This window comes from Mytilus edulis, chromosome 4 (genome assembly GCF_963676685.1).
Source record: "Mytilus edulis chromosome 4, xbMytEdul2.2, whole genome shotgun sequence".
NCBI lineage: Eukaryota > Metazoa > Mollusca > Bivalvia > Mytilida > Mytilidae > Mytilus > Mytilus edulis.
This window is the reverse complement of record NC_092347.1, coordinates 73,849,337-73,966,108: the sequence shown is the minus strand read 5'-3', so window position 1 is coordinate 73,966,108 and position 116,772 is coordinate 73,849,337. Positions and strand designations below refer to the sequence as shown.

Genomic DNA, 116,772 nt, shown 5'->3' with positions numbered 1-116,772 from the left:
GAGATATCCTCAGGGAGGAACACTCAACCAGTAGTGGCATTGACCCAGTGGTTGTAAATAAACTCGTCATGGATACCAGGAATAAAATTTTGTACACCATGACCAGGCTGTTATCTACAAAAGTGTCATCAGTGGCGCTTGAATGAAAAAAGTCTTATGAAAATACGGATTGCTTGTGTTATTTAAATTTGCCGTTACGAAATATTAGAAATTATTTTAAATTAAGGAATGTATCTCCCTCATGCAAAGCTCTGATTCCTTTCACTGATTTGGCTTTACTTTTTGGACCTTTTGGATTATAGCTCTTCATCTTTTATATAAGCTTTGGATTTCAAATATTTTGGCCACGAGCATCACTGAAGAGACATGTATTGTCGAAATGCGCATCTGGTGCAAGAAAATTGGTACAGTTAATTTTATTACTACCACTGGGTCGATGCCTCTGCTGGTGGACTATTAGTCCCCGAGGGTATCACCAGCCCAGTAGCCAGTACTTCGGTACTGGCATGAAAATACGGATTGCTTGTGTTATTTAAATTTGCCGTTACGAAATATAAGAAATTATTTTAAATTAAGGAATGTATCTCCCTCATGCAAAGCTCTGATTCCTTTCACTGATTTGGCTTTACTTTTTGGACCTTTTGGATTATAGCTCTTCATCTTTTATATAAGCTTTGGATTTCAAATATTTTGGCCACGAGCATCACTGAAGAGACATGTATTGTCGAAATGCGCATCTGGTGCAAGAAAATTGGTACCGTTAATTTTATTACAACCACTGGGTCGATGCCTCTGCTGGTGGACTATTAGTCCCCGAGGGTATCACCAGCCCAGTAGCCAGTACTTCGGTACTGGCATGAAAATACGGATTGCTTGTGTTATTTAAATTTGCCGTTACGAAATATTAGAAATTATTTTAAATTAAGGAATGTATCTCCCTCATGCAAAGCTCTGATTCCTTTCACTGATTTGGCTTTACTTTTTGGACCTTTTGGATTATAGCTCTTCATCTTTTATATAAGCTTTGGATTTCAAATATTTTGGCCACGAGCATCACTGAAGAGACATGTATTGTCGAAATGCGCATCTGGTGCAAGAAAATTGGTACCGTTAATTTTATTAAGAAAGTCTTTAAAATCAACTTTAGAGATAAAAAAATATTTTGATTCACAACTCTGAGTTAATGACAAGAAACAAAGATTATGGTTAAGGTCAGTGAGAAATCAAGCAAAAACAATCATATAGAGTTTTTACATATTTTAGGCAAGATAAAGAAAAGCTAATCAAACCTTTTAGCAGGGTCTAAGGAGCTGTTGAAGAAACTTGAATGCATGGGAGAAATATCTATGAAATACTTGCATATGACCTCATCTTATTTCCCTTGGTTTGTTTACTAGCATAATGGTGACACTGTTAAAAATCACACTGTTTATTTAGGACTTACCAGTTTTCAAATGAGGTTTTCTGATAGATTTGCTTGTTTTGAACATCTGTTGATCATAGTTTAACATTATTCCAAAGGAACAGAACTTTTATTGCTGTTCTTCATCTTTATATTTTTCTGAAAGGTATCCAGCAACAAACATGAGAGGGGGGCCAGGGTGCTGAAAACTGGCTGGTTACAATAATTATAACAGTCTAGTAAATTATAATGAAAAAAATCTACCGTAAATTCAGAAATTATTGCGTTTATCATTGCTATTTTGTCATTTTAGACTTGAATGTGATTTTAATTTTTACAATTTTGAGAAAAGTCCTGTTTATTTCATATAAAATATTTGAAAATACGAGATCCAATTATTGCGATTACAATTCTGTCGCATTTTTCCCAATAATAAAAACCTCGCAATAATTTCTGAATTTACAGTATTGTGTTATCATAAGTTTAATTTACTATGCATATGTTTTGTTTTATATCCTGGGAATTGAACACCTGAAGTCTGATGACCTGAATAGAAGTTTTCATATCCATATCAAAGCTTTTATATTTGTGTTTCTGTTACCATTGAAGATGATATTTCCAAATTAAATATAAAACATAATTAACCTTTGGAGTTGGATAACTGATGATTGTCATATTTCTTTGAAAATAATAAACTTGCTGATTAATTATAATCTTATTCTCTAAGAGTAATATGGTCTCAAAACCTACAAACACATTCTTGATTTTTGTTTTGTTTGATCACTCTTTGAATAATTTTCAATAACTGAATTCTAAATTTAGCTATTTTAATAATTACATTTGTCTAGATGATAAAATGTGTCTACTGTCTCCTTATAGGAGTTAGTTATTGCCCTTTAATGATGATTTTTACTTTTTTTTTTACATAATATTGGCCAAGATTAAAGAAGAATAAGAAAAACCAAACAACAACACTTAGCAGCAAGGCACAATCTGCTAATATATCAGTATGACTAACTATATCAGTTGTCCTCTTATAGGAATAATATTGCTGTTTGGTGATGATTTTCACTCAATTTTTCGTCATTATACAAAATCTTCAATAGGGAGAAACTCACCGACTGTGTGAGGGCTGTATAGCCAGTCAAGGATTATTAAAAACTTCTATCATCAACTTAAAACAGAAAATTTATTAATAGCAATACAAGATAAAAAAAAAAAAGAAGAAGAAATAATGCATGAATTATACACATGTGTGTATATGTCTCTAAAGAAACATTAATTGGCTTCATTTTTTATATAAATAAGGCCGTTAGTTTTCTTGTTTGAATTTTTTTACATTGTCATATTGGGGCCTTTTACAGCGGAATATGCTGTATGGTCTTTGCTCATTGTTGAAGGCCATACAGTGACCTATAGTTGTTAATGTCTGTGTCATTTTGGTCTGTTGTGGACAGTTGTCTCATTGGCAATCATACCACATCTTCTTTTTTATATATTCACTGAGACTACTATTATAGTAGTCTCAGATATTCATTATAAAAAAATTTAAATAAATAATTCATTGGAAAATTATTGTAAAGACATCTTTTTTGTCCTATTTAGTTCCTTTACATGGTACCTGAAACTACAACAGTGAAGAAGTCTCAGATGATACTACAGTCTACCAGAGACTGAAGACTCAAAGACATATTGTATTATATGTCTCTGAGTCTACAGTCTTCATATTTCATGTACGTCTTTAGATTTTTGTTTCATTTGTGTTCAAGCTGGGAACAGTTTAGCTATTTATATTTTCCTGGTTCAAGTTTTTTCATTTTGAAATTTGATAAGGGACTTGATAGTATTTCTGATTTAAGTTCACTATTTTGGATCATTTTGTTATTTTACTTTTTTCATATTTCCCGCGTAATTAAATGACAGAGTAGCCTCCCATAATTTTCGGAAGCTCTCGTGAGTTAACAATAAACAATGGCTTCTGCTACTGGGAGGGTTGATGAACTAGTTAAAGATTATTTAATTTATCGTGGTTTGACGACCACATATAGAACATTTGAGGCAGAATTAAAAAACGAGAAAGAAAAGGGTCTCCGGGTAATTGATTTTGATTGCGTGATAACTTTAACACTGAAATCATCATAAATGCAAGTGGTCTAATTTACTGTCAGTTTCGATTATAATGTTAGCTTCCTCACTGACCACCGTGACCTAAGTGTCATTTCCCTGTTCGAATGTTCAGTGCACTAGTGAATTTAAGTCTGGTAATTGACATATATCAAAGTAATAACTATGGACACATTCTTGCTTTTTTTCTCAATAAAAAACATCAAAATAAAATATTTAACTCTTGAATTTTTTTTTATTCCAACAGCAATAGAATAAACTTTTAATTAAACTCTTTTTTTTTTGACAATTTCACTACAAAATTACACAAATGCATTAACATATATTATCCTAATCAGTATAACATGCATACCTATATATTCATCCAGTACAGTAACTGTAGTCCAAATAATTATGACATCTTGGAAGGCTATTTTAAACGGTACCTCGAATGACCGAATAACACTGTTATTATCCGAATAACACATGTAATGACCGAATAACTCTTCAAATATCAATATTAACACATTTGAGTGACTTTTAAACATATATTATTGAATAAAATTATATTAGAAGTGTATTTTATAACCTAAAAATGATTTACAAGTTGCAGGTAAGTTAATATTGATCATTATAAATTTATGGATATCGGTGTGTACTTCCAAGATGGCGACCAAGGAAATCGTATGGAATGAATAAAAGAAAGATTGCATATGCCTTCAAAGGAAAACGTTATGAAAATGTAGTATTAAATATTTGACTGTATATACAGAGAATTGTCTAATGATTGTTTTTCAGAAAGTATTTGAAAATTTAACCAGTACATCAAAGCAATGCAATTACTCCAATCACTAATTACTTTTCATAACAATTTACTCAACATTAAATAAAATGTAATTAAGAATTTTCACATATTCAATTCAAATTTAATTTAAAAATTATTATACTTGATCGTTTATTATAAGGTATATAAATGTGAAATTGAGTTTTTATATTATCAGAGACATATAATACAATTGTATTATATGTCTCTGATATTATTAATAGAGAACAAAACATGGAACAAGAAGATTAAAATAAAAATTTTAATTTTTAATTTCAAAGAAGACAATCTTTCACTAAGTTTATTATATTTCATTTATTTCTTATTTCATTTAAATGTATTAAATTTACTAAATTTAAGTTACTAAAAAATCAGAAATAATATTCTTCTAAAATTAGTATTTACGTTTTTTATTGCTACTTTCCTTTATTTTCATACATTGAATAAGTTTTAATAGTGAAATGTTCAGTACCAAATATATAATTTAGTAGTGATAATGAGTTAATATGTTCCAATAAACAAAATAATCATTACCTCACACTTCTGTTATATTGTTAATTCGGTTGTTGTTTACTGACACGTGCCCATTACATAATTAATCATTAAGAGATAATGAAATTATATTACTGTATGGACACTTTGCATTAAACAGACTTGTGACTGTCTTGGTTTACCAAGGCTGCATTACCAACACCAATAATTATAAAAACGAAAAAAAGAACACAAATAAATATTTACAACTATATACAATATGTACATCCTATGTTAGCTTTCTGTGAAAGGGTAATAACGTTCAATGTTTCACCAATAATTTTTGATTATTTAAAATAAAATTATTTAAAATTATTAAAAAAAAAGTATTTAAAGTTGATTTGAGTTTTCCTGTTAAAAAGCTTTCTTCTGGCAAATTATAATTTAAAATTAAAAATATGTAAGAACTTTTGGATTATTTTAGTCATTCGATGTTAAAAAAAAAATCATCTTCTTAAACAAAATACATTTCACGTGGAGTCATTGAGAAAATATTTCAGTTCATTTGCTAACTTTGTTAATAAACCAACTGACCGACTTCCTCAAAGCTACTAAGAAGGCACGGTAACCCTCTTCAGTGAAATGTACCCCGTCACGAGCTTCGTATTCCACCCGATAAACATTAGTTGGCTTGAAATAATGTACAAAATGATTTTCAAGAGCATTCTGTTCACTATATCTCTCGGCGAACTGTATGATCATCGGGAGTGCAATACCAAGGCCCAGACCGCTTCATAACTGACATGAATACCACTGATACTCCTCTCGAAAGACAAGCATAAATGAAAATATTCATGTCTGTTCTGAAGGCAGTCTCATCAAAAGAATATCTGTCACAATCATTGCTACCTATTTGACAAATAACCACATGTGGACTATAATGCACAAACAAGCCAGCCTCAATTGCTTCAGTTAATCTCTTGAAAGTGGCACCAGGATAACCATGCATTTGAACAGAGACCTTCCTATGAGCATTAGACGGGTTTTCCCAAGTATGGGGTTTACGCCTATTCTCACACAAACGTCTCAAATTCTCAACATAGCTATGCCCAAGTACCAAAATGTTCATCATATTTACGGTAAAATATGAAGAACACAGTTAACAAATATTTTCTTGCAAGTATGAAATTCTAAATAAAGTATTTTCGCGGACTATGACAGATAAGCCCGTGCCTTGTGCAGGATATCTTAGTAGTTATAAATTTTTTACAATAAATTCTAAATAAAGTATTTCCGCGGACTATGACAGATAAGCCTGTGCCTTGTGCAGGATATCTTGATAATTATAATTTTTTTACAATAAATTCTAAATAAAGTATTTTCGCGGACTATGACAGATAAGCCCGTGCCTTGTGCAGGATACAAAATGTATCTTAGTAGTTATAAATTTTTTACAATAAATTCTAAATAAAGTATTTTCGCGGACTATGAAAGATAAGCCCGTGCCTTGTGCAGGATATCTTAGTAGTTGTAATTTTAGAGTTTAAAAGGGGCTTGGTTAACAAAATGGTTAACATCCATTTCTAAATTAAAAATATAATAATATGATAAAGATAATAATTTTTTTAATAACTAACTAAAATTAAAACAAAAACTAATTTAAACAGTTTACTATTCAATATTTTATTTTAAAAAGGCACACCCTCACATTGTTCATTGCCTTGACGTGGCGTTAGGGCTCCACTTTGGTGGTCTAAGATGAACACGTTGAGGGATTCTTCTTCTTTGGTATGTATTATCCACCACTATATTGGTGCACCCCATAAAGGTGTTTTTCTATTATACGAAGGTTGTATGCAATCTTTCTTTTATTCATTCTATATGATTTCCTTGGTCGCCATCTTGGAAGTACACACCGATATCCATAAATTTATAATGATCAATATTAACTTACCTGCAACTTGTAAATCATTTTTAGGTTATAAAATACACTTCTATTATAATTTTATTCAATAATATATGTTTAAAAGTCACTCAAATGTGTTAATATTGATATTTGAAGAGTTATTCGGTCATTACATGTGTTATTCGGATAATAACAGTGTTATTCGGTCATTCGTGTTACCCTATTTTAAATGTTTGCCTTGACATGTAAGACGTCAAAAAAAAAAAAATATAATAGCCTTTCAAAATGACGTAATTATTTGGACTACCAATACAGTAAAACATATGTCCTACACAGCCATGTGAGCTTTTGCCATTGCTTGTCTGTCTTTACCATCTGTCACTATTGTCCAATGCCAGACAACTATACATTTTTTTTAACTTAAAAATCTTCTCCTCTGAAAGAACTGGGTGGGTCTTTTCACCACCGAACACCACCGCACACCACTGAACACCGCCGAACACCTGAAAAACCACCAACCACTAAGAAAAACTTTGATATTATACAATAAAACGATAAAATAAATTAAATTACATAGGTACATGATATAATTTAATTAATTTTTCGATTTTTATGGGCATCATTTTTATGTTAAAATCGAAAATCAATATATATATATAAGAAAAAACGTCTCCGGATTCATCACTTTCCGGATTACATTGTGTGTGTTATAAAATTCAATTATATATTCATAATTAGTAATCAGTTCAAGTATCCTGGATCTCTGTTCATTGGTTAGATTTTGATATTTTTCTCTTTTTATTATTATTGGTACAACTATTTTATAGAAGAGTTAGAAGAAGAAAAAATGGAAAAAAAGTATATTTGAGGTGTCCATGAGGGTCAGCGGAGTTCAAAAAGTGGGGGTGTTACAAGACTTTTCTTCTGTTTTCTGTAGATATTTGGACTTCAAATCTTCTGATTTGTTGAATTAATAACTTGAATATTATATTTAATTCACATTGATATCGATAAAAGACAAAATAATAAACTTTTGGGGTGTTCAATGGTGTTCGGCGGTGTGCGGTGGTGTTAGGTGGTGAAAAGACCTACCGGAAAGAACTGGGCCAAAGCCACTAAAATTAATCTAAATGTTCTTAGGGTATTGAAGTTTGAAAATTGTATCCAGGGATCTGATCCATCAACAAAATTTGAAATCATTGACCCCTGCCCTTTGAAAGACTTTTCTAATTTAACACTTTTTACTGATACTTTATATTGAAAGGAGGAAATTGTAATTGCAAGAATGTTCATCAAAATAAGATCTTCAAATAAGACAATTTCTATCCCCCCAAATGCATTGTGTAGCATTAACAACACTGTTTATTGGCTTTTTCACTAAGATTATTAAGTCAGAGAGAAAGATTAGAAGCACACATTTTTGTCCTGTTTTATAGTTCCTTTATAGAAATTTATAGATTCAAACTGAATAACTGTAAATTCAGAAATTAATGTGAGGTTTTTATTATTGAAAAAAAACATGACAGAATTGTAAACATAATTATTTAAACTCACATTTTAAAACATTTTATATGAATTAAACAGGATTTTTCTCAAAATTGTAAAAATTAAAATTGCATTTAAGTCTAAAATGACAAAAATCGCAAAAATATATGCATGCTATAGTTTCTGAATTTACAGTCATGACAGTAATCAACTTCTAAACATATTTGTCTGAATTCTTATTTTATAAGCATGTGTGAGCCAAAATTTGTTCCTGTGAGAAAAGTTCCAGTGGAACTTATTTAAATTTCACATGAAATTTGTTCTGGGAGAATTTTTTTTCACAGACAATTTCCATATAATTTGTTACATCTCTATGAAATAAGTTCCACAATCTACCAGTACCTGGTGGAATAAGTTCCATGTTTGTGAGATTTGTTCCTTACCTGGTGACATGAGTTCTGGATTTGTGAAACTTATTCCTCACCTGGAGAAATAAGTTCCTGGTCTATGAAATGTGTTCCACTGGTTATAACAAGTTATCTTATATACTGAGCACTTGTCATCAGTGAGTTTAAAGTCATTATAAAAACATGTATTATATTGATAATGTAATAAATAATAAGTGTAAACATTCAATTTGGATCCTGTTGAGTAAAATGAAAAGTCTAATAACATTCTCAATTAATAAGACTAACTAGTATCTCAATTGTTTGTAAAACAATTGAAAGGTCTTTCCAGTAAAAGTGATGTTTTTGCAATGTACTTTGTACGACCTTTCGTTTGATATACGACAAGCATACCTTCTGAAACTTTTCTCTTTTAACACTTAATGACCTTACCCGCCTTCATCTTTGAGATCGGAAGAATAATATATATAACATAGAATAATATATATAACATAGAGTAGATGAGCTTTCATTTGATATGCGACAACGCTATGTTGTAGAAAGTTTGATTTTTGCACTTAATAACCCTATCCAAATAATTTTTAGAGGTCGGGAATTTGATATTTCAAATACACATCATGACCTTTCATTTGATATATAACACTCCTATCTTAAAAGAAAATTTATTGTTTGCACTCAATGACCCCATCCAACTCATTTTTGGGAGACGTCAATTTGAAATTTGAAATGTACGCTTTATGTTCTTTCATTTGATATGCGACAACTAAACCATCTGAGAAAGGAGAAGGGGCTTTAAGGGGCAAAATTGGCCTCAAATTCGAGAATTTATCAAATTCTACTTATTCGTATGCGTATGGCTTTCTTTTTCCATTGGATATATTCATTTTATTAAAAAAATGTTTTTTTGTAGTTATGACGTCATAATGCCGTGTTTTGACAACACTTTACGAGCATATTTGTTGGTTTTTCACAATTTTTTACTCATTTTCACTAACTTTTTTTACGAAAAAGGTACCAGCGCATTCTTGCCCCAACGAAATATTTTGTCAGAGCAATAATACCAACAAAAAGCATATGTTGAAATATTTCAGTGGGGCAAAGCTGCGCTCATACTGAATTTTAATTAAAAACTTGCTCAAAACCGGCATCAAAGTTCCAAAATTTTCGTCTGTTTTTCATATATACCGTTATCGGACTAAGGTTGACCGGGAACAGTTGTATTTTTTAAAAAAATTTTTTTGTCAATGGTTGATAATAATAAAAGTTTCATTATAGAAAGTAAATTATAAAGTGTTTTTCTTCATATTAAAGTATAACATATTCTCTCAAGTACAGCCTAGCCTTGGTCGTCTATATTTATTGTAAGTGATTACGGAACTGACACACGGATTTTTACTGGTTTCTGTTGTTAAGAAACTTTTTATAGCGGAATAGAAATCAGTGTATCATTCGTTAAATACTTGATATTAACAGACAGAATTAAAAGAACTTTTAATATATAACTTAACACGTAAAAAAATCCACAGTACAGCAGGGGCGTGTTTTTTTGTTCTTTGATAGTGAGCAATAAAAGGTCCATTTCTGTTGGTTTTTTTGCTTCGGGAAGATCTTTTGGCTCACTTCTACCGCTTCCTTTTAAATAGGTGGTTTAGACAGCAGAGGCACAAAACAAACTCTTCTTTCAACACTCATGATTTGGCTAGTGGTCAGTTTAAATCACTAGATGAGGAATGAAGAAGGAAAGAGGGCATTATTGATCATTTTAATATGTCGCTAAACATGCCTATTTTTCAACTCTTAACAGGCAACCATATTCATATACGAAATACTCCTGTCCCCACCCCAACAGAAGTTATTAAATATCAGTCGGTTTCCCTTATTTAATACAACTTTAAATTGATGCTAATTTTTAACGCACAGTGACACATATTTCATGCATATTCAGGAAACACGAAATTAAACGTCAGATATATATAATATAAAATTAATTTATAACGAAGAGATGTGTGATTATTGATAATGTGGCAACTATCCACTGGAGTTCAAATATGAAGTGGATGTAAGCAAGGCCTTCAATAATGACAAAATCCGATACTGTTAAGCCGTTTATAAAAGTCCATGAAAAGTGTGAAACAATTTAAACGAATAAACTAACGGTTTAATTATACATAACAAATCAATTTTAAAAATATCAAAAATTAGACATGAACCAACGACAACCACTAAACTGCAGGCTCCTGACTTGGGACAGGTTCATAAAGAATAATGCAGGGGTTAATATTAAGATGTGGTATGATTGCCAATGAGACAAGAGACTAAATGACGCAGAAATTAATAGCCATAGATCATCATATGCTCTTCAACAATAAGCATAATAAAATTGAGAAAGGAAATGGCGAATGTGTCAAAGAGACAACATTTCACATACTCAGCTATAAAAGGCCCCGAAATCACTAGAAGAAAACTAACAGCCTAATTAATGTACAAAATAATGCACGAAAAACAAGTAAGTAACACAGCAACAAACAACAACCACTGACTTACAGACTCCTGACTTGGGACAAGCATATAGTGTTTTATATACATAATTTGGTAGGGATAAGCATGTAAGCCGCGGATCCAAACCATCCCAACCATCCCCTAACCTAGTACAGTGATTTAACAGCACAACATCATGTTTGTGAGCGCTCAACCCTCCCCGAAGCTGAAAACGTAGCGTATCAGTACAATATAAAAACAACCTGCACAAATCAGTTGCAATTAGATTAACTCAAAATATCGGTACGAGACAACCAAAAAAAAAACCAGCAAACTAGAATTAAGACAATAGAGTATTGAACTAAGAGTATTTGCAATTACTGGAAGTGTGTTCAAAACTAGTTGCAACTAGTACTGAGATAAACCTTGTTCTCCTAGAATGAAGTAGAATGAAGTATCAAACAGTACACAACCAACTGATTTATTTATTAAGAAACATCTGGTATACCTTGTATACTTACATATAGATCCATATACAATGAAGGTTGTAGAAAAATGGTAGTCCAAAGGTTTTGACCATCAAAATTGTGCATTAAAAATAATAGTTAGGACCAGAAGATGTTCTTCAAGGAGCACCATAGAAAAAATGATTTTTAGAACTTCCAGATATCTTAGCTTTATACAAAAAAAATCCAGTTCTGTTACTTTTAAAAAAAATGTATAGACTGAGATGTACTTTTTGATCAGTCATATTCCAGACAAACATTGACGATTTTTCGTGCAGTTTAAGATTATTCTTAAAAATAAAATAGCAGGAGATTAAGCCTGGTTTGTTTAGAAAAATTGAGATATAGGAAAGCACAAAAAAAATTGTAACGAACAGAGCACACTTTTACAGTCATGCATGTCTACGGAACGTATCTTAATTTTCAAAAAGAAAAAGTCATCGAAAACTTAATTTATGTCATCCAACATAACAAAAATCTGCTATATTCGACGTCAAAATGAATTTTTATTTTACTCTTCACCAGAAGAGACCAATAAAACACACCGCAGACGAAAACTTCAGTTTCCATTTTGCACAATTAACGTCTGTTTGGTAAAACAAAACTAATTTAGACCATGGCATAATCAACAATGATGAAATGGCCATATCATTGATATAAACAATTTAGTTGAATAAGAAGAAACGAAATGAAAGAAAAAAATTGTTCCTACTGTTTATGAATCAAAATGATCAATATGAGTTATTAAGTTCAAATAGTTGCTGTGTCAATGTGGTTAAAATAGCCTACACGCTGCGCAATCTGCATGATGGTGTACGTTCGAGTCTCATCAAATCCAATTGTTTTTTCATCGTTTCGTAATTTTTTACATTTAACGTTTAAAATCAAATTATCATGATAGTTTTATTAAGGTTGAGCCGGTAATTGTTGAAATGTATAGTTTATGAAATTGCGATCTTTATTCATATATTATATGTATACTAGTACGTAATATGTCCCACCTTCTTGTGTTTTTTTCAGCCAAGTACATAAAAGTACACACAACCTCATTTTTGGTTATTCAAGTTAAAAGAAAAATAAATAAGGCCGTTAGTTTTCTCGTTTGAATTGTTTTACATTGTCATATCGGGGCCTTTTATAGCTGACTATGCAATATGGGTTTTGCTCATTGTTGAAGGCCGTTTGGTGACCTATAGTTGTTAATGTCTGTGTTATTTTGGTCTCTTGTGGACAGTTGTCTCAATGGCAATCTTACCACATCTTCTTTTTTAGACAAACAATAACTGTAGATTTTCTCTGGTGAAAAATTTCTATAATTTGGTAATACATTGAACGAATGTTAAATTGTTAAGTTACCATAGCAACAATTTTACTGATATTAAATAGTTAAACTTTATATCAATTTTGTTCTTCATTGTATTAATACAATGGTTCACTAGTAATAATGTATTCACGTTGATTATTTAAGGTGTAATCTATTGTAAAATATACACAATACATAAAAAAAGGATAAAATACGTAAAAATCTGATATTTAGGCTTAGTTGGCCTACTATTTTTACGACGTCATAACAAGAAAATTGCAAGAGATAACTATAAAATTTTTGGTGTTTTATAAGCTCCATATCATAGAGATCAATTGAAAGAAACATCAATAGATTCTGAAGTGGGGCCAATTTTGCCCCTTATAGCCCCTTCTCCTTTAAATGTTTCCCTTTAATGACCCCACCCGTCTCCCTGGGATGAAAAGGGGGTTTAAAATTTTCATTTTTTAAGTAGAGTTTATTAAGACCTTCAATTTGATATATCAGATGACCCCATTTGACAAAGTGCCAAAAATGATGCAATATCAACGATATAAATAGAAGTTATGAAACTTACAAAGTCAATACAAAACATGAAAATTTCAAAATGATTTTTTGGCGTTTTTTTCCATGGAATGTTTTTGGTATTTGTGTTAACCTCTTCAATTTCTTAAACATTTTAATTGGTAAGCTGTTGTTGATTCAGAAATACATGCCGCCGCTCGCAAAATTTCAAACTGCATCATATCTAAAACGACAATAGATATTTCAAATCTGTTAAATGGTAAATGGACAACATTATAGAAAAAGAATTGGGACAATTTCAAAGTTCACCAAGGTCACAATTAATCATCAAATATATGATGCAATACCAAACTTGAGAACCGGAAGTCGTTGAGACATGGGAATATCACCATTCAACTCAGGACCACTGGACCTTTTAAATATCACAAGGTCAAGGTCATAGTTTAATGTGAAGGTCAAGTTGAAATTTCATCATGACCTGACATTGACCTCAAATTGAAGGTATTGAATTATTGATCATCTTTGCCGTTTATAGTAGGTTGATATCTGTTACCTTTAAAAATATATACACAAAATACTATACATTTAAGAATCATCCCGTTGTAACTTTTGAACAGACGGTCGGACATTTTTGGGCTTATCATATAAAATGTAGAGCTCGTCGAGAGGAACATTTTATACACTGTATGTATGCAGCAAAGTCTTATCGTTTTCCTGATATGTAATCTTGAAATTCCAGCGTAATTTTATTTTGCACTCTGTGACCTTTGACCTTGGGGGCATATTAAAGGTCACATGAATTAAAGATTATTGGTGAAGGTCCCAAGTCTCTACGACTTCCGGTTCTGGAAATGCAATTTTTCTAAAATTGTTCACAATTTTTCAAGGGGAATAACTCCTAATAAGGGTTAATAACAAAATGATTGTATATGTTCATTCACATTGTCATCTGTTCCTGTACATGTTACCGTTTTCAAATCGATTCTATCTCTTATACTTTTTGAGAAAAATGCAAAGGAAAGAAATTGTTTCAAGGGGATATAACTCTCATAGGGGACGATGTAATCCTATTCAACCTCATATGGTAATACATCATAATGAGATCTACCTGTTGTCCAAATAATGTCATGATATCTTTAAAAACAACGAGGGGGTGCCGTGTTGAAAAAAAACAATAAAAGGGAGATAACTTCTAAAGAGGATGATGAAATCCTTAACAGGATCATTTGGTAATACTTCATGATGAGGTCTATCAATGGTCCACATTTGGTCTTCGTAACTTTAACAGAAAGAAGAGGCGGGCATGTCAAAAAAATGTTGGAAGAAAAAAAAGAAAAAAAAGAAAAAAAAACATTAGAAAAACAATAAGGTCTTTCCTCGCGGAGAGGAAAGACCTTAAAAATGACACTTATGAACCAGGAAAGAGTAGAAGTAGAAATAATAATAAAGTAACTGATCAATTATTTTAAAGGCATAAAGAAACAAAAGACACACTCTTTTAAAACTGTGCAATGACCATAGCTAGGTACATGTATGATTAGAACACTTATGACAGATCAACAGGAAACAAGGAGGTTGAATACTACATAAATGATAAAACATACATTGTAGATACAAATAATGATACATTATCATCGCTTTTATTTCTTATCTTCATCCTACAGTTATGCCTTAATTGCAAATTTACCTCATGCAAGCATAGTACAGCATCCAGCTAGCATTTATATGATTTTTTTTATGAAAATATGTCGCTGTACAATAGGTTAAAGGTACTTTTTTTCTGTGAAATAGGTCCGAGCAGAACATTTTCATTGATTCCTGAAAAATAATTTCGTGAAAAACTAATATCACAGGAACTTATTTTACTTTTTTTTATAAAGGAGTAGGGACAATAAGGCCCTTATTTGGCCCAAAAATTACTGCAAATTTCAAAATTAAATATCATATGTATTCTTAAATAACTGAAAACCGTACTACAGTACAAGGTACTCAGAGAAACAAACCACAAATCTGACATTGAACAAGTTTCCATGGCAACAAATCATGAGTTATTTTTCATATTTTGTAAAATTTTGTGATTTTCCTTGTTTTCATCAAATTTTATGTATATTTTAGATTGAAAAAGTATGTGCACATTCATTGAAACAACTTTATATTTGGTGCGATCATGTCAATAGTAATAATAAAGCTTCTGTTAAATTATTTTGTTGTTTAATTCTTGCCTGCGCACGATGTTTCCATAACAGAAATAAAGATGGAAAACGGTATAAAATCTGTATTTTTGTCGGTTTTTTGAAAATAGTTCATAATATGACGTAATTGTGAAGTCATCAGGTAAAAATCTTTATATTTTCTTTATATTTTTTTAACCTATGCATTTCTAAACATTATGTGCCAATTTGAAATAGATATCAAACATTTAATTTTTTTGGGCCAAATCCAGGCCTTAATGCCCCTACTCCTTTTAATAATATTGGAACAAAACTCATGGAGCTGTGATTTTTGTTCCGGAACTTATTTTACATTAAGTTAAAAAATTAGTTCCGGAACAAATTTGATAGTGCTAAAACAAATTTTCTGTCATATAAGTTCCGATGGATTATAAAACTTTTTACTTCACTGATGAATTTCAACTGAAATTATACATTTTCTTTCAATAAATTGATGTGTTTTTTTTCATTTCTACAGAATTTTAATAAACATTTGATTTTTATTATAGGCTGATCGTATTCTAGAACAATTACAGACATATGTTGTAAACTATGATCTTTCTAATTTACGAGAATATTGGAATTACTTGAATCAAAGACTGTTTAGTCGCCTTGAAACAAGGTACTTAAGCAGTGTACGGAAACTAGAAGTAGGATTGTTAAAATTTTATCTGGTCAATGCTCAACAACTTAACAGACATGACAGAGTGACCGATTTCTTTGAAAAGATGACACCAGATTTACAGAACCAAGCAGAATTTAAAGACTGGTTTGGTATATTTCTTTTACAGTTTGATTTAATGCTATGATGAGTAACAATGTAAATTTAATTTTCATATGTTTAGTACTTATAGCATGTGTGTAAATACTTATTCATGGAGCAGGGAAATCAAAATTTGTTGCAAATTTTTTGTGCTCCGACAACATTTATGATTGCAAAGATGAGTAAATTGAGAGACATTGCATTAATACTGTTATTTACACCTTCTTCATTCTATATAGAAGGACCTGTTTGGATAATCAAGAAAAAAATCAGGATAAGTTTACAAAATGTTTGTAATACAGTAATATATAACCTATCTGATTTTAAATATCGAAAAGATATATTCTAGACTTGTATGTTTGGCCTATGTGAGTCCTGCTTCACAACAGAGAGGCGATATATACCAAATAGACATTCAAATTCATAATTCGAAATATCAACTGACAATTGCCATAGTAAAAAAACTAACAAACAATATACACAACATAGAATATTATAGACTGAGCAACACAAATACAACATTCAAAATAATGGATCACAGTCATTTTCAAATATTCTGTTTTAAATCAGAATGTGTGCCTCATAGGTATGTATATGTAAAGTATAGATAAATCATATGAAAAAATATTTGATGATTGTTTTATTTTTTATTTTTCAGCATTTGCCTTCATGAAGAATCCTGAAGAACACAGTAATTTCTCTATGTATTTCACCAAACAGTGGCAAGATACATTCTTCCTATCACTTTATAACTTCCTAAGTGTTATCATACAGACCATGCATATCCTTTGTGTTGTACAACATATCACATTTACAGTTTTCTGGTTCAACCACAGGCACACTAGCCCAAGCTTGCATAACTTCAGTTGGGCCTGTAAAAATCATTTGACAGGCCCATATAATTTAACTTAGATTTGCAAAAAATTTCAGCTTTGAGCCTTTAGATTAAAATGTCTATTATGAAGACTAGATTAACAACTTGCTGATTTATTTGTATGTTATAGGCTATTAAGGATTAGACTGACAAAAGATTTGTTTATGATAATTAAGCAAAATTTAGCCAAGTTTATATTGTGAATTCTTAAATCAGGATTGTAGATTTTCTAGTTATAGATTAAAAAACACTTACAAGAACTGTGAATTCAATTCAGGTATATAAAATGAGGCAACAAAAAAGAAATGAGAGCCTCAATTTATACAGTATCTGAATTACCAAACATAACTAAAATTTTGACATAATTGTGGGACGAATTATTTTTTTATTGAAATCACTGAAATTTGTTTCCCTTGAAATAATAATGTCATTGAATAAATCGATTTGACTTGATACAATGAAGGAACTGTTTTAAAAGGGAGCTGTGGTGTAGTGGTTGGTGCATCGGACTACTAACACAAGGGTTCCTGGTTTCAATTCCCACTCTGGGATGATATTTCAGGGACTGAATTTTCGGCTCTCCCTTGACACCATTTGCGAGTATGGTCTTGAGGAAACGATGATAGTGCATTGGAAGGGGATGATAAATGGCTGACCCGTGTTAGAGAGAGCCATATCTCTTGCATGTAGAAGACACCCTTCTAGATTTCGAAAAAAAGCACCCTAATGCCACTGCAAGGCAGCACTCACACCGGCATAGTGGAAAGAGATTGAAATAAGTTGCAAAGCTTGTTTCCAAATCTACTATTAATAAATATGTTTAAAACTACAACATAAACAAATACAATGAATAATTTGTGATATGATGAATGTTTAAGATAGTTTTGATTCAAATATTTTGTTCAATATTCATACACAATAAACAAGTGGCATGATATCTTATCCTTGCTTCTCAATATATCATGGGAGTTTGTATAATGGAATGATGTACAGTACATATATTCATACTTTAATGAAGTTCTGTACATATTCTGATACTGTAAAGCAGAATATTTTCGCGGGTGTAAAATTTTCATGATTTTCTCTGAAAAAGGTATTATACGAAATATTGTGGCGAATATTATTTTGGCGGATTCAAAACCTTTATCAATACCTTTGCATGCACACTTTTAAATTGGCAGAAATAATTGTGGAGATTTTGTTTATCCCCAAAAATAAGCAAAAATTTATACCCCATGAAAATAACCCCGCTATACGGTACTTAAAGATATGCAGAACATGCATTCATACTTGAGGCAATGTACAAAACATGTTTTCATACTTGACAGATGTACAGTATATGTAATTATACTTGAATGATGAACAATGCATGTATTAGTTATTGAAAGATGTACGGTACATTTTTTAATATTTGAAAGATCATCATGATTTTATTCATCTAACACATTTCTGATTTCTTTATAAATGTTATGTTTCTGTTCAAAATGGTTCTCAGACTTTCTTAGATTTTGTTAACCTTAACATTTATCACCATCACCAGTTTTATTGAACTTTGACATTGAACACAAAAGGATGAAAGATTTGCAAGAAGAAAATGAGAAACTGAAACAACAGGTATGTAAACATATTTAATATTTGTGGAATTGAACTTCAAGATCTTGGAAGATTTAACTTTCAGATTTAAGATTTTCATATATTATCTTTATTGTTATAACTTGATATTCTCATATCCTTGATGAAAAGCGTCTAATAAATTTAACAGTTAGAATCTTCATTTATTGGCTATGAAGTTAGAATGTTACGCATCCCTGTAAAAAAGTAAGTTCCTAAAATCCTTAAGTGTTTGAAAATGATTTTTTTTTATCTGTTGCAGTTGAGGTTTAACAACCAGCCTGTTAGTGCAATACCAAAGAGATACGATTCTGAATCATCAGAAGGTTTAAACAGAACAGCTAATTCACTGGAATTGGTGTATGATTTTTCTGGATTTGAAGAGTGAGTATTGGTGGGGTCCATAATTCCAAATTAATATCACAAAGAAAAATAATCAGAGATTAAAAAAACAACACCTTTCAGTAGGTTGATATTTGGTTTAAAAGCAGTTTAATTTCATTTTATTCCATTTCAGTTGTCTTATGAATTTCATTTGATTTATGTTAAAATATGATAATGAACCAGAATCTGATGAAAGAATGGGTTGAGAATAGGATTTAACATTGTTGAGGAATTAAAAAATTAATTTCCCATTTTGTAACTATGTTTGACCTTGATTACTGGTGAATGACATCTAGACCAATCAGATTTTTCAAAAAATTAAGTTTCCTTATAGCAACACAGAAATATTTAGTCTTTTTTCACATCTTCACTCTGTCACATTTAATATGGTATTGCTGTAAGATCACTGAAAATATTTGAAGGGGGCATTACATTAACTGTTTTACCCTTGTCCGTCTGTACATATGTCAGTTGTCATGTCCCAAAGTTGGTTTCCTTTCTCTTAACTTTTAGTTTGCTTCAAAAACCAAATGTTATGAAACTTATAACCACAAAATACAGATCAAGTTTGAAATTGGGTGGCATCACTGTAACTCTTCTAGAGTTATGCCCCTTTGATTTTATAAACATATTCACATTTCTTTTGTGCCTATGTTTGTGATTGAAGCCCATTTTCAAAATGTTTCTTGCAAATTTGTAAAAAGGGGAGTATAAGCTTTTTTCCTGCTGTTAGTGAGAAAGGACATTTAGTGTTGACCATCCCTTGTGTGGAAGTGTATTCATGTTCCCTTTTAACATCTATGTTTTTAAAATAAGTTTATTTTTGCAGTGATACAGTTGAACAAGAAAAACAACAAAAAACTGGAAGAAAATTCTTCAAAATGCCAGCTAAACCATTGGTTAGTAAAAGACCAGCAACCAAAGTCATCAAGAAAACAGAACCAGCTATTGAACAACAACCAATGAGTTCTTCACCATTGTCTCGTCAGCGAGGAATGAAACAGTTGATAAGTAACAATCAAAGCAAGCACCCACCAAATAGAACGAATTCTAAATTAGAAACTGGAGCATCAAAGTCACCAAAAGACTTGAATCAAGGTCAAGAGATGTCTTTGATTTTAGATCAGGTGGAAAGAACACCAGCAGTAGATAATAATCAGAGTAGTGTTGAAGTTACTCCTGTACATCAGAAGATTCAGATGAAACAGAAAGACTTTGTAAAAGAAAGACAGGAACTCCTAGGGGATTCTGGGAAACAAAAGAAACACAATCAAAAGGTAGAGGATTAAGTTGTAATTATAAGAAGTTCGTTTTGCCCTTGAGTAGGTCAGAAAATGCATGTTACCTTTTGAATGTAGTTAGATTTAAATAGTTGTGGATAATTTTTGTAAATAGATCTTTTTGTCTGCAATTTTCTATTTATCACAAATAAAAGCCATATATACCATGTATTATTCAGTAGGTTTTGATCTCTGTTGATTTGTTGAAATACATACATCCATGGAAATAAACTGTGCTCCTCATGAGGGAATGTGCTTATCAAGTACACAAATATAAAGTTTAATAGGCTTTAAAAGGATTTAGTATTTTAGCAGTATTTTCATGATTTTTATATTATTTAAGAAATAATTCATGGGGGCTTGAATATATCGTGGTTTTACCACGGGTTAGTCCTTTATGACAAATATTTTACCCTGAGCGATAGCGAGGGGTAAAATATCGGCATAAAGGGACAACCCGTGGTAAAATCTAGATATCTTCAAGCCCCCATGAATTATTTCGATTCTAATAGGACAAATATGGCAATTCTTTTGGATCGAAGCACTCTATGTGGAGGCTGATAGTTGCCATTCCCATAAATAAACGCACTATTCTATTGGCGTAAAAGAACGGAACAAACTGAATTAGTGACATGCTTAAACTATTTACAATAATGTATTTAAATAGTTTTATATGAATTTAATGATAATTTACTTATATGTCTTATATGTTTAAAAAAAAAGGGCTTATGTCACATTTTAGCATCGTATGTTTACGTTTTCTTGTTGTGACAATTTTCTGTTTCACAAGCGTGTATTTTCCCGTAAAATGCTTATATTCTGACGTCATTGTTCTATGACATCGGGTAGCTCATTCATTAAAATACATATGTCGTGGGAGTACAATAGGAACAGCCCTAACAATATATTCATATTTTACCACGGGTGAGTACCAAAAGCGTTTGAAGGATGTCATGTGAGAATAAACATTTATGAAAGTTAGTCTCCCAAAACAGATCTAAGAATCCCACAATACATGAACAAAATAATCTTTACTTACCTATAAAGTAAAATAACAAAATACCAGAGAGTCCTGAGTCAAAAGGCAAAATCAAAAGCTCAAACAAATCAAACGAATGGATGACAACTGTCATATTCCTGACTTGGTACAGAAAATGGTGGATTAAACATGGTTTTATAGGTAGCTTAACCTGTCACTTGTATGAAAAATTTAAACTTGATTTTCTGTTGAGCCTATTGCTACGACTGTAAAAAATATTATATTAGTATTTCAATAATTGTTTTGTACATTCATCAGGATTTTAGATTTTTTTTTTAGCTCACCTGGCCCTATGAGCTTTTCTAATCACTTGACGTCCGTCGTCTGTAAACTTTTACAAAAATCTTCTCCTCTGAAACTATGGGGCCAAATTTAACCAAACTTGGCCACAATCATCATTAGGGTATCTAGTTAAAAAAATGTGTCCGCTGACCTGGCCAACCTACCAAGATGGCCATCATGGCTAAAAATAGAACATAGGGGTAATTTGGCTTATATCTCGGAAACCAAAGCATTTAGAGCAAACCTGACAGATGTAAAATGTTTATCAGGTCAAAATCTATCTGTCCTGAAATTTTCAGATGAATTGGACAACCCTTTGTTAGGTTGCTGCACCTGAATTAGTAATTTTAAGGAAATTTTTCAGTATTTGGTTATTAACTTGAATATTATTATAAATAGAGATAAACTATAAACAGCAATAATGTTCAGCAAAGTAAGTTCTACAAATAAGTCAACATGATCAAAATGGTCAGTTGACCCCTTAAGGAGTTATTGCACTTTTATAGTCAATTTTTAACAAATTTTCGTAAATTTTTGTTATCTTTTACAAAAATCTTCTCCTCTGAAACTACTGAGATGAATTTAACTGAAGTTGTAAACAATCATCATTATGGTATTTAGTTTAAAAATTGTGTCTGATGACCCAGCCTGCGAACCAAGATGGCCGACATGGCTAAGAATAGTACATAGGGTAAAATGCAGTTTTTGGCTCATATCTAAACCCAAAGCATTTAGAATAAATCTTTTTAAACAAAATTGTTAATTAGGTAAAGATCTATCTGCTCTTAAATTTTTAGACCATTCAGGCAACCCGTTGTTGGGTTGCTGCCTCTGAATTGGTAATTTTAAGAAAAAAAATTCATCTTTTGGTTATTATCTTGAATATTATTATAGATAGAGATAAACTGTAAACAGCAATAATGTACAGCAAAGTAAGACCTACAAATAATTCAACATGACCAAAATGGTCAATTGTCCCCTTCAGGAGTTATTGACCTTTATAATCATTTTTAACAATTTTCATAAATTTTGTAAATTTTTACAAAATAATTTCCACTGAAACTACTGGGCCAAATTCATTATAGATAGAGATAATTGTAAGCATCAAGAATGTTCAGTAAAGTAATCACCATCACCAAAACACAATTTTGTCATGAATCCATCTGTGTCCATTGTTTAATATGCACATAGACCAAGGTGAGCTACACAGGCTCTTTAGTTTTGGATTGTTTTACATTTGTCATGTTTGTACCTTTTATACCTTGCTATAGGTGGTATGGGGTTTCATTAAATTGAGTAATAAAATCATGTTATAATGATGTTTGGGGTTTGCTTATTGTTGAATGTCATACTGTTAACTACAGTTGCTATGTCTTATGGTTTCTGGTTGAGCCTGTCTTCTTAGTTCTGCATCTTTGGTGTATGGAATGATTATTAGGTGTACATGTCAATTTTGTTGGTTTTATTTTTACCTCATTATCATGCATCATTGGTAATGTTCAGTTTATGTGAATGTGATACCTGAAATTAAACCTTTCTCTCAAAAGTCTTTTTATATAAATTGAATCAAAATCAGTTAGGCAGGTGATACAGGTCAGAATGTGCACCCTAAAAATGTGTGATTTCTGTTAGTTTAAACATTTATTCCTCATCATTACATTCAAATATATCTTCATACAAAATACATATTTAAAATAGGATTCAGAAACAAGCTGTGCATAGTTTATATTAATCCGTTTCCAGTGATTTCTGTTGTCTAGAAAAATTTCAAACCTTTTTAATTGTCCACTGGAAAGTATTTTGTTATTTTATTTTTTTGGAAAGTTTGCTATAGCTTGCTATAGCAATAAACTTTCTTAAGGCATCGGCCTAACCGGAAAAGAGACAGCCTAACTTACTTTAGGAAGTGTGTCCTACTTCTAGATAATGTAGTACTGGTGTTTGAAAACTAATAATAGAAAGATGCTTTAGTGAAATTTTGAGCTCTTCTATTTTAATAGCATACAGCTTGAATAAAAAATGCACTGAATTTTGATCGATAAATCAAATAATTCAACTTCATTTGAAAGACGAACAAAAACTACTTCGCGGATCTGCGCTACGCGGAAAGTAAAATCAATACACACACGAGACAGCAGTTTCTACGTTATGATTTTATCGGTATTCTTCAGACATGCGTCAGATCCATATATGTGTGCCTCCAAACGGGAGTACTACAATCCCGGTTTCAAAGGTTTCCTACCTTCCTCCGGTTGAAGAGAAAATTAATAGCGTGTTTAAAATATTTCATGAATGAACATTTTTCGTCGCTTTTTACTACGATTTTTACAAATTTCTATTCAATATGTAAAAGCCCGAGAGTAATGGAAGTATCATGGTATCTCATCTGATTTCGGCCCACAACAAACTCGGACTATAATAAACTCGGCCTTTTACATATTCGGCATAAGAAATCGGACTATAACAAAAATCGTAATTATACTAATTGCTATTAAGACTCCTAAACAAAGTTTTTGCTCATTTCTTATTATTTTTCTCCTTGGGGTCTATTTAGTTGTATTTTGAGGGGCCAACAGAAGGGAGGAATTTTTTTAATTTTCAATAACAATAATAAATTATAAACTTGAAGAAAACAGTAAGTGACAGACACACATGGTTTTCAGTAATGATCACAGGACCATAAAACAAATCAAATTACTTAAATTTAGGTTGAGTCCATGGTGTCACCCCACCTAACCCCTCATGTTTGAATACTTAAAAACAGTCAGATCCCCACTCCTAAACATTATATGTTCTTTATATGTTACAATAAAACAAATCAGATGAAATAAACCATATGTGAATTTTGTATGTGGCAACAAAACAAATCAAATGCAATAAAGTGGGTGTCCCTTTGGGTCAGCCCCAACCCCTCATGTCTGGGAACATAGAAACTGTCTAGATCCCCACCCCTAAACCATATATATTTTTGTATAGGGCAACAAAACAAATTCAATGAAATAAAGTGGGAGTCCCTTTGGGTCAGCCCCACCCCCTCATGTCTGAGAACTTGTAAACGGTCGAGATCCCCACCCCTAAACCATATATATTTTTGTATAGGGCAACAAAACAAATCAAATGAAATAAAGTGGGTGTCCCTTTGGGTCAGCCCCACCCCCTCATGTCTGAGAACTTGTAAACGGTCGAGATCCCCACCCCTAAACCATATATATTTTTGTATAGGGCAACAAAACAAATTCAATGAAATAAAGTGGGAGTCCCTTTGGGTCAGCCCCACCCCCTCATGTCTGAGAACTTGTAAACGGTTGAGATCCCCACCCCTAAACCATATATATTTTTGTATAGGGCAACAAAACAAATCAAATGAAATAAAGTGGGAGTCCCTTTGGGTCAGCCCCACCCCCTCATGTCTGAGAACTTGTAAACGGTCGAGATCCCCACCCCTAAACCATATCTATTTTTGTATAGGGCAACAAAACAAATTCAATGAAATAAAGTGGGAGTCCCTTTGGGTCAGCCCCACCCCCTCATGTCTGAGCACTTGTAAACGGTTGAGATCCCCACCCCTAAACCATATCTATTTTTGTATCGGGCAACAAAACAAATCAAATGAAATAAAGTGGGAGTCCCTTTGGGTCAGCCCCACCCCCTCATGTCTGAGAACTTGTAAACGGTCGAGATCCCCACCCCTAAACCATATCTATTTTTGTATAGGGCAACAAAACAAATTCAATGAAATAAAGTGGGAGTCCCTTTGGGTCAGCCCCACCCCCTGTTGTTTGACAACTTGGAAATGGTCAAGATCCCCTCCCCTTAACCATATATATTCTTGTACTGGACAATAAAACAAATCAAATTCAAAAGAAGGTGAGTCCCTAGGGGTCACTCCCATCCCCTTGTTGTTTGAGAACTTGTAAACGGCTGAGATCCACACCCACAAACCATATATATTTTTGTATGAGAAAATAAAATAAATCAAAATGAAATATAGAAGAAGTCCACAGGGGTGACCCAACCAACTTTTTTTGGAAAACTTATACGGTCGAGATGATCACCCCTAAACCATATATATTCTATTTTATGGAGCAACAAAACAAAACCAATGAAATATAGTGGGAGTACCTCTGAGTCATCCCCAACCCCTCATGTTTGAGAACTTGTAAACGGTTGAGATCCCCAACCCTTAATCATAAATATTCTTGTATTGGACAATAAAACGAATAAAGTGAAATATAATTAAGTCCCTCCGTGTAACCCCACCCCATCCTGTTTTGAGAACTTGTAAACAGTCAAGATCCACCCCCTTTTCGAAAACTTGAAAACTGTTGAAATCCCCACACTGAAACAACATATATTCTTGTACGGAATAATAAAACAAATCAGATGAAATAAAAGGCTAGTCCCCTAGGGCCACTCTTACCCTACCTCCTGCCTGTTTGAGAACTTGTAAACTGTCTAGATCCCCACCCCCAAATCATGAATATCACTTTACTAGACCGGACCAATTTGTATTGGACTTTGCTTAATGTCAGGCGACCCGTGGGAATGACTAATTTTGAGAGCTTTGTTTGGGAGACTTCGTAACAGCATCCTGTTACAATTATTTCTTGATAAAGTTTTTTCTTTTTTAAGTAGGAAAAAAAGGTAACCATGCAATCTACACACTATCTATTTGAAATATTACAATCTACAGTTGCAAACTTTCCACAGGTGCTATCCAGCACTTTGATTTTGTCGAGCCTGCGACTTTTGTCACAGAAAGCTCGACATAGGGGTAATGAATCGGCGGCGGCAGAGTTAGCTAACTTCTTAAAAGCTTAATATTTTAGAAGGTGGTAGACCTAGATGTTTTCGTCAGTCACATGTCTAGTGTCCTTGACCTCATTTTCATGGTTCAGTGACTACTTGAAAAAAAAAAGTTAAGATTTTTTGTAATGTTAAATTCTCTCTTATTATAAGTATAGGATATCTATATTTGGTATGTGCATACCTTGGAAAGTCCTCATGCCCGTCACTTGACCTTGACCTCATTTCATGGATCAGTGAACAAGGTTAAGTTTTGATGGTCAAGTCCATATCTCAGATACTATGAGCAATAGGTCTAGTATATTTGGTATACGGAAGGATTGTAAGGTGTACATGTCCAACTGGCAGGTGTCATCTGACCTTGGCCTCATTTTCATGGTCCAGTGGTTATAGTTAAGTTTTTGTATTTTGGTCGGTTTTTCTTATACTGTATGCAATATATTTACTAGTATGCAGTGTATGAAATGATTGTAAGGGTTATATGTCTAGCTGGCACGTGTCATCTGACCTTGACCTCATTTTCATGATTCAGTGCTCAAAGTTAAGTTTTTGAGTTTTTGTCTTTTTTTCTTATACTATATGCAATAGGTCAACTATATTTGGTGTATGGAAATATTTTATGATCTACATGTCAGTCGTGCAGGTTTTATTTGACCTTTAACTTATTTTCATGGTTCATTGCTTAGTGCATGGAAGTAATATTGGAAGGAATAACATCGTCGCCACTTCAAAGGTTTCATCTGCGTTACCGCCCATCTTTCAATAACTCGTTAATTGGTTCAATATCTGGCATGGAAGTTTATTCTCCGCATGTGATCGATCAAATCACTGACACTTATCGGTCATTTTCGTGTTCACGGAGAACTACGAACAGACAAGTTTTTGTCGAATATACATGCGAAGTAACCCGAATAGTCCATTCGTTACATTCCGTTGATGTACGCTGCCGAAAAGAGTCATCCGTTCAATTTTTATTTTAGTCCAATTTTTCCCTATTTTTGGTTAGTTTGAACTTAATAGTTAAAACCGACAGCTATCACATACGAAATTGGAGAACAAAGTTGTGTCATTTCAATTTTAAAATTTACAGACAATTAAAAAACCATTTCCGTATAAAGTTAAGAAGATGACTGTACAAAAAATACGTTTGGACACCCTTTATTAAATACGAAAAATCTAAATCTCTTGTGTATTTATAGTCAATTAAATTATTAACAATTCTAAACGGTTCTATCCTTCAATTTAAGTTCTTGATACATAAACTAATTTGTGTAAAAATGAATTTACCGTAAGACAGATAGATGCAAGCCCATTTCGTCGGTTTGTTATATTTTTTGCTGTATAGCTTATTATATTAATACAAGCATTCCACAATAAACACTTTTTAAATATATATTTACGAAAATATTATCCCCGTTTTAGTTGTCCAGTTTCAATATTGCAATCAATGACATTTATGACATATACATAAATTTAGAATACTTGAAAGTAAATATTATTTCATTCAATCTCGATAAACTTTGCACATTTCAACAGTAAAAAAATCTATGCCTACATTTGCCTACATTATTTTGTTAAACATCATGTGAAACCTGATCGATTCATCGGTATTTAACTGTTTAACTCGGGATCCGCTTTTAACCGGAAAATACCTTTAGAACAGTTTAAAACAAACGGTAAAAAGCAAAAATTTGCTAAATTAAATACAATTTTCCATGTTGAACTGCTGTAGTTTGAACAATTCTCGTCCGTTTTTCAAGTTTTTTTCACCATTCGATTTCTTTCTAAAGGTAGATATTCTATGTGATACAGCGCTACCTTGTTATTAATAAACTAGGGATTTCCCGCAGGTGCGCTATAATTACCGGACTCGATAAAACCACGTGACTGATAAGAAATTCCAGATGCCTTTTACAACCGCGGTAACGCAGATAGTAACCAAAGGCGTCTTACCGCTGAGACTATAATTGGATGAAATCGTATGACTTTAGTACAGAGCTCAGCATGCTATAAATACATGCTAATTAGTCGTTGTTATTCCTTCTAAATATTACTTCCATGCTTAGTGTTAAGTTTTTTTTTGTGTTTTCGTTTTTTTTTCATTAAACCATAAGCAATAGCTCAACTATATGTGTTGTATTGAAGAATTGTTAGATGTACATGTCTGCCTGGCATGGTTCATCTGACATTGACCTCATTTTTATGATTCATTGGTCAATGCTTAGTTTTCTTGGTAAATGTTAAGTTTATGTGATAGTTGTAATAAAGCTTTATATATTGAGGACTATCAACATAATATCAATGATTAGTAAAGAAGGCGAGACATTTCAGTGTGTACTCTCTTGTGAAGTAATGTTTTGGTCATTATCATAAGAACAGTTTCTAGTTAAACTTAGATAGAACAAAAAAAGTAAAATCAGGAAAATCAAGCATTTTATGATAAGGGTAGTTGTAAAACCTACAGCTATACCATTTAAAATTGTTATTTCTTATCCTTTATTGAGTTAATAATTAGTAAACCAAAATATATTTAGGAGTTACCTCACATATATTGTAAAATAAGGCTTTCACCAGACTTGTGGTTTCAAAAGGTGACACTTAATACTCATATGATAGTAAAAATGTATATGTCTGGTTTGTGTTTTTTTTAGATGTTTCCTGCTTTGTAAAGATTTATGAGTTAATCCAATTTCAACTGATATTTAAAGTGTGCTCTTATAGTGCACTGTTTCACTGGTGACTGTTCAAGGTTAGGCGAAGGTTTGGTGTCATATAATTTAACTAGCTTAACCTTGCCTGTGATATTCTGTATGTGCCTGTCCAAAGTAAGGAGCCTTTGAATACTTCATTTCCCTGATATTTGTTTTTCATAAATTGTTTAATTATAAATTGGGTCATTAGTTTTTGTTGCTGGGATAGTGATCTAGCAACAGTAGCGTTCATAAACTTCTTAAAAGCTTGATATTAAATGTAGAAGACCAGAAGGCTTCATAATTTGTATAAAGATGCCAGATCATGCCTTTTGTTGTGAAGTGTCTGTCTACATTTTGTCTATTGTCCTTGACCTCATTTTCATGGTTCAGTGACTACTTGATAAAAAGTTCAGATTTTATGTTGTCTTATTGTGAACTTATAAAAGTTTTCCACAGAGTCATTGGCTTTTGACCAAGGTATTTAAACATTTGTCTGTTCTGTTGTCCCATTAAATAAATACAATATCTATTGTTCTCTGTGTAGTCTATTCACTGGGACCTTTAAATTCCTTCTAGGAGAAAACTATCACTCATTGATTAATTTCGTTAAGGAATGATTGTAAGGGAAACATGTCCAACGGGCAGGTGTCACATGATCCAGAACTCATTTTTTTCGTGGTTCAGTGGTTAAAGTTTAGCTTATGAGTTATTTTCTTCTAATACTGTATGCCATAGGTTAACTATAATTGGTGTATGGACATGTTGTAAGATGCACCTGTCAGTTTGTCAGGTTTTAGTTGACCTTAACCTCATTTTATTCATTCATTACTCTTATGTAATTTTTGTTGTGTTGCAGTCTGTTGTTCTAAAACTGTAAGCATTAGGCTAACAATATTTGTTTTATTGAACGATAGTCAGGTATCATATATTTGTAGCTTGCTTTATTTGACCTTGACCTCATTTTTTTTATGATGTTTAGTTTATGTGAAACTTGTAGTTAAATTTTATATTTAGGACTATCAAAATAGTATCAATGGTCAGTAAAGCAGGTGAGACATTTCAGTTGTGTGCATTCCGGTCTCACAATTTTCATGTCTAGCCTTTTATAGCCGACATATGGGCTTTTCTCATTGTGAAAGGTTGTATAGTTGTCTATAAATGCTTGCATTCATTTCATTTGAACTTTTGTGGATAGTTGTCTCATTGGCCATCATACAACATCTTCTTATTTTTATATGTATCAGTGTATTATAGAGACAACTATTATATAAAATGAATGGCCCTCAAAACTTTCGATTTTTATATCAATATTTTTAGCAACATTTTTCATTGTTAAAGTTAAGGATTTATAAATCAAGTAAATTGTCATGATAGTTAAAGTTCACATTCCCCATTCTTGTAAGATTACAGCATTACCGTTAATGTACATGTACTAGACTAATATTCCCTTATAAACAAGATAAAATTTGATGTAATGCAGAATCTTTACATTTGTCAAATTACAATCAAAATTATTCCATAGCTTTAAACCTTATTTGTTTTAACTTAAAAATCAAATTATTTAATAAAATCCAATCAAAATCAATTGAACATTGTGATGCTGCTGTACTGTGTAGTTTTGACTGCAATATGATCCCCGTGTATTGATAGTGAATTTTTATTATAAACCGATTGTCCTCTCCATATCTTTTTATGCCCCACCTACGATAGTAGAGGGGCATTATGTTTTCTGGTCTGTGCCTCCGTCCGTCTGTGTGTCCGTTTGTCCGTTCAGGTTAAAGTTTTTGGTCAAGGTAGTTTTTAATGAAGCTGAAGTCCAATCAACTTGAAACTTAGTATACTTGTTGCTTATGATATGATCTTTCTAATTTTAAAGCCAAATTAGACTTTTGACCCCAATTTCACGGTCCACTGAACATAGAAAATGAAAGTGGGAGTTTCAGGTTACAGTTTTTGGTCAAGGTAGTTTTTGATGAAGCTGAAGTCCAATCAACTTGAAACTTAGTACACTTGTTGCTTATGATATGATCTTTCTAATTTTAAAGCCAAATTAGACTTTTGACCCCAATTTCACGGTCCACTGAACATAGAAAATGAAAGTGCGAGTTTCAGGTTAAAGTTTTTGGTCAAGGTAGTTTTTAATCAAGTTGAAGTCCAATCAACTTGAAACTTAGTACACTTGTTGCTTATGATATGATCTTTTTAATTTTAAAGCCAAATTAGACTTTTGACCCCAATTTCACGGTCCACTGAACATAGAAAATGAAAGGGGGAGTTTCAGGTTAAAGTTTTTGGTCAAGGTAGTTTTTGATGAAATTGAAGTCCAATCAACTTGAAACTTAGTACACATGTTCCCTTTAGTATACTCTTTCTAATTTTAATGCCAAATTAGATTATACCCAATTTCACAGTCCATGGAACATGGAAAAGGATAGTGCAAGTGGGGCATCCGTGTACTTTGGACACATTCTTGTTTTTAAATAGTTTATATCACCTCTCCATCTAAGTAATAAATAATGGTGCTGCATTATTATCTTTTTATTGTTTAATGACACTGTATTATGGAAGTTACAGAATTTGTGCAAATGATCTAGTTAAGAGACTACATTATGTACATATACATAATCAAAATGTGTCAGACTGAAGAAAGTTTAAAAATCGGCAGATTTTGACTCCCTTACGAGAATCACATGTCTGGTAGTATTAGTCTTGCTATGGTGACATCTCTAGTTTGTTATTTACACTGCATATTAGACCAAAATATATGATGCCTTTACATGTATGCAATTCTAGTATTCCTTTGCAAAATCAATGATGATCAGTCTGATTAGTCAGTATTTCAACAGATGAATATAAAATAAGAACCTTTCCTTTTTCTTTTTGGTGATATAAAGTTACCGAATTGGGTTGACCCAAAGTTGACATATGAGTGGTCCAATTTATTGTTTATGGATTACTTTAGCATCCTGATATATTCACTTTATATATCTTGGCTTCCTTGGCTGTACTGTCTCCAGGTTTAGAACATCCTATATAGAGCTGTCCCGTTTGAGAGAAGGCAAGGGAATAAGGACGTTCTATTCCATTGTCTGTTGTCTTTATGTATGTAATCAGGTGTCCAGAGTTGTTCAGGATGTGGAGAGTATCTATATCAATATCAACTACAATGACATTGTCTCTTGGTGTTGTCACTATTCCTGCTGGACTGAATGGTACCTTCTTGTTGATTTCTGTATCCCCATTATATATATTTATCACATCACCTGCCTTTCCTAAAACAACCACTTTACTTCTGTCTCCATTTGGATCAGAGTCTGACACATGTATATTACCATTGCTGGTTGTAGTAATATCGCTGGGATAATCAAATATAGGTTGATTATGTTTGTCGTGTTCATACACAGCTTCATGGTCTCCATTCTTATTTAATACAAACACAGCTCTTCTTCCTTCATCAGTAACACCTCCTACAATGACCTGATCTCCACTGGTGATATGAATGTCTATAGCAAGGAAAGGATTAATGTCATACACACTGTTTGTTACTTTACCAGTGGTACTGCTGATCATTTGAAGTCTGGATTTCCCTGTTGACACAAGTAGATCATCAGTTGCAGTTACTGCCATACCATAGACGTCCATGTTGAAGGTTGATATTGTCTTCAGTTTGGTTCCTTTAGGTTTTAATTTCTGTAGCACTTCATCAATGGCACAAGCTATCCACAGTGAATCATCAGGACATGGAGATAAATAACTAACCGTGGAAAGATTAGTTTGATATTGATTTACAACACCAAGAGAAGCATTTACTTTAGGTAATGGTATGTCTATACTTTGTAATACTCCAATGTTAGACTGAGTTATCTCTCCTGGAATAAATTGTAGTTTTGTTCTGCGTAATATTTCAGGTTTTGTAACCGATACCTCTGTTGATTTCTCAATTCTGTTGACATTTTGGAAAAATTTAGAAATGTCAGTGGTACGAATGAAATCTTGAACATCACTATACTTTTCGTCTATTTGTCTCTCACTTTTTGAAATGGCTTTGATACATTCTTCATTCACTTTGGAAGAAGCTTTGTGGTTCTGCTCTAACTCATTTCTAAGTTTTTCTATATGTTTTTCAACTGCTTGCTTCAAAACTTTCTCATGGTTAAGAATATCTGCGCTTACTTTGGTATAATTTGAATTCTCAGCATTTTGAAACTGGTTCAGTTGATCCTTGGTCGCAATGATTTCATATTTTTCCTTTTGCAGCTTTCTTTGTCCTTTTTTCAGTTTGTCTATCTTCAAGTTATATGCATCACTTATTTCTGTTAGATCATGTTTCTTGTGAACCTTGGAAACACAAGTAGGGCAAACAAGTTTGTCACATTTTGTACAAAAAAGGCAAGTAGATTGTTCTGAATGTTCTTTACATTTGATATTGGTAAAATCCAATTCTTCAACAGGCAGCCCTACATTCTTGATGTCCACTACCTTATGATCTTTAGCAATTCTCAGATGTATTTTATCTTTACATGTACTGCACATTAGAACTCCACAGGTCAGGCATTTCCATTTGATATTCTTTTCCGTTTCACATAGATTACAGTTTATGGGGATCTGGCTTCTTATAACTGATTTAGAAAACGCCATTATTGAAGCTATTCTATTTCCTGGTTAGTATCCAGGTGACTACCAAATAAACCTAACCAGGTATATAAAATATATAAATTTAAATGTACCTTATATAATTTGTGATATCATATCTTGATCAAGTTTATTACAGTAGTGTAAACAGTTTAAAGTTCTTCTTGATAATAAACTCCTTAGCAAAAGAATTGATTGAATCTTAATTGAGCAACAAAGGAAATGAATCTTATACTTTTTTCTATTGAAAATGAAGTGAAAAAAGTTATTGTTCATAAATGTTAAACTTTGTAACATGATTATGATATTATCCGTACCTGTACAAATGCAATTTTTTAAAGTGTGACTTGATAGAGTAATACTTTGTTATGCCAAATAAAAGGTATGTTTACAGGTATTCCTATAGAACCCCTTTTAATCATTGTAAATGATCTGATATCAATATAACTTAACAAAAACTTGGTTTTAATTGAAGTATATTAGGGTCGAATAATGATATGTAAAACCCTCTTTTTCTAAATGTTTTTCAAAGACTATGTTTATACATTTATTAATATCATATGAAGGTTATAAGTTTAGCGAAAAATTGCATTATTTGATATACGTCACTCTGAACAGAGATAAGGAGGGCAAATTGAATACTGTTGAACATCCATGTCAACCTTTTTGGTATATTAAAGATATGTCAGCTACCTACCAACTTTAGTCACTCTGGACTACATTTCAGGGAATTAGACTATATTATTTTATGTTTAATTTTGAGGTGAATAAACACTTTTCTTTCCTTGGCACTTAAATTTTATACTTCACAAACCCTCACCATATGTTTTGGTTTTGATGTATAAATGTGTTTATTTAAATGTGTGAGTCTGAAAAATGACCTATTGCATGCATGTTCTTCAATAACATATATAAAGTCTGGATCCAATTATATAATGTCCTCGTACACATTACACATAACCTGAAGAATATATTCATCCAAGAGGGATTATAACCTTCCACCAAAATAGGTCAATCATTCTTTAAACATCTTGTCATTCTTCATTGTCTTTGCTAAATATGACATCAGATGCTGTGGATTCAGTATTATTCGTTGAATACCAATTTTCGTGGGTTTCAGCAATCCACGAAAATTGATACCCACAAAATTAAATGAATCCACAGTATAGTATATGCCAACAGCTTGTGTATTGGCTAATACTATATTTCTATGCTTTCAATTCTTGCTGATACATATAATTAATATGGCTACTAACAAAAGCTCTATTTAGAGCTGATGTGTTTAGAGACCTCTTATGTCAGTACACCATTGCTATATTGTCTTCCTAAATTTAACATCTTAGTTTATTTGGAAGATTATAACTGTAAGAGATATAAGTTACATTACTTAATTCATGAATGAACAAGGAGATAAAGCAGTATAACACAATTAATAGGTCACTGTGAACTTAACATTTCAATCCTTCATTGATGAATTACCATACAACTTATAATCATAACTTGTGTTATATGGTTTACTGTCTACTATAGAAAAAGTTCTTGCATGCTTGACAGGATATATATTGACCTGTTCATTATAGCCTAAAGTAATCAGACAAGCAATAGAATTGTTTTTCCTTAAAGCTCATCTGGCCTACAGGGCAAATTGAGCTTTTCTCATCACTTGGCAACCGTTTTCTGTTGTCGTTGCTAATTAACTTTTATAGAAATCTTCTCCTCTGAAACTGCTTGGCCAAATCTATTCAAACTTGGCCACAATCATCATTTGGGTTATTTTGTTTAGATAATATTGAGAAGACCCTTACAGCCAACTAACATGGCCTACATGGCCAGAAACAGCAACAAAGGGTTAAAATACAAATTTTGTCTATAATTTTGAAAAGTACTATCAATAGTAAAAAAAAAGATATGAGAAAGCTAAATGTTGAAAATGTTGAAATCTAGGATTTTTTACCTTTCATCAAAACTGTCAGAAGACCTCTTATTGTACTCTTTAATGACTATTTTTACCCATTTCTAGTGTTTTTTCCTATTATCTTTTAAATTATTTAAGACATATAGACACTTTAAAAAGCAAAATTGATCAGTTAATCAAGATTTACTTCTAAGTTTGATTTAGCCCAAATCATTAGAAGACTGTTTACAGGAGTGATTGCCCTAACTTAACTATTATATTTACCCTTTTTATGTGTTCTTGGCAAAAACTATAGAAGAGAGTGAAACTGAAAACAGAAATAAAATGATAGGCAATACAAGATAAACAAAAGATAGATTTTTGTCAGGAATTTGTTTGTAGTCAGTATACATAGTCTATTGTTAAAAATACAAATAGATAAAGGTAATACTCCATTGTATGCTCCTAAGATTCTCTGAGTTTTCTAATGTCTGCAATCAGGGGTTGATTTTTGTCACATGAGTTCATTATGATTTTCTTAACTTGTTGTTTGACTACTGTAAACCAACTTTTTTTCGCGTATACTTTATTTCGCGTTTATCCTTAGCTAGTCCACTTCGCGGCAATTTAATTTCGCAATTTTCTAATTTACTTAATGTAGTTTGATTATAAGGAAAATCTAAGTTATACATATTCGCAACGATTTTTCAACTCGTGAAAGTCGCGGAAATAAGTTGATTTACAGTGTATATTTTATCAATATGCCATTGTATGAAGTCAGAATGGAAAGTACCATCTTTGTAACTTTAATATTTAATGAATATTTTAGCCTATTAGTGTTGGAGATTCCCTATCATCGTCATCAGTTCAAAAAGAAGAGAGTTTACCTGAAGTACCTCAAAGATCACAGAGTCAACCTGCTCCCGAAACACCACCCATTAAAGATGTCAAATGTTCAGGTAAAATAAGTGTTGAGATAATAATTTACTGTTTCCTCTACAAATACCTAGTGTGGCAAAGCTAATATTGATGTGGTTATGGAAACCTTGGTTTGTATAGTTTTCATATTGGCTAACAGATTTTTTGGGTTTACAGAAGGAAATGACTTGACTCAAAAGCATTTTTCAGGGTTTAATGATAAACTACTTTAGAATAATATATCACATTGGATAATAGATACCATACTCCATGTACTCTTACATTTAAGCAATAACATTTAAGGAGTGTCTTTATCAAATGATACTCCTTAACTTAATACTCTATAATATCTACTGTACATACTTTTGGAAACGAAAGACTGAAATTTTTTTTTTTCTTCAGATGAAACAGATAAATGTCCATTTCTACTGTTAAGCCAGGTGAGTTTGAATGTCAGAATTTGATTTTTTTACTGGTATTTATCTTTTTTGGTAATATTGGCTCTATGATATGCTATATAATGATACCTTTATAAATATTAATATAAGGGGGTGTAGTATATGATGATTTTTATAAAATAAGGAGATTGCCAATGAGACATATATCCACCAGAGTGAAGTGAATGTTAGCAATTATAGGCAATCATATATATATATATATGATATAAGGATGATAGATTTATTTATTGCCTAATACTTATACTTTTGATCTACAATACATTTTAGTGATTCTGTAAATTATGTCTAAAAGATAAATGATAAATGGATTAACAAGATCTTTTAAAAAAATGAAATATGGATATATAAAAGCTATTCAAGTAAGGTCTATAATGTATTTGATAAATTTCCAATAATCATCTGGAATTAATCAACAATTTAGATTAGTTCACTTAATTTTTTTATCATCAGGAATTGGCTTGAAACAGTTTTGAAATTTTAAAACTTTTAATTATAACAAACCATTGTTTATTAATTCATTCCCAACCAATCATTATGTCTATTTCAGTCATTTGAATTTTTATTAGAAGTGAATATATATTTTTGCAATCAAGAAAGAATCCACATTTTTTTTAATTTGTTTACGTTGAAAAAGTACATTTTCAGTGCCCTGTGTTGAAAAATACTTTAAAATTTGATCAAAAGGCACTCTAAAACTTTTAATCTTCAATGTCATATAACCGTTGTTTCAACTCAGAAGAAGAATTTTTGATTTGCAATTGGGCCACACTTAAAAATATTTTGGTTTGCCCAAACCCTACCCAAAGTTTGAGACAGTGGGTAGGTAGGTAGGCATTTAAAAAAAAAAAAAAAAAGAAATTAAAGTATCAGATTTTTATTAGTCTTCATTGATTAAAAAAAAACTTCTTCAAATCAGGACAATAAAAGAATTTGTGTAGGCAGCTTTTTTCTGGGTAGGTAGCGTTTGGGCAAACAAACCTATTATTTATTTATTATGGCCTTGTTTTTTTTTTTGTTTTTTTTAAACATGTTCAGAACAGGCAACTTTATTTGGATAAGATATAAACTGCAGTTTAAATAAAATTGTGCAAATTAAGAGACCCATATTAAATGAGCTCATTTAATTCTTATACTAGAAAAGCACTTTTCCATCTAAAGACCTGCTGTCAATGTAATTTTCAGCAATAGTGCTTTATTAATTCTCATTTCCCCCACCATACCTTAATATGAAATTATTCAAACTACTCTTCTTATCTAATCTTTCCATGAGTGATTTCCATCACTTTGATTGTGTTATATCACCAGCTTCATCTCTTCATATAGAAGAATAACTTAGAATTCACTGGCAAAAGGCAAAAGCTTGCTTCAATTTAAAATTGAATTCTGGTTTTCTATTTATGGGAAGTAGAGTAGTGTCCTTAATCATTAGAGTATTATGTAAAGTAGAATATAAAACTGTTTCAAACAATTATATTACAGAGATCATATTTTAACTTGATGGAATTCATAAATCCTAAATGGGAGAGAAATCATCAAAATCTAGTTAAAAAAAATACATTTATCCAATTCCTTATTTTATAAGTTACAACCTTTTATTTAAAAAAAAAAACACAAACTGCAATTCCTGCATGAATGGGGTCCATTTAAAAAAAAGAACCAGAAGTTCTGATGGACAAAAAAAATGTTTTACAAAATGTACAACACCTGACAAAAGATTGATAACATTTGTACAATACTGCAGAATAAGTCATTTCATAATTTCTAAATTTAAAGACCTTACTGAATTGATTTAAAAAAAATATTCAAAACTTTAAAAACATGCAGTTTCTTTAAGATTACTGCTTAAATTAAGTTTGGTACATGTATTATAATTTAAAAAAAACCAATAAAGATATTGGCACATTTACCCAAAACTTACCCAGTATAAAACTATTTGGTTTAATTTTATAGGAGGATTATATTGAACATAGAGCAGCTATATCCTACAGCAAGTTCAGTAATACAGGACAGTATATTGCCAGTGTAGATGTTGATGGGGTAGTTAAGTATGTACCAATCACAGTCACACTAAAACTTAAAACTTAAAACTTAATGCACTGTACAATTTAAGATACTTTATTTCCATTGTTGATTTGTTCAAATTTTCTGTACCATGATTTTGTATTGTCATGAATTACTTTATCATTTTTGAATGAAACTCTGGATATACCAGTACCAGTAAAGTAACAGGTTAAATTTTGATTATTCTGTAAAATTTGTACATATATGATTGAATAAATGAAAATGACCATACCCTATAGGTTTTACCCCCAGGCATATGTCCTCTTTGTTATGCTTAACTATTTGTTAGTTAGTCTTGATTAAATATTTCACATGCATTAATTTTAAAGATTTTTCTGTATAACATATTTGTAGAGTATGGAGTTGGAGTCCTCAGCCTACTACAGCTGCCACTGTTATGTCAAAGTCAGCATTCCTCTCTGTTGAGTGGACAACAAAGTCAGATAGATGGGTAGGCGTCTGTATTAATATGTTAAAAAATATGGTCATATCAATAAGGGCTATACCAGGAAATAAAGTATTGGAGGGTTAGACATGCACCAGATGATGTTTTTTTTCTGTGGATGCTGGGTTTGAAAGCATGTACTATTCTGTTACAAGTTGAAATAGACATGGGCAACGAGATAAAAAAAAAAGTGATGTCTAACCCCACCCCCATAAATGAATTACTGGAACAACCCTTATCAAATTTCTTTTGTCACCCAGTTAAGTAAAGGGAAAAACTAATTGGAATTTTGATATTCTTAAATTAACAGATCTATGTGATTTAATTTTCAATGAAACAGCAAAAAGAATCAAGAAAATAATAAGCAAAAGGTCACTTTATCACTTATAGCAGTAGGCAAAAATCTTCAATGTACTAGGCTATGCTTGACTTGTTCATAAGACTTTTTAAATATAGCAAACCAAATGACCTTTTTCCACCAAGTCATTTCTTGGTCAAGGTATTTAAACTTTTGTATTGAATAAAATCAATAGCTATTGTTCTCTCTATTATTCACTGGGACATCTTAATATTTTTGGGAAAATATGCATTGTGAATAAGGGGTAAACCAAATTTAGAATTAGTTATTTTATTTACATTTTTGTCGATCCTGCGACTATTGTCGCAGAAAGCTCAACATAGGGATAGTGATCCGAAGGCTACAGCCACAGCTGCGGCAGCGTTAGCTAACTTCTTAAAAGCTTTATATTTTAGAAGGTGGAAGACCTGGATGCTTCATACTTTGTATATAAATGCCTCATGTTAAGAAGATTCCGTCAGCCATATGTCCAATGTCCTTGACCTCATTTATAGTTCAGTGTCTACTTGAAAAAGTTAAGAATTTTTGTTATGTTAAATTCTCTCTTATTATAAGTAATAGAATAACTATATTTGGTATGTGTGTACCTTGCAAGGTCCTCATGCCCGTCACACAGTTTTCACTTGACCTCGACCTCATTTCATGGATCAGTGAACAAGGTTAAGTTTTGGTGGTCCATATCTCAGATACTATAAGCAATAGGCCTAGTATATTGGGTGTATGGAAGGACCCTAAGGTGTACATGTCCAACTGACAGGTGTCATCTGACCTTGGTCTCATTTTCATGGTTCAGTGGTTATAGTTAAGTTTTTGTGTTTTGGTCTATTTTTCTTATACTGTATGCAATAGGTCTACTATATTTGGTGTATGAACTGATAATAAGATGAACATGTCTAGCTGGCAGGTGTCATCTGACCTTGACCTCATTTTCTGGTTCAGTGGTCAAATTTTAGTTTTTGAGTTTTGGTCTTTTTTTCTTATACTTTATGCAAAAGCTTAACTATATTTGGTGTATGGAAATATTTTATGATCTACATGTCAGTGGTGCAGGTTTTATTTGACCTTGACCTCATTTTCACTGTTCATTGCTGAGTGTTAGGTTTTGTGTTTTGGTCTGTTTTTCCTTAACTATAAGCAATAGGTCAACTATATCTGTTGTATGGAAGAATTGTTAGCTGTACATGCCTCAGCTGCCTGGCATGGTTCATCTGACCTTGACCTCATTTTCATGGTTCATTAGTCAATGTTTAGTTTTCTTAGTTAAATGTTAAGTGTATGTGACAGTTGTAATGAAGCTTTATAGTAAGGATTATCAACATCGTATCAATGATTAGTAAAGAAGACGAGACATTTCAGCATGTGCACTCTTACTTATGTAAAGTGAGAACAGTTTTTTTCTTCTGATTTGTTGATTTTTTCTTTTCAGTTGTTGCTAGGAAACAGATCAGGAAATATACGATTATTTGATGTAAAGGAGATGAAGTCATTTTATGAAGCTTCTGCAGATGCTAGTTATCCAAGGTAATGTCAAACACTATTTTTTATCATGTGATAGCTAGCTATAGTTATACACAGATTAAGCTGTTAGTTTTGCATAGGATATTTTATTTTATTTGAAGAAAAAAACTGTTGTACATATTATATTCCTCCTAGTGATAGCAGAGTTATATGATAAGAAGAAATGTCACTGTCAATGAATAGATCTTCAGCATCTGTAAGCTACAACCCCTTCTAAACTATAAAATTGAGTTAAAAAAAATTTCAACTTCAAGATGTGATACTTTTCCGGATCTATAGCCAGTATAATGATTGGATGTTTATTTGTAATTTTGTCCATAATTGAGAATCATTTGTTTTCTTAACTACTTTAAAACAAATGTCTTATGTGCAAGACCATGCTTGATGATCAGTTGGTGTCTTTAGCAAGTCCCATTTTAGCTCACCGTTCCGAAGGAACTGTGATCTTTAGCTATCACTTGGTGTCCGTCATCGTCCGTCTGGTGTAAACTATTTCAAACATCTTCTTTTCTGAAACTACTGAATTAATTCTGACCAAACTTAAGCTGAATGATTATTAGGGCATCTTAAATAAAGTTTGTGTTTTATTTTCTATTTCGTCAAAAAGCTGGCCGCCATGGCTAAAAATAGAACATAGGGTAAAATGCAGTTTTTGGCTTATATCTAAAAAAAACAAGAATGTGTCCATAGTACACGGATGCCCCACTCGCACTATAATTTTGCATGTTCAGTGGACCGTGAAATTGGGGTCAAAACTTTAATTTGGAATTAAAATTAGAAAGATCATATCATAGGGAACATGTGTACTAAGTTTCAAGTAGTTGTGACTTGAACTTCATCAAAAACTACCTTGACCAAAAACTTTAACCTGAACTTCGCACTTTCATTTTCTATGTTCAGTTGACCATGAAATTTGGGTCAAAACTATAATTTGGCATTAAAATTAGAAAGATCATATCATGGGGAACATGTGTACTAAGTTTCAAGTGGATTGGACTTCAACTTCATCAAAAACTACCTTGACCAAAAACTTTAACCTGAAGTTGGACGAACGAACGAACGAACAAACGAACGGAGGCACAGACCAGAAAACATAATGCCCCTCTACTATCGTAGGTGGGGCATAAAAACAAAGCAGTTAGAGCAAATTTGACATGGGGCTAAAGTGTTCATAAGGTAACGTTTTATCAGCCCTGAAATTTTAAGATGAATCTAATAACTTATTGTTGGGTTGCTGCCACTAATTTGGTAATTTTAAGGAAATTTTGCAGTTTTTGGTTATCATCTTGAATAGTATTAATGATAAAAATAAACTCTAACAACAAATATGTTCAGCAAAGTAAGATCTACAAATAAGTTCATATGACCAAAATTGTCAATTGACCCCTTAAAGAGTTATTGCCCTTTAAGGACAATTTTACACAATTTGTTTATCTTGTTTTCTAACTTTAAAAAATCTTCTCCTAAAACTATTAAACCAATTCCAACCAAATTTAAGCTGAAGGATCCTTAGGGTATCTAGAATAAAGTTTGTGTTTTATTTTCTTTTTCTTTAAAAAGTATGTCCGCCATGGCTAAAAATAGAACATAGGGTAAAAATGCAGTTTTTTGTTTATATCTCAAAAACCAAAGCATTCAGAACAAATCTGACAGGGATAAAAATTTTCATTAGGTCAAGTTCTATCAGCCCTAAAATTTTCAGATGAATCTGATAACCCATAGTTGGGTTGCTGCCAGTAAATTGGTAATTTTAAGGAAATTTTGCTGTTTTTGGTTATTATCTTGAATAGTATTAATGATAAAGATGAGCTGTAAACAGCAAATATGTTCAGCAAAGTAAGATCTACAAATAAGTTCATATGACCAAAATTGTCAATTGACCCCTAAAAGAGCTATTGGTGAAATTGGACACTTAAACTCTTAAACGAAAGATAAATGCTACAAAATCAAGGTGAGCGATTCAGTCTCTTGAGATCCTCTTGTTATATTTCAGAATTATATCCTTATGTTCCAATCCAGCTGGAGGCTCATTTGTTTGTTCTGCAAGTGTTCACAGATCTAGATCAGCCTCAGGAAGTTCAGAGTTACAGGGTTTTACTGGCAAAGTTGGAAAGCTGTCTTACTGGGACCTAAGAACAATGAAAATGATTGTAAGACCCCAGCACTATTTAAATGACTGATATATTTTATGCTGTAAATTTTCGTAATGTACAATCAGTCAGTTTGGACCTCATGCAAGAATACAGATGAATATAAGATTTCTTAAAATTTAATAGAAAGAAAACAAATTGTAACATGTAATGTGTTGACAATGTGGCCTTTGGAAATAGAAAAATGAGATGGATGATATTTTTTTTTGATGCAGGAAAAACTGCAATGAATCTTTTAGGATAACACAGTTCCTATTCTATGGATACTCTTTCTTGGTTAATATTCACAGTAATGACTATAATATTAAAGACATGATATTTGATGAAGGTTAATTTGAAAAGCAACTTTTTATATAAAAATAAGGACTTTCTAAAACAAAATGTCATGAAGTTATATGCTGTTCATCAACGGGCCATTCCAGTTAATTTCTGACAGGTGGGGATGGATGGATGGAAAAACTACCTATCAGATCTAAAAATTAAGACCTATCAGATGTAGAGTTTCTGTTCATATTGGGTGGATGGGCTTTCATGGGGAAAAATGACCAATCAGAATTTTTTACTGCAAGGATTGTACCCATCAGAATTTTAAACACAATACCAGATAATGCACGATATGAAACTGTTTGCATTCCAAGGCACCCCTAAGATCTAACATAGGCATTTTTGTAACCCCTAAGATGTAATTATTTTTAATTATTTACTGCTGCAAGACCCTCAGAAGTTTTTTGCGTATAAGTGAACGTATCAGATGAAAAAACCCAAAATTTCACCCCTAAGATGTATAAATTTTAGACAACTCAGAAAGGACCATCCATCCCCCTTTAGCAGATATTAACTGGAATGGCCCAATGGATTGTAGCATGCAAAATACTCAGCTTATCCAAAATTCATTAAGAAGTAAAACTTTGGTATTTGAAGCAGAGCACAGATGACTTGAAAATTAACCTATACTTTCTATAGATATATATTTACTTTTTTTCAGCAACAGTTAAATCTAGATCCTGGTCCTGTTGCTATCAACTGTTGTTCTTACAATCATAATGGACAGTTACTACTGGCTGGTGCTGCTGATGGAAGGATAAGGCTATTTGGTTTGTTGTTTTGATAATAATCTGGTGAAAAAAAAACTTAATTAAATGTGCCCAATTTCCGTTAGAATTAATAAGATAAATATTATATTTTTAACCGACTGCTATCATGTTAAAAAAATATTGAAAGCATCAAAATTCAATGAGGTACATATTTCATATGACAAAAAGACTCCATGGAAATATGTGTTTATTTTCTATAGAATGCATTGATATTTTAATGCATCTCTTAATAGATTTATTATAAACGGTTGAAAAATTAATTACTAGAAACATGTGTCATCAGACTTGATATTTTGTTTGCTTTACTGAGAATTTCCTGGAAACAAAAAACATTTTTGAATAAGAACTCTCACATGTGCATACTTTCAGACAGGCATAGATAATTTGGTTTAAAATTTAAAATTGATTAATTTCAGCTTATTGTTTATCTTTTTTTTTACATTGAGTATATATTGTAGATATGCAGCAGAACAACTGTATTTCACAATGGGAGGCTCACAATGGGGAAGTTTTATCATTACAATTTAGCTCTGATGAAAACATGTGCTACAGTTTAGGCACAGATGAAAAGGTAAACATTTTTTTCTGTTTAAACAAATTGTCGCCATCTAAATATGGCATCTATGAAACTTCTTATAAGAAAGTAAAGGTATATTGGTAGGTTGCATTTTATCTAAATAAATTTTCCATCTGTGACAAAATAGCTTGTTCAAAGATGTTTTCCAAAAATTTCTTATTTCTGGACAATAAATGCCTTGAAAGATATTGATGATTAATGGCATCATTCTTGCCCACAGCCAGAAATTGAGTCAATGCTGGCTGCAAATATTGTTTTAAATATACAAAGGCAGATAGAAAGTTTAAATCCTTTTAAGGATATTAATCATGCTCAAAGTTTAGGGTGCCCTCCAACAGACAATGTGTGTTAAAACAAGGTGGGAATGTCTGTCTGTAAGGTCAAGGTCAATATTTCTCACCTTTCAAATGACCTATTATAATAAAAATATGCTTACAAATTTCTAGCTACATTTTTGTTATAGCAAAAAAGTGAAATTACAGTCTTATAGGATTGCAAGTATGCCTTATTTTATCACCTAGAACTTTGAAGACTTGACTCTTAATTTCTACAGCATTGGTTAAAATTTCTAACCGGTTGAACTGTTTGGTTTTATGAAACAAATTAAAATTTCTTCAGTTTTAATTTAACTGCAATAGATGGAAAGCAACACTAAGTGTAAAGTCAAAGTTAAGTCAGCTGTAATGGAACTTACAGCTACTGATTTTGTTTTTCAGTTTTATCAGTGGAACATTCACAAACCAGATAAGTCTAGAGAACTTCCACTCCACTCTGGTGCCGCTCTACCATTCCTGTCTAGTGGATTAGCAGCTAGTAAAGAGATACCTAAAGGGAGATTGTTTGCTTTCGACCCAGAGGGACAGTATTTGATTTCTTGTGATAAAATGGCTGGATCTCTTTACAAGGTACATTTTATTGAGAAAATTTCAAAGTTTTAATATTTAATTGGATGTAAAATAAAATATTCTTGCGATAAAATATGAAAAATTTGAGGGCAAAATAATCAGACTAGAACATTCAATGAATACATTTTTAGCTCACCTGGCCCAAAGGGCCAAGTGAGCTATTCCCATCACTTTGCGTCCGGCGTCCGTCGTCGTCGTCCGTCGTCCTTCGTCGTCCGTCGTCGTTAACTTTTACAAAAATCTTCTCCTCTGAAACTACTGGGCCAAATTTAACCAAACTTGACCAAAATCATCATTGGGGTATCTAGTTTAAAAAATGTGTGGCGTGACCCGGTCAACCAACCAAGATGGCCGCCACAGCTAAAAATAGAACATAGGGGTAAAATGCAGTTTTTGGCTTATAACTCAAAAACCAAAGCATTTAGAGCAAATCTGACTTGGGGTAAATATGTTTATCAGGTCAAGATCTATCTGCCCTGAAATTTTCAGATGAATCGGTCAACCCGTTGTTGGGTTGCTGCCCCTGAATTGGTCATTTTGAGGAAATTTTGCTGTTTTTGGTTATTATCTTGAATATTATTATAGATAGAGATAAGCTGTAAACAGCAATAATGTTTGGCAAAGTTAGATTTACAAGTAAGTCAACATGACCGAAATGGTCAGTTGACTCCTTTAGGAGTTATTGCCCTTTATAGTCAATTTTTAACCATTTTTCATAAATCTAAGTAATCTTTTACAAAAATCTTCTCCTCTGAAACTACTGGGCCAAATTAATCCAAACTTGGCCACAATCATCTTTGGGGTATCTAGTTTAAAAAATGTGTGGCGTGACCCGGTCAACCAACCAAGATGGCCGCCACGGCTAAAAATAGAACATAGGGGTAAAATGCAGTTTTTGGCTTATAACTCAAAAACCAAAGCATTTAGAGCAAATCTGATGTGGGGTAAAAATGTTTATCAGGTCAAGATCTATCTGCCCTGAAATTTTCAGATGAATCGGTCAACCTGTTGTTGGGTTGCTGCCCCTGAATTGGTAATTTTGAGGAAATTTTGCCGTTTTTGGTTATTATCTTGAATATTATTATAGATAGAGATAAACTGTAAACAGCAATAATGTTCAGCAAAGTAAGATTTACAAATAAGTCAACATGACGGAAATGGTCAGTTGACCCCTTTAGGAGTTATTGCCCTTTATAGTCAATTTTTAACCATTTTTCGTAAATCTTAGTTATCTTTTACAAAAATCTTCTCCTCTGAAACTACTGGGCCAAATTAATTCAAACTTGGCCACAATCATCTTTGAGGTACCTTGTTTGAAAAATGTGTCCGATGACCTGGCCATCCAACCAAGATGGCCACCACGGCTAAAAATAGAACAGGGGTAAAATGTAGTTTTTTGCTTACAACTCTGAAACCAAATCATTTAGAGGAAATCTGACAAGGAGTTTAATTGTTAATCAAGTCAATATATATCTGCCCTGAAATATTCAAATGAATTGGACAACCTGTTGTTGGGTTGCTGCCCTCCAATTGGTAATTTTTAAAGAAATTTTGCTGTTTTTGGTTATTATCTTGAATACTATTATAGATAGCTATAAACTGTAAACAGCGATAATGTTCATCAAAGTAAGATCTACAAATAAGTCCACATGACCTAAATGGTCAATTGACCCCTTAAGGAGTTATTGCCCTTTATAGTCAATTTTTAACAATTTTCATTAATTTGGTAAATTTATGTAAATTTTTACCAAATATTTTTCTCTGTTACTAATGGGCAAAGTTCATTATAGATATAATTGTAAGAAGCAAGAATGTTCAGTAAAGTAAGAACTTCAAACACATCACCATCACCAAAATACAATTTTGTCATGAATCCATTTGTGTCCTTTGTTAAATATGCACATAGACCAAGGTGAGCGACACAGGCTCTTTAGAGCCTCTAGTTTTAAAGGTTCAATGAATACAATTTTTTAAAGCTTCACATTTAGAATTGATTGCTGAAAAAAATAAATAAAGATTTATGTGTTATCCTATTGTTTTCATTTATGCTTTATTAAATAGCTTACTGCACAAATGATTTTCCTTTAGTTTGGAAAGAAAAAAATAACTGCATGAGAAACACATATCTCATTATAGCTTGTTTTACAATTTATGGAATAAAGTGGCTTTGAGTATAGTGCAATGTATTCATTAATCTGATACTTTTACATTAAACTTCATTATGAACTGAACCATAAAGGCTCATTCAAATATTGAAAGAGAAATTACTTTTGTTAATTCATATCAAATATTGTTAATTCAAAATTTAATTTTTACTACTTCAAATAAAAATCCTTGGTTTTACCAGATCTGTATTTTTTTTTTTTTTAAGTTTAAGCTATTAACTGGATTATTATGCCCGACCTACGATAGTAGAGGGGCATTATGTTTTCTGGTCTGTTTGTCCATTCGTTCGTTTGTCCTGCTCCAGGATGAAGTTTTTGGTCAAGGTAGTTTTTAATGAGGTTGAAGTCCAATCAACTTGAAACTAAGTACACATGTTCCCTATGATATGATCTTTCCAATTTTAATGCAAAATTAGAGTTTTGACCCCAATTTATATGGCACGCCGTTTTTATATATATTTAAAATTTGAAGATATCTTATTTATTTAACAAGATATCTTATGAAGTATTAAGATATCTTTAATTTTTATCAGATATCTTATTTAATTTGAAAGTAAATAAGATATCTCTATTAGTTTATAAGATATCTCTATTAGTTTATAAGATATCTCTATAAGTTAATAAGATATCTCTATTAATTAATAAGATATCTTATAAAGTATATAAGATATCTTACTTCTTTATAAAGATATCTTTTAAATACATACTTTGTAAGATATATTATTAATTAATAGAGATATCTTATAAACTAAAAGAGATATCTTATTAACTTATGGAGATATCTTATATATTAAATAAGATATCTTTATAACCAATTAAATAAGATATCTCTATAAGTTAATAAGATATCTCTAAAAGTTTATAAGATATCTCTATAAGTTTATAAGATATCTCTATAAGTTAATAAGATATCTCTATAAGTTAATAAGATATCTCTAAAAGTTTATAAGATATCTCTATTAGTTTATAAGATATCTCTATAAGTTAATAAGATATCTCTATTATTTAATAAGATATCTTATAAAGTATATAAGATATCTTACTTCTTTATAAAGATATCTTTTAAATACATACTTTATAAGATATCTTATTAATTAATAGAGATATCTTATAAACTAATAAAGATATCTTATTAATTAATAAAGATATCTTAAAAACTAATAGAGATATCTTATTAACTTATGGAGATATCTTATTAAGTAAATAAGATATCTCTATTATAAACTATATAAAAGATATCTTATATAGTTAATAAGATATTTTATAAATTAATAGAGATATCTTATATTTTAAATAAGATATCTTATATATTTAATAAGATATCTTTATAAACATTTTAATAAGATATCTTATTTAATATATAAAATATCTTATTAAATAAATCAGATATCTCAATTAATATATAAGATATCTCATTTTGTTATTAAGATATCTCAATTAGTTTATAAGATATCTTATTTAGTTCTCGAAATTGAATAAATATAATAACGGCGTGCCATAAATTTAACAGCCCACTGAACATAGAAAATTATAATGCGAGTGGGGCATCCGTGTACTATGGACACATTCTTGTTTGTTTTAGTTTCATCTAATTATTTCTTCATTGTTGTTCCAAACCATAAGGTGATAAAAATAATTGTGCATGTCCTTAAAAGTGTAATTGAAGGTTGAAATTGATAGATCCTCATTGGTAGATTCAAGATTCAAAATTCAAAGTTTTATTTAGAGTCGATATTCAATAAACTACATAACACAAGCTCTAGTGAGCTTTTCAAATCGACTTAGGAGGGGTAGTTGAAATATCCGGATATAACTCGTGTAGCAGTGGTACAAGTTATACTTCACATTATTCAATTGTAAATTTCTATACTGATTCAAGTATCAATTTATGCAAACATAAACATACAAAATCTGGTATTATATTTAACTATCATTTTATATTTCAGATAAAAACTGGAGAAAATGCATTATTTAATAGAGTGATGGAAGTTAAGGGACACACATCATCTGTCACTACAGTAGACTGGTCCCCTAATATTGATACTCAGATGTGTTTGACTGGAGCCATGGATGGAAAGATTAGAGTTACTACTCTTCTTTCAGAGAAATGATTTACATCTTGCTAACAACATTTGATCAAAAACAGTTTTCGTGTCCTGGAAAAGGATGAGAGTTGATCTCTTGTTTTTCTTACAGTGTACTATAAACAGAAGTATGCCTTAGCATTACATATCTGTCAGTTACAAAATGTGCAATATTTTTGGTTACCATTAAATGATAATCTATACATTTGACATCTTGATTTTTGAAACTATTGTTTTACTCTAGATTCATTTTATAAAAAACCTTTCTTGTGTCCTGGAAGAATGAGAGTTGATCTCTTTTTTCTTCAGAGAAATATCTTACAGTGTACTAACTGTAGAACATATCTGTCAAATACAAAATGTGCAATATTTTTTGGTTACCATTAAATGATTATCTATACTTATGAAGTTTTTCTTTGATTTTTAAAGTGATTTTTTTTATGCAATGGTGAATCTGCCATTTTTGTGACCTACATTCATGCCAAACTCTCTATGTTGTGATGTTACACTATTGTTTCAGGTAATGGCGAAGGTTGGTACCTATTGAAACATTTAACCCTTTCCTCCATAATGACGCCTTTTGACGCCTACCCCTTTACTCCATAATGACGCTTTTTGATGCCTTTGTAGTACCTCATTTGAAACGTCTTGCCTACGACAATCTGTATCAGACTTAATAAAAATTTGTATCTAATATAAAAAGGAGATTCATGAGAATATCTAACTGGAATTTCGTTGATGAAATATTTTTTTTCGCAATGCATTAATACTTTAAAACTGATGATTTTTATACGACCGCAAAAATCTATGAAATTTAAACACAAGGTTTATGACCACAAAAGGAAGGTTGGGATTGATTTTGGAAGTTTTGGTCCCAACAGTTTAGGAATTAGGGGCCAAAAAGGGCCCAAATAAGCATTTTCTTGGTTTTCTCACAATAACTTTAGTATAAGTAAATAGAAATCAATGAAATTTCAACACAAGGTTTATGACCACAAGAGGAAGATTGGGATTGATTTTGGGAGTTGAGATCCCAACAGTTTAGGAATTAGTGACCAAAAAGGGGCCCAAATAAGCATTTTTCTTGGTTTGCACACCATAGCTTTAGTATAAGTAAATAGAAATCTATGAAATTTAAACACAAGGTTAATGACCATAAAAGGAAGCTTGTGATTGATTTTGGGAGTTTTGGTCCCAACAGTTTAGGAATAAGGGGCCCAAAGGGTCCCAAATTAAACTTTGTTTGATTTCATCAAAAATTGAATAATTGTGGTTCTTTGATATGCCGAATCTAACTGTGTATGTAGATTCTTAATTTTTGGTCCCGTTTTCAAATTGGTCTACATTAAAGTCCAAAGGGTCCAAAATTAAACTTAGTTTGATTTTAACAAAAAATGAATCTTTGGGGTTCTTTGATATGCTGAATCTAAAAATGTACTTAGATTTTTTATTATTGGCCCAGTTTTCAAGTTGGTCCAAATCGGGGTCCAAAATTAAATTTTGTTTGATTTCATCAAAAATTGAATAATTGGGGTTCTTTGATAAGAATAAGAATAAGAATAAGAATTTTATTAGTATAAAATCCAAACAATAGGATTGTTACTAAAATATACAACAAAAACAAACAAACAGACAGTGGCATATTAAATGCAAAACGATAGTCATTAAACACTACAAACATGTAGCATTGAAAGAAAAACAAAAACATAGATTATTAGTATTAATTATAATACTATTTTTGACAGCATGCCTCCTCTTTAAAATTATCAATTAAAATATTATGCTTATGTTATAAAAAATATGTTATAACATATATAACATTATAAGTTGAGCCATCAATTACACAGTTCATATATTGACATTATAATTGTTTCCTTCATTATACATTTCACTTATGTAGTTAACAATGATAAGTAAAATATCACATTCTTCGCAGGAAAATATAAAATCAAATTTGTTTTCTTCACTCATTGAATTAAAACAGGGGACAATACTAGATATTTCATCAAACATTTTGATCCTAGTTTTATTAATTTCTGAACATGTTATGATAAAATGAAATTCATCTTCCACCTCTTTATGGCATAAAGGACATATTCTATTTTCTAAAGCTGTTTTCTTGTATCTACCACGTTCAACAGCCAGCATACTATTACTTATTCTTATTTTAGCATAATTTTTTGTAACATTTTTATCTAAATTCAATAAAAGGTACTTTTCTAGTTCATACTTTACTTTAAATTTTCTGTAGGTTCTTAGTTTATTTCCATTTATTGAATAATCATCATTAAAGAGACAATTTCTCCAAAATATAATGTAATTTTCATTGAGCTGCTTCACGATGGCTAAAAGTAATCTTTTTTTAAGAGAAGGTACATTGATTTTCCCAAACATGAGTGAAATTCAATTTTGAAAGTAGCATTTTAACTTTTGAAGCAAATCCATCATTTAACTGCTTGTTAGCTTTATAAACATTATATAATAATGACTCATTTTCATTTGACTTTAAAATATGTAACCAAAATCCTACAGAAGACTTAAGGGCCTGTATACCAATAGGGTACATTCCCAATTCAGCTAATACAGCTGTATTTACTGCCTTTGAATTAACATTTAGAAGACCTTTCGCAAATTTTATTTGGAGTTTTACTGATTCCATAGATAAATATTGAGATTCAAGAGTTTTGTTGTTCTTCACAATATTTAGCGACCATATCTCACTACAATACAGTAATATTGGGCTAACACAAGAATTAAATAGTTTCATATGGGAAAAAACATCCATCTTATCTGAGTAGAGTATTTTTTTTATACAAAACAATGCCTTAGAAGCTTTTTTACATAGGAGATTTACTGCATTAGTGAAAATTCCTGATGGCTTGAATAGTATACCTAAATATTTATATTCTGTGCAACATTCAATTACTTCATTATTCAATACAAACTTGTCTTTAGTAAGTTTTTTACCACTTTTATTAAATATCATTGTTTTTGTCTTGTCAAGATTGACGGTCAAGTTCCATTTTTCACAATAAGTATTTAACTTGTTTAGACAATTTTGTAAACCTTCTGAGGATTCTGATATTAATACTAAGTCATCAGCATATAAAAGACTAGACAATTTTATGTCATGTAATGTTACAGGATCACATGTGTTATCAAACATTGAGGTTAAATCATTTATATAAAAAGAAAATAAGGTAGGACTTAGAATGCAGCCTTGTTTTACTCCAACTGTGGAAGGGAACATATTAGTAATGCCTTCAGTGACTTTAACTGCAAATAAAACTTCTTTGTACATATCTTTTAGAATATTAAAGAATGGTCCATTTATGTTATATTCAGCAAGTTTGTGCAACAGAGCCTCTCTATTTATAGTGTCAAAAGCTTTTTTAACATCAATAAAACATGCATATATTCTTTTGTTTGATTTAAAAGCCTTATCAATAATAGTTTTTAAAGTAAGAATGTGATCACTAGTTCTGCATCCTTTTTTGAATCCAATCCTTTCACGACAGATAATATTATTATTTTCTGAATACTTTTCTAAACGGTTATACAAAACTCTTGAGAAAAATTTTCCTAAGCAGCTAGAAAGTGCTATACCTCTGTAGTTTGAGGGGTTATTAAAACACCCTCCTTTGAATACTGGTTTAATGTAATTTTCTCTCCATTTAGAAGGATATATGCCAGTAAAAAGAATTAAGTTAAATAATTTTACATAGATGTTGACATTCATAGTACAAGATATTTTCAACATTTCATTTGTTAATCCATCAGAACCACATGATTTCTTATTTTTCAAGGCTTTCAGAGCAAGAAGCACTTCCTCTGCAGTTATCCTAACATTTAATTTTTTGTTGCAATTATTCAAAAATTTATCACCAGTGCATGATTTGAAATCAGAATTTTTGTCATGGGTAGTATTCATTAGATTTTTGAAGTATTCAAACCATTCTTTAGCTTAAATGTTTGAACTAGGATCATTCAATTCTTTTTTCTTTAAAGTTTTAAAAGTTTTCCAAAACTCATCTGAAGAATTATTTGATTCCAAAATTTGTGTCAGCATTTTATTTCTAAATTGTCTATAGTTTTTCCTTATTAATTTATTAAGTACCTTTTTTTTGGACATAACTTCTAATCTTAGTTGTTTATTCCATGGTTCTTTAAACAATTTCCTAGTATGGTGTTTTAAAGCTCTAAATTGTGCTTCACATTCATTATTATAGTTAGGTTTTTTAACTTTTCGGAATTTACTTTTGTTATTCCTGAACGTTGATCGTTTTGGGCCAAGAAAAGCAGCATTATACAATAAAGATGATATGTTAGAAACATTTTCATTAATTTTTTCTTCTACACTGGACAAGTTATTTTGAACAGGAATTTCTGCTAAGCTTTCTATTTCAGAAATAATTGGTTGGAAGTCAGTTTTTAATAAGTTTAATTTAAATGTATTTTCATATTCATTACTCCATTTTATGCACTTTAAAGGAGTTTTTAAGTTTTCTGGGGGTTGTCTTTTTATTTGAGACATGATATTTACTGTTATTGGACAATGATCTGATACTGTTGGGTCAAATTTATTTATTGAAAAATTTATGATACTTGGCAAGAACCCAGAGCTGCAAATACAGTAGTCATCAATAGAAGTTCCATTATGATTAAAAAATGTAACTTTTCCCTTGGAATCTCCTAAAGTTCTTCCATTTAAAATTCTTAATTGAGCAGAAATGCACAACTCTATTAATTGTTTACCATAACTGTTGGTGTTTTGTGATATCTCAGTACTTCTTGATTTAAGCACAGCATCTGCTATGTAATTTATAGGTAAAAAATCATCTAGGCTGTCGTCAATTTCATTTGTAATATAATCAGACTCACTAACATTGATATGGGCATTCAAATCACCAATTAAAGCAATATTTCCCTCTAAAGAAAATTTGGTAATATCTTGCTCTAGTTTTTCAAATATTTGTTTATCGCAATTAGTTCTCATAGTGTATGATGAGTTACTGGGCGGTATATACATGGAGCAGATGAATAGATTTTTCTCAAAGCCAAAATAATTTTTGTCAAGTTTAAACCACATCATGTCACTCTATACCAAATCTAACTGTGTATGTAGATTCTTAATTTTTGATCCCATTTTCAAATTGGTCTACATTAAAGTCCAAAGGGTCCAAAATTTAACTAAGTTGATTTTAACAAAAATTGAAATCTTGGGCTTCTTTGATATGCTGAATCTAAACATGTACTTAGATTTTTGATTATGGGCCCAGTTTTCAAGTTGGTCCAAAACAGGATCCAAAATTATTATATTAAGTATTGTGCAATAGCAAGAAATTTTCAATTGCACAGTATTCAGCAATAGCAAGAAATCTTCAATTGCACCGTATTGTGCAACAGCAAGAAATTTTTAATTGCACAGTATTGCGCAATAGCAAGAAATCTTCAATTGCACAGTATTGTGCAATAGCAAGTATTTTCAATTGCACAGTATTGCGCAATAGCAAGAAATATCTAATTGCACAATATTGCACAAAAGCAAGACATTTTCAATTGGAGTTATCTTTCTTTGTCCAGAATCGTAGTTGAATCAACTTAAATCATTGTTTTATACAATATACAATGTATATTCACTTTTACTACCAACTGATAAATTAAAACAATCTTTACTATTCAGTGATAACAAGCACTTTTTTTACATTTTAATATTTTATGATGTATTTAAATGAGTAGTTATTGTTACAAACTCCATTAGAAATTTGAATTGAGATTAGTTTTGGAATAAGGGAGAGGGGGATATGAAAAAAAAATTGGGGGGGGGGGGGGTTCATTTTTTCTCATTTCAGATTTCATAAATAAAAAGAAAATTTCTTCAAACATTTTTTTGAGAGGATTAATATTCAACAGCATAGTGAATTGCTCAAAGGCAAAAAACAAATTTTAAGTTTATTAGACCACATTTGTTTTGTGTCAGAAACCTATGCTGTGTCAACTTTTTAATCACAATCCAAATTTCGAGCTGAATCCAGCTTGAATGTTGTGGCCATACTTGCCCCAACCGCTCAGGGTCAACCTCTGTGGTCGTATAAAGCTGCGCCCTGCGGAGAATCAGGTTTTTTATTGAAAAAATCCTATGCGAATTAAGCATTTGAAGAAAAAAAATCCATGGAGGAAAGGGTTAAACCTGCTGCATTTGTTTGCACCTGTCCTAAGTCAGCAACCTGATGTTCAGTGGTTGTTTGTTTATGTGCTTCTCAGGTTATTTTTATATATATTAGACCATTGTTTTTCTGTTTGAATGGTTTTATACTAGTCATTTTATAGGAGCTTTATAGCTTGCTGTTTCTTGTGAGCCAACATTCCATTTTAACTTTGTACAGTACTTTGATCTATAATGGTAGGCTTTTACATTGTGACTTGGATGAAGAGTTTTCTCATACCCCATCTTCTTATACCTATGGTTGAAGTAGATTCCTCTTCTGCTATGTTAAATTTCTTATGTTTTTATGATTAATCAATTAATCAATTTAAAACAAGTTTAATCAAAGACCATGGTGGACTAGTGAAGTGTCAAAACATTGATTTGTAAAGGTATTTTGCATTTTTCATGTTTTTCTGATTGATCAAGAAGGCCGACATGGCTAATAATAGTACATAGGGTAAAATGCAGTTTTTGGCTCATATCTAAACCCAAAGCATTTCGAACAAATCTTTTTATACAAAATTGTTCATTAGGTCAAGATCTATCTGCTCTTGAATTTCCAGACCATTCAGGCAATCCGTTGTTGGGTTGCTGCCCCTGAATTGGTAATTTTAAGAAAAAATTTCATCTTTTGGTTATTATCTTGAATATTATTATAGATAGAGATAAACTGTAAACAGCAATAATGTACAGCAAAGCAAGACCTACAAATAATTCAACATGACCAAAATGGTCAATTGTCCCTTTCAGGAGTTATTGACCTTTATAATCAATTTTTAACAATTTTCATAAATTTTGTAAATTTTTACAAAATAATTTCCACTGAAACTACTGGGCCAAATTCATTATAGATAGAGATAATTGTAAGCATCAAGAATGTTCAGTAAAGTAATCACCATCACCAAAACATAATTTTGTCATGAATACATCTGTGTCCTTTGTTTAATATGCACATAGACCAAGGTGAGCTACACAGGCTCTTCAGAGCCTCCAGTTTTGGATTGTTTTACATTTGTCATGTTTGTACCTTTTATACCTTGCTATATGTGGTATGGGGTTTCATTAAATTGAGTAATAAAATGTTATAATGATGTTTGGGGTTTGCTTATTGTTGAATGTCATACTGTTAACTACAGTTGCTATGTCTTTTTGGTTTCTGGTTGAGCCTGTCTTCTTAGTTCTGCATCTTTGGTGTATGGAATGATTATTAGGTGTACATGTCAATTTTGCTGGGTTTTTTTTTACCTAATTATCATGCATCATTGGTAATGTTCAGTTTATGTGTATGTGATACCTGAAATTAAACCTTTCTCTCAAAAGTCTTTCTACATAAATTGAATCAAAATCAGTTAGGCAGGTGATACAGGTTAGAATGTGCACCCTAAAAATGTGTGATTTCTGTTAGTTTAAACATTTATTCCTCATCATTACATTCAAATATATCATCATACAAAATACATATTTAAAATAGGATTCAGAAACAAGCTGTACATAGTTTATATTAATCCATTTCCAGTGATTTCTGTTGTCTAGTAAAATTTCAGACCTTTTTACTTGTCCACTGGAAAGTATTTTGTTATTATTTTTATTTTGTTGACCCTGCGACTTTTGTCACAAAACGCTCGACATAGGGGTAGTGAATCGGCGGCGGCAGCTTTAGCTAACTTCTTAAAAGCTTAATATTTTAGAAGGTGGCAGACCTAGATGTTTCCATCAGTCACATGTCCAGTGTCCTTGACCTCATTTTCATGGTTCAGTGACTACTTGAAAAAAAAAGTTAAGATTTTTTGTAATGTTAAATTCTCTCTAATTATAAGTATAGTATAACTATATTTGGTATGTGCGTACCTTGGAAAGTCCTCATGCCCGTCAGACAGTTTTCACTTGACCTCGACCTCATTTCATGGATCAGTGAACAAGGTTAAGTTTTGATGGTCAAGTCCATATCTCAGATACTATGATCAATAGGTCTAGTATATTCGGTATATGGAAGGGTTGTAAGGTGTACATGTCCAACTGGCAGGTGTTATCTGACCTTGGCCTCGTTTTCATGGTTCAGTGGTTATAGTAAAATTTTTGTGTTTTGGTCGGTTTTTGGAAAACTGTATGCAATATGTTTACTAGCATTCAGTGTATGAAATAATTGTAAGGTGTATATGTCTAGCTGGCAGATTTCATCTCACCTTGACCTCATTTTCATGATTCAGTGCTCAAAGTTGAGTTTTTTAGTTTTTGTCATTTTTCTTATACTATATGCAATAGGTCAACTTTATTTGGTGTATGGAAATATTTTATGATCTACATGTCAGTCGTGCAGGTTTTATTTGACCTTTAACTTATTTTCATGGTTCATTGCTCAGTGTTAAGTTTTTTTTGTGTTTTGGTCTTTTTTCCTTAAACCATAAGCAATAGCTTAACTATATGTGTTGTATGGAAGAATTGTTAGATGTACATGTCTGCCTGGAATGGTTCATCTGACATTGACTTCATTTTCATGATTCATTGGTCAATGCTTAGTTTTCTTGGTAAATGTTAAGTTTATGTGATAGTAATAAAGCTTTACATATTGAGGACTTTCAACATAATATCAATGATTAGTAAAGAAGGCGAGACATTTCAGCGTGTACACTCTTAGTCATTATCATAAGAACAGCTTCTAGTTAAACTTAGATAGAACAAAAAAGTAAAATCAGGAAAATAAAGCATTTTATGATAAGGGTAGTTGTAAAACCTATAGCTATACCATTTAAAATTGTTATTTCTAATCCTTTATTGAGTTCATAATTAGTAAACCAAAATATATTTAGGAGTTACCTCACATATATTGTAAAATAAAAGAGGGACGAAAGATACCAAAGGGACAGTCAAACTCATAAATCTAAAACAAACTGACAACGCCATGGCTAAAAATGAAAAAGACAAACAGAAAAACAATAGTACACATGACACAACATAGAAAACTAAAGAATAAAGAACACGAACCCCACCAAAAACTAGGGGTGATCTCAGGTGCTCCGGAAGGGTAAGCAGATCCTGCTCCACATAAGGCTTTCACCAGACTTATAGTTTTAAAAGGTGACACTTAATACTCATATGATAGTAAAAATATATATGTCTGGTTTGTGTTTTTGTTAGATGTTTTCTACTTTGTAGAGATCTATGAATTAAGCCAATTTCAACTGATATTTATAGTTTGTTCTTATAGTGCACTGTTTCACTGGTGACTGTACAAGGTTAGGGGAAGGTTTGGTGTCATATAATTTAAGTAGCTTAACCTTGCCTGTGATATTCTGTATGTGCCTGTCCAAAGTAAGGAGCCTTTGAATACTTCATTTCCCAGATATTTGTTTTTCATAAATTGTTTTTAATTATAAATTGGGTCATTAGTTTTTGTAGCAGGGATAGTGATCTAGCAACAGTAGCGTTAATATTCTTCATAAAAGCTTGATATTAAAGGTCGAAGACCAGAATGCTTCATAATTTGTATATAGATGCCAGATCATGCCTTTTGTTATGAAGTGTCTGTCTATATTTTGTCTATTGTCTTTGACCTCATTTTCATGGTTCAGTGACTACTTGATAAAAAGTTCAGATTTTTTGTTGTCTTATTGCGAACTTATGAAAGTTTTCCACAGAGTCATCGACTTTTGACCAAGGTATTTAAACATTTGTCGGTTCTGTTGTCCCATTGAATAAATACAATAGCTATTGTTCTCTGTGTAGTCTATTCACTGGGACCTTTGAATTCCTTCTAGGAGAAATCTATCACTCATTGATTAATTTTGTTAAGGAATGATTGTAAGGGAAACATGTCCAACGAGCAGGTGTCACATGATCCAGAACTCATTTTCGTGGTTCAGTGGTTAAAGTTAAGCTTATGAGTTATTTTCTTCTAATACTGTATGCCATTAGGTTAACTATAATTGGTGTATGGACATGTTTTAAGATGCACCTGTCAGTTTGTCAGGTTTTAGTTGACCTTGACCTCATTTTATTCATTCATTCTCTATGTAATTTATGTTGTGTTGCAGTCTGTTGTTCTAAAACTGTATTAGGCATTAGGCTAACAATATTTGTTTTATTGAACGATTGTCAGGTATCATATATTTCTAGCTTGCTTTATTTGACCTTGACCTCATTTTTTTAACATGTTTAGTATATGTGAAACTTGTAGTTAAATTTTATGTTTAAGACTATCAAAATAGTATCAATGGTGAGTAAAGCAGGTGACACATTTCAGTTGTGTGCATTCTGGTCTCACATTTGTCATGTCTAGCCTTTTATAGCCGACATATGGGCTTTTCTCATTGTTGTAAGTTGTATAGTTGCCTATAATTGCTTGCATTCATTTCATTTGAACTTTGGTGGATAGTTGTCTCATTGGCCATAATACCAGATCTTCTTATTTTTATATGTATCAGTGTATTATAGAGACAATTATTATATAAAATGAATGGCCCTCAAAACTTTCGATTTTTATATCAATATTTTTATCAACATTTTTCATTGTAAAAGTTAAGGATTTGTAAATCAAGTAAATTGTCATGATAGTTAAAGTTCACATTCCCCATTGATTTTGGGAGTTTTGGTCCTAACAGTTTAGGAATTAGGGGCCAAAAAAGGGCCCAAATAAGCATTATTCTTGGTTTTTGCACAATAACTTTAGTATAAGTAAATAGAAATCAATTAAATTTAAACACAAGGTTTATGAACACAAAAGGAAGGTTGGGACTGATTTTGGGAGTTGAGGTCATAACAGTTTAGGAATTAGGGGCAAAAAAGGGGCCCAAATAAGCATTTTTCTTGGTTTTTGCACAATAACTTAAGTGTAAGTAAATAGAAATCTATGAAATTTAAACACAAGGTTTATGACCATAAAAGGAAGGTTGAGATTGATTTTGGGATTTTTGGTCTCAACAGTTTAGGAAAAAGGGGCCCAAAGGGTCCAAAATAAAACTTTGTGTGAATTCATCAAAAAAATAATAATTGGGGTTCTTTGATATGCCGAATCTAACCGTGTATGTAGATTCTTAACTTTTGGTCCCATTTTCAAATTGGTCTACATTAAGGTCCAAAGGGTCCAAAATTAAACTAAGTTTGATTTTAACAAAAAATGAATTCTTGGGGTTCTTTGATATGCTGAATCCAAACATGTACTTATAATTTTTATTATGGGCCCAGTTTTCAAGTTGGTCCAAATCGTGGTCCAAAATTAAACTTTGTTTGATATCAACAAAATTTGAATCCTTGGGGTTCTTTAATATGCTGAATCTAAACCTGTATTTAGATTTTTGATTATAGGCCCAGTTTTCAAGTTGGTCCAAATTGCGGTCCAAAATTAAACTTTGTTTGATTTCAACAAACATTGTATATATGGGTTCTTTGATATATGCTTAATCTAACCATGTATTTAGATTTTTGATGTTTGGGCCCGGTTATCAGATTGGTCCACATTGAGGTCTAAAGGGTCCAAAATTGAACTTTATTTGATTTCATCAAAAATTGAATTGTTGGGGTTCTTTGATATGCTGAATCTAACCATGTATTTATATTTTGGATATTAGACCATAATAGGTAATGTCCAATTTAAAAAGTTTTTAAGTTTAAATTCTAAGACCATTATGTGTCAGAAACCTGTGTTGTGTCAACTATTTAATCACAATCCAAATTCAAAGCTGTATCAAGCTTGAATGTTGTGTCCCTTTTTGCCCCAATGGTCAGGCTGTGCCCTGCGGAGCATCTGGTTTTAAATAGTTTATATCACCTCTCCATCTAAGTGATAAATAATGGTGCTGCATTATTATCTTTTTGTTGTTTAATGGCACTGTATTATGGAAGTTACAGAATTTGTGCAAATGATCTAGTTTAGAGACTACATTATGTACATATACATAATCGTAATGTGTCAGACGGAAGAATTTTTTTTGACTCCTGTGTGAGAATCACATGTCTGGTAGTATTAGTCTTGCTATGGCGACATCTCTAGTTTGTAATTTACACTGCATATTAGACCAAAATATATGATGCCCTTATGCAATTCTAGTATTCCTTTACAGAATCAATGATGATCAGTCTGATTAGTCAGTATTTCAACAGATGAATATAAAATAAGAACCGTTCCTTTTTCTTTTTGGTGATATAAAGTTACTGAATTGGGTTGACCCAAAGTTGACATATGAGTGGTCCAATTTATTGTTTTATATGGATTACTTTAGCACCCTGATATATTCACTTTATATAGCATATAACATCCTATATAGAGCTGTCCTCGAGAGAAAGCAAGGGAACCTGCACGTTCTATTCCATTGTCTGTAGTCTTTATGTATGTAATCAGCTGTCCAGAGTTGTTTAGGATGTGGAGAGAATCTGTATCCATATCAACTACAATTAGATTGTCTCTTGGTGTTGTCACTATTCCTGCTGGTATGAATGGTACCTTCTTATTGATTTCTGTATCCCCTTTATATATATTTACCACATCACCTGCCTGTCCTAACACTACCACTTTACCACAGTCTTTATCTGCATGATAGTCTGCCACATGTATATTACCATTACTGGTAGAAGTAATTTCGCTGGGATTATCAAATATAGGTTGATTATATTGGTCATGTTCATACACAGCTTCATGGTCTCCATTCTTATTTAATACAAACACAGCTCTTCTTCCTTCTTTATAACTACCACCTAATATGACCTGACCTCCACTGGTGACATGAATGGCTATAGGAAGGAAAGGACTAATGTCATACACACTGTCTGTTATTTTACCAGTGGTACGTCTGATCATTTGTAGTCTGGATTTACCCGATACTGCCAGAAGTAGATTGTCAGATGCAGTTATTGCCATACCATAGACCTGGATGTTGAAGGTAGATATTGTCTTCAGATTGGTTCCTTCAGGTTTTACTTTCAGTAACACTTCATCTAGATCACAAGATATCCACAGTGAATCATCAGGACATGGAGATAAATCACTAACAAAAGAAAGATTAGTCTGATATTGATTTACAATACCAAGAGAAACCTCTAGTAGAACTCCAATGTTAGACTGAGTTACCTCTCCAGGAATAAATTGTAGTGTTGATCTACGTGATATATTAGGTTTGGGAATGGATACTTCTGTTGATTTCTCAATTCTGTTGACATTTTGGAAAAACTTAGAAATGTCAGTGGTATGAATGAAATCTTGAACATCACTATACTTTTCGTCTATTTGTCTCTCACTTTTTGAAATGGCTTTGGTACATTCTTCATTCACTTTGGAAGAAGCTTTGTGGTTCTGCTCTAACTCATTTCTAAGTTTTGCTATATGTTTTTCAACTGCTTGCTTCAACACTTTCTCATGGTTTAGAATATCTGTGCTAACTTTGGTATAATTTGAATTATCAGCATTTTGAAACTGGTTCAGTTGATCCTTGGTTGCAATGATTTCATATTTTTCCTTTTGCAATTTACTTTGTTTCTTCTTCAGTTTGTCTATCTTCAAGTTATATGCATCACTTATTTCAGTAAGATCATGTTTCTTGTGAATCTTGGAAACACAAGTAGGGCAAACAAGTTTGTCACATTTTGTACAAAAAAGGCAAGAAGATTGTTCTGAATGATCTTGACATATAATGTTTGTAAAATCCAATTCTTGGACAGGAAGCCCAACATTCTTTATGTTTACTACCTTATGATCCTTAGCAATTCTCAGATGTATTTTATCTTTACATGTACTGCACATTAGAACTCCACAAGTCAGGCATTTCCATTTGATATTCTTCTCAGTTTCACATAGATTACAGTTTATTGGGATCTGGCTTCTAATTACTGATTTAGAAAACGCCATTATGGAAGCTATCCTGGTTTGTATCCAGGTGACTACTAAATAAACCAGAACAGGTATATAAAATATATAAATTTAAATGTACCTTATAAAATTTAAGGTATCATATCTTGATCAAGTTTATTACAGTAGTGTAAACAGTTTAAAGTTCTTCTTGATAATAAAACTATTCTTCCTTAGCAAAAGAATTATGTATCTTAATTGAGCAACAAAGGAAATGAATCTTATACTTTTTTCTATTGAAAAGGAAGTGAAAAAACTTATTGTTCATAAATGTTAAACTTTGTAACATGATTATGATACTATCCGTACCTGTACAAATGCAAAACGCTAGATGACTACGGTAGCATTTTTTTAAAGTGTGACTTGATAGGGTAATACTTTGTTATGCCAAATAAAAGGTATGTTTACAGGTAGTCCTATAGAACCCATTTTAATCATTGTAAATAACCTGATATGAATGTAACTTAACAAAAACTTAAATTGGTTTTAATTGAAGTATATTAGGGTCGAATAATGATATGTAAAGCCCTCTTTTTCTAAATGTTTTTCAAAGTTTTTATACATTTATTATATCATATGAAGGTTATTAGTTTAATGAAAAAATGCATTATTTGATATACGTCACTCTGAACAGAGATAAGGAGGGCATACTGGATACTGTTCAACATCCATGTCAACCTTTTTAGTATATTAAATATATGTCAGCTACCTACCAACTATAGTCATTCTGAACTACATTTCAGGGAATTAGACTATATTATTTTATGTTTAATTTTGAGGTGGATAAACACTTTTCTTTCCTTGGCACTTAAATTTTATACTTCACAAACCCTCACCATATGTTTTGGTTTTGATGTATAAATGTGGTTATTTAAATGTGTGAGTCTGAAAAATGACCCTTTTGCATGCATATTCTTCAATAACATATATAAAGTCTGGATCCAATTATATAATGTCCTCGTACACATTACACATAACCTGAAGAATATATTCATTCAAGGGGGATTATAACCTTCCACCAAAATAGGTCAATCTTTCTTTGAACATCTTGTCATTCTTCATTGTCTTTGCTAAATATGATATCAGATACTGTGGATTCATTATTATTCGTTGAATACCAATTTTCATGGGTTTCGTGGGAACAGATGAACCATGAATTCAAATGTTCAAAGAATAACATATTTTCAATAGGCCATATATACAGAGATAGGCAAGACCACGAATTCAAATATCCTTGAATGTGCAAGTGTTCAGCAATCCAAGAAAATTGATACCCACAAAATTAAATGAATCCACAGTGTAGTATATGCCAACGGCTTGTGTATTGGCAAATACTATATTTCTATGCTTTCAATTTTCCCTGCTGATACATATAATTAATATGGCTACGTACAAAAGCTCCATTTGGAGCTGATGTGTTTAGAGGCCTCTTATGTCAGTACACCATTGCTATATTGTCTACCTAAATTTAACATCTTAGTTTATTTGAAAGATTATAACTGTAAGAGATATAAGTTACATTACTTAATTCATGAATGAACAAAGAGATAAAGCAGTATTCTTAACACAATTAATAGGTCACTGTGAACTTAACATTTCAATTCTTCATTGATGAATTACCATACAACTTACAATCATAACTTGTGTTATATGGTTTACTGTCTACTATAGATAAAGTTCTTGCATGCTTGACAGGATATATATTGACCTGTTCATTTTGGCACAAAGTAATCAGACAAGTAATAGAATTGTTTTTCTTTAAAGCTCATCTGGCCCACAGGGCAAATTGAGCTTTACTCATCACTTGGTAATCGTTTTCTGTTTTGTCGTTGCTAATTAACTTTTATAGAAATCTTCTCCTCTGAAACTGCTTGGCCAAATCTATTCAAACTTGGCCACAATCATCATTTGGGTTATTTTGTTTAAATAGTATTGGGCTGACCCTTACAGCCAACTAACATGGCCCACATGGCCAAAAAACAGCAACAAAGGGTTAAAATACAAATTTTGTCTATAATTTTGAAAAGTACTAGCTATCAATAGTATCAATAGTAAAAAGAAAGATATGAGAAAGCTAAATGTTGAAAAAGTTGAAATCTAGGATTTTCCTTTTCGTCAAAACTGTCAGAAGACCTCTTATTGTACTCTTTAATGACAAGTTTTTTCCTATTATCTTTAAAATTATTTAAGACATATAGACACTTTAAAAAGCAAAATTGATCAGCTAATCAAGATTTACTTCTAAGTTTAATTTAGCCCAAATCATTAGAAGACTGTTTACAGGAGTGATTGCCCTAACATAACTATTATATTTACCCTTTTTATGTGTTCTTGGCAAAAACTATAGAAGAGAGTGAAACTGAAATCAGAAATAAAATGATAGGCAATACAAGATCAACTTAAGATAGATTTTTGTCATGAATTTGTTTGTAGTCTGTATACATAGTCTATTGTTAAAAATACAAATAGATAAAGGTACTAGACCATTGCATGCTCCTAAGATTCTCTGAGTTTTCTGATGTCTGCAATCAGGGGTTGATTTTTGTCACATGAGTTCATAAACCAACTTTTTTTCGCGGATACTTTATTTCGCGTTTATCCTTAGCTAGTCCACTTCGCTGCGATTTAATTTCGCGATTTTCTAATTTACTTGATGTAGTTTGATAAGGAAAATCTAAGTTATACATATTCGAAATGATTTCATTTTGTGTTATTTTTCAAGTCGCAAAAATAAATCGCTCGCGAAATTAAGTTGATTCACAGTATATATTTTATCAATATGCCATTGTATGAAGTAAGAATGGAAAGTACCATCTTTGTAACTTTAATATTTAATGAATATTTTAGCCTAAAAGTGTTGGAGATACCCTATCATCTTCATCAGTTCAAAAAGAAGAGAGTTTACCTGAAGTACCTCAAAAGTCACAGAGTCAACCTGCTCCCGAAACACCACCCATTAAAGATGTCAAATGTTCAGGTAAAATAAGTGTTGAGATAATAATTAACTGTTTCCTCTACAAATACCTAGTGTGGCAAAGCTAATATTGATGTGGTTATGGAAACCTTGGTTTGTATAGTTTTCATATTGGCTAACAGATTTTTTGGGTTTACAGAAGGAAATGACTTGACTCAAAAAGCATTTTTCAGGGTATAATGATAAATTACTTTAGAATAGTATATCACATTGGATAATAGATACCAAACTCCATGTACTCATACATTTCAGCAATAACATTTAAGGAGTGTCTTTATCAAATGATACTCCTTAACTTAATACTCTATAATATCTACTGTACATACTTTTGGAAACAAAAGACTGAATTTTTTTTAAATTATTTTTTACAGATGAAACAGATAAATGTCCATTTCTACTGTTAAGCCAGGTGAGTTTGAATGTCAGAATTTGATTTTTACTGGTATTTATCTTTTTTGGTTATTGGCTCTAAAATATGCTGTATAATGATACGTTTATAAATATAAGTATAAGGGGGTGTTGTATATGATAATTTTTATAAAATAAGGAGATTGCCAATGAGACATATATCCATCAGAGTGAAGTTAATGTTAGCAATTATAGGCAATATATATATATTATATGATATAAGGATGATAGATTTATTTATCATATACTTAGACTAAATAACATATGATTTTTACCGTATGATAAAAGCATTAGATTAAAGCATTTTCCATATTTTTCGATTTTTTGCTTAGCGGGCTGATATGAAAAGTTTATCACATGCTTTGATTGTTATCACATGCCTTTCCGTAACGTTATCACATGGCATTCCGGTGATACTCGGCAAATTCCGGAAAATACACCTCAATGCTACGTTTTCAGTGAAAAACATTACAAAGTAGTGTACAAAACAATTAATTGAATACTGGAAAGTATATTGTGTAAAATAATTAAATTAAATTAAAAGAAGAAAAAAAAGAAATATTAAATAAATGCATTTTTTAGGTTTTTCTGAAACATAATTTAGAAAGTTACTTTAAAAAAGTTGACTTTTCCAAACAATGTTCATTATGTATATTGTTGAATTATTTTTTTGTCGATTCGTCCATATTAAAATGTGTTGTTGTTTTTTTCTCTGTTGAGGCATATGCTAGAAAGATTTCATATTGAATGTATCGAATTTTCACGGGGTCTGACGTCCGTGAACTTTTTACTCTTTCAACTTCTTTTCGGGAACCACGTAAAAGGATCGATATATGAATCTGTTATTTTTCTCTACTGTACTAATCTGATATTATTGCCTAATACTTATACTTTTGATCTACAATACATTTTAGTGATTCTGTAAGTTATGTCTGAAAGATAAATGATAAATGGATAAACAAAATCTTTAAAAAAATGAAATATGAATATATAAAAGCTATTCAAGTAAGGCCTATAATTTACTTGATAAATTTCCAATAATCATCTGGAATTATTCAACAATTTAGATTAGATCACTTAATTTTTTTATCATCAGGAATTGGCTTAAAACAGTTTTAAAATTTTAAAACTTTTAATTATAACAAACCATTGTTTATTAATTCATTCCCCACCAACCATTATGTCTATTTTAGTCATTTGAATTTTTATTAGTGAATATATATTTTTGCAAGAAAGAATCCCCATTTTAATAAAATAAGTTTTTTTAATTTGTTTACAAAAAAAAAAGTACATTTTCAATGCCCTGTGTTGAAAAATACTTTAAAATTTGATCAAAAGGCACTCTAAAACTTTTAATCTTCAATGTCATATAACCTATGTTTCAACTCAGAAGAAGAATTTTTGATTTGTAATAGTTTTGGTTTTTTTAAAACATGTTTAGAACAGGCAACTTTATTTGGATAAGATATAAGCTGCAGTTTAAATAAAATTGTGCAAATTAAGAGATCCATATTATTTAATTAAATGAGCTCATTTTATTCTCATACTAGAAAAGCACTGTTCCATCTAAAGACCTGCTCTCAATGCAATTTTCAGCAATAGTGCTTTATTAATGTTCATTTTACCCACCATACCTTAATATGAAATTATTCAAACTACTCTTCTAATCTTTCCATCACTTTGATTGTGTTATATCACAAGCTTAATCTCTTCATATAGAAGAATTACTTAGAATTCAATGGCAAAAGCCAAAAGCTTGCTTCAATTTCAAATTAAATTCTGGTTTGCTATTTATGATAAGTAAAGTATCGTCCTGAATCATTAGAGTGTTATGTAAAGTAGAATATAAAACTGTTTCAAACAATTATATTACAGAGATCATATTTTAATTTGATGGAATTCATAAATCCTAAATTGGAGAGAAATCACCAAAAACTAATAGTTAAAAAAAATACATTTATCCATTTCCTTATTTCTTAAGTTTGCAACCACAAACTGCAATTCCTGCGTGAATGGGATCAATTTCAAAAAAAGTTTGTTGGTATTTTAAAATTTTATCACCAGAAGTTCTGATGGACAACTATAGTGTTTTACAAAATGTACAACACCTGACAAAAGATTGATAACATTTGAACAGTACTGGAATAAGTCATTTCATAATTTCTAAATTTAAAGACCTTACTGAATCGATTTAAAAAAAATATTCAAAACTTTAAAAATTGTTTTTTTAAGATTACTGCTTAAATTAACTTTGGTACATGTATTGTAATCTTAAAAAAAACCAATAAAGATATAAGCACATTTACCCAATACTTACCTAGTATAAAACTATTTGGTTTAATTTTATAGGAGGATTATATTGAACATAGAGCAGCCATATCTTACAGCAAGTTCAGTAATACAGGACAGTATATTGCCAGTGTAGATGTTGATGGGGTAGTTAAGTATGTACCAATCACATCTTTAAAAAAAAAACTTAAAACTTAATGCACTGTACAATTTAAGATACTTTATTTCCATTGTTGATTTGTTCAAATTTTGTACCATGATTGGTGGTGAACCACATTTAAAAAACAGTTATTTTATTTACATTTTTATACGACCCCAAAAAATTTTTGGGATCGTATAATGGTATGATGTCGTCGTCAGCATCGTCTGCGTCGTTGTCGTCCGAAGACACATTGGTTTTCGGATAATAACTTAAGTTTAAGTGAATAGATCTTCATGAAATTTTTTCAGAAGGTTCAATACCACAAAAGGAAGGTTGGGATTGATTTTGGGGATGATGGTCCCAACCGATTAGGAATTAGGGGCCAAAAACAAGCATTTCTCAGTTTCAGGATAATAACTTGTTGTTAGAAGTATTTCAATTGCTCTGAAATCATACCGCAATGTTTAAAACCACAAGTAGAAGGTTTGGATTCAATTTAGAGGTTATGGGGCCAAAGTTTAGGAATAAAGGGCCAAAAAGGGGTCAAAACAAGCATTTTGCTAGTTTCAAGACAATAACTTAGGTGTAATTGTATGGATCTCTCTGTAATTGTACCACAATGTACCATATAACAAAGGGGAGGCTGGGATTAAGTTTTGGGTAAATTGCCAAAAATATGTAGGAATAAAGGGCCAAAAAGAAGCATGTTTCTAGTTTCCAAACAATCATGACAATAACTTGTGTTTCAGTGTATGGATCTCTCTGAAATTGTACTACAAGGTTCAATACTGCAATGGAAAGCATGGGATTGAGTTTAAGGGTTATTGCTCCAAGGGGGTTTCAAAAAGTTGGGGGGGGGGGAGGGATTTTTTGATTACCATTTTTTGAAGGGCTTCCTTTTTAGCTCACCTGACCTGAAAGGTCAAGTGAGCTTTTCTCATCACTTGGCGTCCGTCGTCCGTAAACTTTTACAAAAATCTTCTCCTCTGAAACTGCTGGGCCAAATTTAACCAAACTTGGCCAAAATCATCCTTGGGGTATCTAGTTTTAAAAATGTGTCCGATGACCTGGCCAACAAACCAAGATGGCCGCCATGGCTAAAAATAGAACACAGGGGTTAAATGCAGTTTTTGGCTTATAACTCAAAAACCAAAGCATTTAGAGCAAATCTGAGGTAAAATTGATTATCAAGTCAAGATCTATCTGCCCTGGAATTTTTAGATGAATCGGACAACTCATTGTTGGGTTGCTGCCCCTGAATTGATAATTTTAAGGAAATTTTGCTGTTTTTGGTTATTATCTTGAATATGATTATATATAGAGATAAACTGTAAACAGCAATAATGTTCAGCAAAGTAAGATTTACAAATAAGTCAACATGACTGAAATGGTCAGTTGACCCCTTTAGGAGTTATTGCCCTTTATAGTCAATTTTTAACCATTTTTCGTAAATCTTAGTAATCTTTTACAAAAGTCTTCTCCTCTGAAACTACTGGGCCAAATTTAACCAAACTTGGCAACAATAATCTTTGGGGTATCTAGTTTAAAAAATGTGTTCGGCGACCCGGCCATCCAATCAAGGTGGCCGCCATGGCTAAAAATAGAACATGAGGGTAAAATGCAGTTTTTGACTTATAACTCAAAAACCAAAGCATTTAGAGCAAATCTGACTGAGGTAATATTGTTTATCAGGTCAACATCTATCTGCCCTGAAATTTTCAGATGAATCAGACAACCCGTTGTTAGGTTGCTGCCCCTGAATTGGTAATTTTAAGGAAATTTTGCTGTTTTTGGTCATTATCTTGAATATTATTATAGATAGAGATAAACTGTAAACAGCAATAATGTTCAGCAAAGTAAGATCTACAAATAAATTAAATGACCAAAATTGTCAGAGAACTTCTTAAGGAGTTATTGTCCTTCATAGTCAATATTAAACAACTTTTTGTCAACTTGTACAAAAATCTTCTTTTCTAAAACTATGGGCCAAATTAAACCAAACTTGGCCACAATCATTACAAGGGTATCTATTTTAAAAAAGTGTCTAATGACCCTGTCTGCCAACCAAGATGGCCGACATCAGTAAATACAATAACAGGTGAGCGACACAGGCTCTTTAGAGCCTCTTTTTTTTCAACATTTTTCAAATTTCGAATTTTGAAAAGTTTCAAGAAGAAATCTTCAGTTGTACAGTATCGTGCAATAGATTTGTTAGATCTTTGACCACATTAATTTTGTGACAAAAACCTATATTATGTCAAAAATTTGATCACAATCCAAATTCAGATAGAATCAAGCTTGAATATTGTGACCCAATTTGCCCCAACTGTTCAGGGTTCAACCACTGGGGTCGTATAAAACTGTGCCCTGCGGAGCACCTGGTTTATATATAGTGAGAACATTTTTTTTCTTCTGATCATTCAATTATTTGTTTTCAGTTGTTACTAGGTAACAGATCAGGAAATATACGATTATTTGATGTCAAGGAGATGAAGTCTTTTTATGAAGCGTCTGCAGATGCAAGTTATCCTAGGTAAAAATCTAAGACTATTTCGTATTATGTGATAGCTATTCAAAAACTAGAGGCTCTAAAGAGCCTGTGTCGCTCACCTTGGTCTATGTGCATATTTAAACAAACGACACAAATGGATTCATGACAAAATTGTATTTTGGTGATGGTGATGTGTTTGAAGTTCTTACTTTACTGAACGTTCTTGCTTCTTACAATTATATCTATAATGAACTTTGCCCATTAGTAACAGAGAACTATATTTGGTAAAAATTTACATAAATTTACCAAATTAATGAAAATTGTTAAAAATTGACTATAAAGGGCAATAACTCCATTTAGGTCATGTTGACTTATTTGTAGATCTTACTTTGCTGAACATTATTGCTGTTTACAGTTTATCTTTATCTATAATAATATTCAAGATAATAACCAAAAACAGCAAAATTTCCTCAAAATTACCAATTCAGGGGCAGCAACCCAACAACCGATTGACCGATTCATCTGAAAATTTCAGGGCAGATAGATCTTGACCTGATTAACATTTTTACCCGGTCAGATTTGCTCTAAATGCTTTGGTTTTTGAGTTATAAGCCAAAAACTGCATTTTACCCCTATGTTCTATTTTTAGCCGTGGCGGCCATCTTGGTTGGTTGACCGGGTCACGCCACACGTTTTTTAAACTAGATACCCTAATGATGATTGTGGCCAAGTTTGGTCTGATTTGGCCCAGTAGTTTCAGAGGAGAAGATTTTTGTAAAAGCTAACGCCGGACGACGACGGACGACGGACGCCGGACGCAAAGTGATGAGAAAAGCTCACTTGGCCCTGTGGGCCAGGTGAGCTAATAATCTGTAAGTCTTGTATAGGAAGTTTTATTTAATTTGGAATAAAAACTGTTGTATATAATATATAGTGATAGCAGGGTTATATGACAAGTAGAAATGTCACTGTCAATAAATAGATCTTCAGCATCTATAAGCTAAAATCCCTTCTTATCTATAAAATTGAGTTTTAAAAAAATTTCAACTTCAAGATAATGCGATACTTTTCCCTATATATAGCCAGTATAATGATTGAATGTTATTTGTAATTTTGTCCTTCTCTCTTTCAGAATAGTGCCATTATTGAGAATCATTAGTTTTCTTAACTACCTTAAAACAAATGTCATATGTGCAAGACCATGCTTGATGATCAGTTGGTGTCTTTAGCAAACTTGTCCCTTTTTACATTTCAGAATTATATCTTTATGTTCCAATCCAGCTGGAGGATCCTTTGTTTGTTCTGCTAGTGTTCACAGATCTAGATCAGCCTCAGGAAGTTCAGAGCTACAGGGTTATACTGGAAAAGTTGGAAAGCTGTCTTACTGGGATCTTAGAACAATGAAAATGATTGTAAGACCTCAACACTATTTAAATGACTGACATATTTTATGCTGTAAATTTGTTTAATAATGTACAATCAGTCATTTTGGACCTCCTGCAAGAAAAAAGTTGGATTTTTGAATTGTACTGCATCCTTTATTTAATAACAATGAAAAAAATCAAAAAGAATGAATATAAATTGTAACACACACCTAATTTTTATATGTTTTTTAATGTATAACAAGTGAAATAAATGTAAGAATTTAAGATATTCATGTTATAAAATGTGTTGACAATTTGGCTTTTAGAACATGTTAAATGAGATGGATGATGATGAAGGAAAACTGTGATATTTTTACCCAATGTACATTTTGTAAAGATAACCCAGTTCCTATGCTATGGACACACTGTCTTGGCTAATATTCAAAGTAATGAGGGTTGATTTGAAAAGCAACTTTCTATAAGAAAATAAGCATTTTCTAAACAAAATGTCACAAGTTTAATGCTAAACATCATTGGATTGTATCATGTAAAATACATAAACTATCCAATATTCATTTAGAGGTAAAACTTAAGAGGAGGATTTTGGAGTTAAGCACAGATTATTTGAAAAATAACCTATACTTTCTATATGTACAACAAACATATTTCTTTTTTATTTCAGCAACAGTTAAATCTAGATCCTGGTCCTGTTGCTATCAACTGTTGTTCTTACAATCATAATGGACAGTTACTACTGGCTGGTGCTGCTGATGGAAGGATAAGGCTATTTGGTTTGTTGTTTTCATCTTACAAAGTGGAACTAAATGAACGTGTATACCTTCGATTAGAATTTATAAGATAAACATTAAATTGAATTTTACTGACTGCTTCATGTAAACAAAAATGTTGGAAGCATCAAAATTCAATGCAGTACAAATTTTATATGACAAAAAGGCTTCATGGTAAAATGTGTCTATATTCTATAGAATGCAGTGACATTTAAATGAATCTTTTAATAGATTTAAAAGTTTGCAAAATCAATTAATAAAGACATGTCTCTTTAGACTTGATATTATGTTTGCTTCACTGAGAATTTCATGGAAACAAAAAATATGATCTTTTTATTTGCATTGATTATATTTTGAAGATATGCAACAGAACAACTGTATTTCACAATGGGAGGCTCACAATGGGGAAGTTTTATCATTACAATTTAGCTCAGATGAAAACATGTGCTACAGTTTAGGCACAGATGAAAAGGTAAACTTTTTTTTCTGTAAACAAACGTTGCCATCAAGATGGCATCTTTGAAAATTTTAAGAATGTATAGGTATATTGGTAGCTTGTACAAGGCCGTAGCACATGTCCATTAAGAGCGGAGTGAGGCGAAAAAAATTTGAGCCTTTTTTTTTAGGGGGGTTCGGGTGCCTGAAACAGGAGAAGCTTATTTCAGCATTACTATTTATAATAAAAATTAAAAAAAAATATAACAGAAATACATTTTTTTATTAACTAGCCTAGTAAGTAACAAAACAAGTTTCAATATTAAAGTTAATCTCTGATGGTTAACCAAAACTTTCCGATTCTCCTGTGACCTGTACTAGGGAAAAGGCTTTTAGCTTCAACACACGTTCTTATGTATATATATATTTATGTCCAACAGCAAGTTATAAGCATCGATTAGGATATATTTATTATACATGATCATTAACCATAAGAATAGGTACAGAGAAGACTAGACCAACATTGTTACTTAACCGAATATTTGACGTTCAAATGTCAGAAGTGATCACAAGTTGTCTGTAAACATTCCGCTGGAAGACATATCAACCTACCTAGACACATTATTCTACCAAGTTTTAAGTCATTGGTTTGACCTACCGGGGTTCGAACCCACGACCTACCGCACTAGAATCAATGGAACACGTACGCTAGCATACAACCCTGATCAGAAAAAGAAACATGAATAAAATATTTTCAAACAATACCAAAAATATATTTCATACTTTTATTAAAGATAAATAAAAATCATGAATTGCATTATAAATTAAAGACTTCCATAGAAAAGGCGCTTCATGATTTTGTTTAAATTAATTATTAATGATTATTATATTTTTGGTCAATGGATTATTTTATCGATTAGCATTTGTTGTTCAGTGAGTTCAGGGATAGTGTAAACATTGGTAACTATAGCATTATAGATTCAAAAATAAACCAAGGAAAGTAGTAAGCCAGCATACTTATAGGGGGTGTTCATACTCATGAGTTACCTTTTTCATCGTGTTTTCTCTTTAAAGAACCCATTTCAACCAGTTTTGTATAACGACATTAAGATTTGTTTCAATTGTTTTTTTTTTTTTTTGTATTTGTCACACTTATTTTTTTTTACCTTCACCGCTATGGTAAAAGCTGCAATCGCTGCTGCAGATTGGACACACTGTAGTGTGCCGGTAGATAATTTGAAACTCGAAACTCGCATATTGATAATGTAAAATACATAATTAAAAAAAAATGACACTTCCAAAGTTTGGTCCTTGTTTCAAAAGTGAGACATTTTCCTCATTTGCCTCCATTACGCTATGGCCCTGTTGTATTTTATGTAAACAAATTTAACAAAAAATTGTTTCTGGACACTAAATGCTTTGAAAAATATAAATGCTACTTGGTATATTCTTGCCCAAAGCCAGTTGCTGGTTGCAAATATAGACTGTGTTAAATATACAAATGCAGGGCAGAATTTTAAATCCTTTAAAGATTTTAATGATGGTCGAAGTTAATGGTGCCCTCCAACAGACATTGTGTGTTCAAACAAGATTGGAGTATATGTCTGTAAGGTCAAGGTCAATATTTCTCACCTTTCTAAAGACCTATTAAAATAACAATATGCTTACAAAGTTTTAGCTCCATTTTCATAACAATAAAGTGAAATTAAAGTCTTATGAATTGTAGGTATGCTTTATTTTATTACCTTGAACTTTGATGACTTGACTGGTTTTCTACAGCAATTGGTTAAAATTTCTATAAAGTTGAACTGTTTGGTTTCATAAAACAAATTGCAGTGTGGTCAGTTTTGAATGAACTGCAATAGGTGGAAAGCAACACTTACAGTTAAGTCATAGTCAGCTCTCCTGTTATGGAACTATTGATTTTGTTTTTTCAGTTTTATCAGTGGAACATTCACAAACCAGATAAGTCTAGAGAACTTCCACTCCACTCTGGTGCTGCTCTACCATTCCTGTCTAGAGGCTTAGCAGCTAGTAAAGAGATACCTAAAGGGAGATTGTTTGCTTTTGACCCAGAGGGACAGTATTTGATTTCCTGTGATAAAATGGCTGGATCTCTTTACAAGGTACAATTTATTGATAAAATTTTCAGAACATGACATGGCTTCAATTAAAAAAAAATTAGTATTTTATTGAATGCCAAAAATGATCACCTTGCTATAAAATATGAGAAGTTCGAGGACCAAAAAATTAGACTAAAACATTTAAAAAAATACAATTTTATAAAGCTTTAAAAATTAGACTAAAAACAATTTAAAAAATACAATTGTTCAAAGCTTCACATTTAAAATTGATTGATGATAATACAAAAATAAGGTTTATGTGTTGTTTCATGCTATATTAAAGAGTTTACTTATTGAGTAAAATATTTTCTTTTAGCGTGAAAGAGAAAAGTAACTGCTTCTCTTTACAATTGATGGAATAAAGTTGCTTCGAGTGTAATGAAATATATTCATTAATCAGATACTTAGATATTCAACTTTATTATATAAACATAACTATAAAGGCACATACAAATATTGAAAAGGAATTACAACTGTTAATTCAAATCAAATATTGTAAATTAAAAATTTAGATTTAAAAAAAATATATAAAAAACATCGTAAACAAATATGTTAAAGGAGAATTCATAAAATGTAAACACTGATACTGATTCAAGTAATAATTTATGCAAACTTTGAAAGTTCAACAATCTGGTATTATATTTAACAATCATTTTATCTTTCAGATAAAAACTGGAGAAAATGCATTATTTAATAGAGGGATGGAAGTTAAGGGACACACATCATCTGTCACTACAGTAGACTGGTCCCCCAATATTGATACTCAGATGTGTTTGACTGGAGCCATGGATGGAGAGATTAGAGTTACTACTCTTCTTTCAGAGAAATGATTTACATCTTGCTAACAACATTTTATCAAAAACAGTTTTCGTGTCCTGGAAAAGGATGAGAGTTGATCTCTTGTTATTCTTACAGAGAAATATCTTACAGTGTACTGTAAACAGAAGTATGCCTTAGCATTACATATCTGTCAATTACAAAATGTGCAATATTTTTGGTTACCATTAAATGATAATCTATACATTTGACATTTTGATTTTTGAAACTATTGTTTTACTCTAGATTTATTTGATCAAAAACCTTTCTTGTGTCCTGGAAGGATGAGAGTTGATCTCTTTTTTCTTCAGAGAAATATCTTACAGTGTACTGACAGTAGAACATATCTGTCAAATACAAAATGTGCAATATTTTTTGGTTACCATTAAATGATTATCTATACTTTATCTATATGATTGTTAAAGTGATTGTTTTTATGCAATGGTGAATCTGCCATTTTTGTGACCTACATTCATGCCAAACTCTCTATGTTGTGATGTTACACTATTGTTTCCGGTATTGGCGAAGGTTGGTACCTATTAAAACATTAAAACTTGCTGCATTTGTTTGCACCTGTCCCAAGTCAGCAACCTGATGTTCAGTGGTTGTTTGTTTATGTGCTTCTCAGGTTATTTTTATATAGATTAGACCATTGTTTTTTTCTGTTTGAATGGTTTTATACTAGTTATTTTTGAGAAGCTTTATAGCTTGCTGTTTGTTGTGAGCCAACATTCCATTTTGAAGGCCATACCTTGACCTATAATGGTAGACTTTTCCATTGTGACTTGGATGAAGAGTTGTCTCATACCCCATCTTCTTATATACCTATGGTTGAAGTAGATTCTTCTTCTGCTATGTTAAATTTCTTATGTTTTTATGATTAATCAATTTAAAACAAGTTTAATCAAAGACCATGTGACTAGTGAAGTGTCAAAACATTGATTTGTAAAGATATTTTGCATTTTTCATGTTTTCTGATTGATCTAGATGTATTAAATAGCAATCTGAATGAAAAGATGTGTTTTACCAGTGCCGTTTTAAGCCCCACCTAAGGGCATTATATTTTTTTATCTGTGCACCCGTTTGTTTGTTTGTCCCGCTTCACTACCCAATAAAGTGCCAGTAGAGTGAAACAAAAATTAACAACTAAGCCTATAGAATTTATAGACCAGCCTATGATGTATCAAAGATACAACTGTTTATGCTTCCGGCACTAGTACCTAGAGTGCACCATCATTCAACAAAATAATGTTTCACTTCATTTAAACATGATTATAATAATGGCCTCAAGTTAAACTTAACTTGTGTGTATCATTATTTAAGATAAAAATTAAAATATTGCAAAAAACTACTTTTTAAATGCCGTAATATATAATTTATCATGTACTCAAAGCAAAAGAGTACTCATTGATTTATCAGACTTAGTATAATTATTCAAAAGTCAAATTTATATGAGCCTGTGCCTAAAAATTGAGGTTTTTCAATGAAGGGGGGCCTTACATGAAGATGTAATATTTTTCAGGAATTTTAAATTTGTAAAGCATTTTGGTTATAAATAATCCTAATGTATGTATTGAATGTACTTAAAATGGAAAGAAAAGTTACAATTAACATATCATATTAGTTTAATGGGGTCTTAGGCCAAGTAAGACTGGAAATAATTTAGGGTCAATTTAGGCCATGCCACATATTTACATTAAAAAATGCATATTAAGACTATAAGAGATAAAAAAAATGTGCTTTTTTATCATTTCTATACTCATGTGACATGATAAAACAAATCTGAGCACAAAAAGACTCTTGCATTTAACTTTTCTTGCAGACAGTATGGTCTGATACAAAGATGTTTGCCTTTTTAGTGAAAAACTTGCATGCTATTTTAGTCTCAAAAGGCTTATTTTTGAACCACTTTCTATCCTACAGAAGAAAAGAAAGATATTATGTGAAATGAAACAGGTACAATAGACATTGTAAAGTGCTTTTTATACAAATTTAGTGATGTCTTTATTATGGACTTCAACTTTTATGTACCAAGCTCCCCACTTTTGACTTCATCCAAACAGGGCGTTAGACAAGGGTCGTTTATACAACTCATTTTGCACATATTGTCTGAGATAATCTCCTGTAGATTCAGAGTTCATAAATAAGTAATAGAACTGGATAAAGGCATAGAAACACAAATATTGACACATGAAAACCTGTCAGATAGAAAGTCAGGATGCCATTTATGCATCAACATTGAAAAAGCTATAAAATGCCTATTTTGACAATATAAAGCCAAAATTGGTAAATTTTTCAGAAATTCTATAAAATAAAAGTTTAAATCCTATAGTTTCATGCTATTTGACAAATTAACAATATCAAATCATTTAGGTTAATTGCCAAAGTACAGATTCTATATTTACTGAATTCACCTCTTAGGTCCGAGACCACAATTATTTCGTAGTGCATTTCTTTTAGAACATAAATGAAAATTAAAAAAATCCCACCTAAGCTTTCTCAATGAAATTTTTACAGTGTAATGTACTACTTTTGGGACATATATCAAAATTATAGAAAACTTCATTGGCTCTAATTCAAAATAAGGACAATTTTATATTTAGGGCATCTTGAAATCTTTTGACAGCTTCCGAAGTGCTAATTTTTAACCTTTTTCAGCTGGACCAAATCACTACTTTCCTTTAAAATTCTGGACCCAAATTTTTTTACAGTGTAATTTCACCCCTCCCCCCCCTACTTGCAATTTGAGGCATAAAACATTTAGAAATAAATCTGGAAGGGGTATAAAAAATATTGGCAAGTAACGCACTGTAAACACTAGGGACTATATTTGTGGACAACAAAATCAAGGGACGACAATTGTGGTCTTGGACCAATAGATAAACAAGAAGAACGTCTTTGAAATATCCCAAAAGTGCACACATGTTGCAACTAATAACAGTTCAACTGGTGACAAAATATGAAGTTGTTGTGTTCAATAGTATTGGAGAAATAATGGACCAAAACATTTTTAATGTGTGAAAAATGAGATGGGATATGGATAATTGAACAAAAGACCCTGGTTTTTATAAAATATCTTTATCCTTGCTAAATTGGACATTGATCTTTGTCTCAATTTATATGAGCTTCAGTGGGTTAAATTAAGTACTCAATATTCAAACTTGTGAAAAATTGGCATACAGATCCTTCTTTTGTGTTCAAAGAAGATCTTTACATTAGTTTTAACTAACAAATAAATGCACCGCTTCATTTCATTCAAAACCTTGATTGCAAGTTGACATAGAAATTATATTTCACATCTATAGATAAGATTCTTTTTTAATCTGGAATAAAAACAGGAATAACAAAATGATATTGTGAGATTATATTATAAAATGTCCAGATAAAAATAATTATTATATATATATCACAGGTATGTTATGGTCATTTTTACATGTCTCTATACTCTTATTATACATTTCTTGTTCTTCGGACAGTAACAACAAGCCCTGAAAATAAAATAATATTGTTTTAATTACATTTTTTTTTAAATCTATAATTTATTCTTAAATCATAGAATATTCATACAAAACAAACATGACATATACATGTATCATGTCAAGTGTACTCATTTTTTTTTTTTTAAATGAATCAACTATGCCAATTATAAATACCTGGTATGAACTTTTTTTATACCAGAAACGCATTTTGTCTACATAAAACTCACCACGGATGCACAAATCAACCCATAAAACACTATTAAATGAATGGTTTATAACTAACTAATATATTGAAAGAGTAGTGTTTCTAAATTCTGTTTTGAAAAGTAAAAGAAAACTGAGTTTGATAGCAGTGAGAAGGAACTCAAAAATATAAAACAAAAACAAAATGTGTTATTTTCGGAGAATTTACGATCTGCATGCTGAATATATATGTTGAACAAATTCAACGAACAATCGGCATGTGTTCATTTATTAAATCAGAACCCTTACATTAAAGTCCCCCTCCCAAAATAAAAAAAACACTGAGGAGAGAATTTCAGAACTGAGGAAAATTGTAATGAAATGCTTCTACATGTATAAACGACTTGTATATCTGTCATTTTAATCCTTCCTGAGGGTATATACATTGATCCTTTAAAAACTGATATTTTGATGTGGAGTTTTATGATTATATTGTATAAGATTTTTTTTAGACAATGACAGGTACTTGGTCTGGATTGATTGGTTGATTGTTGCTTGGTTAATGTCCATTGACAGTCATTTCATGCATATTCATAATAAATGACATACTAAATACAAGATTTGCATGAAAACTATTCATAGAGGTTCATTACCCAACCCCACACAGTATCAGTTTTTGTATTCAACAGATCACACCTTTTGCTTATAGGATATATCCACAGGGGTCTTAAAATAGAAATCTAATAAAACTCACCATGATGGGTGAAAATTCATTATGTACGGTTGGATCACATGTCCTGAAAAATACAAAATGCATTGTATAGAACGGCAACATGTTTTTCCTGAAAAACATGAATTGAGGAAAAAAAATGGTTTCTCAAACTATTATCATTTACAGGGACACAGCTCTTGAACCATGGTTTTACCAATATTCCATATTAAACAATCATTGGTAATATCAACTTGAAGAATTTATTTTGGCAGTAAGCAAGTTCTTATCTTAATAATTTTGATTTTGTTGATTTTAGCATTTTCAAGGGACATAACTTTAATGATTTATAGCTTTTACTCATATATCAGATTAATTTTACAGGTGCAGACCTTACCATATGTATGGCAATCAAATGTGCCATGATAAGATATACCAATCGCCATTATTTTCATGAAATAATTGTAGAGAAAATTGTAGTATATCATAACATGTCCTTTTGAAGAATTTTTTTTAAAGTAACCAAAAGGTGCAAATTTGCCAAAGAAAAGATAATAAATTTATACATTTTTACCCAGTAATTGAAATCATCCTTATGCAAGTGCATATATGCATGTACATGTACTTTGATTGATATAGGAACATTCAAATGCAAAATATTAAAAAGATGAATTTTGGTCTGTTTTTATGACAACTCAGATATTGAACAATAACAAACAATGTATAGACATTTTTTCAACCATAAATAGATGTATTGATATTCATTTGACATAAGGTTGATTTCTACCTGATGCAGCTCATATATACATGTAGTTGAAAATACATTTGAATGTTTTACCTTTATGACAAACTTCCATGCAGCTTCTGCAAATCCCTGAAATAAACAAAACAAAAATCACACACAACAGATAAAGACAGATGCCTAATGAGGAAACTCGTAAACAAAATTTTACTAATTCCAATAAAAAAAAATAGTTACTTAATTTCTATATTTAGCATAAATTACAGTACCACACATTATGTCCTTCAAACATTAATTACTGGTACTGGTATGATGTTTTAATTTCACAATCTGTTTAGTAGTACAATAACTTTTATTATATTTGAGAAATCAATGATTTATTTTCATTAACTATATTTTCTCTCTTACTTTTTAAATGTAATTTGCCTTTTTGGTTTTTTTTTTCTTTCAAGTATAATTTTGTCATATTGTTCTTTATTAAACTACTTCAAATAAATTTGAAAATTGTAAAATTAAATTCCTGCGAAAAGGGAAAGAAAGGGCTTAACACAAAATAAAGTATCTGCTAAAATAAGTTGGTTTACAGTAATAAAACTTATGCAAACATCTAAGCCTCAAAAACTCAATATTCTTACATTTGAAATTACACGATTGGCATATGAAGTAATCCACTATCTGATCTTCTTCCTTTATGTACAGACCAGCAAAACATTTCTTTGGTAGATCACTTTCAAACTTTACTTCTCCAAATATCACTATTTCACTTCCTGGTGACTAAAATCAAATAGTAGGATAATTTCAACTCTAAGAGTAAAGCGAATCCAAACAAAATGTGCAGAATCACAGCAGAAACATTGATTTTCTTAAGTTGCATTAATCTGTATTTTAGCTTTATTTTGAACTATAGTGCTTTACCTTTTATATCAAGTAGTGGTACATTTTACCATTTCTTTTGTTTTGTATCATTGTGAATGTTGGTTGTTCAAAGGTCAACATTATCGATTCAAATCTGTTACAAAATTTGTTCTTTTTGTTGTACACCTTGTATACCAATTAAGTATATCCAAGGTGGATATTTTATTGTGACCAACTGAAAACAAATGCATTCCATTCACTTTTGTTTAAATAAAATTAAAAGTGCCAGTACTTATTAGTAGACATGTGACAAATCTGAAAAAGTTTAGGTATAATTTATTATAGTGATGGAAATAACATAAAACATTCCAAGACCCTTACTTTAATACACATTTATCAAACTTTCCCTTTATAATCAAATCATATGCAACAACTCAAACAAAATGCAAACATAATTTCACAAATTAAACTGTAAAATTATAAATAAACTGATAGTAAAAAAAACAGACCAACTATTTCATTTGTTAATAATATTAACAGTGGCAATAATAGATCAATAGTAGGCTTTCTTACCATGCTTTGATGTAAAACAGGCATTGATTGGCTGTCTAATACTGTGACATCAGGATAGGTAACACCATTCTGTAAGACTTCCTGAACTACTTTCTCTGTTTCATGCTGATTACATTTTGCAAATGGTCTGAAAAATGTCAATAATTACCATCTTAAATTCTTATTAATGTACCTTCTTTTAGAAGACAAAATTTATAAACATAATGTTATATCCAAATGTGAACATGCATATTTTTGACTATAATCATATTGTATGTTAATTAGCTCCTAAAATGTTACTTTTTATTGTATTTTTCTAACAATTCCTGTAGTGTATGTTCTTTAATGTACTTTCAAATGTTTGAGATTATTGAGAGGATTGAAGTCTGAAGAAGAAAACAGAAAGTAAATCCACATTTTCATGGAACTGTTCTAAGACAGGAACCTCTTCAGTGGTTCTCATTTGTTATATCTTAATGTGTGGTTCTATTTAGAGAATTTGGTTTGCATTTCAGATCTTTAATAGTCACATTTAAGTTATTCACTCCTTTTCTAGACTTTGGTCCAATTTAGAGTTTGACAAATGGTTAGAAACTTTTTATTATTGAAGGCTGTATGTTCACCTCTAGAAGTCTTTGGGTTTTTTTTGTACCTACAGAGTTGTAATGGCACTGTGGAATCCATGTCCACTTCCTATCAGGATTACTGGTGATGTTTCACTAACATTTTTACAACCTAACACAAAGGACAATCCCTAACCCAACCTCTGACATGTGTTGTTAGTCTGATACCGGGAAGCACCCAAAGTAAGAAAATAATAAAATATCAAATATCAATCTTCATTATAATATATAGATCTTACCCAAATAATATAAACTGAACATCATCTGGCCATTTGACTAGTTTGTCTTTGTTAGCAGACATGGCACCCTCTACTGCTCCTATCACTCGAGGCTTTGTCCTGAAAATTACAAAGATTAATGAAAATCAACTCTTACTATTGAAAATTTGTATTTTTTTGTTAAGCAAACTATGTTGAAAAATGTTTTTTTTTAAAGATCTTTAATACAATGTATTTATCAATTCTTATAACCTACTTAGAAACGTTTAACTTGTCTAAAACATTAAAGTTAACAACTTCTATCTCTAAATTTAAGCAAGATCTATGGTCAGATATAGGTTACTACTTATATTGTTTATTTGGATGAAGTAAGGGTGAGATCACACAGCCTTTTGTATATGTCAAATTTTATAAATCAATGTCATTGATGTAAAATTGTTTATGATCAATCTATATACAATCATTCTCCCAGATTTTTTTTTGGTATCGGTACTTTCAACAATAAGAGGCACTTTCTATCAATAAAAATGTCAATTCATGTCACCTGATGGTAGGAGGGGGTCCAAATAGTTGAATGTGGTTGAATTTTTTTAAAAGGAAACCTATTTTATAAATCGTTCCAATTTTTTTAATTTGCCTGTGTGAAATACTAAGCAGATGCAGAACAAAATGTTAAGCGAAACATTTTCAACCTCTACATTGAAACAAAAGCAATGTCAGATTCTATTATAATTAGTAGAAGCACATTTGTAAACTGTACCCATTCTATTCTAAACATTACCTATCTGTAGGTGCAAACACTACATCGGATATCTTCAGATCTTTAGGTAGTACGTTGATAGTTATTTTTACAGGTAATACTGATAGCTTAGGTATGTGTTCTGTTAAATGTCTGAAAGGTAATAAGAAAGTCTTTAATGTCATTTTTAAATTTCATAAGATTTCTATTCATATAAGTGATAATTTGTTTAAGCAATTGAAGCATGATTGTCCTTCTTTTTCAAGTGTCAATATCAAGATACTATACTTGTTGCAAAGAAACAGTTAAGCACTAAATGAATAAATAGGTGTCAACTCTAAAAAGCGACAGGAGCCTCAAATACTTTGTACGAATTTTGTGAATCAAATCTCCCATGCAGGAGTTATAATCTTTTGCTAATTAGAATAGTTAATCATGCATTTGCTTGATGTTCAGTGTGAGCCAAGGCTCAGTGTTGAAGGCCATACATTGATGTATAATTGTTTACTGTTTACACCATGTTATTTGGATGGAGAGTTGTTTCATTGGTAATCATACCACATCCTTTATATTTAAATTTAGAATGCAACAGAGCTGACTACCTGTACAATGATAAACACTTCGAGAGATTGTTAATTTAAACTTATTTTATCTTATTTTTTAACATTCCCAGAGAAAGAAAGGTCTGTTATCATCATCTCAGTACTGTTATGATTTATAACTATCTTCATATTTATTAAGGGTAGCTCTTAAAACTGAACCATAAATTGATCCCCTCAGCCTATGCAAATAAATCCTGTATTTCAAGACACAACATCAAAGTGATCTTTAAAATGAGGTTCCAAAAAAAATCTGATTCTGACATCTCACATGGTCTGGATTAATATTTTTAGGACAAATTGTTTAAGAGTTTTCAATTGGTAGAGTTATATTGTTTGTGGAGCAGACAAACAAAAAATAACAGATTCTGGTGCTCTTAATTTGAAGAAACATTCAAAATTCTTAATATTCATGGAGAAATACTTTGACCTATTATTAGTTTTGCACAATCTTGCTTGCAAACAGATTGAAATACTCATTCTGACCTTAATACTGAACACATTAATTTTTCGTTATCATTACATTTTGGTAGTTAAAAAATATAAATAAGTGACCACTGAGTTTGTTAGACAGGTAACCGCTGAAAAAAGGTTAATTATATAGAGAAAACGTTTGGGAGGGTCTGAAAATGACCATTAGAGTCAGTTGACAGCTGAAACAAGGTGGACAGATAAGGCAATTTTACTATATTACAATTAAAAGAGACCATAAGAATCTGATATAAAATTTCCATTTTTCAGCTCATCTGACAGCTCCTTGAAACAAGAATGTGTCCAAAGAACATGGATGCCCCATCCGCACTATCATTTTCTATGTTCAATGGACTGTGAAAAATGTGAAAAAATCTCTAATTTGCCATTATTTATAATTAAAAAGGTCATATCATAGGGAACATGTGTACTAAGTTTCAAGTAGATTGGACTTCTGACAACTTCATCAAAAATTACCTCAACCAAAAACTTTAATCTGAAGCTTGACAGACGGACGGAATAACGAACGAAAGGACGGACGCACAGACCAGAAAACATAATGCCCATAAATGGATCATAAAAATCAATTTGTAACACAAGTCGGACTGTCCACAACTTATCTTATCAAATACTAGTTACATGTATAATTATCATTTTAATTGGTTTTTTCAAGTAGATAGTGTTGAAGCTTTAATCAACAGTAGTTTTATAGTAGATTTTCTAGAACACATACTTGTCATAAGCCTGAGCAATAAGTTGAGAACATGACTCAAATTCCTTTTCCAATTCTGCCTTATGATTGGTAAAATTGTTGTCTATTTTTCCTTTTTCTTGATCTAAATCTGTAAAAAGTATTAAAAAAAATGGTTTTTCTCAAACTACACAAAATTGACCCTTCATTTCAAATATTTAATTTGAGCTATCTAGAACTAAAAGCAAAAATTTTAATAATGCCAATATAAAAATATTTATGACGAATAAAGCAAAATTTTTTCAAACGATTATAGAGGAACTAATTACAGAAATAAACAACTTATAATATTAAAAGAGTGAACTAGCAAAACCATAATTCAGGAATTTACCTAACACATGAGCAAATTATCATGTTCTTATGTCACAAGTTGAATATTTTTCTAAATTCTCGGAATAGTTATTCTTTTCTATTACATTGACTTTTAATGTGAATGAAATAGTTTAAAATGTAAAGAACTATAAATTTTCTACTTGTTTCCACTTTATTTTGAGGCAACATCACTGACAACATTTATTGTTGGAACACATCAAGGTAGCCAAAAAAACACAAGTAATAGTTAAATTTCGCCAGAGGGCTGTTCCATTAAAACATACATGGTACTCAGCGTCCAAGGTCCTTTAAAATGGGGTAACTATCTCTAGAGGCATATTGAAAGTTCAGTTACATTTCCACTTTGCAAAAACATAGACGACACCCAAATAGTTGAAATTTTGTAGTGCCTTCCCTGGGTCCCATGTGTGTTTTTATGGAACAGCCCTGAACTACTATACAATATCAAAATACCTGTCTGAAATAAACCCTGTGTTTTAAGTTCTTCCCTAGCCGATTGTGCTTCCTGTTCTAATTTCTTTAATCTTGTATGTAGTTGTTTCTTAAGTGTCTGAAAAATACAATTGTATCTTATAAGGCACAAATATAGAAACACTTTAATATGTAACTCACACAGTATTAAAATAATAATCTTGAGACTGAAAAGATCTGACCCTCTCATGATTATACTTATCATGCTAATGTAACTAAAGTATTATCAATATCTGAAGGTATAAAAAATATGTGTACGTAGGCCACCATGTAGCACTCTCCTTATCATACATGTATGTCCATGTTCTGTGAACCATGAAAACATAAAAATGAACATGTGTAGTGTGACAATGACTTGATATCAAACCTGTAACCTAAAGCCAAAACTTTAATCTGAGAATTTTCACATGATCACAAATCAATGAACTGATAATTCAGGGTCAAAACTGTATTTTGGCATATAATTTAAACAGGTCACGTCATAAATAACAATTGTTCTAAGTGTCAAGTTGATGTCATTATAACTTCATGGTTAACTAACTTGAGAAAAAATAATTTTGACATGGGACACCAACATTAACAGAAACAGACATACGCTTAAAATCTATCCAGTTTGGATATTTATTATCATTCAAAAGGAATTCTTACCTGAAGACATTTTTCATGTGCTCCTAAATTGTCCTTCAAATGATCTGAAATACATCAATATTTTTACAGATGGTGCCATAAAAATGCTGATATAAGAACATTTTTGACACAAGAGTAATTATAGTTGTTAATTTCCATGTCATTTGGTCTCTTGTGAAGAGTTGTTTCATTGGCAATCAAACCCCATCTTCTTTTTCATATTTTATTGTCAAAATGACAAAATGGACTCTGTTTTTTTATTTGATTTGATATATACATGTAACAGGTTTTGAAATCAAACAGGTTTTGAAATCAATCAGGTTTCAAAACCTGTTACATGTATATATCAAATAAAATAAAAGAACAGAGTTTCAATTAAATCAAGACATTTAAAGGGAAATAACTGAAGAAAAAAACACATTTTTTTATTGTTAATTTAAACTATTTATATATATCTTAGAAAATAAATGCTTCAGACCAAATGCAATGGGATTTTTTTATTATTGATATTTCCAAGGGACATAACTCCATAAATATATTTGATTTTAAATTCATTGGCAATCACACCACATCTCCATATTTTCATAATGAATCTAATAATGCATCCTCCTACTGTATAGCTCACATGAAGCTTGACAACACATTTCATGAAGCTCTGATTTGTAATTTCTGAGAATAATGCTACCAAAATTTCATATAAATTCATTATGAGTTGATCAACACAAGGCCTTGATGAGGGTGGAATCTGAACATGAACATGTCCACATGAAGTATAGAAAGTTATGCTTATGTGTGATAAAATTGAGAATAGAAATGGGGAATGTGCCAAAGAGACAACAACCCGACCATTGAAAAAAACAACAGCAGAAGGTCACCAAGAAAATTTTGTCATTTAGAAAATAAAGGCTTCAGACCAAATGCAATGGGATTTTTTATTATTGATATTTCCAAGGGACATAACTCCATAAATGTATTTATTTCTAAATTCATTGGCAATCACACCACATCTCCATATTGTCTCTTTGGCACATTCCCCATTTCCATTCTCAATTTTATCACACATAAGCATAACTTTCTATACTTCATGTGGACATGTTCATGTTCAGATTTCAACCTCATCAAGGCCTTGTGTTGATCAACTCATAATATATAAATTTTCAATAAAGGGAAAGTACTAATGCAATAGACATATTAAACTAGATTAACCCATTCCTTTTAGAACCAGGATACAAATTACTTACTTTTGAAAACAGCCTCAATAGGTGATAATTTTATATCTTCCATTTTTATACAATTTTCACCTGAAAAGAAAAAAAATCATTAATTCATATTGAATATGCATTGAACTAAGTTGGTGAGTCTTACAATGTTATTTATCAAATATAATGACAAAAAAATGTGCATCTGATTTGAATATTAATATGTGTTATCATGAAATTCTGCTTGAATAAAACAAAAACAAAAAATTCCAGACTTTCAAAAGAATCAGAAAAGCCTTCTTATTGTGATAATGAACTTTGTATAGTATTATTGAGTGTCTACCCTCATCTATGTCTTTGAGTTTCAAACCAAAAGTACTTGATATCATCAGATTAGATTTTTCCCTGTATTGAACATGGTCTCATTGAGAACATCTTAAACATCATGAGGCCACACAATCCAACATAAAAAAGCCATAAAAATTGATTATCTAGTGGCTCAGCAGAACTATAATTGAAGTAAGTAGATAAAAGTTGGAGAACTGAAACGAACAATTAAGCAATCATTCCATTTGTAAAGGGTCATAACTCTAGAGCAGTAAAAGTGATGCCACCAACATTCAAACTTGATCTGTATTTAGTGGTAATAAGCATTGTGTATAAGTTTCATGACAATTGGTTGAGGCAAACTAAAGTTAGAGAACGGAAAGCAACTTTGGGATGTACGGACAAGTGTAAAATTTAATGCCCCCTCCCCTAAGACGGGGGGGATTAAAATAAATAGGAATTGTTAATTGTGTTCTAATGAAACACCAAAAACTGGCTAAATTTCATTTAAAAAACAGTCATAAATTGGAACTAGAATGTGTATAAATAAAGGCACATTTCTGAACATTTCCTTGTTATTTTTTGAAGGATAGCCTCAAGTTATCTATGGCAACAATATTATCCAGGAGAACATGTAAACGATAAATTACCTGAACTGGAGTAAATGAGTGATTCAAAATAAGTTTCTTCAGATTTCTCTTTTTCTTTAAGTATAGCTCCTAAAAGTAGAGAAATGATTGACATTTTAATCTTCTATGTTCATGATGTTCAAATATATATGTAATCTTTATCAGTAATTCTTTGAATTTTAGGAAAGGAAAAATCTTTGACAATTAAATATTACAAAACAATTACAGTACATGTATGTCTCAAAGTAAAGAAAACATTTATAAAATTGAAACACAAAAATCTGATTATTAAAACTTTTTCAAGAGTTGTTTCATATGTAATGGTATTGAACATGTAACTTTTTAAATAATTGACTCATGACTTTAACAATTTGTACAGCAGAGTTATGAAATAAAAACGGAATAGGTGAAGGTGCATCGGAAATGGTCAGTTAGGGTTTGTTAAATTACAGAAAACTGAATCAGACCACTAAATTTTTTTTCGAAAAAATAACATTATCATGTGTACTTGCACTTTATCTGTTGTCTTGAGGTTAATGGTTGATTGGTTATTTCTTAATGCAGCATCAATGCAAAAGGCTTTATCATGTTTATCAAATTTAGGCAGTAATGAATATTTAACATTTTTTTCCTGGTTAATAAAGGTACATGTACTATAATGTGCTAGGTAGCATTTTTGCTAACAAATAAGAAATTAACAATGTCTTAATAAAAAGCTTGTTAATTTTTTTTAGAATGGAAATTTTAGATAGTCATCACTTACCAATAAGACTATCATACTGGTGGTCTTTAATGAGCTGCTCTTTGTCGAGTTGTGTGTTACAGCACGGACATTTGTGCCTACGATCCACCCATTCTTGTATACACTTTACACAATATCTGTGGCCACATTTTGTCATGTGTGTCTCTTTCATTGAACACATACATATTGAGCAAATAAAATAGTCACTGATGGAACGCATCTGTAAATTGAAGAAATTCAATGTTAGTAAACAATATACACAACACTTTTTAAAGTTAATAAATATCCTATTCTAATTATTAAGATAACAATTTGCACATTTAGCTAAGGTAAGACAAACTTTTAAGGAGAACTTCTTTAGTGTGTGCATCCTTGAGGTTGTCAATGGAATTTGGTTTGAAATTTCAGATTGGTACTTTGCAATTGAAGATTGGATACAACAAGGACGCATATTAGTGTTAGTTATACATTGTACATCCTTAGATACAACTACGTATACCAATCTGAAATTTCAAGAAGTTCATTGACAACCTGAAGGATGCACACACTACGTATCCAATCTTTTCAGTTGTTTTGCAAAGAATCCGGGTCCGTTCGCCCTGATTTATGTTTGCCCTCTAATTGTTGTCTAGTCGCATTATTTAAAGTATTTGTTAAAGTTTGTTGAAAAATACTGGAGTACAATGTATTTATCTTTATTGATATTTGTTAACAAAATAATTGTATTCAGTCAATCACGCATGTATACAGTATGACTAGTTTGAGAGTATAAATAAATTAACTTGTAAATCCGTTTCATTATTTACAGTTTGTACATCATTGTTTTTATTAATTTCAAGCTGAAATTCAGAATATTTTATCCAAAAAAAAAAAAACGTTTGTTTTTATTATTAATCCATCAAAAGACAAATATCACAATCAGTGATCAGAATTATTTTGTCATTGAACAATTAATTATCCTAAACAAGCCATAAACTTTTAAATATTTCAATGTTTCCATAAACTTCAAGAATAGACATGATACATATATACCATAGAAATATCTGAATAAGTTTATTCAACTTCAATGCCCTGAATATTAATATTTTTATAGTAGGGCAAACGGACTCTATGGGCGGACGAACTCGGAGCGAACGGACCTAGGGCGAACATGTTATTAGGGCGAACGGTCCCGATACCTTTTGCAAAGTATTAGTATTTGAATCTTTGTCAATGTTTGTTGAATTGAAGTTTATATCTTTGATTTTGTTGATTGGTAAATCCTGTTTTAGCCTACATGTAGTTTAGAACACAGTCGCTTGAATTTTAGTATATAACAGTATTTTTATAAAAAAAAATTCATACATATATCACTAAAATTCAAGCGACTGTGTTTAGAATTAAAGGGAAACTTCGCAAAAAATTCAAAAATTGATATTATGTTTATTCTGTATAAAAATGCTCAAATTCATAGGTATTAAAGTTTTATTCTGCTAGATAAGAGATCACCATCGATTTTAAATTTAGTGCATCAATTCTCTCCGGTCGGCCATTTTGTCACCTTGTCCGATTTGCAGTCGCGATATGTCTAAGGACCAGAACTACAGTAACCCGATGTAGTCGTAATTGCGTGTCGATATCTCGTCAATCGTACGGTTGTTTTATCCGACTAGTTAACTTGATACGGAAAATTTTCTTTTTTTTTTTAATAACCATGATCTGTTATTAAGACTGATAATGTAGGAATTAGTGAAAAGGTCAAAATTTCAAATCATAAATAAGTCTTTCGTGAAACTTGAATTGTTTTCGGCAATCTAATTAGTTCATAATTCTTTTATGTAATAAACTTTATTCAAATAAATTAGGATCTTCGCTCCACTGATCACTGACCCGCATGGCTAAAGGTATTACTCCCAAAGGTATTGTAGGGGGTGTGAGGTGACACGTCCAGGTATTCAAGCGATTTCCTGTCGAGTTTGCAAATTCATGCATCGTTTCACTTCTTAGTGTATTGATAAGTGTACACGGCCGATAACTTATAACTTTCCATTTTGAACTATTAGGTGTATAATATACATCTCTATCTTGCGTGTCCGAAAATGATATAATATATAGTCATTACTAAACATATACGCTTGTTTATGAATAACATTTCTGGTTAAAAGAAAATTATTTATAAAAATATAAATAATACCAAAAAAAAAAACCAGATCTGATGAAATAAAAAAAAAATCCAAGAGTAAATTTGGTAAAATGTAATATATACTCGTTGTCAATGGTGAAGGACAGATTGGAACATACCAGAAATATATTGATTTAAAAAAAGGTACGCACTAGTCGACCATTCGTATATACGCCTGGATTATAAGTTACGGAACTATAGCGCAAATTAAAATATATACATTTATACATAGAACATAAGATAGAATAATATATTTTGCGTAAATTGGGGTAAAAGTTTTGTAAAATGAAAAGTCCACGTATGCCAACAGTAAGTAATCATCAAATGTCGATAGATTATTGTATACCAAACGAAGAAGGAGAAGAAGAAGAGATTTAAACACAGGTCGATATATAACTTTATTTGGCTCATCGAAGTTATGGACATTTATAATTCAATTAGATTGTTCTCCAAAAAAGGAAGAAATTCGTCTTCGTTACAATTGGTCCAAAATGCATACGCCACTGGAAGTACACTTATACCGAGGGATGTGAATATTTTCCCGGAAAAACTATAGAGTATCAAAGTTTCAAATCAATTTCGGGATTTATTTTTTCTCTAGATATTCAATGACAGCAATTTAAAGAAACTCATACCTGTCAACTCACCCGTTTTTTGCGGGTGACACCCGTTATTTTCACCTCTCACCCGGGAGTTTTTCTTTACCCGGCGGTCAAACTGCTTGTCCGCTTTAGTGGTATTCTTGCCAGTTGAAACAGACTTATAATTACATTAAAAAATAGGGAAGGATGACATTAAATTCGTTGTCTTTTTTATACATCGTTGGTCAAATAGCTAAAGTATTATATATAGTTACGGTGTGAGACGAAGAGTATTTTAAGAAGGACATATTCCCGATTATGTATAAATTTTGTTGATGTTTTTCACAAATGAAAAGCATATCTGTTCGTAATTTGTCGATTCCATTCCAATTAGATCCTTTAATTTCCTGTCAATTTTTTTAAACATTTTTCTTTTTAAATATCTGAAGTCTTCATGTGTTGTCAGATTTAAAATATTTTGATGAGCACATTAATTTCTAAATAGGTAATTAAAGATCACTTTGGATGGACTAAAATATATAATTGCAATTGTTAATGATCTGTTTGAAATATTTAAGGCTGCCGATCCTTATTTGAAATAGTACAATTTTTAGTTCATAAACTCGTGTTTAGAAGGCTATTTTTATTTATAAATTCTTCAATTAAAATAATTCAGTGTTTTATCGTTACTAAAGTAATCAAAAGTCATAATTCATTAAAAAGTGATCTTATGCAAAATATAAAAAATATACAACAGCTATCCAGTTATTGTGCGATCTTATTATTCCCGTTAATTAATTTTTTTTTATTTTTTTTACATTCATGTGTCTGAAATTTTGTCGGAGTCCCGTTTACAATTATGTTGTTCACACCTGAATGCCAGTGAACCGTGACGCCTAGATTTCACTGAATGAGGATCAAAGGATTAGAATTACATAATGCTAATCTTTTAATTACCTTGAGTTAACCTACGCATTCAACATTCTTTAGGTGTCACAAAACAATACACATTTTATTTCCACCGTACAAGCAAGTGAAAATGTTTGCTGTAATGAAGCAAAAACGTCAGAATACAAACATGTATTTTTAATACACTATTGATCATGTCAATTTCATATGTTTGTTTAAAGTATTTGTACAAAACAAATCATAAAAATGTTCTTTGTATGAATTAATTTTATTATTAAAATTCGTTTTAAAATATCCACACGATCTAATTTTAAAAGTTGCATGGCTATCACTTATTTTTCGTTGGTTAATAGCTACACCAAAAGTCGTCGATGCGCTTTAAATCGCGTAATTAGATTGTTAACGAACAAGACTTAAATGAGATATTTTCACTCCCGGCATGCATCAAAGACTTAAACTACGTCACATAAGTCAGGAAGCTTCAAGAAATAAAATTAATAATTCCCAATTTTCTTCTTTATTAGATTTTATATCAAAATAAAACTTGGTGAATATGTTTTTTATGGTATTATGAACATAATAAGATGATAAGTGAAAAATCGCGAATTATCCCTTTAATAATTAAACAATCTATATAGCAAAAGTAAATCACATTCAGATCGAAAAGAACATTTGAGCATATGAATTTGAGAATAGATCCAAGCCATAAGACATCATTGCAATCTTGCACTACTCTGTTACTCGACTATAATGAGACTTGTGAGCTAGGTTTACACTTTACAACACAAATCTGCATTTATCTGTTTATTGGATTTGGAATGGGTTACTGTAAATCTACATTGACCTGCATGCGATTTTGACACCCAGAATTAACAGCCCATGTTTGTTAAGCCTCAATGATTTAACAGTTTAAAACTTATTTTAAAATGTTAAATCTAAAATTAACAAAATATCATATGAAGTATAATACTAACGGATATCGTAACAGGTAAATCTGTATCATCCATTTTTTATCTTTCAATTGTGTCCTTCAACGGATTTTTATAGTATGGAAAATTCTTGGTCCTAGTGTCCTATTTATAGATGTAAGATTTATAAAAAGTCATTAGTCAAAAATGACCTGAAATGACATATTTCGCCAAAATACAGGGTGACGTCCCTTGCTTAGAAAAACCCAAGAACATGACACCGTTCCCGCAAACATAACGCATTCCCGGTATTAACAGTTCCATTAATGGGGGATCTAAATGTAAAATTATAGAACTCTTTAATACTTTGCAAAAGTGTTGTGTATAGCATTCTTTTGAAAAGAATGTAAAAAAAATACTCACAGATTATTTTCTCAAGCTGATTTTTCAAAGGGACATTTCTGAGGGGGGCAAGGGAAGTGGGCAAGGGGTTAACTGTTATGCTGTTATGGGGCAATTTAATTCTTTGTTATCTGTTATTTTGAAAATATATTTGCTGTTAGCTGTTATTGTCTTATTCTTTGTTAGCTGTTATTGGGCTTTTAGTTTTTTTGTTATCTGTTATTGTGATAATGTATTTGCTGTTACCTGTTATTGAAAATTGGAATGTTAGCATTTTTTTTTGACAGTCAATATTCGGTATAAATTGAAGATCATTGGCCATTGGGGTCTACCACTACTAATATGTTTGTCCCGTATTCAGAGAAGCAGGGGCGGATGCAGGAATTTTCGAAAGGGGGGGTGCTAACCCAGGGCAAAAAGGGGGGTGCAGGGGGGTGCAAAACATATGTCCCGATACAAATGCATTGATCGGCAAAAATAAAGGGGGGGTGCGCACCCCCGGAACCCCCCCCCCCCCCTGGATCCGCCACTGAGAAGGATTCCATTAACATATATTCATCACAGAAGTGAGGTCCAGGACAATTCAAGTATATCTCATAATGATTATCCTTTGTAATAAATTCCATTTTTTTTATGAATGTGTATTTAGAATTATCTTAATTTTTTGTATGAGAACAAGGTTCCTTGTTTTCCGTACGAACATATTAAATTAAAACAATTCTTAATATTACAAAAAGGGAAACATATGGCCAGGAATGTCTGACAAGGATCTCAATTAAGGACTAGGTCCTAACAACCACTTAACCTTTTATATAATATGGTACATAGACTCAGCTCTGTAATTCTTTTCAAAGCAGAACCAAATGCATTGTACAATGAAAGTTCCAACCATGCACTTGGGTCCGAAGCTGCACATAACTCATTACAAACAAAGATTTATTTCGTTTCAAGCCATTGTTTCCCTACTAAACTATGTATTCTACTTACCAATACACTTGGTACAATCAAAAACCTCAGCTGATAAAAAATTGTTCAAATAAGGCCTTTTAAAATAGTGGAATAAATTGCTTTTAGAGTGTCAAAATTCGTTCGAAGTACTTGATAAATTGCATGCTTATAATTGGTGCTTTTGATTTTTCTACCCTATATACCACTTTGCCTCATAGTTTTATTAAGAAAAATTCACACACCTCATTAAATGGTCATTTAGAAAAAGTCAGAATATTCCAACTTTTTTAGGTCACTTTTTTTATTAGCAACAAAGGAAGCTTCAGTCAATATATATAAACAATACACCAACGTTTTATGAGAACTGCTGAAAACATTTTTGTGTTAATGTCTGAAAACTGGAAAATCACCCCTTTTTAATTAATAAAACCCGTTAACTCGGAAACGTAAAATCTAAAATTTATAAAAATTGAAAGTTTAACTTACCTCATGTTAATAGATATAAACAATTCACCAAAATTCCTTGCTTTGTGAAAGCATTTTTGAGATATTATTAGAAAACTGAAAAAAAACCACCAATTTTATTGAATAAAAACCCATTACCCAGAAACTTAAAATCTAAAATTTATAAAAAAAAAAAAAAGGGAGCTCACGTCAATAGATATAAACAATTTCCCAAAGTTTAATGCAAATGGTTAAAGAGTTTTTGAGTTAATGTCCGACATGTTGACAACAGACGGACAACAGTATACCATAATACGTTCCGTAAACATGGTAAACGAGCGTATAAAAAATATTATAATATATTGAGTAGTAATTTAAACACATTCTAGATACATAAATTAATACTAAAAACATAGTCATAAAAAATGGAATGCATTACAAAGGATTATATCCGTAATAAGAAATACTGATTTGTCAAAGACCGAATTATTTTAATATTTCATTTACTGTTATCTGTTTTTGTCCATTTTAATTCCTTGTTATCTGTTATGAGCCAAATCAATTTGCTGTTTTGCTGTTATTGGGACCCCCTTGCCCCCCTCATTTCTGAGGTGTCAAATTCATCTGAACCAATTTAACCTTTTTCTGTGACACCTTCATAGAAAAAAATTGAAATAGCATTTCAAGACGTCATAATTATTTTTACTATTATTAATATATTTGATTTATAACATACTAAAACGGAAATCCAAACTACAAAAAACTCTAAAATAAACAACTATAATTCCATTGACGCTATAATATTGCAACACGTCGAGAGTATGTTTGCCTAGAGGCATCATCAAATTTAACCAATTGAATCAATTCAGAGGTTTAAGACTTCGGTTGCTCTCAAAACGTTGGACTTATTTTCCAGCACCTCTCTCCAGTTGCCACTGATGTCATATACTGGCCCTGCAACGTACACATTCAGTTTCAGAACCATTGAGATGTCCTCCGAAGACTGTCGACGGTCATATAACTTGATATAAACATAAATATAGATACATAACGTCCATGTGCAATTACATTTTTTCTAGATCTGTTTGATATATATTGCAAAAAGTATGTTGATCGTCTGCGCAAGTCTGACAGGCTGAAAGCCCCAAATAAAAAAAATATCATCCATTGAGAAAATTGATGACCTGTGCTCATATAAACATGCCTTTATATCACCCATTTTCCGCATTTCCTTTCAAAAGATTATGAAATATTTAACTTTACCTGTGTAAATTGATACCTAAATGTGACAAGGCTTTTTAATCTTCGGTTATTTCTAAACCTGCCGATGGACTGCATCTCTCTCAGTCTGTTTGGTCCGGCAAAACAGAGAACCTTCTCATGAATGCCGCTAATGTTTAGGCACTGCAGAACATTTTTTAGCTGCAGTTGCTCCAGTACTCAAAGTCTCTTCTCTTCCACCAGACGTCAAGCCTTTTCTCTTACAGGTGGACAAGGCTTTGGTTGCCTCTCAATTGTTGATTATGGGTTCTATAGCCAACTTCACTTTATTGAAAAGAGCTGAAATTTTGAATATATCAAAGGTTTCGGATAATCTTAAGGATGCTTTAATGATGTCTCCTTTAGATGACAATATTTTCAGGTTGCCAATTAATGAGGTACATAAGCATCTCAGTCAAACCCCAGCTCCAGTGAAGGTGAATGTATCTCTTTCTGGAAATAATTCTAAACGAGGTAGTTATTCTTCCGTTGGAGGCTTATCTAATATTTCTCAAGAGTAGAGGAGTGGGGACTAATGATGAGGTAATAAAGGTGGTCATTAGAAGGCTTCAATCCATGCCAAGAAATCCTAGCTTAAAATTCCGGTGGACCTCCTACGGCACCCATTAGTAGATACAGATTTAATTTCATTCAACAAATTAATTTATGACCTTTATGTACCTCTCGCTAAGAACACGGCCATATACCAAATGGTCAATATTAATCATCCAAGTAATTTGCACTATGGGATATTTGCAGAATTTCAACGGAGGCAATTTCTTGGCATTCCTAGGTCTATACCTAACAGTTTTAAGAGAGGCGACAAGAGGGCCAATCCCTCTCCCTAGGAAGTTGTCCCTTGTACCTTTCTGTCAGAACCCAAACAAAGATCTACTACAATACTCCTCTTTCTCCAGCAGGGGGAGGTTACATATGTAACTCAACCCCCCCCCCCCCCCCCCAAAAAAAAAAAAAATTGGACAAGCATTACCTCATAGTTGGGTTCTGTCAGTAAATCGAGGGGGATTGATTCTTCAATTCAGAGAACAACCTTCTCTTTCTTCTGTTCCTATCCCACTGTCTAATACTAAAGATCAACTGAAGTTTTCTCTCCTGCCAACCGAAATAGATTTTTTAGACAAAAAAGGCAGTGGAAAAAGTCCTTGGATCTTCAATAGATCCATTTTCAATTCTTGTCTCTAAATTCGACTTCCTTGTTTCGAAGAAGACAGGAGGAATGAGACCAGTCATCGATTTGTCTATCCTCAATTCTTACATGATTATTCCCCACTTCAAAATTGAGACCAATCAATCAATCAGAGCTTCTATTCATCCCGGTCTGTGGACAACATCACTGGACGCTGATTTTCATGTTCCAGTTTGCCTAATTCCTTCTGTTTGTTTAAAACAAAGGGGTTAACCATTCAGAGCTGCTCACCCTTTTAGTCTGTCAACTGGACCACTAGCCTTTACCAAACTCATGCAGGTAGCCATAAACTCACCTTCATTCACATTCTATTCAGATTCATTCTTATTTGAACGATTCACTGATCAAAAAACTGTCCATCGAGAAACTCTATCTCAATACCGATGTCTTCAGATTGCTCCTCTCTCTAGGGTTTCTGATCTCTTGAAAAAAGTAAGACCTGATTCCGTCTCAGGACTTTATTATCCTAGGCGAACATTACTTTACTCATCAGGGCATAGTTCTCCCCCCCCCCCCCCCCAAAAAAAAATAGTTACCCAGGATTCGGAATTTCAAGTACCAATCATTTATCAGGAACTGTATCCTCAATTGGTTTGATGAACTTCTCAAGCAAACGTTTGAGAGGCCAACTTCTGTCCTCTCCAGTTCCGAACTAGACTCTGTTCACTTCAGTTGGAGAGCTTATCTGGAAGGTAATTCAGTTTCGGGATGGTTAACTCCAGATCTTTTGAAGGAATAAATCAACATACTAGATATGAAGGAAGTTCTTCTGGCACTGTCTCATTTTCATTCCCGAATGCAGAACAAATCTCTGGTTCTAGCATCAGAACAGCACAGCGTTGGCTTACTTCCGGAACCAAGGAGGAAACCCATTGTAACGATCGGTTTCTTTTAGCAAGAGAAATCCTTCTTCTTTGCAATCACCTTCATCTACAGATTGTCGTTCGTCATGTCCCAGGGAAACTGGTGTTGGCAGATAGTCTGTCCAGGACACTTACCCAAGTCAATGCAGAGTGGGAACTTCTCGAATCAGTAATTTAGGCAATAACACTTCAGTGGGGGTCTCCTCGTGGAGACCTGTTTGCAACAAGCCTCAATTACAAAGTTCAAGTGCTCATGTCTCCTGTACCAGATCCGAAAGCCTACGTAGTAGACTGCATGATTGTTCCTTGGAACGGAATATTTGCTTTCGCTTCCCTCCGTTCAGATTTCTGTCTGAACTTCTTCGGGAGATCTCCATGCAGACCAAGGGTTGATCATTCTTATTGCTCTAGCTTGACCCAAACAAGCCTTATTTCCAGATCTTCCCAATCTGTCTTGTGTTCGTCCACTAGTTATACCAGTACGACACAACCTTCTATCCAAATTTAAGGGCAATATTCTTAATCCCAATCATGAGAAGCTACATATGTTTGCGTGGCTTCTCTCAGGGATAGCATCAAGGATAGAGGTGTTTCTGAATGCGCAGTCAGACATATCTCCCGAGCAGTTAGAGATTCCACTAACACCGTCTATTATGCAAAGTGAACAAACTTCAGTGGATGGTGTATTAAGAAGGAAATTGATCCTTTCCAAATATCTGTACAACAACTAGCAGACTTTCTGATCCATCTTTTTGAAGAGAAAGAATTAGTCCCTTCAACTATTAAGAGGGTGTCCATGGAAAAACCAGGCAGTGGATGGCACATGACATATTTTGTTTTCAATTTTTTTTCATCTATTTCATATCACAAATTCATTCTTTCTGAAAGTCAAATTTTGTTTTTTTATTAACTGCAACAAATAAAGAGAAAAAATACATAGAAAGCACTGAAAATTCATTGAGAAGGGGAGATAACTCTTCATTTTGTACAAAATTTTGTTGCTTCGTTAGTGAACTTTAAAATCATTTTCTGAGCCATCCACTGTTGATTCAAAAATATCTTTGACATATATATCCTTTGTATGTTATAAACATTGCATTGGAACCAAATATTCAGTTGGAAAAAAATATGTTGTGCCACCCATATCATAGGATTTGCCTGATATTTACTTGGACAGCCTCTTAAAAGTTTATAGATCATTTATTTCTAGGACGATTCAACCTTCTAAAGGTCCAGACTTTGGTAATAATGAATTCATCTCCTTTAAGCTCAGAATTTTACTCTTGAACGCACTAGAGAGAGAGTTTAAATCCCGTCTTGGAATTGGAGTGTAGTTTCATCAGTTTAAAAAACCCACTCTTTTGAACCTGCTAAAAAGGTTGAAATCAAGTGTTTTATCACATAAGTGTTGCCTTAGCCTCTGGTAGAAGAAGAAGTTAAATTCATGCATTTTCCACTGCTGATTACTGCCTTCATTTTAATAGGGATAGGTCATCTGTTACTCTGTCAACGGTTCCAGCTTTTTTTTTAGCAAAAAAATCAATTCCAGACAGAGGTTAAGAACCGAAAGTAATTCCAGCCCTACCTGATGAATCAAGTGCTAAAGTACCCTTTCCTATCCGAGTCTCACTTTTATATCTCCAGAGAATACTGAGTCTTCGAACTTCCTCAAAATCCATCTTATTTATTCCTATTAACAAAAGAAAACAAGATATGTCTGCTAAGCCATTTAACCTGGATCTGTAAAACTATTTAATTAGCTTACAATTCTTCTAATGAAGAACTTCTGAATAGTATGCACGTTAAATCCTATGATTTTAGAGCTAATTCTACCTCATGGGCCCTTATCTTTCTATAGAGGAAGTTTTAATTGCAGAGTTTATTTTTGCTGAATTTCCTGAAATCATTTCCTGATTAATTTTAAAGAGAAATAGTAAAACAGAGTTAAAGCTGAAATTCGAGATAATTATTGTTGTCAGTCAGTTTGACGCTTTTTCCTTATTTTTAATTATTGTTGTTAGTAAAGCTGAGTTGTTTTATTTTTTGGTCAGAAAAGTTTAAAGTAATAGTTGTCGTTTTAGTTTCCGCTGAATAATCGAGTATAATTCTTGGGTATATATATTTTCGAGGTTCAAGTTGTCTATATTATTGTCTGTATTATAATTGAATGTGTCTTATGTCCATATTTCTTTGTTCCTAATCTGAGCTTTTCCCGTTTTGCCCGTTTTAGCTACAATAGATTCCAGAGAAGTATTTTGCTTAATCACTATTATTTCTATATAGGCATAGGCAGCTGGAGCAGACAGAGGTTTTAAATATTATTATAATTGTTAATATTGTTTACATCTGATTGTTATTGCCAATATTATTTATTACTAAATTAAAAGAGTTATAAATTTTATATTTGCATTACATTTTTATGAGTTCGTTTGGGTTATTCCGTAGTCGTTAAGAGATAGGATTTACAAAGACCCCTCTCCCAAATCTATATTTGTCAAACGAATTACGAAAACAAACTAAAACAAGATATCATCTGCTGACAGTATCCTAGACAATAGTTCCAGTGTATAACAGCTATCCAGTTATATTAAACTACATTAACCAGCTGACATGCAGTGTAGCTGTATCTAAAAAAAATCTGTAATATTTACAGACAGAAAATACACACTACACCCCTCCCCCGGCCCGTTACATTTCTTGCAGCGGTGGGATAGTTTCAATAGAAAAGAAGCTATCTTAACGGACCCGACACTAAGTATAACTGATCATGGCAGAACAAAATAATACACTGGACTGGACAGGACAGGCACAGATAAATCTGACCACTTGCTAACTCCAGAAGCAGAATTAATGCCAGAAGGACGTGCCCAGGGATCAAGACTACCCACATCTGTACAGCATGATTTTATTGACGCTACCCCAGAAGTACAGGTGCGGGTGAAAATGAGAGATGAAAGACAAGTTAGGGCAATATTCGACCAAACAAAAATGCAGATAATTTAATTTTAATGGAGGAAACTAATGGCGGGGCGGCTTCAGGAGATGGAACCGCCGCTGGTGCAGTGACTCGCGAGTGCACTGTCAATCAGCAGGTATCCCATGGAAGGGGAGATAAATTTTCAGCTTATTTTGCTGACTCATCCGTACAAGAACGTTTTGGTGATCAGCGTTTTTCCCATCAGCGTGAAAATTTCTCGAGTCCAGTTTTCACTAAGGGCCAAGTCCCTATGGACGTAGAGGGTGCACGTTTTTTGCAGGGTATCTCCCATGGTCCCCAATGGACCAATGCATGCAATTCGGAGGCAGGCGGGTTAATCCATGGAAGGTCCGCACTGGTACGGAAGATCCTATAGAGTGCAATTGCCATACACGGGAGTCTTCCAGGATAGTATCAGGGTACGAGGACATACTTGGTTATCGCGATAATCAAGGGTTTTGCCAGGGTTCTAATGTAACAAATAATGAAAATAATTTAAGGACACATCCTTTGACTAATTTTGCTCATAACAGTAATAGTGCGTATGCAGGGGGTAATAAGAAAGCAGCGGCAACTTACGATGGTTTGGGTAGTTGGCAAGACTACATTGTACATTTTGAAATGATCGCTGAAATTAATGGATGGGACGAAAATACAAAAGCTTTACAGTTGGCTACATGCCTCAGAGGGTCGGCACAAGCTATTTTGAGTGATTTGAGGCCAGATTTAAGACGAAGCTACGCACATTTAGGTGCAGCACTCACCTCACGGTTTCAACCGAGCAATCAAGCAGAATTGTATAGAGCTCTAATGAAGGGTAAAAGTAGAAATAAAGATCAGTCATTGCCCGAACTTGCCCAAGACATTAAGAGAGTAACTAGGTTAGCTTATCCAACTACTCCGATAGAAGTATAAAAGAGAACAGTTAGCCAGAGACTGTTTTATAGATTCTTTGAATGACGCTGATTTAGAATGAGCAATATTTCAGGGTAAGCCAAATTCTATAGACGACAGTGTAAGAATGGGCCTAGAATTTGAAGCGTTTAATTCGGGACATAGGAGGAAATTTAATAGCCGAGCTGCATTACGAATGCAGTCAAGTATATCAGACGATGAAGAGGGTCATGAAAAACACATGAATAGTATTATTGACAGATTAGCAAAAATTGAAAATAAGCAGTCCCAACATAAACCAAGTTTTAAATCAGAAGCTACCTGCCTTCTTTTGTTGAATTAAAGGACATTACAAAAAAGATTACAGAAATTTACAAGAAATGAGAAACAGTGGCAAATACGTGCCAAACAGTAGAACGGGAAATAAATGGTCACAAGGAACACAAACTGATACCAGAGGCCAGACTTAATCGGGAAACTTTTAGAGGCTAAAACTGACGGTCTACCTTTAGCCAATATTGAATTTAACGAAGGACCGCTTAAATCTTTCAAATTAAATGATGATTTAAACGATAGTTTATATTTTAAGTTAAAATTAATGGGATGTCCGTTAATTGTTTAATTGATACAGTGATCAACTTTATCAGTGATCGATATAAGAAAATTTTTATCAATCCTAGAATCACAGAGACCAGATAAAATTTATGAAGGCATTCAATTAAAACTTGCTAATGGTGAAATTATTAAAACTATGGGCAAAGCCGATTTCGATATAAAAATAATGGCAAAATATGGAAACAGCGGTATGTGATGCCGAAATTGATGCCCCTGCAATAATTGGTTATGATTTACTATATTCTAAAAATTGTAAGCCTGATATTAGACATAGTAAGTTAACTATTGAGGATTTTGAAATAGTATGTCAAAAAGAAAGTCAAATGTCTAGTATTTTTAAAATAGCTTCAGAATAGAATGTAATACTCCCCCTAACTCAGAAACTATTATAATTAGTAAAGTACTTGGAGATTCATTTAATGGAGGCAATGATAGAACCTGTAATGAAACAGGACAACGAAATTTTAGTAGCTAGAGCTTTTGTGGAGCCTAGTAGTGGTCGTATTCAATTGCGTATAGCAAATTTTAGTAGCTTCGAGAGAACCTTATACAAAAGCACATGTTTAGCATAATGTCATCTTTGTGACAATATTTTTGAAATTAAAAATACTGAACGAACGAATCATAAAGTATTTAAAATAAAAGAGAGCAACGCAGACGAGGTTCCAGAACATTTAGTTACCTTATTTGAGAACAGTATTTCTTATTTGACAGCGGAACAAGGAATACAAATGAACGGAGTTTTAAAAAGACAAGCAGATGCGTTTGCAAACTCCAAGAATGAATTGGGTAGTACAGACCTAATAAAACACAAAATAAATACAGGGGATGCTACTCCTATTAAGCAGAGTCCGAGGAGACTACCATTGGCCAAACAAGAAGTTGAAGATCGCGAAGTTCAACGAATGTTGGATATTGGAGTTATAGAACCTTCTACAAGTCCCTGGTCATCACCAATAGTACTCGTACCAAAGAAAAATGACCTACTTCCGTTAGATTCTGTATTGATTACAGAAGGATAAATAATTTGACGAAAAAAGATTGCGTTCCTTTACCTCGCATAGAGGATTGTCTAAATGCGCTACGAGGCGCTAAATTCTATTCCACTATTGACCTTCAAAGTGGTTACTGGCAGGTTCAGATGGAACCTGCAGACAAAGAAAAGACTGCATTTGTTACCAAAAGAGGCTTATTCCAGTTTCGTTGCATGCCATTTGGACTATGCAATGCTGGGGCTTGCTTTGAACGATTAATGGAATGTGTACTTGCCGGTTTAAATTGGCAGATATGTCTTCTTTATCTAGACGATGTTATAAGATTTTCAGATACTTTTGAAAATCACATTGAAAGTTTGAGTTGGTCATATCTAAAATTAGAGAAGCTGGGCTAAAAATATCCAATAAAAAATGTGCCTTATTTCAATAAAAAGTATATTTCTTAGGTCATATAGTCTCTCGAGAAGGAATAGCAACTGACCCTGTTAAAATAAGTGCGAGAAAAGACTGGCCTACACCTACTTCTGTTCACGACATTCGCAGTTTCCTGGGTACCTGTTCTTACTACAGAAAGTTTATTTTAAAATTTTCTGATACAGCAACACCCTTGCATAAATTGACATAAAAAGGTTGAGAATTTAAATGGACTAGTGATTGCAAGGAATCTTTTGAAAAATTAAAACAATTTCTCATTTCAGCTCCCCTACTTAGTCACCCTGATATGAATAAGAAATTTATTTTAGATACTGACGCTATCGGCTTTGGTCTAGGAGCTGTGTTATCCCAGGTCCATGAAAATGGAGAAAGGGTAGTAGCTTATAACAGTAAAAGTTTTAGTAAAACAGAACAGCAATATTGTGTGACAAGGCGGGAATTGTTATCTATCGTAGCATCAATCAAACACTTCAATCACTATGTGTACACGATGTATGGTACAAGCTTTCTTGTTAGAAAAGACCACGGTGCGCTGCGATGGCTTCTAAACTTTAAAAATCCAGAAGGCCAAACTGCCCGATGGTAAGAGTTTTTGTCGTCTTATAATTTTGAAATTTAACACAGGGCAGGTAGACAACGTGGGAATGCGGATGGACTTTCGCTTCGTCCGTGTACATAATTCATCAATTGTATACGAAAAGAGACAAAAGATTCTAATGCGAAAGAAGATCCGAGTTGTTACTTGCGCGCAGTTAAAACGAAAAAACTTGATTCTGCAATCAAAGAAGAAATTGAAATCGAAAGTACAGAGCAAGGAGCAAATTGAACTCACAGTAAGACAACAGAAGAAATATTAGCCGCCCAGCAACAAGACGATACAATTGCAATTATCTTGAAATCAAAATTAGAAAATCAACCATAACCAAAGTGGGAAGACATTTCTCTTGAAAGTAAACAGGTTAAAACATATTGGGCTCAATGGGATAGGTTAAGAGTTATAAATTGTCTCCTATATAGAGCGTGGGTTTCAAACGTTCATGGAAATATCCAACAATCAATTTTACCCTTGTGCTGGCATGATCAAGTATTAAAAATGTAACACGACGAACGTCAGTGAATTCATAGCTCGTTTCGGTCTACCAAGACAAGTACACACAGATCAAGGAAGAAGTTCGAGTCTCATCTAGTTCATTCATTATGTCAAACATTTAAAATGGACATAACAAGAACAACCGCACTCACACCCACGGCAGGGTGGAAAGGTTAAATAGAACAATAGAAGACATATTAAGTAAATTTATTGCAAAAGACCAACAATATTGGGATTTGCACTTACCATTAGCTATGATGGCTTATAGGAGTTTGTACATGAAAGTTCAGGATATTCACCACGCATGTTGATGTTTGGGAGGGAAATAGAGTTACCAGTCGATTTGTTGTATGGGCAACCCCCTCAAATTTCTGACAACATTACTCACCAGTATCTTGCCAAATTAATCCCAACTTTATGGCGAATCAATAATATTGCACGAGAAAAAAATGACTGCTGCAAGTAACCGACAAAACCGGCAGCACGACCACAAAATATATGCTCGTCAATACAAAGTTGGCGATGCAGTATGGGTTTATAATCCATCTAAAGCCAAAGGGAAAAGTTCAAAACTGCAGTGCAAATGGACTGTCCCATATTTGATTAAAGCAGTGTTCACAGATTTAATCTACAAAATTCAGAAGTCTGAATTTGTTATAGAAATAATAATACATCATGATAGGATGAAACCATTTATTGGTAGCTTTGACAACTGGCTTCTGAAAAATAATAATAAGTCGTCAGTTTCAATCTTCGAGACTGTAGATGAAAGTTCTTATACTAAAGAACCTGAAAAAGAAAATGCAGATCACGTCAAAATGCCTCGAAGAAGTAATAGGCATTCTAAACCTCCCGATCGATTTAGTCCATAGCAATCCCATCTGTTTTAGATGTTTAAAGTAGTTGCCAGTCTGAATTAATTTCATAAATTGTATATTTATTTATCTATGTATATTACTACTTTGTTTTAGATTCTATGCTGAAAGAATAATATAGATATAAATGCTTAGGCAGTTGTAGTTTGCAGTACCTGAAAGTTATAGGTGATATAAACGTGTTTGTTTTCCTGATTTACAGATTTCGAGTATTGTTCCAGAATACTGATGTATTAATACAATTTTCTAACTGTTACAGACTGTAGCAAGTCTAGTACCCCTGTAACGTCCCATATAGCTCTGGTTAGGCAGTTTCAGATCTCAAAATCTATCATCTTAATGTAAAGAGCTTGTGAGTCTTATATTTTTTTCTTCAGATGCATACATATGATATTTGTTTCAAGAATTATAAAGATGAGGAACTGTTAAAAAGACATGTGAGGTATGCGCACAGTAACACAAGTGCAGGTATTGTCCCTATGAAATCCCGACTAATGTAAAATACAGGATGAAAGGGCATGTGGAAAGAAAACACCCAGAGAAGATGGACAATGAAAGGAAAGAAGACCACAAAAAGAAAAATCCAAAATCCAAAATTGAAACACCAGCAGTTCAGAATTTCCAATTCACGCCAATAGCCAGTCCCACTCCAATATACCTGGTGGTACCAGATGATCTTACATTAGAAAATGCACACCAACCAAACTTTTTCCTGAGATGCCAAGACAAACAGGGTGTCCAGTATCACTGTCGAGTCTTCTCAATAACTACAACAACACGACTCAACTACATGTATTAGTCAGTTACCAGATCCAATTACACCCCTGGAATCTCCATCGATTGAACCTATATTTACAGCAGTTCCAATTGACGAATTTTATAATCCTAAGATAGCACCTTCCTGATCAACCCCTAAGATATGCACAGATATCATTGTATTAGATGAATCAACTTTGACGATCCACCAGCCACACCTGCTAGTCCCAAAGTTGAACGTTACGATCCAGAGATAGATAGACGTGAGGTAATTTTCAAGGAGGAGATTCCTTTCTACCCACCGTGGAAAATTGACCTTAATAGTAGATATGGAAGAACCTATGATTGGTCACACCTTCAGTTCCCCAATGAAGAATGTAGAGACGACCCAAGACTACAACTCAGTTGCCCAATCTAGCTATCTTAAAAATGAGGATGCAACCTGGGTGATGAAAATCATAAACAAAGCAACGGAATTCAGCACAGAGGTAAAAGTAATACCAGACGGCTATTTGGGAGTAAGAAAGGAAGAGGTGACTTTGCCAGATGGAACCATCTATCTTCTGAGTTCAACATGGATTCCTGACCCAGAAATTGTTAAAAGGAGAAATATTGGTATACACACAGATAAAGACATGACGACAGAAATAGGAGGGTTTTAACTGGTAGAGGTGCCTGTGGAAGCAAAAGAGACACAAACAGAGATACAAACAGAGAATACAGGGATCCAGTGTGACATTCTAAAAGAGCTTTTTAATTGTTTTTTAAATTTAATATTTTAATATGCTAACCAGCTGCCTAATTAATTTATAAAATTATTATAAGTAAGTAGAATAAGATATTTTCATGAAATACTTTGTTCGAGGACGAACATATTTTTTTAGAAGGGGGTAATGTTACGGAATGAGGTTTTCATGTTTTGAACGTATCTGTAGAAGTATGAATGTATTTGTTACTTGTATGATCGCCTTGTGAGAATTATGTAACTGAATGTAACTTATTTGTGTGAAAGTGAACCCCAATTCTTTTGTTAAAACTACGTTGTCAGATTTACTTTGTTTGATATGATATGTCAGTCGAGAAAAACTGTGTCATGGCGTCACTCAAACTGTTGTCTAAACGTCAAAACTGTCGTCGTTTTTGTGTCTGTAGACAAACTTGTGTCGTTTCACAACTATAAAAGCGAGCACGGCTATTGTTCCAGTTTAGTCGTTTCATCTGGGCACGACATATAGCAGTAAATAAAGTTCCGGAAAGTTTATATTTAGATAGAGAAAGGTTAGAATCAGAGTTTATTTTTGCTGAATTTCCTGAAAACATTTCGTGATTAATTTTAAAAAGAAATAGTAAAACAGAGTTAAAGCTGAAATTCGAGATAATTATTGTTGTCAGTCAGTTTGACGCTTTTTCCTTATTTTTCCTTATTGTTGTTAGTAAAGCGGAGTTGTTTTAATATATTTTATTCAGAAAAGTATAAAGTAATAGTTGTCGTTTTAGTTTCCGCTGAATTATCGAGTATAATTTTTGGGTATATATTATTTTCGGGGTTAAAGTTGTTTATATTATTGTCTGTATTATAATTGAATGTGTCTTATGTCCATATTTTTTTGTTCCTAACCAGAGCTTTTCCCGTTTTCCCCGTTTTAGCTACAATAGATTCCAGAGTAGTATTTTGTTTAATCACTATTATTTCTATATAGGCATAGGCAGCTGGAGCAGACAGAAGTTTTAAATATTAATTTAATTGTTAATATTGTTTACATCTGATTGTTATTGGCAATATTATTCATTGCTAAATTAAAGGAGTTATTAATTTTATATTTGCATTACATTTTTATGAGTTCGCTTGGGTTATTCCGTAGTCTTTAAGAGATAGGAATTACAAAGACCCCTCTCCCAAATCTATATTTGTTAAACGAATTACGAATACAAACTAAAACAGTATCCTACACAGTAGTTCAAGTGTATAACAGCTATCCAGTTATATTAAACTACATTATCCAGCTGACAAGCAGTGTAGCAATATCTAAACAGAAATATGTAATATTAGTAACAGAAAATACACACTACACCCTTCCCCCGGTCCGTTACAGTACTTATTGACCTGAAATTGGATATTTTTAAAGTAAAATGAGATTTTATTGAATAAATACCTACCATCAAAAATGTAAGGTCCCTCCCCTTCATCCCTTCATTTTTTCCTAGGGCTTCTTGCTTACTTTGGAAATTAAAACTGTTTGCTCGACTGAGAATTAGCAAGGATCAATCTACGTTACCAAGTCCTGATTCAACCACTAACTGACAAACAAAGAAACAACACACCACATACTTATGTAAATTGCAACTGCATTTTCCTTTTCTTTTATTTACATTACTATTTCTTGAAATTCAGTGAAGAGAAATTTGTTTAAAATTGATCTTAAAGTCATATGAAACCTCAAATTAAAAAAAAAATATGCATCTGTTTTTTATAACTAAATGGATAGTTTTCATTATAAAACTTTTGTACATATACTTTTTTCTGAGGAAAATTCTTTAATTTGTCCACATTTAGAAGAAGTTTACTTATTTTTAATTGCTTGCTTCCAGGAAGCAATTCGCCGACATATTTTCCGTATGCATAGTGACCTGAGCGTAACCCTCCTCGTAAAGATCCGGTGATCGCAATACGCATGAATCTGTCATTAAAATAAACAATTATCTGATTGTACATGTTAAACACGTGCTCAATACCCATGCTTTTTGTTATTTATTTACTATAAGGTGACAATCGGTAAACTTCGGCTTCAAAACACGGCATTTAATGAGCAGCCATATTTGTTAAATCATAACAGACAGAGAGAAAAAAAAATTGACGATTATACGATATATTTGCGTAAATAATGATAAAATCGTGCACAGAGGACTTAGTTTGTGATATATACATGCATTGGTTCAAGAATTGGAAAAACATTATTTTTCACCACTCACTCGTTTCATATGACTTTAAATATGAAATAGAATTAACAGGAGGCAAACACATACGTTTTAATTGTCTAAATTACTAGCACCAAGGGTTTGTATAGACATCCTTGCTAGTACTTAATATTCATTTACAGTTTTAGTGATATAGGAAAGTAGTTGTTTTTCTTATTTTCAGCGTGATGAAATTCTTGGAGGTATGCCTATTTTATTCTTTTGATTTTTTTTTCAGATTGTTTGTTAATTTCTGCTGTCCGATGGTTCCATACATTTTCTTTTTTTTTTGTGATCATTTATGTAAAACATGTAGCAGTTCGCGCCGTTAAATTTCCGAAAGGGCTTGGTATGGAGTTTTCAGTATTCTTTAAACGGATATGCTGACACGAACATTAATAAACTACCCTAAGGGACGATTACTGAAGTAAAAATCATCGCGAATTGTGTTGTGAAGATGACGTGATAGCTTCATGAGCTTGTTATTTCTGTATTTTGTATAATTTGATATTCTTAGTAATTGATATTAGTACATATTTAAAGTTATATTGTTATATAAAAAAAGAAGATGTGGTATGATTGCCAATGAGGCCACTATCCAAAAAAAAAACCAAAATGACACAGACATTAACAACTATAGGTCACCGTATAATTATTAGCTAAGCCTTATTAATTACATATTGTAATTAAGGATTGGTATTATGTGTTATTCTATTTTAACGTATTGACTATTGACGGACGAATTCTATTTTCATGTTTTGGTTAAGTCTGATTTCACTGTAGTTATTACTTTATTTTCACGGTTCATTTGAGCGCTTTCGGACATTTCTCTTATTAGTCAGTACTTTTGGCGGTTAAATTTTTTGGTTCTATATCTTATGGGGAGACATCTTGTGGTCAACACATACATCTGTCTGCAAATTAACAACTTAATCTATGCAATAATAATTCTGTGATTGGAGTTTCTTATATAAGGTATATTTAAACCTTACCAAATATGTGTTTGTTAAATAATGGTTTATATGGAAATATGCCACTTGCACGATATGTGAGGGCTTTATTTACATAATCCATTATTGAACTTCGTTTAGTCTGAATAAAAGTTACAGAACCCTATATTGAAGTAATAGTTATTTATTACTTAAAGCCTGAAGAAAGCGGCTTTTACATACACACATCAGTGTGTATTAGTAACTGACGATAACAGCGTTCACGTGTTCATTCAGTTTCTTAATCACTTTCATAGCACAAGTAAGAAAACAAACCAAGGACTTCCGCTAATGAACAGATCTCTGTCCTTGGAAAGACATGGTTAAATGTGGTGGGTTAACCGATGTGATTATGTTTTTCATGCCTAATCATGCATGTATGTGGCGTTTTGTAGGTCAGTGTTGCAGTTGTTCTAATGTATCCTTTTATAGGTCAGTGTTGCAGTTGTTCCGTTGTATCCTTTTATAATTCATGTGTTTCCCTCGGTTTTAATTTGTTACCCGGATTTCGTTTTTCTTCCCTAATCGAGTTATGACTATTGAACAGAAGTATACTACTGTTGCCTTTATTTTTTTGTATCCGCCCTATATAACTTCAGTTGTAGAAGATAAATATTTATGGAATGGAAATTTTATAAAAGCAGTTTTAAGGTTGTAATTTTGTTTATAACTTGTTAACAGGACAACCAGTATTATTCCAGATGTTATGGACAAAATAAGAGAAGAGAAATCAACACCACTGACATCAAATTTCATGTCAGGTCTGACAATGCCAGTTGCTACAAGTCTACAGAAATACTTTCATACTTAGTTCATTCAGGGTTTATCCCGAAATGGAAAGGACCATGTGATCGCATTGCTCAACCATGAAATCTTCTCTAGAAGATACGTAAACCAAGATGATGGGGGTACTTACAGCACATTCAATAAATTAAAATAGGAACAGAGAGTTTTAAAAACCAATTAAGATTCATGTCTTAAAAATCTAAAGTTCACAGTTTTAAATGTAATGAAACAATGTAAGGGCCTTACTTTCTGCTTGGAGCCAGGCAAACATATATGTACACTTGAATAATAAAATATCCAGAAGATGTCTACATCTTTGAAATGATTAAAATCATGTCAGAGCAAGTGAGCAGCATCAAATACTACTCTGGTTCTATAAAACTGCCGGAATAAGTCCCAGCCCAAGTAACTCTTATATGCCATCTATGTAGATATAAAAACAAGATGAAGAGTGATTGCCATTGATATAACTCTCCCCGGAGACCAAATGACACAAAGCTTAAAAGTTATAGGTCACTGTAAGGCCTTCAACAATGAGCAAATATCATACCACCTAGTGAAGTCTTTTAGTTTATCTTTTTTATCTATTATTTAATGAAATTTTTATAATATAAGTGAATACTTTATAACGACAAAAGTCCAGACTTTTAGTTATTTTTTCTTCTAATATGCATTTATAACAATTTCACTTTTTTTTACAGGCAATTAAACAAGTCAGTACAAAATGTGAAATACATGGTTCTTGTGACAGAAGCGAGTGAGTGCTGGGCAACCACGTACATATCTATACCTGTAATATGATCGTACAGTAACTTCACATTTTAGCTACATGTCATTACTGTATAGAAAGCATAGCAAGTCGGTACAGGTAAATCACTATAATTGTCAAAGTAATTTTATTATCTTCTTTATATCTTGTTTTATATTACATTCATATAACCTCAAATCACTGATTTTAATATATTGATAGCAATCAACAGACTATTCTTGA

General features: G+C 32.0%; 4 protein-coding genes across 5 annotated transcripts; 1 reads left to right on the top strand and 3 right to left on the bottom strand.

The window, feature by feature from the left end:
- Positions 1 to 3,334: 3,334 nt before the first annotated feature.
- Positions 3,335 to 78,687, top strand: LOC139520497 (WD repeat-containing protein 91-like). Of its 2 annotated transcripts, none has more exons than XM_071313165.1 (16): positions 3,335 to 3,496; positions 16,129 to 16,393; positions 17,041 to 17,163; positions 18,788 to 18,870; positions 19,130 to 19,251; positions 20,081 to 20,528; positions 36,707 to 36,836; positions 37,198 to 37,235; positions 39,204 to 39,298; positions 39,669 to 39,765; positions 41,544 to 41,638; positions 43,629 to 43,785; positions 44,771 to 44,879; positions 45,338 to 45,450; positions 46,173 to 46,361; positions 50,473 to 51,010. In XM_071313165.1, the coding sequence occupies exons 1-16, from the start codon at positions 3,374 to 3,376 to the stop codon at positions 50,635 to 50,637; spliced, it is 2,352 nt and encodes a 783-aa protein (XP_071169266.1). In that variant the 5' UTR covers positions 3,335 to 3,373; the 3' UTR covers positions 50,638 to 51,010. The 2 variants fall into 2 exon arrangements, with proteins under 2 accessions (XP_071169266.1, XP_071169265.1); XM_071313164.1 differs by lacking the exons at positions 41,544 to 41,638; positions 43,629 to 43,785; positions 44,771 to 44,879; ... (1 more) ...; positions 46,173 to 46,361; positions 50,473 to 51,010 and adding exons at positions 72,904 to 72,998; positions 74,212 to 74,368; positions 75,003 to 75,111; ... (1 more) ...; positions 77,481 to 77,669; positions 78,332 to 78,687 and having other exon boundaries at positions 3,350 to 3,496.
- Positions 31,874 to 34,009, bottom strand: LOC139520498 (uncharacterized). The gene has a single exon (XM_071313166.1). The coding sequence runs from the start codon at positions 33,987 to 33,989 to the stop codon at positions 32,310 to 32,312; it is 1,680 nt and encodes a 559-aa protein (XP_071169267.1). The 5' UTR covers positions 33,990 to 34,009; the 3' UTR covers positions 31,874 to 32,309.
- LOC139520475 (uncharacterized) lies at positions 62,612 to 64,661 on the bottom strand. The gene has a single exon (XM_071313125.1). It carries the CDS (start codon positions 64,650 to 64,652, stop codon positions 63,030 to 63,032), a length of 1,623 nt encoding a protein of 540 aa, XP_071169226.1. The 5' UTR covers positions 64,653 to 64,661; the 3' UTR covers positions 62,612 to 63,029.
- A 3,144-nt stretch (positions 78,688 to 81,831) lies between the features above and the next one.
- Positions 81,832 to 97,564, bottom strand: LOC139520496 (uncharacterized). The gene is made up of 14 exons (XM_071313163.1): positions 97,357 to 97,564; positions 92,753 to 92,951; positions 92,011 to 92,079; positions 91,076 to 91,135; positions 89,856 to 89,899; positions 89,190 to 89,286; positions 88,386 to 88,494; positions 86,625 to 86,735; positions 85,865 to 85,963; positions 85,024 to 85,150; positions 84,231 to 84,369; positions 83,692 to 83,727; positions 82,899 to 82,941; positions 81,832 to 81,970 (listed from the first exon to the last, which is right to left on the bottom strand). Exons 1-14 carry the CDS (start codon positions 97,387 to 97,389, stop codon positions 81,922 to 81,924), a joined length of 1,215 nt encoding a protein of 404 aa, XP_071169264.1. The 5' UTR covers positions 97,390 to 97,564; the 3' UTR covers positions 81,832 to 81,921.
- Between the last annotated feature and the right edge of the window lie 19,208 nt (positions 97,565 to 116,772).

Excerpts from the sequence above, each read along its gene's own strand:
- LOC139520497 (XM_071313164.1), top strand. The coding sequence starts at position 3,374 with ATGGCTTCTGCTACTGGGAGGGTTGATGAACTAGTTAAAGATTATTTA. Across the intron at positions 39,766-72,903 it reads CAACAAAGTCAGATAGATGG|TTGTTACTAGGTAACAGATC; the intron begins GTAGGCGTCTGT and ends ATTTGTTTTCAG. Across the intron at positions 75,112-75,467 it reads TGGAAGGATAAGGCTATTTG|ATATGCAACAGAACAACTGT; the intron begins GTTTGTTGTTTT and ends TATATTTTGAAG.
- LOC139520498 (XM_071313166.1), bottom strand. The coding sequence starts at position 33,989 with ATGGCGTTTTCTAAATCAGTTATAAGAAGCCAGATCCCCATAAACTGT.
- LOC139520475 (XM_071313125.1), bottom strand. The coding sequence starts at position 64,652 with ATGGCGTTTTCTAAATCAGTAATTAGAAGCCAGATCCCAATAAACTGT.
- LOC139520496 (XM_071313163.1), bottom strand. The coding sequence starts at position 97,389 with ATGGATGATACAGATTTACCTGTTACGATATCC. Across the intron at positions 88,495-89,189 it reads ACAGGGTTTATTTCAGACAG|ATTTAGATCAAGAAAAAGGA; the intron begins GTATTTTGATAT and ends TACTTTTTACAG. Across the intron at positions 82,942-83,691 it reads CATGGAAGTTTGTCATAAAG|GACATGTGATCCAACCGTAC; the intron begins GTAAAACATTCA and ends TGTATTTTTCAG.